The 103724-nt window shown below is 38.6% G+C and overlaps 5 protein-coding genes across 13 annotated transcripts; all 5 read right to left on the bottom strand.

The window, feature by feature from the left end:
• Positions 1-6730: 6730 nt before the first annotated feature.
• LOC122827920 (zinc finger protein 239-like) lies at positions 6731-9370 on the bottom strand. Its single transcript, XM_044111026.1, has 4 exons — positions 9271-9370; positions 8791-8839; positions 7550-7744; positions 6731-7381 (listed from the first exon to the last, which is right to left on the bottom strand). The coding sequence occupies exons 2-4, from the start codon at positions 8830-8832 to the stop codon at positions 6731-6733; spliced, it is 888 nt and encodes a 295-aa protein (XP_043966961.1). The 5' UTR covers positions 8833-8839; positions 9271-9370.
• Positions 9371-14214: 4844 nt separating this feature from the next.
• Positions 14215-40407, bottom strand: LOC122827921 (zinc finger protein 271-like). The gene is made up of 5 exons (XM_044111027.1): positions 40317-40407; positions 26026-26074; positions 23939-24958; positions 18221-18262; positions 14215-15201 (listed from the first exon to the last, which is right to left on the bottom strand). Coding segments are annotated over exons 1-5 (1971 nt in total). The 5' UTR covers positions 40319-40407; the 3' UTR covers positions 14215-14343.
• A 4946-nt stretch (positions 40408-45353) lies between these two features.
• LOC122828828 (gastrula zinc finger protein XlCGF49.1-like) lies at positions 45354-55123 on the bottom strand. 2 transcript variants are annotated; one of them, XM_044112769.1, is made up of 3 exons: positions 55072-55123; positions 47059-47107; positions 45354-46095 (listed from the first exon to the last, which is right to left on the bottom strand). In XM_044112769.1, the coding sequence occupies exons 2-3, from the start codon at positions 47098-47100 to the stop codon at positions 45490-45492; spliced, it is 648 nt and encodes a 215-aa protein (XP_043968704.1). In that variant the 5' UTR covers positions 47101-47107; positions 55072-55123; the 3' UTR covers positions 45354-45489. The 2 variants fall into 2 exon arrangements, with proteins under 2 accessions (XP_043968704.1, XP_043968703.1); XM_044112768.1 differs by lacking the exon at positions 55072-55123 and adding an exon at positions 47541-47628.
• Positions 52667-64106, bottom strand: LOC122828826 (zinc finger protein 271-like). Of its 4 annotated transcripts, none has more exons than XM_044112767.1 (5): positions 64007-64106; positions 63525-63573; positions 61918-62386; positions 60938-61824; positions 52667-53060 (listed from the first exon to the last, which is right to left on the bottom strand). In XM_044112767.1, exons 2-5 carry the CDS (start codon positions 63564-63566, stop codon positions 52803-52805), a joined length of 1656 nt encoding a protein of 551 aa, XP_043968702.1. In that variant the 5' UTR covers positions 63567-63573; positions 64007-64106; the 3' UTR covers positions 52667-52802. The 4 variants fall into 4 exon arrangements, with proteins under 4 accessions (XP_043968702.1, XP_043968699.1, XP_043968700.1 ...); XM_044112764.1 differs by having other exon boundaries at positions 60938-61832; positions 62094-62386; positions 64007-64105; XM_044112765.1 differs by having other exon boundaries at positions 60938-61664; positions 61926-62386; positions 64007-64105.
• A 3823-nt stretch (positions 64107-67929) lies between these two features.
• rusc2 (RUN and SH3 domain containing 2) lies at positions 67930-98424 on the bottom strand. 5 transcript variants are annotated; one of them, XR_006370269.1, is made up of 14 exons: positions 98010-98424; positions 83062-84716; positions 81200-81794; positions 78090-78764; positions 76052-76240; positions 74815-74982; positions 74452-74528; positions 73519-73693; positions 72995-73100; positions 72564-72610; positions 71660-72479; positions 70777-70938; positions 69396-69687; positions 67930-68131 (listed from the first exon to the last, which is right to left on the bottom strand). XR_006370269.1 is itself a non-coding variant. In XM_044112762.1 (14 exons), the coding sequence occupies exons 3-14, from the start codon at positions 84547-84549 to the stop codon at positions 69480-69482; spliced, it is 4710 nt and encodes a 1569-aa protein (XP_043968697.1). In that variant the 5' UTR covers positions 84550-84716; positions 85346-85456; positions 98010-98424; the 3' UTR covers positions 67930-69479. The 5 variants fall into 5 exon arrangements, 4 of the variants coding, with proteins under 4 accessions (XP_043968697.1, XP_043968696.1, XP_043968695.1 ...); XM_044112762.1 differs by adding an exon at positions 85346-85456 and having other exon boundaries at positions 67930-69687; XM_044112761.1 differs by having other exon boundaries at positions 67930-69687; positions 98010-98254; positions 98354-98412.
• Positions 98425-103724: the final 5300 nt, after the last annotated feature.

Below are 103724 nucleotides of genomic sequence, written 5' to 3' on the forward strand. Positions count from 1 at the left end.
TAAGCCTTCTTGTGGTAAGAAGCTTCTCACACCTTTAATATCTGTAAGTCTAGCTTTAGCTCAGCTTTACTTGTAACACCTAGGTGACTTGTACAAGCTGACTGCTTCTTCTCCCTGCCAGAGGCATAACGCATCGAGCTCAGTGGTAAGCGAAAGCTCATTTTACGTATGCTTCCAGATTCTATTTTTGACATGGATGTTTGATAGACGCTGCTGTTTGTCCTTGGCCGGCTGCTTGCCCATGCTCGGTTGTCCCTGGTTGACGGTCCGTCCGCCTGTGACCTGGTTATTCGTCGTCGGCTGACGGCTGCCTGCCCGTCGCCCTGGTTGTCGGCTTCATGCCCGCTGTCCTGGTCGGCGTAAGCTAGCTTTTGACTCTCGTCCAGTGTGGCTGATTCAGGCTGGTTTGTGACCAACTCGTCCTGATCCTTCTAGTGCCGCTCTGGGTGGCGTTTGCTGTGGCGCGGCGGTTCGTCCCAGGACGGACTCCTAACTTGGACTGCTACTGCTTGATTCGTGTGGACTGAACTGTATAACTATGAAATATATGTAATTTGAATGTCTCTTATTTTGACAGGAACGGCCAGCCCGTGGTGTTGGTGGTGGACTTTCCGGCTGGTGGTACTTTCTTTGGTTTGGTGCACGATTTTCTTTTATTTTGTTTGCTGTGTTTCTTTTGTAGGTCACTGCCCTGATTTGCACTGCCAGCTTCGAGTTGAGCCATAACTATCATTTTAATGTGTGAGTGGCTTTAAATTAATATATTTCTGACTAGACAACTGTGAAATAAATAAACTGATTGGATTGAGTGGAATTGTCTCACGCCTCATCTGTAGCGGGCCTGTGTGCCTCAAAGGTAACTTTAAAGTATTATTATTGCAACCTTGCATTTATTAAATTAGTGACCTTAAAATTTAAGTTGCCAATCTGGAAAGCACAGGTACCGTCACAATTTGTTTGCTTCATATCTGTGAACAACTGAGACTGATTCAAAAGATGGCAGAACCAGGTGATGGGAAGTCTGAACAACTAAAGATGGAGAGCACGACAGCAAAGAGGTCATTAACTCGAATGATCAATAACATAACTGGGACCATGAGGAGATGACTGAAGAGGAATTAAAGGAGAGTTTCCACAAGCTCAATCTAGAGGCTGGAAAAGTAATGGCAGAAAATGATGATCTGGAAGCAAGTCTCATCGCAGAAGTGGAATCCAAATTGGGTGAAGATGATGAAGCCGCACTGACTGAACAGCAGAAATCTGACCTGGAAAAAACTGCAAAAGAATGTGAAGTAAAACGTCAAATGCTTAATCCAGGAGACCCAGTGGAGAACCTTTGGAAAGACTGAACTGTTAATTACACTTCAAGTAGCAGAATCAGATTGTGAGCATGCTGCCACTATCAAAGCAGGAGTGGAAAAAGAGGCATATGACTTCACTCTCAGCCACCTGAAGGAACTCTTAAAGGCTGCAAAAGAAGCTCATTGTCACTGGAAAAGATGGATCCCTCTTGGCACACAGGATAAAATCTAAGATCATCTGAGAGTCCCCTAGCTGGTTTCCAGGACAGCTGAGTTTATTCATGCAAAGCTAAAAGAAGATGAAGAAAAAAAAAAGGAGCAAACTATAACATCCCAAAATTATTCTTTATCAAGCTGAAAGCAACATCTCTCCCAAAGTTTCTTGGAAACAAAGGTGATTTTTACAGATGGAACTGGGAAGCACTTCAAAAACAAGAACCAAGCGGTTCAAAGGAGGTGAAAAATGTGCAGCTACTGGACAGTCTAGATGAGAAAATCACGAGAGACCTTCGCTTAACCTCCTATAGGACTCCAGAAGATATTTTTCAAGTCCGTGAGAACTGCTATGGAAATCTGACAGCTATTGCAATTGAAATAGTGGAGGACCTCTAACTGCTTCCTGCAGTTAGAGGTCAGTCAGCAGCCAAGAAGAACTGTGGAGTTGATTCAAGCTGTTGAAAAAGCTGTCAAGGATTTAAGTGAGCTTAGAAACACTGGCGCCATTAAAAACCCACTGGTGACAAAGTCAATTGAAACTAAGCTCCCTGAAGAAGGAGCAGCTTGTTTCTGCAGCTGATAAAAGGAATGCTGTGGTACCAGAGAATGGGTCTGATCACCTCCTTGCATTTCTGAAGGATCAAGAAAATGTTTCTGAGCAGTTAGAACAACTGAGAGAGGACAAGTCAAGCAGACGAGAGACCCGAATGGAGCAAAGACACACCAGAACCAAGTCAGTCAAAGCAACAGAAGACTTCGCAAGCTGCGCTGTCTGTGGCGATGGAAAACACAGGAAAAGACTGCACTTTTGCAAACAGTTCAGAACATTAACACTAACTGAGAAAAGAGCTGCTGTTAAGAAGGTAGGAGCATGCTGAAAGTGTTTGGAAATACATGACAACAAATCATACTGCAAACCAGAGTTTTTGGTGCAGGAATGGGGATGATCCACATCACTATTATCTATGCCCAAGTGCTGAAGCTAAGAAAAGTAACACAGCTCAGAGGATGAACTGAATGGGCCAAGAAGAAGACAAAAGTAGCAGAAAGTATAGAGGATCAAGAAGAATTTAAGAAATTGTCACCTGAATTGGCCAAACATTATAGAGATGTATTTCCAAATACAACTCAAATCAGAATCAGTAAAATTTCTCGATGGATAGTGGAGTGCAGGAACTGCCAGCTTTATTGATGCTTCTTGGAGTAACTGCAAATGCTGCACAAAAGATTGGCACATTAATTGATGTGGTGTGAGATTCAAATGACATAACACACAAGGCTGCAAGCAGATCAAACATCAAAAGTGAGGAGAGCACACTCATTGTTTATGGAGTTGGAGGGATGAAAGTTTGTGTGGAGACAAAACATTAGCTCCTGAAGATTCATGTGAGAACCACCAAAGGCACCCTGAAACATTACCAGCTTGAAACATGCTTCAGCTGTCATAAGCATGTTAAAGCAAAGCAGCTGCAAAGATTTTTTTTTTTTTTTTTTTTTTTTCCAGAAGTACCACTGGATGAACTTGTAAGACCCAGAGAAATAAGCTGGGTCTTCCCTGGATCAGCTCATAACCAACAATAGGCAGGACTTTCTTAAAGAAATGTGTAGGCAGGACATCCAGACAGCAGGAACTGGAGCTGAGTTGATTTATAATTTCCTCTAGAGTTTTATAATTAAGTAGTTGAAATTGGATCATTTTTCCTGTATTTGTTTTGTTTTGGCACAGCGTTGGTACTGACTTTATAGTGGATGTGCAGATTAATCCTCTGATTTTTTGAATTTTCTCTGAAAAGAAGCTGGAAAACTGGTTGCAGGCGGCAATAGACTGAAATTCAGTTGTACAAGTGTAACCAGGATAATTTTTCTATATTAGATTTAGTTTATTTTATTTTCCATTTTGTTTGATTTAATTTTTTTTATTTTTATTTAAAGGTTTAATTAAAATCCTCCTTTCCTTAATCCGGCGGTTTTCAAAGTGTGAGGCGCGCCTCCCCTCGGGGGCGCCAGAGCACTTTAGGGGAGGCGCGGTGCGAGGGAAAAAATAAACCGGAAAAGCTATCTGCTTGCCGTCTACTGATGTGAGAGAAACGTCTTTTACGCACACGATCAACTCTGTGGATTTAGGAAAAAGTTGGTACTGTGGGGTGCGCGTGTGGAGCGGGGATCAGTGAAAATGTTTCCCCCCTTAGAGGATGTTTTGGCCAGTGATGTCAGTAACGTTACTGACCACTTTTTCCAGTAACGAGAAATCTAACGCGTTATTTCAAATCCAGTAGTCAGATTAGTTACTTATCAAAATCATTTTTGCATTACTGAGCGTTGCTATCTTCTTTTGTTACTTAATCATATTTCCTCTACGCGTCTTGTCGAGTGACCGACGTCTCTATGCGACAGAAATATAAACAATGGAGGGAGATGCGCATTTTGTTGGTGGAAAATGGAACTATTTTGAGTTTCTGTCGACAAGTCCGATTATTATAAGCGGCTTTGGGCTTCATTTTTTTAAAAGTCGCTTGAAAATTTAACGAGTTGCTGGTTGCGCCTTTTTGGGCTCGTTCTTGAACGTGAAGTTACTCATTTGGGCTTGGAAATAAGCAGAGACTCAATAAATCTCAGAATTTGTCCGTCATTAAGGTAGTCTTACTCCGTCTCTCCTTGTCCATCATTTCCAGGATGATCCGTCCCGCTGTGTTTTTAATGTCAAGTTAATATATTACCTCTGAATGACGTCGAGCTTCGCGTTGCGCTCCAGAAAACTGCAAACATCGAGACTAATATGAACAGCGCAATAAACGTGAAAACAGCCACGAATGAACGTGTCCGTAGTTGGCAATAGTTATAATGGCAAGTTAGCACCGTTATAATTATTAATATTACTGTAAGTGTCAAAAATCTGTGCAACCATCTGAGCTGTGGAGCTGCAGGAGGAGCGCTGTGCTGTGACACCAAACGCAGGGCCGTAACGCAGAACCTGGAGACTGGGGGGAAGGGGGCTTTAAAATCCTTCTTAGAGTTTTCCAGACAACAGTGGACCACACAAATTACTCACGTTTTTTATTTTGTGTACAATCTCCTCTTCAGTTCAACCTTATAAGTGGAGACACATTGTTGATGTTGCCATTATAAAATAGCTGACAATTAGGTATTAGCAAAGATCAATATGATTTTCACAGGAGGCGGAGCGTTGTTAGCAGCTGCTGAAAGTAACTAAAAAGTTACTTTTAATGTAATTTAGTTACTTGCAAGTCAAGTAGTCAGTAATCTAACTAAGTTACTTTTTCAAGGAGTAATCAGTAGTCCGATTAAAGTCACTTTTTCAGAGTAACCATGCCATCACTGGTTTTGGCCAGAGCGGGGCTGAAGGTGGAGTTTTTACAACTGAACTGTGACATGGAGCTCTTGTTAAAGGGGGGGTAGGCTGCTGACATGCAGCCTACCTGCACGTCAGCGTCCTAGCTCGGCTTATATGGCTGCTAATCGCACCTTAGGTAGGAAACACTGTCGGATCCTGACGTGCAGGTAGGCTTTTGTTCCCAAAGCGGTTTTCAGATATCTATTGTATATTCTTCAATCGTGTACCTCTGTTAACTTGCAGACGGGTGATTAATCATCCAAATGTTGTAAAGATCACGGTTGGTCAAGAGGGAACTGGTGAGTGTTTGCTCAGGAGCTAGCATGCTAGCACTAGTCTTCCAGCCTGTCGTAATTATACAGCGACCTAAAGTACATTCAAATTGAAATGCTTACTGAAACTACTGTTGTGTAAAAATACTGTTTTGCATAAGTTGCATTTAATTATTATGTAAACTCCTGCAATTATAAGAAAATACATGTACATGTAAATTGATTATTTAGGCCTGTTTACACAGGCCAGGTGTATTGCAGATCCCTCGCTCAAGGAGTGGCTGAAGGGTCTAGAATACAGCAAGGATTGTCTGGCTTCATGCTGACCAGACTGGCGAGCTAACCTAAGCGGATCCGGAAATACAACACCTATTATCTGAGGAAACTCTTCCGAAATGGTTGGAGATTCAGCCCATCAAGTCTGTACTGAAGGAACTGGATTATTATTATTATTTTGTTTTTTCCCTTCCATCATCAACAAAGACTGGTTGACTTCCTTGGTATAAGGAACCCTTTTGGACTTTAAATTGTGGACTAACTTGTATATATTGTAAATATTAATACAACTCACCAATTTTTGCACCATCTAGCTGTCTCTGTGTTTTTACAAATTGCCACCTCCTCCAGCAGACGAACCTAGCTAGATTTTAAGAATTACTTGCATAAATTTTAATTCGGATTATTTCAAATCTTATTAATCCTAGAATGCAACGTAGGTTACACAAGTATTTTATGTCATCTCCTCTGGAATACTGTACTGCCCTTTTTAACTGCCTGGAAATCCTCAATTTCACCTTTGCAATCAATACAGAACGCAGCATCCAGACTTCTCACCAAATCCTGTTCCATTTTCACTCCACTGGCTTCCATGTGATTTTAAGATTTGTTTTAAAGTACAAATCTTAAAATCACTGCTTAAAATCAGCAGTGTGATAGCCGCTGACATACAGAGCATTACAAGACCAGACTCCTGATTACCTTTGTCAGCTTTTAACCAAATATTCTGCTGCTCATGGTCTTCGTTTTCAAACTTTGAATGTTTTGGTTGTTCCACCAACACAGTTAAAAACTAACAGGAGCCTTTCAGTCGGTGGCGGTGGAACAGTTTACCCTTTCAGCTCCGTTTTTCTGACTCTGGAGGTTTTTAAAATGCAACTAAAACACTTTATTTTCCAAGGATTTTATCTCTTGATTTTACTGTGTTTCTTATGTTGGTTTTATGTTTTCTATTGTTTTAAGGCTGATTTCTATTGTGATTTGTGATTTTATGTCTGACAGCCACTATATAAATAAACTTTACTTAATTACTCTAAGGAAGAACAGAAGTGGAAAACAAGGGAAAAATAGAAAATCTAAGGAACACCAAAAATGACAAAATTCCAAAACCAAACTCAAACAACCCCAGATTCCGACAGCATCTTTGTTTTTGCTACAACAAAACGACGACATGACAATTTGTTTGCATGCTTGTTATTATTATTGATATAAATGTTACTGACATCACCGACTGTTGTCACCGTAGTGATGGAAGAAAGGAGGAGAGAAAGAAGTTCCTTCACATTCCAGATGTTCCTGCTGTCTTATGTGGATCAGGCTTTTCTCCTGTGGATTCGCTTATGATGCTTCAGATTTGAGGATTTGAATCTCTTCTCACACTGACTGCAGCTGTAAGGCTTTTCAACAGTGTGGATTAGCTGATGGCTGTTTAAATTACCCTTGAAAGCCTTTCCACACTGGTCACAGAGAAAGCGCTTCTCTCCAGTGTGGATTTGCTTATGATACATCAGTCCTGAGGAATCTTTGAATGTCTTCTCACACTGACTGCAGCTGTAAGGCTTTTCACCAGTGTGGATTCGCTGATGAATCTTCAGACATGAGGAACGTTTGAATCTCTTCTCACACTGACTGCAGCTGTAAGGCTTTTCACCAGTGTGGATTCGCTGATGAATCTTCAGACATGAGGAACGTTTGAATCTCTTCTCACAGCAATTGCAGCTGTAAGGCTTTTCACCAGTGTGGAATCGCAGATGTCTGTTTAAAGTACCCTTCTGAATGAAAGCCTTTCCACACTGGTCACAGACATAGCGCTTCTCTCCAGTGTGGATTCGCTGATGAATCTTCAGACCTGAGTATTGTTTGAATCTCTTCTCACATTGACTGCAGCTGTAAGGCTTTTCACCAGTGTGGATTCGCTGATGGCTGTTTAAATTACCCTTGGAAATGAAAGCCTTTCCACACTGGTCACAGAGAAAGCGCTTCTCTCCAGTGTGGATTGCTTATGATACGCTTCAGATTGAGGATTCTTTGAATGTCTTCTCACACTGATCACATCTATAAGGCTTTTCACCAGTGTGGATTCGGAGATGACTCTTCAGACATGAGGAATATTTGAAAGTCTTTCCACACTGGTCACAGAGATAGGGCTTCTCTCCAGTGTGAATGCGTTGATGAATTTTCAGATTCGTCTTCCATCTGAAAAGTTTCAGACACTTGTTACAACGGTGTTGTTTCTGCAGCCTCTTGGTGGGCTGAACCTGCTGTCCATCACTGGGACCAACTGAGGCTTCATCATAATGTTCTCCTGGGTTTGTGCAGGTTTGTTTCTACGAAGGGAAGTACAGTAATTATAACCAACAGTAAATATAATACACAAACACTTTGATAGTCAACATCTCTATTGCTTTGCAGAGATTAAAACATCCTAACACATCTCCCCGTTTAGTTTAATCAAATACAAAAGTATAAATTTGTCTTTCTCTCAGGTGGACTAGAGGTCTGGAACCTGTGGCCCCACAAGTGGCTCTTTGGACATTTTTTAATGGCTCCTAATAATTTAGTTAAAAATGCAGAAAAACCAACTGATGGTCTTTTAATCTTGGCATAATGACAAAAGTACATTTTAATAAAATGGTAAATGACTGAACATATTTAGTGCTTTTCCAATCATTTTTACCACTCAAAGCGCTTTACACTGAGTCCACCCATTCACACACAAACTCTCACACATTTATACATCAGTAGGGGGTAAGTGCCTTGCCCACAGATACATCTACATGTGCAAGGAGCAATCTGGAATTGAACCTACAACCTTCTGATCACAAAACAACTAATCTACCCACAGAGCCACAGTCGTCAGTAATATACAACAGAACAAATGCATTGAATATTTTATATCTGTTTTTGTTGTCATTGAGTTGAAAACTATCCTATAATTTTACTTAATTAGTTACTTAGTTCAATGTTTATCAAAATGACAAGTCAGGAAACATTTATGGCTCTAAAAAAGTGTTGTTGTTTTTTATCTGGACTGAAGACAAAAATGGTTCTTTGGATTGTAAAGGTTTCAGATCTCTTTTGTAAGATAACAAAATGATTTGAGTTTTGTTAGGTCAGGTCACCAGGCAACAAAGAGACATACAGGACCAACAACCATGCATGCACACACACACACACACACACGCACACACACACACACTCATTCCAATTCAAATCCTAATTAAAATAAATGTCATGTTTTTGAGGTGTGGCATGAAGCCAGAGTACCCAGAGAAATCCCATTCATGCACAGAGAGAACATTCAAAGTAAATGCAGAAAAATTATTAAAAACAAAAAAGTAGCACTTAGTTCCCACAAGGTTTAATAACTAACCTCTTCCAGTGATGCTTTCTCTTCCTGGCAAAGTTTCTCCATTTCAGTCCTGTGTAACACAAACATTCATAACATGTAAAATTTAATTTAGGATATTTGTGCAGCAGTGGCAGCAGTTTCAGATAAAGTTGAAACCAGATATTGATTAGAGACAACCTGATTTCACACATTATGATTTTAAAACAGTCTTAACTTCCTGCTTTATGTCAGCCAGGATTAAATCCGTAATTTCTCTGAGAAGTTTTCATTTCTGTTTTATATTTAGAAAGTTTTCATAAGCTAACTATGTATTAAACAGATGCTTTGTAAACTTCTAGCACTTTTAACAGAAATAAATGAGAATCATGACAGAGGGATGATTTCTGCTTCACATGTTTTAGTTTTAGTAAAGAGATGATTCTACATTTTGCAAAGTGAATTATTAAACATCAGTATGAATTATTACAAATATATGTGATAAAGAAATAAGCCTTTACTTACAATTTCTTTGAGCCACCTCTTCAGATTATCTTTGTCACAATATTTACATTTGACAGATGCTCTTATGGTTTCCATGGTAACAGTGTTCAAAGGATTACAGCTCCATAAACATTTAACTCTCTATGTATTTAAAAACAAACAAACAAACAAAAAAAAGCATTCAGCCATCTAATTAGGCTGATTACAGACTTTATTCTTCTGTGCACCAGAAAGTTTGACTTTAATGTTAAATCCATTTTATTTTAACAGATTTGGAAACTTGTTATGATGCATACAGTACTGTTTCCATGGAGACAGGTTGTTTGGATATTTTACATCTTAATGTAACCATAATTCAATCAATCAAACAAACTTTATTTGTATAGCACATTTCAGCAGCAAGGCATTTCAAAGTGCTTTACATCAAATCAAACACAAAAACACAATGCAACATAGAATCAACAATAAAAACAGAACATCAAGTCAGATTCTGTCAATAAATTTGCAATTGATTACGTTTCGAATACAACTCTAAATAAGTGGGTTTTTAGTTGAGATTTAAAGGAAGTCAGTGTTTCAGCTGTTTTACAGTTTTCTGGAAGTTTGTTCCAGATTTGTGGTGCATAGATACTGAATGCTGCTTCTCCTCGTTTGGTTCTGGTTCTGGGGATGCAGAGCAGACCAGAATCAGAACCTGAGAGGTCTGGAAGGTTGATACAACAGCAGCAGATCTTTAATGTATTGTGGTGCTAAACCATTCAGTGATTTATAAACTAACAGTATTTTAAAGTCTATTCTTTGAGCTATAGGGAGCCAGTGAAGGACTTTAAAACTGGTGTTATGTGCTCTATCTTCCTGGTTTTAGTGAGAACACGAGCAGCAGCATTCTGGATCAGCTGCAGCTGTTTGATTGATTTGTTGGACAGACCTGTGAAGACGCCGTTACAATAATCAATACGACTGAAGATAAATGCATGGATGAGTTTCTCTAGATCTGGCTGAGACATTAGTCCTTTAATCCTGGAAATGTTCTTCAGGTGATAGAAGGCCGACTTTGTAACTGTCTTTATGTGGCTCTGGAGGTTCAGGTCAGAATCCATCACTACTACCCAGGTGTCGGGCCCGATGTGCTGACTCTAGATCTATAACTCTAGATCTGTAACTCTAGATCTGTAACTCTAGATCTATAACTCTAGATCTGTAACTCTAGATCTATAACTCTAGATCTGTAACTCTAAATCGTTCCTCTTTAGGTCCAAAAATAATAACTTCAGTTTTGTTTTTGTTCAGCTGGAGGAATTTTTGGCACATCCACACATTTATCTGTTCTAAGCATCTGTTCAGTGATTGGATGGGGTCAAAGGTTACCTGGTGACATCGTAATATAGACCTTTGTGTCATCTGCATAGTTATGGTAGCTAATATTATTTCCTGTTATAACCTGAGCCAGTGGGAGCATATAAATATTGAATAAGAGGAGTCCTAGGATTGAACCTTGGGGTACCCCACATGTGACCTTTGACCTCTTTGATGTGAAGTTTCCAATTGAAACAAAGAAATCCCTGTTCTTTATGTAAGATTCAAACCAGTTAAGCACTGGACCGGAGACTCCGACCCAACTCTCCAGTCGATTCAGTAATATGTTGTGGTCAACACTGAGGTCCAACAGAACCAGCACTGTGGTTCTCACACAGTCCGTATTTATATGGATGTCATTGAATACTTTGACTAGGCCAGTCTCTGTGCTGTGGTGAGACCAGAAACCAGACTGAAGGAGTCAAAGCGGTTGGTTATCGTTAGGAAGCTGTTTAACTGTTTAAACAGCTTTTTCAATAACTTTGTTGATGAATGGGAGGTCAGAGGTCGGCCTGTAATTCTGCAGTAATGATTTGTCTAGAATAGATTGTTCTTTTTTATCAGTGGTTTGATTACTGTTGTTTTCAAAGCCGGATGAGAGCGATGAGTTTACTATTTGGATCAGATCAGTAGCAACAACAGGCAGGACTTTCTTAAAGAAATGTGTGGGTAGAACATCCAGACAGCAGGAACTGGAGCTGAGTTGACTTATAATTTCCTCCAGGGTTTTATAATTAAGTAGTTGAAATTGGGTCATTTTTCCTGTATTTGTTTTGTTTTGGCACAGCGTTGGTACTGACTTTATAGTGGATGTGCAGATTAATCCTCTGATTTTTTGAATTTTCTCTGAAAAGAAGCTGGAAAACTGGTTGCAGGCGGCAATAGACTGAAATTCAGGTGGTAAAGTGATAGGAGGGTTTGTGAGTCTGTCAGCTATTGTACATAAAGCTCAAGCATTGTTAATGTTTTTGTTTATGACATCTGCAAAGAAAGCCTGTCTTGCATGTTTTAGTGTTAAATGATAGTAACGTAGTTTTTCTCTATAGATGTTATAATGAACGTGAAGTTGAGTTTTACGCCATTTTCGTTCTGCCCCACGGCAGAGTTGTCTTGCAGATCTAACTGTTTGTGCATTTCTCCAAGGAGATTTCTTCTTACCAGACACAACCTTCATTTTAATTGGGGCAATGGAATCAATGATGCTGCACAGTGGCGCAGTTGGTAGAGCTGTTGCCTTGTAGCAAGAAGGTCCTGGGTTCGATTCGGCTGGGGTCTTTCTGCATGGAGTTTGCATGTTCTCCTGTGCATGGTGGGTTCTCTCTGGGTTCTCCGGCTTCCTCCACAGTCCAAAAACATGACTGTCAGGTTAATTGGCTCTCTAAAATCTCCTAGGTGTGAGTGTGTGTGTGAATGGTTGTGTGTCCTGTCTGTTTTCTGTGTTGCCCTGACAGACTGGCGACCTGTCCAGGGTGAACCCCTCGCCGGGGCGCAGCTGGAGATAGGCACCAGCAACCCTCCCGACCCCATTAGGGAAGAAGGGTGTATAGAAAATGGATGGATGGAGAAGTCTGAAACTTTAGACTGAAAATCATTAACCAACTTATCTACGTCATTACAGCTTAAGGGTGAGGAAGAAGAGTAGCTTTGAAGCCACCTGTTGCTACAAGTTCAAGTAAAAATCACCTGGACGCCATCTGTTTTTGATAACCGTTTATTTTCAATATACATTTCATTTGAAAAATAGAAATTCTACAATAAACCATTTTTTCTTCTCTAGAAAGATTCACAAGTTAATTTAACAATAAAGTGTCAGTTTTCCTCTGCAGCTTTCGACAGGCGGTGAACTAATAACTCCACTGGAAAACCTGCAGAGCACTGAGTTGGAAAACAAAGTGAAGTATTGAAAATAGAGGATCAGAGTGAGCATCTGTATGAAAACATGATCTTTGTGTGCTAATATGGAGGCGACAGCAATGATCCATCAAGTTTGGAAGATTTATGATTTAATTTTCCAACAGTTTGAACATTTTCCAGTTGGAGAAAACTATCTTTTTGACCTTTTTTCACCTTTGCGGTCACATTTAAACCAATTTCAGAGTTCAGAAGGATATTTGTCCTGATATATAAAACCCTAGAATAGCGATAGAGGTGCTCTTTTATTAACATTCACAAGTCAAACAATTGAAAAGTATTGAAAAATAAACAAAATTGGATGTGGAAAAATGTGTAGAACACTATTCACATTTTCTTTCATAATTTAGCTGTTAGGTTTTATATGGAAGAAATTTTAATTATTTACATTGAAATTATAACCCTGAATCTATTCTGTGCAATTATCTATATATATTTTTACTCTAAATGCACAAAAAAGTTTACTCAAAATGTTTCTTGAAAATGTAAATTTTTCAAAATTTTATTTATGTTTTCAGGGGTAATTTTGAAGGCAAATTTCTGCAGGTGATTTTTTGCAGTGAATTTAAAGTGTAAAAATAAAATAACATTGACAAAATTTCATAAGATAAAAATTCAGTGTCATAAAAATCTGATTCCAATCAGGTTACATTTCTTCCAAAATTTTGAGGATATTTTAAATTTCACTAACCACTAAATGCAGGCTAGAAAATAAGATAAAGTTTATTAGTGAGTTTATTCTGTGTGTGTGGTTTGATCACCTAAATACCATTTATCTATATATATATATATATATATATATATATATATATATATATATATATATACAGGACTTTATATTTATCATGTATTAATATGATATCATTCCCAGTTCAGGTTCCTCTTTGGATGAAAAAGTTGGATGATTTGATGAATCAAATGGCTTGACTCACATTGCTGTTTCCTGTTCTTATTTCTTTCATTTCAGAAACATTTCTAAAATCAGACAAAAGGTCTCCAGTTGACCTGGAAAATCATTCATGCTTTCATTTCATCTCCTCTGGAATATATTAACTGCCTGGAAATCCTCAATTTCACTGCAATCAACAGAAGCATTGAGCCAAACTTCTCAAATCCAATAAATTCTGTCAATCTCTCTGTTCATTTCCTCCACTGGCTTCAGGTGATTTTCAGATTTGTTTTAAAGTACTTCTGCTGACATACAGAGCATTACAAGACCAGGCTCCTGATTACCTTTGTCATCTTTTAACTAAATATTCTGCTGCTCAGTCTTCATTCTCAAACTCTGAATGTTTTGGTTGTTCCACCAGTTAAAACTAACGGAGCCTTTCAGTCGGTGGCGGTGGAACAGTTTACCCTTTCAGCTCCGTTTTTCTGACTATGGAGGTTTTTAAAAAGCAACTAAAACATTTTATTTTCCCAGGATTTTATCTCTTGATTTTACTGTGTTTCTTATGTTGGTTTTATGTTTTCTATTGTTTTAAGGCTGATTTCTATTGTGATTTGTGATTTTAATGTCTGACAGCCACTATATAAATAAACTTTACTTAATTACTCTAAGGAAGAACAGAAGTGGAAAACAAGGCAAAAATAGAAAATCAAAGGAACACCAAAAATGACAAAATTCCAAAACCAAACTCAAACAACCCCAGATTCCGACAGCATTTTTGTTTTTTTACGACGACATGACAATTTGTTTGCATGCTTGTTTTTATTATTGATATAAATGTTACTGACATCACCGACTGTTGTCACCGTAGTGATGGAAGAAAGGAGGAGAGAAAGAAGTTCCTTCACATTCCAGATGTTCCTGCTGTCTTATGTGGATCAGGCTTTTTCTCCTGTGTGAATTCGCTGATGACGTTTCAGACATGAGGAATCTTTGAATCTCTTCTCACACTGACTGCAGCTGTAAGGCTTTTCATCAGTGTGGATTCGCTGATGGCTGTTTAAATTACCCTTCTGAATGAAAGCCTTTCCACACTGGTCACAGAGAAAGCGCTTCTCTCCAGTGTGGATTCGCTGATGAATCTTCAGACATGAGGAACGTTTGAATCTCTTCTCACACTGACTGCAGCTGTAAGGCTTTTCATCAGTGTGGATTCGCTGATGAATCTTCAGACATGAGGAACGTTTGAATCTCTTCTCACACTGACTGCAGCTGTAAGGCTTTTCATCAGTGTGGATTCGCTGATGAATCTTCAGACATGAGGAACGTTTGAATCTCTTCTCACACTGACTGCAGCTGTAAGGCTTTTCATCAGAGTGGATTCGCTGATGGCTGTTTAATTTACTCTTGGAAATGAAAGCCTTTCCACACTGGCCACAGAGAAAGCGCTTCTCTCCAGTGTGGATTGGCTTATGATACATCAGTCCTGAGGAATCTTTGAATGTCTTCTCACACTGATCACATCTATAAGGCTTTTCACCAGTGTGGATTCGGAGATGACTCTTCAGACATGAGGAATTTTTGAAAGTCTTTCCACACTGGTCACAGAGATAGGGCTTCTCTCCAGTGTGAATGCGTTGATGAATTTTCAGATTCGTCTTCCATCTGAAAAGTTTCAGACACTTGTTACAACGGTGTTGTTTCTGCAGCCTCTTGGTGGGCTGAACCTGCTGTCCATCACTGGGACCAACTGAGGCTTCATCATAATGTTCTCCTGGGTTTGTGCAGGTTTGTTTCTACGAAGGGAAGTACAGTAATTATAACCAACAGTAAATATAATACACAAACACTTTGATAGTCAACATCTCTATTGCTTTGCAGAGATTAAAACATCCTAACACATCTCCCCGTTTAGTTTAATCAAATACAAAAGTATAAATTTGTCTTTCTCTCAGGTGGACTAGAGGTCTGGAACCTGTAACAGTGGCTCTTTGGACATTTTATAATGGCTCCTAATAATTTAGTTAAAAATGCAGAAAAACCAACTGATGGTCTTTTAATCTAGACATAATGACAAAAGTACATTTTAATAAAATGGTAAATGACTGAACTTATTTAGCGCTTTTCCAATCGTTTTTACCACTCAAAGCGCTTTACACTGGAGTCACATCCACCCATTCACACACACAAACTCTCACACATTTATACATCAGTAGGGGGTAAGTGCCTTGCCCACAGATACATCTACATGTGCAAGGAGCAATCTGGAATTGAACCTACAACCTTCTGATCACAAAACAACTAATCTACCCACAGAGCCACAGTCGACTCATAGTCGTCAGTAATATACAACAGAACAAATGCATTGAATATTTTATATCTGTTTTTGTTGTCATTGAGTTGAAAACTATCCTATAATTTTAATTAATTAGTTACTTAGTTCAATGTTTATCAAAATGACAAGTCAGGAAACATTTATGGCTCTAAAAAAGTGTTGTTGTTTTTTATCTGGACTGAAGACAAAAATGGTTCTTTGGATTGTAAAGGTTTCAGATCTCTTTTGTAAGATAACAAAATGATTTGAGTTTTGTTAGGTCAGGTCACCAGGCAACAAAGAGACATACAGGACCAACAACCATGCATGCACACACACACACACACACACACGCACACACACACACGCCGACACTCATTCCAATTCAGAAATCCCTAATTAAAATAAATGTCATGTTTTTGAGGTGTGGCATGAAGCCAGAGTACCCAGAGAAATCCCATTCATGCACAGAGAGAACATTCAAAGTAAATGCAGAAAAATTATTAAAAACAAAAAAGTAGCACTTAGTTCCCACAAGTTTTAATAACTAACTGTCAGGTTCCATGTTTATCTGTGTATTTATTTCTAGTTTTCTTGTGTGTCTGAGTCTCTGTGTTGTCCTGTCTCCCCGTGATTAGTTCCCAGGTGTGTCTATTTGATTTACCTCATGTGATTTTTCACCTGTGTCCTGGATTTGGGTCCTCGCTCATTTTGGCTTCAGTTCTGCTGTCAGTTTGTCATTCGTTTATCTGTTTTTGCTACCAGTGTTGAGCCTTTTTCCTCAGCTGTGCAGATTTTGGACTTTGTTTTGTCTGGATTAAATTCATTTTCTACATATTTTCTTGAAATTATACAAAATTGGACAGAAGGAAACTTTACAACAACTGATTGCATTCATGGCCCAGAATAATAATGGATCCAGCAGCAGTTGATTCTCATTCTGAGTGAGATCCAGCCTTCTCCTTTTGCTGAGAAGATAGTGACTAGACCTGTTGAAGAACCAGACTTGCAGACACAGCCACCTAATGCTTGTTATCAAACATTCTTTTAATAGAATCCAGGAGGATTTTCTTACCTTTTGAGCAGTTTAAAGAGACTCATTTATGTTAGATAGTTTCAGCTCATCATTTCTTAAAGACAATCGTAGTCCTGGAGTTTCATCTCCAGTGTCTGACACCTGCTCCAGAACTGCTGCTGCTCCTGAAGTTTTGTTTTCCCGCTGTTCAGTCTTATGAATTTGTTGTTGCAGCCTGTGCAGCACTTGTAAACAGCAGCTTCTCACTCCTCGTTGATTTATGTTGCAATCTGTTCCTGTTCTGTGCCTCAGACTGCAGTCTCTGTGCCTCCTGAGTTAATTTTTTTGTTCCTGTTTAACAGTGCTTTACAGTGCTTTAGAACAGTGCTTTAGAACAGTGTTTAAATGTTTAAGAAGTCTTCCACTGGTGCTTTAGAAAGTGCTTTAAGTGCTTTAGAACAGTGCTCCTTAAAATGCTCCTAAGAAAGTGCTTTAGAACAGTGCTCTAGTGTCTTTGTTGCCACCTAGTGTTTCCTCTGAGTTTCCTTTGGTGGTCCTGTGTTTTGTTTCCTCTAGTGGTTCTGGTCACCTCCGTTCTAGTGTTCCTCAGCCTCTTAGTATTCTTCAAGACCCAGCATCAGAGTTCCTTTTCTCTTGCTTTAGTAATCAGTCTCCTCCCTTTTAGTGTTTCCATCATTTGTTGAGCCTCCTGTCTGATCATTTTGCTAGTGACCTTTCTGAGTCTCCTTTAGTGCTTCTTGGTCTGTCAGTGTAGGTCATCTGCAGTGTTTTCTCATTGTTTCTAGTTTATAGTTTATGTGCTTTAGTCTAGTGTTTCCAGTGGTTGTTGTCTAGTGACCTTTTACCGTTGTTTCAAATCTAGAGTTAAAGCTCTTTTGTTTCTGAGATCATAGTTTTGTTTGTTTGTGGGTGGCACCAGAAAGTCTGGGGTGACGTGTGGCCTTGTTTAGAGATCTGTTGGCCTAGTGGCACCAACAAGTCGGTACGCCATCATTTATGTATGTGCCACAGGATTCCATGGTTGTAATTAATGTAGTTTTTTGTGTGTTTGAACTCTTGGCCTAGCACTTTGTGTTTTTAATTTTGGATGGCCTTTCAGCGTCACATTGTTGTGTTTTTGAGTTTTGACTGTTTTGATCTTAGATGTACTGTCAGGTTCCATGTTTATCTGTGTATTTATTTCTAGTTTCTTGTGTCTGAGCTGTGTTGTCCTGTCTCTTGATTAGTTCCCAGGTGTGTCTGCCTGATTACCTCATGTGTATTTAGTGTCACCTGTGTCTCCGTGTCTTGTGTCTCATTTGGCCAGTTCTGCATTAAGTTTGTCCATTGTTTATCCTGTTTTTGCTACCAGTGTTGAGCCTTTGGATTCCAGCTGTGCAGAGTTTTGGACTTATTGTTTTTTTTTGTCTGGAATTCATTATTCTGTTTTCTGGGTGGTTACCTTAAACACCAATTTGACACTAACCTCTTCCAGTGATGCTTTCTCTTCCTGCAAAGTTTCTCCATTTCAGTCCTGTGTAACACAAACATTCATAACATGTAAAATTTAATTTAGGATATTTGTGCAGCAGTGGCAGCAGTTTCAGATAAAGTTGAAACCAGATATTGATTAGAGACAACCTGATTTCACACATTATGATTTTAAAACAGTCTTAACTTCCTGCTTTATGTCAGCCAGGATTAAATCCCTAATTTCTCTGAGAAGTTTTCATTTCTGTTTTACATTTAGAAAGTTTTCATAAGCTAACTATGCATTTAAAAAGATGCTTTGTAAACTTCTAGCACTTTTAACAGAAATAAATGAGAATCATGACACAGAGGGATGATTTCTGCTTCACACGTTTTAGTTTTAGTAAAGAGATGATTCTACATTTTGTAAAGTGAATTATTAAACATCAGTATGAATTATTACAAATATATGTGATAAAGAAATAAGCCTTTACTTACAATTTCTTCGAACCAGCTCTTCAGATTATCTTTGTCACAATATTTATATTTGACAGATGCTCTTATGGTTTCCATGGTAACAGTGTTCAAAGGATTACAGCTCCATAAACATTTAACTCTTTAAGTGTATTTTAAAAAAAACAAAAAAACAAAAAAAAGCATTCAGCCATCTAATTAGGCTGATTACAGACTTTATTCTTCTGTGCACCAGAAAGTTTCACTTTAATGTTAAATCCATTTTATTTTAACAGATCTGGAAACTTGTTATAGTGCATACAGTACTGTTTCCATGGAGACAGGTTGTTTGGATATTTTACATCTTAATGTAACCATAATTCAATCAATCAATCAAACTTTATTTGTATAGCACATTTCAGCAGCAAGGCATTTCAAAGTGCTTTACATCAAATCAAACACAAAAACACAATGCAACATAGAATCAACAATAAAAACAGAACATCAAGTCAGATTCTGTCAATAAATTTGCAATTGATTACGTTTCAAATACAACTCTAAATAAGTGGGTTTTTAGTTGAGATTTAAAGGAAGTCAGTGTTTCAGCTGTTTTACAGTTTTCTGGAAGTTTGTTCCAGATTTGTGGTGCATAGATGCTGAATGCTGCTTCTCCTCGTTTGGTTCTGGTTCTGGGGATGCAGAGCAGACCAGAATCAGAACCTGAGAGGTCTGGAAGGTTGATACAACAGCAGCAGATCTTTAATGTATTGTGGTGCTAAACCATTCAGTGATTTATAAACTAACAGTATTTTAAAGTCTATTCTTTGAGCGACAGGGAGCCAGTGGAGGGACTTTAAAACTGGTGTTATGTGCTCTATCTTCCTGGTTTTAGTGAGAACACGAGCAGCAGCATTCTGGATCAGCTGCAGCTGTTTGATTGATTTGTTGGACAGACCTGTGAAGACGCCGTTACAATAATCAATGGACTGAAAATATGCATGGATGAGTTTCTCTAGATCTGGCTGAGACATTAGTCCTTTAATCCTGGAAATGTTCTTCAGGTGATAGAGGCCGATTTTGTAACTGTCTTTATGTGGCTCTGGAGGTCAGTCAGAGTCCATCACTACTCCCAGGTTTTCTGATGCTGGTTTTTAGTTGTAATAACTGAAGCAGTCCACTGACTCTAGATCTATAACTCTAGATCTGTAACTCTTAATCTGTAACTCTAGATCTATAACTCTAAATCGTTCCTCTTTAGGTCCAAAAATAATAACTTCAGTTTTGTTTTTGTTCAGCTGGAGAAATTTTTGGCACATCTACACATTTATCTGTTCTAAGCATCTGTTCAGTGATTGGATGGGGTCAAAGGTTACCTGGTGACATCGTAATATAGACCTTTGTGTCATCTGCATAGTTATGGTAGCTAATATTATTTCCTGTTATAACCTGAGCCAGTGGGAGCATATAAATATTGAATAAGAGGGTCCTAGGATTGAACCTTGGGGTACCCCACATGTGACCTTTGACCTCTTTGATGTGAAGTTTCCAATTGAAACAAAGAAATCCCTGTTCTTTATGTAAGATTCAAACCAGTTAAGCACTGGACCGGAGACTCCGACCCAACTCTCCAGTCGATTCAGTAATATGTTGTGGTCAACACTGAGGTCCAACAGAACCAGCACTGTGGTTCTCACACAGTCCGTATTTATATGGATGTCATTGAATACTTTGACTAGGCCAGTCTCTGTGCTGTGGTGAGACCAGAAACCAGACTGAAGGAGTCAAAGCGGTTGGTTATCGTTAGGAAGCTGTTTAACTGTTTAAACAGCTTTTTCAATAACTTTGTTGATAAATGGGAGGTCAGAGGTCGGCCTGTAATTCTGCAGTAATGATTTGTCTAGAATAGATTGTTCTTTTTTATCAGTGGTTTGATTACTGTTGTTTTCAAAGCCGGATGAGAGCGATGAGTTTACTATTTGGATCAGATCAGTAGCAACAACAGGCAGGACTTTCTTAAAGAAATGTGTGGGTAGAACATCCAGACAGCAGGAACTGGAGCTGAGTTTATAATTTCCTCCAGGGTTTTATAATTAAGTAGTTGAAATTGGGTCATTTTTCCTGTATTTGTTTTGTTTTGGCACAGCGTTGGTACTGACTTTATAGTGGATGTGCAGATTAATCCTCTGATTTTTTGAATTTTCTCTGAAAAGAAGCTGGAAAACTGGTTGCAGGCAATAGACTGAAATTCAGGTGGTAACGTGATAGGAGGGTTTGTGAGTCTGTCAGCTATTGTACATAAAGCTCAAGCATTGTTAATGTTTTTGTTTATGACATCTGCAAAGAAACCCTGTCTTGAATTTTTGAGTGTTAAATGATAGTAACGTAGTTTTTCTCTATAGATGTCATAATGAACGTGAAGTTGAGTTTACGCCATTTTCGTTCTGCTCACAGAGTTGTCTTGCAGATCTAACTGTTTGTGCATTTCTCCAAGGAGATTTCTTCTTACCAGACACAACCTTCATTTTAATTGGGGCAATGGAATCAATGATGCTGCACAGTGGCGCAGTTGGTAGAGCTGTTGCCTTGTAGCAAGAAGGTCCTGGGTTCGATTCCCGGCTGGGGGTCTTTCTGCATGAGTTTGCATGTTCTCCCTGTGCATGGTGGGTTCTCTCTGGGTTCTCCGGCTTCCTCCCACAGTCCAAAAACATGACTGTCAGGTTAATTGGGCTCTCTAAAATTCTCCCTAGGTGTGAGTGTGTGTGTGAATGGTTGTGTGTCCTGTCTGTTTTCTGTGTTGCCCTGCGACAGACTGGCGACCTGTCCAGGGTGAACCCTGCCTCTCGCCCGGGACGCAGCTGGAGATCAGAACCAGCAACACTCCCGACCCCATTAGGGAGGAAGGGTGTATAGAAAATGGATGGAGAAGTCTGAAACTTTAGACTGAAAATCATTAACCAACTTATCTACGTCATTACAGCTTAAGGGTGAGGAAGAAGAGTAGCTTTGAAGCCACCTGTTGCTACAAGTTCAAGTAAAAATCACCTGGACGCCATCTGTGTTTGATAACCGTTTATTTTCAATATACATTTCATTTGAAAAATAGAAATTCTACAATAAACCATTTTTTCTTCTCTAGAAAGATTCACAAGTTAATTTAACAATAAAGTGTCAGTTTTCCTCTGCAGCTTTCCGACAGGCGGTGAACTAATAACTCCACTGGAAAACCTGCAGAGCACTGAGTTGGAAAACAAAGTGAAGTATTGAAAATAGAGGGATCAGAGTGAGCATCTGTATGAAAACATGATCTTTGTGTGCTAATATGGAGACGTCAGCAATGATCAATCAAGTTTGGAAGAATTATGATGAAATTTTCCAACAGTTTGAACATTTTCCAGTTGGAGAAAACTATCTTTTTTGACCTTTTTCTCACCTTTGCGGTCACATTTAAACCAATTTCAGAGTTCAGAAGGATATTTTGTCCTGATATATAAAACCCTAGAATAGCGATAGAGGTGCTCTTTATTATTAACATTCACACAAGTCAAACAATTGAAAAGTATTGAAAAATAAACAAAATTGGATGTGGCAAAATGTGTAGGAACACTATTCACATTTTCTTTCATAATTTAGCTGTTAGATTTTATATGGAAGAAATTTAATCTCATTTTTTACACATTGAAATTATAACCCTGAATCTATTCTGTGCAATTATCTATATATATTTTTTACTCTAAATGCACAAAAACATTCACATGCAAATGTTTCTTGAAAGATGTAATCTTTGAACTTTTATGTTTTCAGGCTAATTTTTGAAGGCAAATTTCTGCAGGTGAATTTTTTGCAGTGAATATAAAGTCTATAAATTAAAAAACATTAATAAAATTGCACAAGATAAAAGTTCAGCGTCATAAAAAATCTGATTCCAATCAGGTTACATTTCTTCCAAAATTTTGAGGATATTTTTAAATTTCACTAAGCACTAAATGCAGGCTAGAAAATAAGATAAAGTTTATTAGTGAGTTTATTCTTGTGTGTGGTTTGATCACCTAAAATATCCTTTAATATATATATAAAAAGTGACTTAAACAACCCATCAATCAGATGACAGCTGATAAAATACACACATTCCTTCCGTGAACACAAGCCGTCATGAATACCATTTCCACATCTTGTTTCCTTCATTTGTTCCAGTTCAAATTGATCCTTTATGGGCCACTTTTAGGAGTTTATGCAGCACAGTCATGTATTAATATGATATGCATTCCCAGTTCAGGTTCCTCTTTGGATGAGAAAGGTTGGATGATTATGATGAATCAAATGGCTTCGACTCACATTAAGGCTGTTTCCTGTTCTTATTTCTTTCATTTCAGAAACATTTCTAAAATCAGACAAAAGGTCTCCAGTTGACCTGGAGAAAATCATTCATGCTTTCATTTCATCTCCTCTGGAATACTGTAATGCCCTTTTTAACTGCCTGGAAATCCTCAATTTCACCTTTGCAATCAATACAGAACGCAGCATCCAGACTTCTCACCAAATCCAATAAATTCTGTCGTATCTCTCCTGTTCCATTTTCACTCCACTGGCTTACAGGTGATTTTCAGATTTGTTTTAAAGTACTTCTGCTGACATACAGAGCATTACAAGACCAGGCTCCTGATTACCTTTGTCATCTTTTAACTAAATATTCTGCTGCTCATGGTCTTCATTCTCAAACTCTGAATGTTTTGGTTGTTCCACCAACACGGTTAAAAACTAACGGGAGCCTTTCAGTCAGTGGCAGTGGAACAGTTTACCCTTTCAGCTCCGTTTTTCTGACTCTGGAGGTTTTTAAAATGCAACTAAAACATTTTATTTTCCCAGGATTTTATCTCTTGATTTTACTGTGTTTCTTATGTTGGTTTTATGTTTTCTATTGTTTTAAGGCTGATTTCTATTGTGATTTGTGATTTTAATGTCTGACAGCCACTATATAAATAAACTTTACTTAATTACTCTAAGGAAGAACAGAAGTGGAAAACAAGGCAAAAATAGAAAATCTAAGGAACACCAAAAATGACAAAATTCCAAAACCAAACTCAAACAACCCCAGATTCCGACAGCATTTTTGTTTTTCTACAACAAAACGACGACATGACAATTTGTTTGCATGCTTGTTATTATTATTGATATAAATGTTACTGACATCACCGACTGTTGTCACCGTAGTGATGGAAGAAAGGAGGAGAGAAAGAAGTTCCTTCACATTCCAGATGTTGCTGCTGTGTTATGTGGATCAGGCTTTTTCTCCTGTGTGGATTCGCTGATGACGCTTCAGACTTGAGGAATATTTGAATCTCTTCTCACACTGACTGCAGCTGTAAGGCTTTTCATCAGTGTGGATTAGCTGATGAAGCTTCAGACCTGAGTATTGTTTGAATCTCTTCTCACACTGACTGCAGCTGTAAGGCTTTTCATCAGTGTGGATTCGCTGATGAAGCTTCAGATTTGAGGAATGTTTGAATCTCTTCTCACACTGACTGCAGCTGTAAGGCTTTTCATCACTGTGGATTCGCTGATGGCTGTTTAAATTACTCTTGGAAATGAAAGCCTTTCCACACTGGTCACAGAGAAAGCGCTTTTCACCAGTGTGGATTCGCTGATGAATCTTCAGACCTGAGGATTGTTTGAATCTCTTCTCACATTGACTGCAGCTGTAAGGCTTTTCACCAGTGTGGATTCGCTGATGGCTGTTTAAACTACTCTTGGAAATGAAAGCCTTTCCACACTGGTCACAGAGAAAGTGCTTTTCACCAGTGTGGATTCGCTGATGAAGCTTCAGATATGAGGATTGTTTGAATCTCTTCTCACACTGACTGCAGCTGTAAGGCTTTTCATCAGTGTGGATTCGCAGATGTCTGTTTAAAGTACCCTTCTGAATGAAAGCCTTTCCACACTGGTCACAGAGAAAGCGCTTTTCATCAGTGTGGATTCGCTGATGACGCTTCAGATGTGAGGATTGTTTGAATCTCCTCTCACACTGATCACATCTATAAGGCTTTTCACCAGTGTGGATTCGCAGATGTCTATTTAAATGACACTTCTGATGGAAAGTCTTTCCACACTGGTCACAGAGATAGGGCTTCTCTCCAGTGTGAATGCGTTGATGAATTTTCAGCTTCGTCTTCCATCTGAAAAGTTTCAGACACTTGTTACAACGGTGTTGTTTCTGCAGCCTCTTGGTGGTCTGAACCTGCTGTCCATCACTGGGACCAACTGAGGCTTCATCATAATGTTCTCCTGGGTTTGTGCAGGTTTGTTTCTACGAAGGGAAGTACAGTAATTATAACCAACAGTAAATATAATACACAAACACTTTGATAGTCAACATCTCTATTGCTTTGCAGAGATTAAAACATCCTAACACATCTCCCCGTTTAGTTTAATCAAATACAAAAGTATAAATTTGTCTTTCTCTCAGGTGGACTAGAGGTCTGGAACCTGTGGCCCCACGAGTGGCTCTTTGGACATTTTTTAATGGCTCCTAATAATTTAGTTAAAAATGCAGAAAAACCAACTGATGGTCTTTTAATCTTGGCATAATGACAAAAGTACATTTTAATAAAATGGTAAATGACTGAACTTATTTAGCGCTTTTCCAATCGTTTTTACCACTCAAAGCGCTTTACACTGGAGTCACATCCACCCATTCACACACACAAACTCTCACATTTATACTTCAGTAGGGGGTAAGTGCCATGCCCACAGGTACATCTACATGTGCAAGGAGCAATCTGGAATTGAACCTACAACCTTCTGATCACAAAACAACTAATCTACCCACAGAGCCACAGTCGACTCATAGTCATCAGTAATATACAACAGAACAATTGCATTGAATATTTTTTATCTGTTTTTGTCATTGAGTTGAAAACTATCCTATAATTTTAATTAATTAGTTACTTAGTTAGATGTTTATCAAAATGACAAGTCAGGAAACATTTATGGCTCTAAAAAAGTGTTGTTGTTTTTTATCTGGACTGAAGACAAAAATGGTTCTTTGGATTGTAAAGGTTTCAGATCTCTTTTGTAAGATAACAAAATGATTTGAGTTTTGTTAGGTCAGGTCACCAGGCAACAAAGAGACATAATGGACCAACAACCACACACACACACACACACACACACACACACACACACACACGCCGACACTCATTCCAATTCAGAAATCCCTAATTAAAATAAATGTCATGTTTTTGAGGTGTGGCATGAAGCCAGAGTACCCAGAGAAATCCCATTCATGCACAGAGAGAACATTCAAAGTAAATGCAGAAAAACTATTAAAAACAAAAAAGTAGCACTTAGTTCCCACAAGTTTTAATAACTAACCTCTTCCAGTGATGCTTTCTCTTCCTGGCAAAGTTTCTCCATTTCAGTCCTGTGTAACACAAACATTCATAACATGTAAAATTTAATTTAGGATATTTGTGCAGCAGTGGCAGCAGTTTCAGATAAAGTTGAAACCAGATATTGATTAGAGACAACCTGATTTCACACATTATGATTTTAAAACAGTCTTAACTTCCTGCTTTATGTCAGCCAGGATTAAATCCCTAATTTCTCTGAGAAGTTTTCATTTCTGTTTTATATTTAGAAAGTTTTCATAAGCTAACTATGTATTAAACAGATGCTTTGTAAACTTCTAGCACTTTTAACAGAAATAAATGAGAATCATGACACAGAGGGATGATTTCTGCTTCACACGTTTTAGTTTTAGTAAAGAGATGATTCTACATTTTATAAAGTGAATTATTAAACATCAGTATGAATTATTACAAATATATGTGATAAAGAAATAAGTCTTACAATTTCTTTGAGCCATCTTCAGATTATCTTTGTCACAATATTTACATTTGACAGATGCTCTTATGGTTTCCATGGTAACAGTGTTCAAAGGATTACAGCTCCATAAACATTTAACTCTCTATGTATTTAAAAACAAACAAACAAACAAAAAAAAACATATTCAGCCATCAGATTAGGCTAATTACAGACTTTATTCTTCTGTGCACCAGAAAGTTTGACTTTAATATTAAATCTATTTTATTTTAACAGATCTGGAAACTTGTTATGATGCATACAGTACTGTTTCCATGGAGACAGGTTGTTTGGATATTTTACATCTTAATGTAACCATAATTCAATCAATCAAACAAACTTTATTTGTATAGCACATTTCAACAGCAAGGCATTTCAAAGTGCTTTACATCAAATCAAACACAAAAACACAATGCAACATAGAATCAACAATAAAAACAGAACATCAAGTCAGATTCTGTCAATAAATTTGCAATTGATTACGTTTCGAATACAACTCTAAATAAGTGGGTTTTTAGTTGAGATTTAAAGGAAGTCAGTGTTTCAGCTGTTTTACAGTTTTCTGGAAGTTTGTTCCAGATTTGTGGTGCATAGATGCTGAATGCTGCTTCTCCTCTTTGGTTCTGGTTCTGGGGATGCAGAGCAGACCAGAATCAGAACCTGAGAGGTCTGGAAGGTTGATACAACAGCAGCAGATCTTTAATGTATTGTGGTGCTAAACCATTCAGTGATTTATAAACTAACAACAGTATTTTAAAGTCTATTCTTTGAGCTACAGGGAGCCAGTGGAGGGACTTTAAAACTGGTGTTATGTGCTCTATCTTCCTGGTTTTAGTCAGAACACGAGCAGCAGCATTCTGGATCAGCTGCAGCTATTTGATTGATTTGTTGGACAGACCTGTGAAGACGCTGTTGCAATAATCAATGCGACTGAAGATGAACACATGGATGAGTTTCTCTAGATCTGGCTGAGATATTAGTCCTTTAATCCTGGAAATGTTCTTCAGGTGATAGAAGGCCGACTTTGTAACTGTCTTTATGTGGCTCTGGAGGTTCAGGTCAGAGTCCATCACTACTCCCAGGTTTCGGGCCTGATGTGCTGACTCTAGATCTATAACTCTAGATATGTAACTCTACATCTATAACTCTAGATCTATAACTCTAGATCTATAACTCTAAATCGTTCCTCTTTAGGTCCAAAAATAATAACTTCAGTTTTGTTTTTGTTCAGCTGGAGAAAGTTTTGGCACATCCACACATTTATCTGTTCTAAGCATCTGTTCAGTGATTGGATGGGGTCAAAGGTCACCTGGTGACATCGTAATATAGACCTGTGTGTCATCTGCATAGTTATGGTAGCTAATATTATTTCCTGTTATAACCTGAGCCAGTGGGAGCATATAAATATTGAATAAGAGGGGTCCTAGGATTGAACCTTGGGGTACCCCACATGTCACCTTTGACCTCTTTGATGAGAAGTTTCCAATTGAAACAAAGAAATCCCTGTTCTTTATGTAAGATTCAAACCAGTTAAGCACTGGACCGGAGAGTCCGACCCAACTCTCCAGTCGATTCAGTAATATGTTGTGGTCAACACTGAGGTCCAACAGAACCAGCACTGTGGTTCTCACACAGTCCGTATTTATATGGATGTCATTGAATACTTTGACTAGGCCAGTCTCTGTGCTGTGGTGAGACCAGAAACCAGACTGAAGGAGTCAAAGTGGTTGGTTATCGTTAGGAAGCTGTTTAACTGTTTAAACAGCTTTTTCAATAACTTTGTTGATGAATGGGAGGTCAGAGGTCGGCCTGTAATTCTGCAGTAGTGATTTGTCTAGATTGTTCTTTTTTATCAGTGGTTTGATTACTGCTGTTTTCAAAGCCTGATGAGAGCGATGAGTTTACTATTTGGATCAGATCAGTAGCAGCAACAGGCAGGACTTTCTTAAAGAAATGTGTGGGTAGAACATCCAGACAGCAGGAACTGGAGCTGAGTTGACTTATAATTTCCTCCAGGGTTTTATAATTAAGTAGTTGAAATTGGGTCATTTTTCCTGTATTTGTTTTGTTTTGGCACAGCGTTGGTACTGACTTTATAGTGGATGTGCAGATTAATCCTCTGATTTTTTGAATTTTCTCTGAAAAGAAGCTGGAAAACTGGTTGCAGGCAGCAATAGACGTGAAATTCAGGTGGTAAAGTGATAGGAGGGTTTGTGAGTCTGTCAGCTATTGTACATAAAGCTCAAGCATTGTTAATGTTTTTGTTTATGACATCTGCAAAGAAACCCTGTCTTGAATTTTTGAGTGTTAAATGATAGTAACGTAGTTTTTCTCTATAGATTTCATAATGAATGTGAAGTTGAGTTTTACGCCATTTTCGTTCTGCCCCACGGCAGAGTTGTCTTGCAGATCTAACTGTTTGTGCATTTCTCCAAGGAGATTTCTTCTTACCAGACACAACCTTCATTTTAATTTGGGCAATGGAATCAATGATGCTGCACAGTGGCGCAGTTGGTAGAACTGTTGCCTTGTAGCAAGAAGGTCCTGGGTTCGATTCCCGGCTGGGGGTCTTTCTGCATGGAGTTTGCATGTTCTCCCTGTGCATGGTGGGTTCTCTCCGGGTTCTCCGGCTTCCTCCCACAGTCCAAAAACATGACTGTCAGGTTAATTGGGCTCTCTAAAATTCTCCCTAGGTGTGAGTGTGTGTGTGAATGGTTGTGTGTCCTGTCTGTTTTCTGTGTTGCCCTGCGACAGACTGGCGACCTGTCCAGGGTGAACCCCGCCTCTCGCCCGGGACGCAGCTGGAGATAGGCACCAGCAACCCTCCCGACCCCATTAGGGACGAAGGGTGTATAGAAAATGGATGGATGGAGAAGTCTGAAACTTTAGACTGAAAATCATTAACCAACTTATCTACGTCATTACAGCTTAAGGGTGAGGAAGAAGAGTAGCTTTGAAGCCACCTGTTGCTACAAGTTCAAGTAAAAATCACCTGGACGCCATCGGTGTTTGATAACCGTTTATTTTCAATATACATTTCATTTGAAAAATAGAAATTCTACAATAAACCATTTTTTCTTCTCTAGAAAGATTCACAAGTTAATTTAACAATAAAGTGTCAGTTTTCCTCTGCAGCTTTCCGACAGGCGGTGAACTAATAACTCCACTGGAAAACCTGCAGAGCACTGAGTTGGAAAACAAAGTGAAGTATTGAAAATAGAGGGATCAGAGTGAGCATCTGTATGAAAACATGATCTTTGTGTGCTAATATGGAGACGTCAGCAATGATCCATCAAGTTTGGAAGAATTATGATGAAATTTTCCAACAGTTTGAACATTTTCCAGTTGGAGAAAACTATCTTTTTTGACCTTTTTTTCACCTTTGCGGTCACATTTAAACCAATTTCAGAGTTCAGAAAGATATTTTGTCCTGATATATAAAACCCTAGAATAGCGATAGAGGTGCTCTTTATTATTAACATTCACACAAGTCAAACAATTGAAAAGTATTGAAAAATAAACAAAATTGGATGTGGAAAAATGTGTAGGAACACTATTCACATTTTCTTTCATAATTTAGCTGTTAGGTTTTATATGGAAGAAATTTAATCTCATTTTTTACACATTGAAATTATAACCCTGAATCTATTCTGTGCAATTATCTATATATATTTTTTACTCTAAATGCACAAAAAAAGTTCACTCGCAAATGTTTCTTGAAAAATGTAAATTTTTCAAAATTTTATTTTATGTTTTCAGGCTAATTTTTGAAGGCAAATTTCTGCAGGTGATTTTTTTGCAGTGAATTTAAAGTGTAAAAATAAAAATAACATTGACAAAATTTCATAAGATAAAAATTCAGTGTCATAAAAAATCTGATTCCAATCAGGTTACATTTCTTCCAAAATTTTGAGGATATTTTTAAATTTCACTAAGCACTAAATGCAGGCTAGAAAATAAGATAAAGTTTATTAGTGAGTTTATTCTTGTGTGTGGTTTGATCACCTAAAATATCCTTTTATATATATATTGTATAATCTATGTTTATGCTTGATGGTAATTTACATATGTGTGTCGATCAGGACAAACTGAGGATTTATTGAGAATCTCTCTTTAATTATGTTACAGCAGTAGTACAGATATGCAGCAAAAGGTAGGCTTGGAGTTGAGGATGTGTGATTGTGGAAGTGAGGTGATGTGGTCTAAATCATCAGAAATAAAGCCCTTTCTTTCACACTATCAAGTACAAGTTATGTGACATCTGCTCCATATACTGACTAGTATATTCAATGCTACAACCACTGGCTAACATGGAGTTAGTAAAATGCATTAAACACTCTTATGAATACAACATCAACATGTAATACAGGCGGAACTACTAAATGAACTGCCTTGGTACATAACAGCAATTACTTACAGTAAGTCAAGCGCGGACCTCAGCAAAGTGGCAGCTGCGTGTCTCACTCTCAGAGCTATAATGCCTCTGCAGCAGCTGAGCTGCTATGAACTTCGCCATGGCGATTAGTCCAAAGTAATCAACAGAGCCTGTAACAGCCGAAATGTATGTACATTTGTTACAAAACAAAAGCAGAACTAAGTCTTCAATGATGGATCCTGAGCTTCTTTGAGAACAACCATCCTCGCTACTGGTGATGTGATTGTCCTTCACTTTAACATGCCGATCTGATGCAGCCATCAGCTGGGATGTACCTTAGTCACCGTCCGATGGACCACAAGGCCCTGGAAGCTTCAGCATGACCCTGACATCTCGTTTCAGCATGGTCTGCCACTTCTGCTAACTTATAAGGTATTTGATGAATCTGGACCAGAACTGGTCTGCCAAGTGCCGCCAGCGGCTGCTGGGAAGTTCAGTTGCTGACACAACCTGAGGCAGCGACCCATCCGGCCGATCAACAGATGATTTGGCTCAGTCGGTCGATACTGGAGAAACATCAATGGGAGTTGAATAATACTTCTGAACTGTCCTCAGCACTTCCTCAGGTAGCGGTTGAGCCCCAACAGTGAAGACAAAGCCCTTTCAGTATTTCTCTCTCTCCACAGAAATGAGGAGCCCAGGGGATTAAATTTGAGTTATCCTTTGCTTCCAGATTTCTGCAGGTCTGGAACATCTTTGCCATGGCCTGTTGTAGCTCTCGTTCCTCCACGGAAGTTAGTTCCTTGATCTGAAGAATTTCTGTCATGTACAGCTATAAATCTCCTTAAGGCCATAAGAAAGAGTCAACATCAAGGTGGTAATACATCAAGATGGACTGCCCTGGTAGTCAAACACAATAATACTTTCTCATGTGGATTCTGACCTGGAATGGTCCAAACAGTCTGTGCCTGTGGAGTAGAATGCAGGTTTGAAGACGCAGCAGCACACAGGTGGCCATCTGAGGAACTGTAGGCTTCCATCGTCTGCAGTCAGAGCATCTGGACTGATGGCGTCAAGCTTCTCTTGTAATATCCAAAGTTCCGACATGTCAGAACAATCTTCGGGACCAGGTGGCACACTGATCATAGTCCTGTATTAGCAGTCTGGTGACTGGTTGGATCTAGAACAATGGGATGGAGCTCCCAGCTCAAGATAATCATCAATCGGCCACCTGCGGATTTCTCCTGTTCATCAACTTGCCAAGGCATAACCTGCTGTTTATGGCAGGGCTTCTAAACTAGAAGTCTAATCTCTTCAGGAAAGCTGTCGTGCTGGATCTTATTGATAATGTGTCTTTCATTTGCGATAAATTTGACTCAGATTTCCATCTATTAATCCTGCAGCGTCTGTGCCGTGGACTCGAGCAACTCCTGCCAGTCCTTGTGAATTTCAGATTCCAAATTTGGACACATGATCACACACTGACTTGTTCTGTGGGTTCCTCTTGAGTGAGGTTGCTGGTAATGGGCCAGTCTGGAGTCTGAAGTAAACCTCTGGTCCATCTGTTCAACTCAGACAGCTCCTGCAAGCTCTTAAGGTAATGTCATCAGCTGGATTGCTGGCTGAATCTACATATCGCCAGGACTGTGAGTCTGTTAAATCTTGAATCTCTCATTTTGTGAATCTTTGTATGAATCAAAGTATCCATTGTAACACTGTGGTGGAATCTGTCCACAAGGTGGTAAGATCTTCAGGGTGAGCTGCACTTAGCAGCTTGGCTGCTATCCTCTGCAGAGAGCTCCAACCAGTATGGATAATTGTTCTACCCTGCAAGGAAGGCTTGTATTTGTCCCTGACTGTCCTCAGACCTGAGGTATGCCACACATAGGCCTGTTCTGAAGCATCAAAAGATATGCACTTGTCTGTTGATGATTGAAGCATAATCAGCTGCGTCGTGTAATGTCTGGGTATGACTTCAGTAGTTGGAGTTCACCTTACTGTTCATTGCTGTACATGAAGCAATGGGTCATCCAATGCTTCTACAGCTCAACAACACCTTGGCTTTGTAGTAGGATGTACAAGGGATCATACTGGGATAAGAACCTTGTAAATGTTCCTCATGGTCAAGGTTCCATAATTGAAAGTGCTTGTAGCCAATGAGATCTTGATGATTCCAGCTAAGCCCAAGTGTGCTCTCAGATGGATCATGCTTGCCTTCAGTCAGCCAGAGCTCCGTCTCAGCCTCACTGGGTAGGTGACTGATCACCTCCATACATTACTTGACCATGTGAAGGTCAAATCCTGAAAAGCAATGCTCTTTTGTCCACAAGGCCTTCTGTATCCACAGATGGTAAGCTTTGTAGCCAGTTAAATCACTCCACTGAAAACATTTCCATCCTGACTATGGTCAGTCTGCTAGACATAAGTCGCACAACAATACAAATTGCCAAAGCACCTGCCATTCATAAATGTCTGGTGGTGTCTTTGAGATGAAGAATCAAGATCTGTCTTCTGGGAACTTGGTGAAACATCCCTTTTATGTGCTACTGATGGCGACAGAATGTTCAGAACAGTAACACTCCTATAAGTGATGCACTGATTCAGGTAGTAAAGTCATTCAAATTAAGGCCCTGGTACTTGAGAGCAGTTGAACACCAGCCTGTTCTTGTTATTATGGTTCACCATGATGAGGAATGAACAGACTTTTGCTGCAGTGTTTTGAGGCCAACTTCAACAGCCTGGACCAGCTTAATCCTCCTGGTATGTTAGCCATCGCTGGGTTCTTACTCAATCTTCTCTCATTGCTGAAGTTAAATCACTGATTCAGGAGAGGTTTTGAGGACAGGCATGCTTTTCTTTAGCAGTGGTGTAGCGTCAGATCCCATCTCATTTTCGTTGTCCTCTTCTTCAATAGTTCTATAGCCTCTTGGTCCAGCTTGGAACAGTCACTGACTTTCATTCTGGTAGGAAGAGCGTCAGTCTGCATCTACACTCCTCAACAGCTCTGTATTAGCTAAGCTGATGTAAACAAACACTGGGAGTGCTGGAGACCACTGTCCTCTGTTCATTGGTCCCTGGAGCCCATCGAGCCTCGTTCTGACTGCAGCTGGTGCTCCTGCTGGACAGCCAACTGGTTCAATGGGAGTAATGAGGTGATTGTCAGTCCCAATGAGATCAGAGGCTGCACATTCTTAAAGGGATGTAGAGGCAGATCAGACAGATACTTGAACTGTTTCTTGAGTCTGTCGATCGGGTAAGACTGTTCTGCCAGGACCAGGTTTCTAGGCTCCATTCACATAAGCGGACATTTCTGAAGGAGGAGATATCTGGAAGAACAAGCACCTCTCATAGTCTGAATATCCTGCCTTATGGTTCTCAGATTCAGAGTCTCTGGGGTGCCTTGCAAACCAAGCTTGTCTTCAGGAGCCAGGAGCATGGTGCGTTCAGAACCATCATCAGTAGGGCATATTTTGACCTTTCCCGTGGTGCATGACCACACCTTCAGTAAAACTCTGGTAGAGCAGTAAAAAACACAGCTGTTCAGTAGTGGTGCTGGCACTTCTCTAGTGGTGTCCTTAGTCTCTAGTGTTTACATCATGGAGCACCTGAAGATGCTTTGACACAGGTTACAGGGTTTCAAGATCACACTGAGCTGCATGATGAGATCTCGAGCGCCAGCATCTGTTGTGGTCCTTTATCCACTGCGATAGTTGGTCCTTGGACAACTTCTGAATGTAACATTGGCTGAGATAATGCTGATTACTTTCACAGTATGGGCAATACGATTCGATTTGATGTTATTAAAGTCCTAGAAACGGAAGTCCTTGGTTCCATCATCGTGATTCTGATGTCCTGCTTTGTCTTTGTTCCTGCTGAATCATAATTTCTGAATTATGACAAGGTCTGTACTGGAGCCATTCAGCGAAATCCACTGTGTAGACTGCGTTGGGATGGCGGAACATGGCTCACAAGTCTGCACGCTGCTCTGCAGGTAGTTTACTCAGAAGCGGGCTATGAGATGCATCTCAGTGGCATCACTGACCCAAAGTTCTGAGTAACCCTACCAGAGACTGAAGAGCGATCTCAAAGAGTCTCAGGACGTCAGGAGCATCCATACAGCAATCCTGTTCAATGCCATCTGGTGTCTGGGAATTTCTCACTGAGCTCATAGTGTCTGAGTCTGGCTGAGTTCAAATAAGTCTGCTATGAGTTTAGCTTCCTCAGTTTGAGGTGATCCACAGAATCTGGTACTTGAACAGCTCTGTCCCATCTGGTGGTAACAGATTAATCAAAGCTACAAGAGCAAAGTCTCTGGGATCTCGTCTTGTAGGGATGTAGGACCTCGATAGGTTTGTTCAGTGAGACCTGGCAGTGAAGGAGGATACAAACTTGGTGTGAGCCGGGCCTCCTGGCCTCAGTGATCCCCACGATCTGTCTTTTCTGGTGTGAGACAGGTCTCATGAACTGGCTTTCTGCCCTGTGGTGTCATGGTGATTCTTTATGAGTTGTAGATCACTCATCAGCCCCAACATGATCGAAACAGGCTGGGTTGATGGACGTTTCCTCCTCTGTCTGGGGAGCGGAGGTTCAGGCCATTTCCTCCTTCATGGGTCCACCATGTCAGAAGGACTCCTGTCTGGTGGTGGGATCTGACCTGCTGTGTGATCTGTGGATATCATCCTCTTCATTTCTTCCTTTAAATCTTTGAGTTGGCTAACTCAGGCGTATTTCTTCTTTAGAGTCATATTGACTTCTTTCATCTTTGTGCTCCAGCTCAGGCGGTATGGTGACTCTGCTGCTGCCGCCTGTGATGAGGAGATGCAGTAGATAATAATCCTGTTATCCTCTTCTGCCGAGCTCTCGCTGTGGTTCAGTAAGCGTCTGTTCTGAGAACCAAACTCATCTTTACTGTGGGCCATTGAGATAGATGAGTATCTTGCAGCTTTCTACGGTGAATCAGCCATCCTCACATCTCGGTTCAGCTGACCTCGATAATCAAACAGAGGCAAACCTGTTCCTGGTGGTCAGTTTCATAATCCTGTAAATAAGGTTTTGCAGCTTTCTCATCGTTTGCTTTGGCTGAACTGCATGCTGAAACAGTGGTAGTGTCCCAATGATCAAGGACCATAAATTCGGAGGATCTATGTGTTTATGCTTGAGGCTGGTGAGCGTTTACACCACTGTGTGTCGATCAGGACAAACTGAGGATTTCACTTGAGAACTCTCTTTTAATTGAGTTACAAGTCGATATGCAGCAAAAGGTAGGCTTGGAGTTGAGGATGTGTGATTGTGGAAGTGAGGTGATGTGGTCTAAATCATAACAGAAATAAAGCCCACGTTAATTCACTTTACACACTATCAAGTACAAGTTACCACAGTGACATCTGCTGGCCATATACTGACTACACGTATATTCAATGCTACAACCGAGAGCTAACAGGCTAACCCACATGGAGTTAGTAAAGGTCGCATTAAACCGGCGACTCTTATGAATACAACATCAACATGTAATACAGACGGAACTACTAAATGAACTGCCTTGGTACATGTAACAGCAATTACTTACAGTAAGTCAAGAACGCACATCGACCTCAACCGAAACCGTAAGCAGCAGCTGCGTGTCTCCACTCTCAGAGCTATAATGCCTCTGCAGCAGCTGAACGTGCTATAACGAACTCGCCACCGGGTGGCGCACCTCCCTCCCAGTCCAAAGTAATCAACACCCGAGCCTTTGTAACATATATATATATATATATATATATATATATATATATATATATATATATATATATATATATATATATATATATATATATATATATATATATATATATATATATATATATATATATATAAAAAGTGATTTAAACATAAACCTATATATATATATATACCCATCAATCAGATGACAGCTGATAAAATACACACATTCCTTCTGTGAACACAAGCCGTCATGAATACCATTTCCACATCTTGTTTCCTTCATTTGTTCCAGTTCAAATTGATCCTTTATGGGCCACTTAGGTACAGGAGTTTATGCAGCACAGTCATGTATTAATATGATATGCATTCCCTGTTCAGGTTTCTGTTTGGATGAGAAAGGTTGGATAATTATGATGAATCAAATGGCTTCGACTCACATTAAGGCTGTTTCCCGTTCTTATTTCTTTCATTTCAGAAACATTTCTAAAATCAGACAAAAAGTCTCCAGTTGACCTGGAGAAAATCATTCATGCTTTCATTTCATCTCCTCTGGAATACTGTAATGCCCTTTTTAACTGCCTGGAAATCCTCAATTTCACCTTTGCAATCAATACAGAAAGCAGCAGCCAAACTTCTCACCAAATCCAATAAATTCTGTCGTATCTCTCCTGCTCCATTTTCACTCCACTGGTGATTTTAAGATTTATTTTAAAGTACTTCTGCTGACATACAGAGCATTACAAGACCAGGCTCCTGATTACCTTTGTCAGCTTTTAACTAAATATTCTGCTGCTCATGGTCTTCATTCTCAAACTCTGAATGTTTTGGTTGTTCCACCAACACAGTTAAAAACTAACGGGAGCCTTTCAGTCAGTGGCAGTGGAACACTTTACCCTTTCAGCTCCGTTTTTCTGACTATGGAGGTTTTTAAAAAGCAACTAAAACATTTTATTTTCCCAGGATTTTATCTCTTGATTTTACTGTGTTTCTTATGTTGGTTTTATGTTTTCTATTGTTTTAAGGCTGATTTCTATTGTGATTTGTGATTTTATGTCTGACAGCCACTTTATAAATAAACTTTACTTAATTATTCTAAGGAAGAACAGAAGTGGAAAACAAGGCAAAAATAGAAAATCTAAGGAACACCAAAAATGACAAAATTCCAAAACCAAACTCAAACAACCCCAGATTCCGACAGTATTTTTGTTTTTGCTACAACAAAACGACGACATGACAATTTGTTTGCATGCTTGTTATTATTATTGATATAAATGTTACTGACATCACCGACTGTTGTCACCGTAGTGATGGAAGAAAGGAGGAGAGAAAGAAGTTCCTTCACATTCCAGATGTTCCTGCTGTCTTATGTGGATCAGGCTTTTTCTCCTGTGTGGATTCGCTGATGATGCTTCAGATTTGAGGAACATTTGAATCTCTTCTCACACTGACTGCAGCTGTAAGGCTTTTCACCAGTGTGGATTCGCTGATGGCTGTTTAAATTACCCTTGGAAATGAAAGCCTTTCCACACTGGTCACAGAGAAAGCGCTTCTCTCCAGTGTGGATTTGCTTATGATACATCAGTCCTGAGTAATCTTTGAATGTCTTCTCACACTGACTGCAGCTGTAAGGCTTTTCACCAGTGTGGATTCGCTGATGAATCTTCAGACATGAGGAACGTTTGAATCTCTTCTCACACTGACTGCAGCTGTAAGGCTTTTCACCAGTGTGGATTCGCTGATGAATCTTCAGATGTGAGGAATGTTTGAATGTCTTCTCACACTGACTGCAGCTGTAAGGCTTTTCACCAGTGTGGATTCGCTGATGAATCTTCAGACATGAGGAATGTTTGAATCTCTTCTCACACTGACTGCAGCTGTAAGGCTTTTCATCAGAGTGGATTCGCTGATGGCTGTTTAAATTACTCTTGGAAATGAAAGCCTTTCCACACTGGTCTTGATGAAGCTTCAGATTTGAGGATTGTTTGAATCTCTTCTCACATTGACTGCAGCTGTAAGGCTTTTCACCAGCGTGGATTCGCAGATGGCTGTTTAAATTACCCTTCTGAATGAAAGCCTTTCCACACTGGTCACAGAGAAAGCGCTTTTCACCAGTGTGGATTCGCTGATGACGCTTCAGATGTGAGGATTGTTTGAATCTCTTCTCACACTGATCACATCTATAAGGCTTTTCACCAGTGTGGATTCGCTGATGGCTGTTTAAATTACCCTTGGAAATGAAAGCCTTTCCACACTGGTCACAGAGAAAGCGCTTCACTCCAGTGTGAATTAGTTGATGAATTTTCAGATTCGTCTTCCATCTGAAAAGTTTCAGACACTTGTTACAACGGTGTTGTTTCTGCAGCCTCTTGGTGGGCTGATTCTGCTGTCTATCACTGGGACCAACTGAGGCTTCATCATCATGTTCTCCTGGGTTTGTGCAGGTTTGGTTCTACAAAGGGAAGTACAGTAATTATAACCAACAGTAAATATAATACACAAACACTTTGATAGTCAACAACTTTATTGCTTTGTAGAGATTAAAACATCCTAACACATCTCCCTGTGTAGTTTAATCAGATACAAAAGTATAAATTTTCCTTTCTCTCAGGTGGACTAGAGGTCTGGAACCTGTGGCCCCACGAGTGGCTCTTTGGACATTTTATAATGGCTCCTAATAATTTAGTTAAAAATGCAGAAAAACCAACTGGTGGTCTTTTAATCTTGGCATAATGACAAAAGTACATTTTAATAAAATGGTAAATGACTGAATTTATTTAGCGCTTTTCCAATCATTTTGACAACTCAAAGCGCTTTACACTGGAGTCACATCCACCCATTCACACACACAAACTCTCACACATTTATACATCAGTAGGGGGTAAGTGCCTTGCCAGAGGTACATCTACATGTGCAAGGAGCAATCTGGAATTGAACCTACAACCTTCTTTTGTAAGATAACAAAATGATTTGAGTTTTGTTAGGTCAGGTCACCAGGCAACAAAGAGACATACAGGACCAACAACCACGCACACACACACACACACACACACACGCACACACCGACACTCATTCCAATTCAGAAATCCCTAATTAAAATGAATGTCATGTTTTTGAGGTGTGGCATGAAGCCAGAGTACCCAGAGAAATCCCATTCATGCACAGAGAGAACATTCAAAGTAAATGCAGAAAAACTATTAAAAACAAAAAAGTAGCACTTAGTTCCCACAAGTTTTAATAACTAACCTCTTCCAGTGATGCTTTCTCTTTCTGGCAAAGTTTCTCCATTTCAGTCCTGTGTAACACAAACATTCATAACATGTAAAATTTAATTTAGGATATTTGTGCAGCAGTGGCAGCAGTTTCAGATAAAGTTGAAACCAGATATTGATTAGAGACAACCTGATTTCACACATTATGATTTTAAAACAGTCTTAACTTCCTGCTTTATGTCAGCCAGGATTAAATCCCTAATTTCTCTGAGAAGTTTTCATTTCTGTTTTTCATTTAGAAAGTTTTCATAAGCTAACTATGCATTAAACAGATGCTTTGTAAACTTCTAGCATTTTAACAGAAATAAATGAGAATCATGACACAGAGGGATGATTTCTGCTTCACACGTTTTAGTTTTAGTAAAGAGATGATTCTACATTTTGTAAAGTGAATTATTAAACATCAGTATGAATTATTACAAATATATGTGATAAAGAAATAAGCCTTTACTTACATTTTCTTTGAGCCAGCTCTTCAGATTATCTTTGTCACAATATTTACATTTGACAGATGCTCTTATGGTTTCCATGGTAACATTGTTCAAAGGATTACAGCTCCATAAACATTTAACTCTCTATGTATTTTTAAAAAAAGCATTCAGCCATCTAATTAGGCTGATTACAGACTTTTTTGTTCTGTGCACCATAAAGTTTCACTTTAATGTTAAATCCATTTTATTTTAACAGATCTGGAAACTTGTTATAGTGCATACAGTACTGTTTCCATGGAGACAGGTTGTTTGGATATTTTACATCTTAATGTAACCATAATTCAATCAATCAATCAAACTTTATTTGTATAGCACATTTCAGCAGCAAGGCATTTCAAAGTGCTTTACATCAAATCAAACACAAAAACACAATGCAACATAGAATCAACAATAAAAACAGAACATCAAGTCAGATTCTGTCAATAAATTTGCAATTGATTACGTTTCAAATACAACTCTAAATAAGTGGGTTTTTAGTTGAGATTTAAAGGAAGTCAGTGTTTCAGCTGTTTTACAGTTTTCTGGAAGTTTGTTCCAGATTTGTGGTGCATAGATGCTGAATGCTGCTTCTCCTCGTTTGGTTCTGGTTCTGGGGATGCAGAGCAGACCAGAATCAGAACCTGAGAGGTCTGGAAGGTTGATACAACAGCAGCAGATCTTTAATGTATTGTGGTGCTAAACCATTCAGTGATTTATAAACTAACAACAGTATTTTAAAGTCTATTCTTTGAGCGACAGGGAGCCAGTGGAGGGACTTTAAAACTGGTGTTATGTGCTCTATCTTCCTGGTTTTAGTGAGAACGCGAGCAGCAGCATTCTGGATCAGCTGCAGCTGTTTGATTGATTTGTTGGACAGACCTGTGAAGACGCCGTTACAATAATCAATACGACTGAAGATAAATGCATGGATGAGTTTCTCTAGATCTGGCTGAGACATTAGTCCTTTAATCCTGGAAATGTTCTTCAGGTGATAGAAGGCCGTCTTTGTAACTGTCTTTATGTGGCTCTGGAGGTTCAGGTCAGAGTTCATCACTACTCCCAGGTTTCGGGCCTGATCGCTGGTTTTTAGTTGTAATAACTGAAGCAGTCCACTGACTCTAGATCTATAACTCTAGATCTGTAACTCTAGATCTATAACTCTAGATCTGTAACTCTAGATCTATAACTCTAAATCGTTCCTCTTTAGGTCCAAAAATAATAACTTCAGTTTTGTTTTTGTTCAGCTGGAGAAATTTTTGGCACATCTACACATTTATCTGTTCTAAGCATCTGTTCAGTGATTGGATGGGGTCAAAGGTCACCTGGTGACATCGTAATATAGACCTGTGTGTCATCTGCATAGTTATGGTAGCTAATATTATTTCCTATTATAACCTGAGCCAGTGGGAGCATATAAATATTGAATAAGAGGGGTCCTAGGATTGAACCTTGGGGTACCCCACATGTCACCTTTGACCTCTTTGATGAGAAGTTTCCAATTGAAACAAAGAAATCCCTGTTCTTTATGTAAGATTCAAACCAGTTAAGCACTGGACCGGAGACTCCGACCCAACTCTCCAGTCGATTCAGTAATATGTTGTGGTCAACACTGAGGTCCAACAGAACCAGCACTGTGGTTCTCACACAGTCCGTATTTATATGGATGTCATTGAATACTTTGACTAGGCCAGTCTCTGTGCTGTGGTGAGACCAGAAACCAGACTGAAGGAGTCAAAGCGGTTGGTTATCGTTAGGAAGCTGTTTAACTGTTTAAACAGCTTTTTCAATAACTTTGTTGATGAATGGGAGGTCAGAGGTCGGCCTGTAATTCTGCAGTAGTGATTTGTCTAGAATAGATTGTTCTTTTTTATCAGTGGTTTGATTACTGCTGTTTTCAAAGCCGGATGAGAGCGATGAGTTTACTATTTGGATCAGATCAGTAGCAACAACAGGCAGGACTTTCTTAAAGAAATGTGTGGGTAGAACATCCAGACAGCAGGAACTGGAGCTGAGTTGACTTATAATTTCCTCCAGGGTTTTATAATTAAGTAGTTGAAATTGGGTCATTTTTCCTGTATTTGTTTTGTTTTGGCACAGCGTTGGTACTGACTTTATAGTGGATGTGCAGATTAATCCTCTGATTTTTTGAATTTTCTCTGAAAAGAAGCTGGAAAACTGGTTGCAGGCAGCAATAGACTGAAATTCAGGTGGTAAAGTGATAGGAGGGTTTGTGAGTCTGTCAGCTATTGTACATAAAGCTCAAGCATTGTTAATGTTTTTGTTTATGACATCTGCAAAGAAACCCTGTCTTGAATTTTTGAGTGTTAAATGATAGTAACGTAGTTTTTCTCTATAGATGTCATAATGAACGTGAAGTTGAGTTTTACGCCATTTTCGTTCTGCCCCACGGCAGAGTTGTCTTGCAGATCTAACTGTTTGTGCATTTCTCCAAGGAGATTTCTTCTTACCAGACACAACCTTCATTTTAATTGGGGCAATGGAATCAATGATGCTGCACAGTGGCGCAGTTGGTAGAGCTGTTGCCTTGTAGCAAGAAGGTCCTGGGTTCGATTCCCGGCTGGGGGTCTTTCTGCATGGAGTTTGCATGTTCTCCCTGTGCATGGTGGGTTCTCTCCGGGTTCTCCGGCTTCCTCCCACAGTCCAAAAACATGACTGTCAGGTTAATTGGGCTCTCTAAAATTCTCCCTAGGTGTGAGTGTGTGTGTGAATGGTTGTGTGTCCTGTCTGTTTTCTGTGTTGCCCTGCGACAGACTGGCGACCTGTCCAGGGTGAACCCCGCCTCTCGCCCGGGACGCAGCTGGAGATAGGCACCAGCAACCCTCCCGACCCCATTAGGGACGAAGGGTGTATAGAAAATGGATGGATGGAGAAGTCTGAAACTTTAGACTGAAAATCATTAACCAACTTATCTACGTCATTACAGCTTAAGGGTGAGGAAGAAGAGTAGCTTTGAAGCCACCTGTTGCTACAAGTTCAAGTAAAAATCACCTGGACGCCATCGGTGTTTGATAACCGTTTATTTTCAATATACATTTCATTTGAAAAATAGAAATTCTACAATAAACCATTTTTTCTTCTCTAGAAAGATTCACAAGTTAATTTAACAATAAAGTGTCAGTTTTCCTCTGCAGCTTTCCGACAGGCGGTGAACTAATAACTCCACTGGAAAACCTGCAGAGCACTGAGTTGGAAAACAAAGTGAAGTATTGAAAATAGAGGGATCAGAGTGAGCATCTGTATGAAAACATGATCTTTGTGTGCTAATATGGAGACGTCAGCAATGATCCATCAAGTTTGGAAGAATTATGATGAAATTTTCCAACAGTTTGAACATTTTCCAGTTGGAGAAAACTATCTTTTTTGACCTTTTTTTCACCTTTGCGGTCACATTTAAACCAATTTCAGAGTTCAGAAGGATATTTTGTCCTGATATATAAAACCCTAGAATAGCGATAGAGGTGCTCTTTATTATTAACATTCACACAAGTCAAACAATTGAAAAGTATTGAAAAATAAACAAAATTGGATGTGGAAAAATGTGTAGGAACACTATTCACATTTTCTTTCATAATTTAGCTGTTAGGTTTTATATGGAAGAAATTTAATCTAATTATTTACACATTGAAATTATAACCCTGAATCTATTCTGTGCAATTATCTATATATATTTTTTACTCTAAATGCACAAAAAAAGTTCACTCGCAAATGTTTCTTGAAAAATTTAAATTTTTCAAAATTTTATTTTATGTTTTCAGGCTAATTTTTGAAGGCAAATTTCTGCAGGTGATTTTTTTGCAGTGAATTTAAAGTGTAAAAATAAAAATAACATTGACAAAATTTCATAAGATAAAAATTCAGTGTCATAAAAAATCTGATTCCAATCAGGTTACATTTCTTCCAAAATTTTGAGGATATTTTTAAATTTCACTAACCACTAAATGCAGGCTAGAAAATAAGATAAAGTTTATTAGTGAGTTTATTCTTGTGTGTGGTTTGATCAGCCGTCATGAATACCATTTCCACATCTTGTTTCCTTCATTTGTTCCAGTTCAAATTGATCCTTTATGGGCCACTTAGGTACAGGAGTTTATGCAGCACAGTCATGTATTAATATGATATGCATTCCCAGTTCAGGTTCCTCTTTGGATGAGAAAGGTTGGATGATTATGATGAATCAAATGGCTTCGACTCACATTAAGGCTGTTTCCTGTTCTTATTTCTTTCATTTCAGAAACATTTCTGAAATCAGACAAAAGGTCTCCAGTTGACCTGGAGAAAATCATTCATGCTTTCATGTCATCTCCTCTGGAATACTGTAATGCCCTTTTTAACTGCCTGGAAATCCTCAATTTCACCTTTGCAATCAATACAGAAAGCAGCATCTAAACTTCTCACCAAATCCAATAAATTCTGTCGTATCTCTCCTGTTCCATTTTCACTCCACTGGCTTCCATGTGATTTTCAGATTTGTTTTAAAGTACTTCTGCTGACATACAGAGCAATACAAGACCAGGCTCCTGATTACCTTTGTCAGCTTTTAACCAAATATTCTGCTGCTCATGGTCTTCATTCTCAAACTCTGAATGTTTTGGTTGTTCCACCAACACAGTTAAAAACTAACGGGAGCCTTTCAGTCGGTGGCAGTGGAACAGTTTACCCTTTCAGCTCCGTTTTTCTGACTCTGGAGGTTTTTAAAATGCAACTAAAACATTTTATTTTCCCAGGATTTTATCTCTTGATTTTACTGTGTTTCTTATGTTGGTTTTATGTTTTCTATTGTTTTAAGGCTGATTTCTATTGTGATTTGTGATTTTATGTCTGTGACAGCCACTTTATAAATAAACTTTACTTAATTACTCTAAGGAAGAACAGAAGTGGAAAACAAGGGAAAAATAGAAAATCTAAGGAACACCAAAAATGACAAAATTCCAAAACCAAACTCAAACAACCCCAGATTCCGACAGCATTTTTGTTTTTCTACAACAAAACGACGACATGACAATTTGTTTGCATGCTTGTTATTATTATTGATATAAATGTTACTGACATCACCGACTGTTGTCACCGTAGTGATGGAAGAAAGGAGGAGAGAAAGAAGTTCCTTCACATTCCAGATGTTCCTGCTGTCTTATGTGGATCAGGCTTTTTCTCCTGTGTGGATTCGCTGATGATGCTTCAGACTTGAGGTATGTTTGAATCTTTTCTCACACTGACTGCAGCTGTAAGGCTTTTCATCAGTGTGGATTCGCTGATGAATCTTCAGATGTGAGTATTGTTTGAATCTCTTCTCACATTGACTGCAGCTGTAAGGCTTTTCACCAGTGTGGATTCGCTGATGAAGCTTCAGATTTGAGGAATGTTTGAATCCTTTCTCACACTGACTGCAGCTGTAAGGCTTTTCATCAGTGTGGATTCGCTGATGGCTGTTTAAATGACACTTCTGATTGAAAGTCTTCTCACACTGATCACATCTATAAGGCTTTTCACCAGTGTGGATTCGCTGATGGCTGTTTAAATTACCCTTGGAAATGAAAGCCTTTCCACACTGGTCACAGAGATAGAGCTTCTCTCCAGTGTGAATGCGTTGATGAATTTTCAGCTTCGTCTTCCCTCTGAAAAGTTTCAGACACTTGTTACAACGGTGTTGTTTCTGCAGTCTCTTGGTGGGCTGAACCTGCTGTCCATCACTGGGACCAACTGAGGCTTCATCATAATGTTCTCCTGGGTTTGTGCAGGTTTGTTTCTACGAAGGGAAGTACAGTAATTATAACCAACAGTAAATATAATACACAAACACTTTGATAGTCAACATCTCTATTGCTTTGCAGAGATTAAAACATCCTAACACATCTCCCCGTTTAGTTTAATCAAATACAAAAGTATAAATTTGTCTTTCTCTCAGGTGGACTAAAGGTCTGGAACCTGTGGCCCCACGAGTGGCTCTTTGGACATTTTTTAATGGCTCCTAATAATTTAGTTAAAAATGCAGAAAAACCAACTGATGGTCTTTTAATCTTGGCATAATGACAAAAGTACATTTTAATAAAATGGTAAATGACTGAACTTATTTAGCGCTTTTCCAATCATTTTTACCACTCAAAGCGCTTTACACTGGAGTCACATCCACCCATTCACACACACAAACTCTCACATTTATACATCATTAGGGTGTAAGTGCCTTGCCCAGAGGTACATCTACATGTGCAAGGAGCAATCTGGAATTGATCCTACAACCTTCTGATCACAAAACAACTAATCTACCCACAGAGCCACAGTCGACTCATAGTCATCAGTAATATACAACAGAACAATTGCATTGAATTTAGTTCCACACTGTTAGACTTTTTATTGTAATTTTTACAGTACCTTACTGGCAACACTGTTGCCAGTAATACTATAATAATTACAGTAACTTAGTTATGTTTTAACAAAATGATTTGAGTTTTGTTAGGTCAGGTCACCAGGCAACAAAGAGACATAATGGACCAACAACCACACACACACACACACACACACTGCCAGCCACACACACACGCAATTCAGAAATCCCTAATTAAAATAAATGTCATGTTTTTGAGGTGTGGCATGAAGCCAGAGTACCCAGAGAAATCCCATTCATGCACAGAGAGAACATTCAAAGTAAATGCAGAAAAACTATTAAAAACAAAAAAGTAGCACTTAGTTCCCACAAGGTTTAATAACTAACCTCTTCCAGTGATGCTTTCTCTCCCTGGCAACGTTTTTCCATTTCAGTCCTGTGTAACACAAACATTCATAACATGTAAAATTTAATTTAGGATATTTGTGCAGCAGTGGCAGCAGTTTCAGATAAAGTTGAAACCAGATATTGATTAGAGACAACCTGATTTCACACATTATGATTTTAAAACAGTCTTAACTTCCTGCTTTATGTCAGCCAGGATTAAATCCCTAATTTCTCTGAGAAGTTTTCATTTCTGTTTTATATTTAGAAAGTTTTCATAAGCTAACTATGTATTAAACAGATGCTTTGTAAACTTCTAGCACTTTTAACAGAAATAAATGAGAATCATGACACAGAGGGATGATTTCTGCTTCACACGTTTTAGTTTTAGTAAAGAGATGATTCTACATTTTATAAAGTGAATTATTAAACATCAGTATGAATTATTACAAATATATGTGATAAAGAAATAAGTCTTTACTTACAATTTCTTTGAGCCACCTCTTCAGATTATCTTTGTCACAATATTTACATTTGACAGATGCTCTTATGGTTTCCATGGTAACAGTGTTCAAAGGATTACAGCTCCATAAACATTTAACTCTCTATGTATTTAAAAACAAACAAACAAACAAAAAAAACATATTCAGCCATCAGATTAGGCTAATTACAGACTTTATTCTTCTGTGCACCAGAAAGTTTGACTTTAATATTAAATCCATTTTATTTTAACAGATCTGGAAACTTGTTATGATGCATACAGTACTGTTTCCATGGAGACAGGTTGTTTGGATATTTTACATCTTAATGTAACCATAATTCAATCAATCAAACAAACTTTATTTGTATAGCACATTTCAGCAGCAAGGCATTTCAAAGTGCTTTACATCAAATCAAACACAAAAACACAATGCAACATAGAATCAACAATAAAAACAGAACATCAAGTCAGATTCTGTCAATAAATTTGCAATTGATTACGTTTCGAATACAACTCTAAATAAGTGGGTTTTTAGTTGAGATTTAAAGGAAGTCAGTGTTTCAGCTGTTTTACAGTTTTCTGGAAGTTTGTTCCAGGTTTGTGGTGCATAGATGCTGAATGCTGCTTCTCCTCGTTTGGTTCTGGTTCTGGGGATGCAGAGCAGACCAGAATCACAACCTGAGAGGTCTGGAAGGTTGATACAACAGCAGCAGATCTTTAATGTATTGTGGTGCTAAACCATTCAGTGATTTATAAACTAACAGTATTTTAAAGTCTATTCTTTGAGCGACAGGGAGCCAGTGGAGGGACTTTAAAACTGGTGTTATGTGCTCTATCTTCCTGGTTTTAGTGAGAACACGAGCAGCAGCATTCTGGATCAGCTGCAGCTGTTTGATTGATTTGTTGGACAGACCTGTGAAGACGCCGTTACAATAATCAATACGACTGAAGATAAATGCATGGATGAGTTTCTCTAGATCTGGCTGAGACATTAGTCCTTTAATCCTGGAAATGTTCTTCAGGTGATAGAAGGCCGTCTTTGTAACTGTCTTTATGTGGCTCTGGAGGTCGGGGTCAGAGTCCATCACTACTCCCAGGTTTCGGGCCTGATCGCTGGTTTTTAGTTGTAATAACTGAAGCAGTCCACTGACTCTAGATCTATAACTCTAGATCTGTAACTCTTAATCTGTAACTCTAGATCTATAACTCTAGATTTGTAACTCTTAATCTGTAACTCTAGATCTATAACTCTAGATCTATAACTCTAAATCGTTCCTCTTTAGGTCCAAAAATAATAACTTCAGTATTGTTTTTGTTCAGCTGGAGAAATTTTTGGCACATCTACACATTTATCTGTTCTAAGCATCTGTTCAGTGATTGGATGGGGTCAAAGGTCACCTGGTGACATCCTAATATAGACCTTTGTGTCATCTGCATAGTTATGGTAGCTAATATTATTTCCTGTTATAACCTGAGCCAGTGGGAGCATATAAATATTGAATAAGAGGGGTCCTAGGATTGAACCTTGGGGTACCCCACATGTCACCTTTGACCTCTTTGATGTGAAGTTTCCAATTGAAACAAAGAAATCCCTGTTCTTTATGTAAGATTCAAACCAGTTAAGCACTGGACCGGAGACTCCGACCCAACTCTCCAGTCGATTCAGTAATATGTTGTGGTCAACACTGAGGTCCAACAGAACCAGCACTGTGGTTCTCACACAGTCCGTATTTATATGGATGTCATTGAATACTTTGACTAGGCCAGTCTCTGTGCTGTGGTGAGACCAGAAACCAGACTGAAGGAGTCAAAGCGGTTGGTTATCGTTAAGAAGATGTTTAACTGTTTAAACAGCTTTTTCAATAACTTTGTTGATGAATGGGAGGTCAGAGGTCAGCCTGTAATTCTGCAGTAATGATTTGTCTAGAATAGATTGTTCTTTTTTATCAGTGGTTTGATTACTGCTGTTTTCAAAGCCGGATGAGAGCGATGAGTTTACTATTTGGATCAGATCAGTAGCAACAACAGGCAGGACTTTCTTAAAGAAATGTGTGGGTAGAACATCCAGACAGCAGGAACTGGAGCTGAGTTGACTTATAATTTCCTCCAGGGTTTTATAATTAAGTATTTGAAATTGGGTCATTTTTCCTGTATTTGTTTTGTTTTGGCACAGCGTTGGTACTGACTTTATAGTGGATGTGCAGATTAATCCTCTGATTTTTTGAATTTTCTCTGAAAAGAAGCTGGAAAACTGGTTGCAGGCAGCAATAGACTGAAATTCAGGTGGTAAAGTGATAGGAGGGTTTGTGAGTCTGTCAGCTATTGTACATAAAGCTCAAGCATTGTTAATGTTTTTGTTTATGACATCTGCAAAGAAACCCTGTCTTGAATTTTTGAGTGTTAAATGATAGTAACGTAGTTTTTCTCTATAGATGTCATAATGAACGTGAAGTTGAGTTTTACGCCATTTTCGTTCTGCCCCACGGCAGAGTTGTCTTGCAGATCTAACTGTTTGTGCATTTCTCCAAGGAGATTTCTTCTTACCAGACACAACCTTCATTTTAATTGGGGCAATGGAATCAATGATGCTGCACAGTGGCGCAGTTGGTAGAGCTGTTGCCTTGTAGCAAGAAGGTCCTGGGTTCGATTCCCGGCTGGGGGTCTTTCTGCATGAGTTTGCATGTTCTCCCTGTGCATGGTGGGTTCTCTCCGGGTTCTCCGGCTTCCTCCCACAGTCCAAAAACATGACTGTCAGGTTAATTGGGCTCTCTAAAATTCTCCCTAGGTGTGAGTGTGTGTGTGAATGGTTGTGTGTCCTGTCTGTTTTCTGTGTTGCCCTGCGACAGACTGGCGACCTGTCCAGGGTGAACCCCGCCTCTCGCCCGGGACGCAGCTGGAGATCAGAACCAGCAACCCTCCCGACCCCATTGGGGACGAAGGGTGTATAGAAAATGGATGGATGGAGAAGTCTGAAACTTTAGACTGAAAATCATTAACCAACTTATCTACGTCATTACAGCTTAAGGGTGAGGAAGAAGAGTAGCTTTGAAGCCACCTGTTGCTACAAGTTCAAGTAAAAATCACCTGGACGCCATCGGTGTTTGATAACCGTTTATTTTCAATATACATTTCATTTGAAAAATAGAAATTCTACAATAAACCATTTTTTCTTCTCTAGAAAGATTCACAAGTTAATTTAACAATAAAGTGTCAGTTTTCCTCTGCAGCTTTCCGACAGGCGGTGAACTAATAACTCCACTGGAAAACCTGCAGAGCACTGAGTTGGAAAACAAAGTGAAGTATTGAAAATAGAGGGATCAGAGTGAGCATCTGTATGAAAACATGATCTTTGTGTGCTAATATGGAGACGTCAGCAATGATCCATCAAGTTTGGAAGAATTATGATGAAATTTTCCAACAGTTTGAACATTTTCCAGTTGGAGAAAACTATCTTTTTTGACCTTTTTTTCACCTTTGCGGTCACATTTAAACCAATTTCAGAGTTCAGAAGGATATTTTGTCCTGATATATAAAACCCTAGAATAGCGATAGAGGTGCTCTTTATTATTAACATTCACACAAGTCAAACAATTGAAAAGTATTGAAAAATAAACAAAATTGGATGTGGAAAAATGTGTAGGAACACTATTCACATTTTCTTTCATAATTTAGCTGTTAGGTTTTATATGGAAGAAATTTAATCTCATTTTTTACACATTGAAATTATAACCCTGAATCTATTCTGTGCAATTATCTATTTTTTACTCTAAATGTACAAAAAAATTCACATGCAAATGTTTCTTGAAAGATGTAATCTTTGAACTTTTATGTTTTCAGGCTAATTTTTGAAGGCAAATTTCTGCAGGTGATTTTTTTGCAGTGAATTTAAAGTGTAAAAATAAAAATAACATTGACAAAATTGCACAAGATAAAAGTTCAGCGTCATAAAAAATCTGATTCCAATCAGGTTACATTTCTTCCAAAATTTTGAGGATATTTTTAAATTTCACTAAGCACTAAATGCAGGCTAGAAAATAAGATAAAGTTTATTAGTGAGTTTATTCTTGTGTGTGGTTTGATCACCTAAAATATCCTTTTATATATATATATATATATATATATATAAAAGTGATTTAAACAACCCATCAATCAGATGACAGCTGATAAAATACACACATTCCTTCTGTGAACACAAGCCGTCATGAATACCATTTCCACATCTTGTTTCCTTCATTTGTTCCAGTTCAAATTGATCCTTTATGGGCCACTTAGGTACAGGAGTTTATGCAGCACAGTCATGTATTAATATGATATGCATTCCCAGTTCAGGTTCCTGTTTGGATGAGAAAGGTTGGATGATTATGATGAATCAAATGGCTTCGACTCACATTAAGGCTGTTTCCCGTTCTTATTTCTTTCATTTCAGAAACATTTCTAAAATCAGACAAAAGGTCTCCAGTTGACCTGGAGAAAATCATTCATGCTTTGCAATCAATACAGAACGCAGCATCCAGACTTCTCACCAAATCCAATAAATTCTGTCGTATCTCTCCTGTTCCATTTTCACTCCACTGGCTTCCATGTGATTTTAAGATTTGTTTTAAAGTACTTCTGCTGACATACAGAGCAATACAAGACCAGGCTCCTGATTACCTTTGTCAGCTTTTAACTAAATATTCTGCTGCTCATGGTCTTCATTCTCAAACTCTGAATGTTTTGGTTGTTCCACCAACACAGTTAAAAACTAACGGGAGCCTTTCAGTCGGTGGCGGTGGAACAGTTTACCCTTTCAGCTCCGTTTTTCTGACTCTGGAGGTTTTTAAAAAGCAATTAAAACATTTTATTTTCCCAGGATTTTATTTCTTGATTTTACTGTGTTTCTTATGTTGGTTTTATGTTTTCTATTGTTTTAAGGCTGATTTCTATTGTGATTTGTGATTTTATGTCTGTGACAGCCACTTTATAAATAAACTTTACTTAATTACTCTAAGGAAGAACAGAAGTGGAAAACAAGGCAAAAATAGAAAATCTAAGGAACACCAAAAATGACAAAATTACAAAGCCAAACAAAAACAACCCCAGATTCCGACAGCATCTTTGTTTTTGCTACAACAAAACGACGACATGACAATTTGTTTGCATGCTTGTTATTATTATTGATATAAATGTTACTGACATCACCGACTGTTGTCACCGTAGTGATGGAAGAAAGGAGGAGAGAAAGAAGTTCTTTCACATTCCAGATGTTGCTGCTGTCTTATGTGGATCAGGCTTTTTCTCCTGCGTGGATTCGCTGATGATGCTTCAGACTTGAGGAACGTTTGAATCTCTTCTCACACTGACTGCAGCTGTAAGGCTTTTCACCAGTGTGGATTCGCTGATGAATCTTCAGATGTGAGTATTGTTTGAATCTCTTCTCACACTGACTGCAGCTGTAAGGCTTTTCACCAGTGTGGATTCGCTGATGAAGCTTCAGATTTGAGGAATGTTTGAATCCTTTCTCACACTGACTGCAGCTGTAAGGCTTTTCATCAGTGTGGATTCGCTGATGGCTGTTTAAATGACACTTCTGATTGAAAGTCTTCTCACACTGATCACATCTATAAGGCTTTTCACCAGTGTGGATTCGCAGATGTCTATTTAAATGATACTTCTGATTGAAAGCCTTTCCACACTGGTCACAGAGAAAGCGCTTCACTCCAGTGTGAATTTGTTGATGAATTTTCAGATACCACTTCCATCTGAAAAGTTTCAGACACTTGTTACAACGGTGTTGTTTCTGCAGTCTCTTGGTGGGCTGAACCTGCTGTCCATCACTGGGACCAACTGAGGCTTCATCATCATGTTCTCCTGGGTTTGTGCAGGTTTGGTTCTACGAAGGGAAGTACAGTAATTATAACCAACAGTAAATATAATACACAAACACTTTGATAGTCAACATCTCTATTGCTTTGCAGAGATTAAAACATCCTAACACATCTCCCCGTTTAGTTTAATCAAATACAAAAGTATAAATTTGTCTTTCTCTCAGGTGGACTAGAGGTCTGGAACCTGTGGCCCCACGAGTGGCTCTTTGGACATTTTTTAATGGCTCCTAATAATTTAGTTAAAAATGCAGAAAAACCAACTGATGGTCTTTTAATCTAGACATAATGACAAAAGTACATTTTAATAAAATGGTAAATGACTGAATTTATTTAGTGCTTTTCCAATCGTTTTTACCACTCAAGCGTTTTACACTGGAGTCACATCCACCCATTCACACACACAAACTCTCACACACTTATACATCAGTAGGGGGTAAGTGCCTTGCCCAGAGGTACATCTACATGTGCAAGGAGCAATCTGGAATTGAACCTACAACCTTCTGATCACAAAACAACTAATCTACCCACAGAGCCACAGTCGACTCATAGTCATCAGTAATATACAACAGAACAATTGCATTGAATTTCCACAACAGAAGGACAAGAAAAGTTCCAGTTATTAATTTTTTAATTTGTTTTTCTTGTCATTGAGTTAAAAACTATCCTATAATTTTACTTAATTAGTTACTTAGTTAGATGTTTATTAAAATGACAAGTCAGGAAACATTTATGGCTCTAAAAAAGTGTTGTTGTTTTTTATCTGGACTGAAGACAAAAATGGTTCTTTGGACTGTAAAAGTTTCCGATCTCTTTTGTAAGATAACAAAATGATTTGAGTTTTATTAGGTCAGGTCACCAGGCAACAAAGAGACATAATGGACCAACAACCACACACATACACACACACACACACACACACACACACACACACACACACGCACGCACGCACACACATGCACACACGCACGCACACGCACACACACACACACACACACACACACGCCGACACTCATTCCAATTCAGAAATCCCTAATTAAAATAAATGTCATGTTTTTGAGGTGTGGCATGAAGCCAGAGTACCCAGAGAAATCCCATTCATGCACAGAGAGAACATTCAAAGTAAATGCAGAAAAACTATTAAAAACAAAAAAGTAGCACTTAGTTCCCACAAGTTTTAATAACTAACCTCTTCCAGTGATGCTTTCTCTTCCTGGCAAAGTTTCTCCATTTCAGTCCTGTGTAACACAAACATTCATAACATGTAAAATTTAATTTAGGATATTTGTGCAGCAGTGGCAGCAGTTTCAGATAAAGTTGAAACCAGATATTGATTAGAGACAACCTGATTTCACACATTATGATTTTAAAACAGTCTTAACTTCCTGCTTTATGTCAGCCAGGATTAAATCCCTAATTTCTCTGAGAAGTTTTCATTTCTGTTTTATATTTAGAAAGTTTTCATAAGCTAACTATGCATTAAACAGATGCTTTGTAAACTTCTAGCACTTTTAACAGAAATAAATGAGAATCATGACACAGAGGGATGATTTCTGCTTCACACGTTTTAGTTTTAGTAAAGAGATGATTCTACAATTTGCAAAGTGAATTATTAAACATCAGTATGAATTATTACAAATATATGTGATAAAGAAATAAGTCTTTACTTACAATTTCTTTGAGCCCCCTCTTCAGATTATCTTTGTCACAATATTTACATTTGACAGATGCTCTTATGGTTTCCATGGTAACAGTGTTCAAAGGATTACAGCTCCATAAACATTTAACTCTCTATGTATTTAAAAACAAACAAACAAACAAAAAAAAGCATTCAGCCATCTAATTAGGCTAATTACAGACTTTATTCTTCTGTGCACCAGAAAGTTTGACTTTAATGTTAAATCCATTTTATTTTAACAGATTTGGAAACTTGTTATAGTGCATACAGTACTGTTTCCATGGAGACAGGTTGTTTGGATATTTTACATCTTAATGTAACCATAATTCAATCAATCAAACAAACTTTATTTGTATAGCACATTTCAACAGCAAGGCATTTCAAAGTGCTTTACATCAAATCAAACACAAAAACACAATGCAACATAGAATCAACAATAAAAACAGAACATCAAGTCAGATTCCGTCAATAAATTTGTTATTGATTACGTTTCAAATACGACTCTAAATAAGTGGGTTTTTAGTTGAGATTTAAAGGAAGTCAGTGTTTCAGCTGTTTTACAGTTTTCTGGAAGTTTGTTCCAGATTTGTGGTGCATAGATACTGAATGCTGCTTCTCCTCGTTTGGTTCTGGTTCTGGGGATGCAGAGCAGACCAGAATCACAACCTGAGAGGTCTGGAAGGTTGATACAACAGCAGCAGATCTTTAATGTATTGTGGTGCTAAACCATTCAGTGATTTATAAACTAACAACAGTATTTTAAAGTCTATTCTTTGAGCTACAGGGAGCCAGTGGAGGGACTTTAAAACTGGTGTTATGTGCTCTATCTTCCTGGTTTTAGTGAGAACACGAGCAGCAGCATTCTGGATCAGCTGCAGCTGTTTGATTGATTTGTTGGACAGACCTGTGAAGACGCTGTTGCAATAATCAATGCGACTGAAGATGAACACATGGATGAGTTTCTCTAGATCTGGCTGAGACATTAGTCCTTTAATCCTGGAAATGTTCTTCAGGTGATAGAAGGCCGTCTTTGTAACTATCTTTATGTGGCTCTGGAGGTTCAGGTCAGAATCCATCACTACTACCCAGGTGTCGGGCCCGATGTGCTGACTCTAGATCTATAACTCTAGATCTGTAACTCTAGATCTATAACTCTAGATCTGTAACTCTAAATCGTTCCTCTTTAGGTCCAAAAATAATAACTTCAGTTTTGTTTTTGTTCAGCTGGAGGAATTTTTGGCACATCCACACATTTATCTGTTCTAAGCATCTGTTCAGTGATTGGATGGGGTCAAAGGTCACCTGGTGACATCGTAATATAGACCTGTGTGTCATCTGCATAGTTATGGTAGCTAATATTATTTCCTGTTATAACCTGAGCCAGTGGGAGCATATAAATATTGAATAAGAGGGATCCTAGGATTGAACCTTGGGGTACCCCACATGTGACCTTTGACCTCTTTGATGAGAAGTTTCCAATTGAAACAAAGAAATCCCTGTTCTTTATGTAAGATTCAAACCAGTTAAGCACTGGACCGGAGAGTCCGACCCAACTCTCCAGTCGATTCAGTAATATGTTGTGGTCAACACTGAGGTCCAACAGAACCAGCACTGTGGTTCTCACACAGTCCGTATTTATATGGATGTCATTGAATACTTTGACTAGGCCAGTCTCTGTGCTGTGGTGAGACCAGAAACCAGACTGAAGGAGTCAAAGTATATCGTTAGGAAGCTGTTTAACTGTTTAAGCAGCTTTTTCAATAACTTTGTTGATGAATGGGAGGTCAGAGGTCGGCCTGTAATTCTGCAGTAATGATTTGAGACATTTTTGTTCGAGCTGCGTCTTTAAAATGATGTTCAAAATAGCAGGCATACAAAATAAAATTCACATAAAAAAAAAATAAAAAAATAATTTATGCATTTAAAAGAAATTATGTGAAATAATAATAATTAAAAAAACAAACATTATAAACATCCTTCAAGGCATTAAGGCATGGTCAGTTTAGTGTCAATACAAAGGCAACATTCAGATTGTTCTTCTTTATCAGTGGTTTGATTACTGATGTTTTCAAAGCCGGATGAGAGCGATGAGTTTACTATTTGGATCAGATCAGTAGCAACAACAGGCAGGACTTTCTTAAAGAAATGTGTGGGTAGAACATCCAGACAGCAGGAACTGGAGCTGAGTTGACTTATAATTTCCTCCAGGGTTTTATAATTAAGTAGTTGAAATTGGGTCATTTTTCCTGTATTTGTTTTGTTTTGGCACAGCGTTGGTACTGACTTTATAGTGGATGTGCAGATTAATCCTCTGATTTTTTGAATTTTCTCTGAAAAGAAGCTGGAAAACTGGTTGCAGGCAGCAATAGACTGAAATTCAGGTGGTAAAGTGATAGGAGGGTTTGTGAGTCTGTCAGCTATTGTACATAAAGCTCAAGCATTGTTAATGTTTTTGTTTATGACATCTGCAAAGAAACCCTGTCTTGCATGTTTGAGTGTTAAATGATAGTAACGTAGTTTTTCTCTATAGATGTCATAATGAACGTGAAGTTGAGTTTTACGCCATTTTCGTTCTGCCCCACGGCAGAGTTGTCTTGCAGATCTAACTGTTTGTGCATTTCTCCAAGGAGATTTCTTCTTACCAGACACAACCTTCATTTTAATTGGGGCAATGGAATCAATGATGCTGCACAGTGGCGCAGTTGGTAGAGCTGTTGCCTTGCAGCAAGAAGGTCCTGGGTTCGATTCCCGGCTGGGGGTCTTTCTGCATGGAGTTTGCATGTTCTCCCTGTGCATGGTGGGTTCTCTCCGGGTTCTCCGGCTTCCTCCCACAGTCCAAAAACATGACTGTCAGGTTAATTGGTCTCTCTAAAATTCTCCCTAGGTGTGAGTGTGTGTGTGAATGGTTGTGTGTCCTGTCTGTTTTCTGTGTTGCCCTGCGACAGACTGGCGACCTGTCCAGGGTGAACCCCGCCTCTCGCCCGGGACGCAGCTGGAGATCAGAACCAGCAACCCTCCCGACCCCATTAGGGAGGAAGGGTGTATAGAAAATGGATGGATGGAGAAAATGGATGGAGAAGTCTGAAACTTTAGACTGAAAATCATTAACCAACTTATCTACGTCATTACAGCTTAAGGGTGAGGAAGAAGAGTAGCTTTGAAGCCACCTGTTGCTACAAGTTCAAGTAAAAATCACTATGACGCATCGGTGTTTGATAACCGTTTATTTTCAATATACATTTCATTTGAAAAATAGAAATTCTACAATAAACCATTTTTTCTTCTCTAGAAAGATTCACAAGTTAATTTAACAATAAAGTGTCAGTTTTCCTCTGCAGCTTTCCGACAGGCGGTGAACTAATAACTCCACTGGAAAACCTGCAGAGCACTGAGTTGGAAAACAAAGTGAAGTATTGAAAATAGAGGGATCAGAGTGAGCATCTGTATGAAAACATGATCTTTGTGTGCTAATATGGAGACGTCAGCAATGATCCATCAAGTTTGGAAGAATTATGATGAAATTTTCCAACAGTTTGAACATTTTCCAGTTGGAGAAAACTATCTTTTTTGACCTTTTTTTCACCTTTGCGGTCACATTTAAACCAATTTCAGAGTTCAGAAGGATATTTTGTCCTGATATATAAAACCCTAGAATAGCGATAGAGGTGCTCTTTATTATTAACATTCACACAAGTCAAACAATTGAAAAGTATTGAAAAATAAACAAAATTGGATGTGGAAAAATGTGTAGGAACACTATTCACATTTTCTTTCATAATTTAGCTGTTAGGTTTTATATGGAAGAAATTTAATCTCATTTTTTACACATTGAAATTATAACCCTGAATCTATTCTGTGCAATTATCTATATATATTTTTTACTCTAAATGCACAAAAAAAAGTTCACTCGCAAATGTTTTTTGAAAAATGTAAATTTTTAAAAATTTTACTTTATGTTTTCAGGCTAATTTTTGAAGGCAAATTTCTGCAGGTGAATTTTTTGCAGTGAATTTAAAGTCTAAAAATAAAAAAAAAATTAACAAAATTGCACAAGATAAAAGTTCAGCGTCATAAAAAATCTGATTCCAATCAGGTTACATTTCTTCCAAAATTTTGAGAATATTTTTAAATTTCACTAAGCACTAAATGCAGGCTAGAAAATAAGATAAAGTTTATTAGTGAGTTTATTCTTGTGTGTGGTTTGATCACCTAAAATATCCTTTAATATATATATATATATATATATATATATATATATATATATATATATATATATATAAAAGTGATTTAAACAACCCATCAATCAGATGACAGCTGATAAAATACACACATTCCTTCTGTGAACACAAGCCGTCATGAATACCATTTCCACATCTTGTTTCCTTCATTTGTTCCAGTTCAAATTGATCCTTTACAGGCCACTTAGGTACAGGAGTTTATGCAGCACAGTCATGTATTAATATGATATGCATTCCCAGTTCAGGTTCCTGTTTGGATGAGAAAGGTTGGATGATTATGATGAATCAAATGGCTTCGACTCACATTAAGGCTGTTTCCCGTTCTTATTTCTTTCATTTCAGAAACATTTCTAAAATCAGACAAATGGTCTCCAGTTGACCTGGAGAAAATCATTCATGCTTTCATGTCATCTCCTCTGGAATACTGTAATGCCCTTTTTAACTGCCTGGAAATCCTCAATTTTGTCGTGATCTGTGTTTTTTGTGTTTATTTTGAGTTTCCTGTGTGTCTGAGTCTCCGTGTTGTCCTGTCTCCCCGTGATTAGTCCCCAGGTGTATCTCGTTCCCTGATTTCCTCTTGTGTATTTAGTGTCACCTGTGTGTGTCTGTCTTCGTCGGGTCCTACGTCTTGCTACGTCTGCTTACGTCAATGTATGTCTGTGTTCGTCCGTTATCGCCTGTTGCTACCTGTTGCGAGCATTAGCCTTCCGCTCAGCAGTGCTGCCAGGTCTGTGGACTGTTTACTGTTATTTATCACCATTAAACTCCTCATCTCATCACACATCATCTGGGTCTACTGCGTTTGCCTCACCGTTTCCACCACCACACATTATGACAAATTTCACCTTTGCAATCAATACAGAACGCAGCAGCCAAACTTCTCACCAACTCCAATAAATTCTGTCGTATCTCTCCTGCTCCATTTTCACTCCACTGGTTTCCATGTGATTTTAAGATTTGTTTTAAAGTACTTCTGCTGACATACAGAGCATTACAAGACCAGGCTCCTGATTACCTTTGTCAGCTTTTAACCAAATATTCTGCTGCTCATGGTCTTCATTCTCAAACTGAATGTTTTGGTTGTTCCACCAACACAGTTAAAAACTAACGGGAGCCTTTCAGTCGGTGGCGGTGGAACAGTTTACCCTTTCAGCTCCGTTTTTCTGACTCTGGAGGTTTTTAAAAAGCAATTAAAGCATTTTATTTTCCCAGGATTTTATCTCTTGATTTTACTGTGTTTCTTATGTTGGTTTTATGTTTTCTATTGTTTTAAGGCTGATTTCTATTGTGATTTGTGATTTTATGTCTGACAGCCACTATATAAATAAACTTTACTTAATTACTCCAAGGAAGAACAGAAGTGAAAAACAAGGCAAAAATAGAAAATCTAAGGAACACCAAAAATGACAAAATTACAAAGCCAAACAAAAACAACCCCAGATTCCGACAGCATCTTTGTTTTTGCTACAACAAAACGACGACATGACAATTTGTTTGCATGCTTGTTATTATTATTGATGTAAATGTCACCGACTGTTGTCACCGTAGTGATGGAAGAAAGGAGGAGAGAAAGAAGTTCTTTCACATTCCAGATGTTGCTGCTGTCTTATGTGGATCAGGCTTTTTCACCAGTGTGGATTCGCTGATGATGCTTCAGACTTGAGGTATGTTTGAATCTTTTCTCACACTGACTGCAGCTGTAAGGCTTTTCACCAGTGTGGATTCGCTGATGAATCTTCAGATGTGAGGATTGTTTGAATCTCTTCTCACACTGACTGCAGCTGTAAGGCTCTTCACCAGTGTGGATTCGCTGATGAAGCTTCAGACCTGAGGATTGTTTGAATCTCTTCTCACACTGACTGCAGCTGTAAGGCTTTTCATCAGTGTGGATTCGCTGATGAAGCCTCAGACCTGAGGAATGTTTGAATCTCTTCTCACACTGACTGCAGCTGTAAGGCTTTTCATCAGTGTGGATTCGCTGATGGCTGTTTAAATTACCCTTGGAAATGAAAGCCTTTCCACACTGGTCACAGAGAAAGCGCTTCTCTCCAGTGTGGATTGGCTTATGATACAGCAGTCCTGAGGAATCTCTGAATGTCTTCTCACACTGATCACATCTATAAGGCTTTTCATCAGTGTGGATTCGCTGATGAAGCCTCAGACCAGAGGAATGTTTGAATCTCTTCTCACACTGACTGCAGCTGTAAGGCTTTTCACCAGTGTGGATTCGCTGATGAATCTTCAGATGTGAGGAACGTTTGAATCTCTTCTCACACTGACTGCAGCTGTAAGGCTTTTCACCAGTGTGGATTCGCTGATGAAGCTTCAGACCTGAGGATTGTTTGAATCTCTTCTCACACTGACTGCAGCTGTAAGGCTTTTCATCAGTGTGGATTCGCTGATGAAGCTTCAGACCTGGGGATTGTTTGAATCTCTTCTCACACTGACTGCAGCTGTAAGGCTTTTCATCAGTGTGGATTCGCTGATGTAGCTTCAGATGTGAGGATTGTTTGAATCTCTTCTCACACTGGTCACAATGAAAGCCTTTCATCAGTGTGGATTCACTGATGGCTGTTTAAATTACCCTTGGAAATGAACAATCTCTGAATGTCTTCTCACACTGATCACATCTATAAGGCTTTTCACCAGTGTGGATTCGCTGATGAAGCTTCAGACTGGAGGAATGTTTGAATCTTTTCTCACACTGACTGCAGCTGTAAGGCTTTTCATCAGTGTGGATTCGCTGATGAAGCTTCAGATGTGAGGAACGTTTGAATCTCTTCTCACACTGACTGCAGCTGTAAGGCTTTTCATCAGTGTGGATTCGCTGATGGCTGTTTAAATTACTCTTGGAAATGAAAGCCTTTCCACACTGGTCACAGAGATAGGGCTTCTCTCCAGTGTGAATGCGTTGATGAATTTTCAGATTCATCTTCCATCTGAAAAGTTTCAGACACTTGTCACAACGGTGTTGTTTCTGCAGTCTCTTGGTGGGCTGAACCTGCTGTCCATCACTGGGACCAACTGAGGCTTCATCATCATGTTCTCCTGGGTTTGTGCAGGTTTGTTTCTACGAAGGGAAGTACAGTAATTATAACCAACAGTAAATATAATACACAAACACTTTGATAGTCAACATCTCTATTGCTTTGCAGAGATTAAAACATCCTATCACATCTCCCCGTTTAGTTTAATCAAATACAAAAGTATAAATTTTCCTTTCTCTCAGGTGGACTAGAGGTCTGGAACCTGTGGCCCCACAAGTGGCTCTTTGGACATTTTATAATGGCTCCTAATAATTTAGTTAAAAATGCAGAAAAACCAACTGATGGTCTTTTAATCTAGACATAATGACAAAAGTACATTTTAATAAAATGGTAAATGACTGAACTTATTTAGTGCTTTTCCAATCGTTTTTACCACTCAAAGCGCTTTACACTGGAGTCACATCCACCCATTCACACACACAAACTCTCACACATTTATACATCAGTAGGGGGTAAGTGCCTTGCCCAGGGGTACATCTACATGTGCAAGGAGCAATCTGGAATTGAACCTACAACCTTCTGATCACAAAACAACTAATCTACCCACAGAGCCACAGTCGACTCATAGTCATCAGTAATATACAACAGAACAATTGCATTGAATTTCCACAACAGAAGGACAAGAAAAGTTCCAGTTATTAATTTTTTAATCTGTTTTTGTTGTCATTGAGTTAAAAACTATCCTATAATTTTACTTAATTAGTTACTTAGTTAGATGTTTATCAAAATGACAAGTCAGGAAACATTTATGGCTCTAAAAAAGTGTTGTTGTTTTTTATCTGGACTGAAGACAAAAATGGTTCTTTGGACTCTAAAGGTTTCAGATCTCTTTTGTAAGATAACAAAAAGATTTGGGTTTTGTTAGGTCAGGTCACCAGGCAACAAAGAGACATAATGGACCAACAACCACACACATACACACACACACACACACACACACACACACACACACACACACACACACACACACACACACGCCGACACTCATTCCAATTCAGAAATCCCTAATTAAAATAAATGTCATGTTTTTGAGGTGTGGCATGAAGCCAGAGTACCCAGAGAAATCCCATTCATGCACAGAGAGAACATTCAAAGTAAATGCAGAAAAACTATTAAAAACAAAAAAGTAGCACTTAGTTCCCACAAGTTTTAATAACTAACCTCTTCCAGTGATGCTTTCTCTTCCTGGCAAAGTTTCTCCATTTCAGTCCTGTGTAACACAAACATTCATAACATGTAAAATTTAATTTAGGATATTTGTGCAGCAGTGGCAGCAGTTTCAGATAAAGTTGAAACCAGATATTGATTAGAGACAACCTGATTTCACACATTATGATTTTAAAACAGTCTTAACTTCCTGCTTTATGTCAGCCAGGATTAAATCCCTAATTTCTCTGAGAAGTTTTCATTTCTGTTTTATATTTTGAAAGTTTTCATAAGCTAACTATGTATTAAACAGATGCTTTATAAACTTCTAGCACTTTTAACAGAAATAAGTGAGAATCATGACACAGAGGGATGATTTCTGCTTCACACGTTTTAGTTTTAGTAAAGAGATGATTCTACATTTTATAAAGTGAATTATTAAACATCAGTATGAATTATTACAAATATATGTGATAAAGAAATAAGTCTTTACTTACAATTTCTTTGAGCCACCTCTTCAGATTATCTTTGTCACAATATTTACATTTGACAGATGCTCTTATGGTTTCCATGGTAACATTGTTCAAAGGATTACAGCTCCATAAACATTTAACTCTCTATGTATTTAAAAACAAACAAACAAAAAAAAAAACACATTCAGCCATCAGATTAGGCTGATTACAGACTTTATTCTTCTGTGCACCAGAAAGTTTCACTTTAATGTTAAATCCATTTTATTTTAACAGATTTGGAAACTTGTTATGATGCATACAGTACTGTTTCCATGGAGACAGGTTGTTTGGATATTTTACATCTTAATGTAACCATAGATGTAACAAATGACTGTTTTGTTTTGTAAATGTTAAAACAAGCTGCATTTGTATGTGTGTGCCTCTGTGTAGAAACGAGCATGCAAAATCAGGACAAAATACGTTGTTTTGTGGGCTTTTTTTGTCCATATCCTTTAAAATATTTTAGTTGAATAACTCTTTATTACTAAACCTTGCTAAATAGATGTTGGTAGCAATAATATGTGAGATTGAAGCTGTGCAATAGCGGTGTAATATTACAGGGTATATGAATCATATCCTATCATTTCAGGTGCACAGTGACCTGCGCAGTTCAGTGGACACGTTGTGGCTGCGCTGCATTTAATCATGTCTGTCATATAATGGATTAATGCGCAAAAAGGAGTTGCTGTGATCTGTATTTGTCTTTAATTTAATTCCTATAAAAACCTGTTTCCCCTGTCTGATACTGTTTGGTTCTTAAAAAACGCCCATGTACGTAAAATATTTTTTTTAACAGGTAGGATATTCTAGTAAAAGGATTAGAGCATACACCTATAGCTTTTCATTTTAAACGGGTAGGATATTCAGATGAAGGAAGTGATCTTCTTGAGGTAGCCTATATAAGTTGTTCCAATGCTAATCTAAGCAAAACTCCTAAACTTCCACTTCAGCCCCGTCATTCAAATAATGTTATCCAATATATTTAACATTAACACAACTCGCTATTGTTTTCTGTTTGTGAACATGACGGTAGGAGTTTTGGACGCGTAGCACTGACAGACTTGGCTATCTATCCGAGCTACGGTAGGAAAATCTGACGAGGTGGCACAGATAGTCAGAACACCGGCATCCTGCAGGTTTTAGTTCTCTCCCCGGTTTAACGCACCTGGACCCAATGATGGCTCGTTAGAAGGCCTAAAGAACACTGACATGCTGACAAGGTTTTTACTACCGCCAGGGAGAGAACTAAAACATGCAGGATGGGAACCCCTGCAGTAAAGTCAAGTGCAGCGATATATTTATAGTTTTGAGTTGTACTTCAACGGTTTTTTCTTTGCTGTGGAGCACAGCACGAAATTAATAATACCTACATTTCCAAGTTTCATACGGCAGCAGCGCGGCTATGGATGGCATGTAAAATAATAATCATTCCCTTATGTAAACAATAACATGCAGGTGGTCTACATTTGTAAATATGATTAAGTCAGTACACGTTGATTTTATATATATATATATATATATATATATATATATATATATATATATATATATATATATATATATATATATTTATAGAGAGACAGATATAAATATATCTGTCTCTGAGCCTTTTTTGATCTATATATGGATATATCTACATATAGATTTCCTATATGTATAGACTTATATATATTGATAGAGAGAGAGAAAGATAGAGGGACATATAGATACCTATATATATATTTCTTGCCCAGAAAGATAAATAGTTTTCAAAATTTTTCCCAATTTGTATAGGTTTAGACTCCTGAAAGGTTCTTTTTGTTCCACGTTGTTTACATTTACTTTTCCCAATTCTCCCTTTAATTAATAAATGTGGTTTTCTTGTTTTCTGTTTAGAATTAGAAATAAAAATCTTACAATGGATGAACATGAGTACTGATGTTGTTGAACGTGGGGGAAGCCGGAGCACCCGGAGTGAACCCACACCTACACAGAGAGACGTTTCCCACCGTGCTTTTTAATATTGAAATGTCCAATTGACAACAACAGTAGCTCTTTTTAAATTAACGCCAATCACCCAACCCACTCTTGGCCCCACCGCCCTTTTAAATCTAATAAACTGGAGACATAAAGTCCTGTCTACGCTGGATGGACTTTACATCTGTTTTTGAACTTGCGCAGAGATGTTGGAGATAAAGCCTTTTTGAAACGCTTCCACAGTGAAATCTTTTTCATGGGACTTTCTTCTTCTTCAGAGATATTGATCTGCTCAGCCGACTCTTCATCTCTGATTCCTGAGGTGTTGTTTGGATTACATCTTTGTTTAATGTAACCTTTACCTGTGGAGGGGATGTTCTCTGTTTTTCCATTAGACCGCTTTCCCCTTCTGTGGAAACTACAGGAACCCAACCTGTTACATCTTCTGAAACTTTGTAAGATTTTGTCTCTATTTGCTGAAAGGCTGTCTGGGGGATCTCTGGTATCATTTCTGAATCTGTTTTTGGTGTCTTGGTGTTTTAGATCAAGTTTTGTTCATTTTCTATCGGGTTTACAATGGTTTCCAGTTCAGCTTTCATTGTCATCTTTTTCTCTTTCTTACATTTGGATTTAGTCAATGGCCTTTTCTGATCTTGGTGATCTCCATTTTGTTGGGTTTCAGAGACCGTTTCTTCTTCAGTGACCTGCTGTACTTCAGGGATCACTGTTTCTTTTGTATGAATTTCGTTTTTGATGGTACCCATCTGATCCCCAACTATTTCTGGTACTGAAATGTCTTGTTGTTCACCGTTTGCTCCAGAAACCTTTTCATTACCAAGGGTCTCCAGTTCAGAAGCAGCCGTCATTGTTGACTTTCTCTTGTTCTTACCTGTAGATTTCTTGAATAGTTGGCCTGCAGATCCTGATGCCCATTCAGTTGTGTTTCAGAGGGATGTTTTCTTAGCAATAAAAAGAGTTCAGTTTGTGTTGAAATCGATTGATAAACTGGTTTGACTTGACATCTGGTTTCCAGCACATCCATCTCAGTTTGTGTTGAAGTTGTTTGACAGACTGGTTTTAACTGATAGCTGGTTTCCTGTACATCCATCTCCGTCTGTATTGAAGCAGATGAGTAATGGACTGTTTATTTTTTCTTCAAAATCACTGAAGTTTCGCATTTTCCCACTCAAATTCTCGGAAGCAGAGCTGCTGAGGCAGCAGTTTAGACACCAACATATTTGGGAATCAAAGAAAACTCTAAAGACAACATTTCTAACTTTTTGATGTGATTATTTAATTGTTTTTGGGGCACAATGCTTACATTTGATACGACTGATTTTGATCGTTTTTTTTTTTTGTATTGACATTGATGAACACACATCTTTAAAGGTGTGTATTTATGAACATATTGACACAATTCTACCTGCATTTTTCATGTCGATATAAAAAAACTTAATTTCCTTTTACTGTAGGTATTTTATTGTAAAAATACATTTTGACAGATATTCATGTCTATGGTCAGAATGACAGCAATTTTTCAAGATGGCCATCGTTTTGGATGCCACAAAAGTTGGCATGTTCATCACTCAAATTGTATTCTTTTCCTTAGCTGGTTGAATTTTAGAATGATATCCATTTTTCAAGATGGCTGCCGTTTTTGAGCCTTTTAATTGTTGTCATAAAGTATTACGCCATGCCACATTTTTCAGTTTTTGCTGCTATTGTGTGAAATAATATGCCAGTGGAACTGGTTATTAAAAAAAACAATATTAAGGATTTACTGACTTTAAACAAGCTCCTATTTCTTGCTGAAAACTTATTGCAAGTTAGTTTTGTCTTATTTCCAGTGTAAAAGGATATTTGCAGTGGAAACTAAAAATACTTGGTGAGATTTTGTGTTTTTGCAGTGTACAGGTGGGAAACTGCCCATAAATAAAGACACGGGAGCTGGATGAGTTTGTGATCACATGAGCACTTTGTTATTTAACATCCATAGTAGTTTCATAATGCCGTACATCATATAGACAGAGGAGCGGTGTCACTGATGCTGATGGTATTTACAGGCAGCCAGCGAGACGACGAGCAGCAATCCTTCCTTCCTGCTTCCTCTGGCTGAATCACCACCATGTTTATGGGTCACATGTGAACTCTGACCTTCAGGACGACACGGATTAGAGTCAGCAGCGTGTTAGCGTTAAATCTAAAGCTTATACTTTCTGTATCAAATATGAAATGCGCTGATAAATCATTAATGACATTCATACGTACATACTGTAGAGCTCTATGGCAAAAACAAATCCCAAGAGTTTAAATATATTTACAATTCAAACACAATTGAATGTTAGAAATAAAAACTGTACAATAATGAAACAAAAAGAAAAACAAAACATGCCAGCATTCATTTATCTAATGCATTTACATTAACCGGTTTGTATTGGAGGACCTTATCTAAGGCTACATTTCACACGTTTCCCTTTAAACATCCAAAAATCTCCCCGTCTGGTATCTTTGCAGAAATGTGGGGAAAAAGTGAAAGAATACAGAAAATATATTCTAATATCAGGGCAGATATAAGGTGGTTCATTATCTTTTTTCTCCCCCATTTTAAGTGCTTTAAGGCAGAAACATTTCTCCCTTTAAATACAAAATATGACACAAAATCTGAAGAATATCCAAACTGATGTACCTTCGATTGTAGCTTTAGTTACTTAAATAGCTGAATAAATAAATACAGGTTGTGTAAATGAGCCATAAATGCATTTACAGTATGTACCAGGAGATTAAATACAGACATAAAACTCACTACAGTTGTCCTCAGAACTGTCAGGTTGTAAAAGTGAAGCACGATCGCTGCAGAAGGAAGCAAGATCTCATGCTTCTAAAGTAGAAACCGGAAGCTTCTGTGACTTTATTTCTCATTTTGTTTGATTAATCTACAACTTTGCTGCAAAAGAAACATTAAAATGTGCAAATCTGCACAAATCTGCAGAGGGAGGTGCCGTCAAGCTGAATTAAATTTAAATACTGCAAATTATTATTTTTTATCTGGATTTCAACCAAATTCTGCAGAAAAATGAAAATTTTGAAGAGTAAATTCCTACTTTTCTCTCTTGAGTATTGTCTTTTGAGGAAATGAAAATAAAAAACAGCACTTAACAAGCAACAGAATCTCAAAGAAAGTCTCTTTGATGATTTGATGCTCAACATTTAAACAGCAGAGCGACAGAGCAGCCAGGTGTGGTGAGTTTTCTTTCACATTGTGTCCAGATGAGTGATATTCAGGCTGAATGCTAATGCTAGGAGAGCTAAGCGTTTAGGTGTCGAGAAGAAGAGCATCAGAGAGTCTTTGGGTTCGTTTGTCGTAGTTTCTTTTGGTTTTTGTTTGGATGTGAGCATGCTGTCTTTTTCTGGATGTTACCTTGATTGTGAGTTTGTGGTTGGACCTTGCACACGTCGGTGCGTCTTCTTCGTGTGTTAGTGTTTGTTCGCTAACAGAGTCTGATCAGAGCTGGCTGAGCCCAGTTTCTCTGCAGCTGTCCTCCATGCTGCTGAGCGTCACATAAATGATGGGGACCAAACCCTGGGTGGAGCCCAGCGAGCAGAGCAGCCAGTCGGGGTCGGCCTTCCTCAGAACCCGCATCACATCACCCTTATTGAAGCTCAGCTGGCCGGGGTCGGTGGCTAGGTGATGGCACAATGCTCGGACTTCACTGAAAAAGCAAAAGATGAAGCTAAATTAAGATTTGTGGCAGTTTGAAATAACTAAATCCATCCATCATCTATACATGCTTGTCCTTGCAGGATATCTCCATTGGTCACTGGGTGAGGAATAAATACAAGATTTATACAGCAAGTCAAATTTAAGGCTGCATTCACCCAGGTCAGTTTAGTCTGCTCTAATCAAACTCTTGTTTGTTTGACTAGAGAGTCTAATTCATTTGGGGATGTGTGAATGCTAATCAAACTCTGATGCGGACCAACACACTGAACTCTGATCCTACAAACCAAGGTCTCAATTTGGTTGAAGTGAACTCCGGATCGGTTCGAATGCATGTGTGAATGCAAGCCGACCGGAGACTGCTACCAAAGCAAGAGGCACACTACAGTGCAAGGCATTCTGTGTAAACAGAACCAAAACAAAAGTGGGAGTCTACCGCTAGCAAGAGAAATGGTTCATGGTCGTTTACCAAAGACAAAAAGAAAAATTCCACATCTGCTCAAATCTCACGGTACTCCACTGGTTTTACATTTTGTGAAGTAGTAAGTTATGCTCAGTGTCTTCTTCAGTGACTTTTGTCTGGTGTCCTTCAGAGGTTTTTGGTGCAGCGCCACCACAGGTGAGTTTTTCAACTTGTTTGACACAGTGCAGTGTGAAAGAGAACGGCAGCAACTGAAAATGCAACTAATTTTGTTCCAAAAATGAACCAAGTCTCACAGACAATCAGGCCCTAGACTTTTTAAGACCTTGAATAGAATTTAAAGTTGACCAGTTATTCTTTCTTGAACAGGTTAGGACAGATCTATGAGTGTCACAACACATTCAGCTCTGCCTATTTTAAGCTCTTTTCAGATTGAAATGTTTTAGAGCCTCTGTCACTTTAAATCCATCTTTAAAGGCAGAGAAAGGTTATCAAAATCCCTCAACAAAAATCAAGGTAACATCAATGCCTCTGCTTCATATGTAAACATGTGAAAACATGAGCGGTTCTGATGAAATGCAACAGTTGGTCAAAAAAAAAAAAAAGAGTCTCCAGTGAAAACAACTGCAACATTTTCTGGCACATGTGAAATGTGTTTACCAAGAAGACGATTGTTTAGTTTCAGTTAGCGGAGGCGGCGCCGTTGTTTGGCCGTCAGTCGGTGTAGTTGGAGGCTCCACCTTCTTCCCACCGCCTGATCCAATGGTCAGAGCAACGAGGTCCAGAATAGATCGGTCCAAGGAGAGCCAACCCGATGGAGGCCTGAAATAGGAATATAAATATGGAGCTAAATTAGGGGAAATAAAGTTTGTCAAAAGAGAAGAAAAAAAACATAACTGAAAAAAAGCTAGCAAGGGTATATTAGCAGCGTATCGTGTAGCCTCAGCCGTAGGTGAAGCTACACATAATGCTATGAGGACGTCTCACCCATACTGCAACATTTAAACTCACAAGTGAAAATGTCTGCAAACCGATGCGTAATTATACAACCAAACATCTCTGAAAAGCAGAAGTGGAACCTCCTGCACAACCAACAAGAATGCAGTAAGTGGTTTCCAGTCACATGGTGCCATTTCATAGCACAATAAAGTAACTGTTACTTTCAGTTGTTGTAAGAATATTAAATATATCAAGTATGATTTTTTTTAAAAGAGGATGAGCTGCACCTTGCTAGATCCAGCAGGTATTTCCACAGGTTGCCATGGAGATTAAAGGATTTCTCAAATATGCATGAAAGAATCAAGGTATCACTCCAGTTATGTTTCTGATGAGGGAATAATATTATAACATGATGTAAAGCTCGAAAACATTGATTTTACATAATGCTGTCCCTTTAATATTTATGTTATAATCAGCGAATCTGTGGCTGCCAGAGACACACCCTGGATTGTCCATAAAGCATCTGGGTTTGACGTGTTGGTATGGGGGAGAGAGTTAAGGGATAACCTTTAGACTTTTTAAATATTATTTTTACTTTTCTCACCTCGTCTTTTGGGTCCTGCCTCTCAGCTCGGCTGACTCCGCTCTCTGAGGAGAACCGACGGTGGAACCAAAGAGTCGCCCCCAGCGCAGACTCTGCCCGTGTGAGGGGCTCTCCTCCCGGATTTCTGCCCCCGTGTCCTCCACCGTGTTCGGGTCTTTCTCCCGGTTGAGGACGGACTCCGGCGGGCTGCCCATCCACGACGGCCTTCCTCTGGACTCCCCTCCGCTCGCCCCTCGCTCGCCCTCGGACTCTGCGCCCTCCACCACTCCCTCTCTTGCGGGTGGCGGTTGGTTCTGCCGCCTCTCTGAGGATTTCTTCCTCTTCTCAGCCTTGACGAACTTTGATCCCTCGGCGGACTGGTCGATGTAGACCTGGGAGGACTGCATGAGCTGGTACCACCAGCCGGCCTGCTTGTCCCCCGGATCCCTCTCCTTCCTCCGGTCTCGCTCCTTCACGTCTTTCGCCCTCTCCTTCCAGAGATTAGCCGCCACCGTCGGTCCGTCCCGCTCCATCCCCGGCCATGTTCCCTCGCGCTTCAGCCCCGGCCTCTCGCTCCTCGCCACGTCGCCGACGGAGGTGCTCCAGCCCCTCATGAGCTGGAAGGTGGAGCGGCTGGACGGCCCCGCCAAGCGCAGCTGCTCCTTGCGCCGCAGCTGCTCCTGGCCCTTCTGGAGGAGGTGCGGCTCGAACAGGAGGTCCAGGTCGAACGGGAGTAACGACAGCGGCTGCAGCAGGAGCAGCAGCTCCTCGAAGAGGGGCTTGCATGGCCCCTGTGACAGGGGGAGGAAACCCCACGGACTGTAGTGAGCCACTATGATGTCTGGAAGACAAAAGTCAAACATCACAATGAGAAGCAGAAAGGAAAAAATTTTTCTGAAATATAGAAAATCCAGTGAGGCGTTACCTTCATGTGTGTAGAGGTGATTAAACCAGAACTCCAGAGATTTCATGCTGAAACAGAAAGATCATTCAGTTAATACAAATACTAGGAAAGCCACTTTTATTTACTTTTGCAAGTGGCTGCCACTAGAGGGCAGAAGCAACAAGCTCAAGGCTGGTATTTCTTCTGGATTTTCCATGTGATTTAGTTTTAGTTTCTCAAAACTAAATTGAATTGAATTAAATTAGTTTAATTTTGTTTATTAATCACATGATTTAGTTTAGGTTAGTTTAGTTTTAGACAGATTTTTGGATATCAAAGGGTATTATAATGTGTTTTCCAGGCACATATTGCCATTTTATAGCATAATTGCATAAATATGTTAACTTCAGTTCTTATAAAATTTTATAACAACTTCAGTTCTAAAATCTGCCAGGTGAACTTGAGGAACTCACTTGAGCAGGCCGAAGACGAAGGCGTTCAGCCTCATGCTGTGGCTCGTCAGCTCTGAGAACTGGCTCACCTTCGAGAGCAGGCTGTGGAGAACTCGAGTGGATGGCCCTGCAGGGAAAACGATTCGTAACCCAACTGCCGCTGTCAGCATTACGTACAGGATTTATACATTTCTCTAACAGCAAAATTCAAGCACTTCTTAAATGTCTCCATCATCTCTTTAGAGATAAAAACAACACAAATATACTGGTTTCAATTGTTTTGTTTATTTATTTTGGATATTTAAAATGTTTTCCATTTCCTGTGTTAAATGTTCATTAGAGTCTAAAGTTTATTAATCTTTGAGAGTGGATTGTCATGCTATTACTTGAAAATGGTCACAAACCAACAAGATTATCATTTATCGCGATAACTTCTGGGACAATTTATCGTCCAGCATCATATCAAACCTTTTCCAAACCTTCAAAGCAGCCATTTCAAATTACATAAAGTTTTAAAACGCCTTATGGTGAGTATTCAGACTCACCTAGCTGGGTGGAGGCCTCCACCACGCTCCAGGGCTGACAGCGGCGCTGTCCGATAATCAGGTCCAACACGTAGGCCTTCAGGCCGTCCTGCAGCAGGTCGCGCAGGGCCGGACACAGATACTTCAGGATCAGGTGCCCCACATTGGGACTGACCCAGCTGTTCCCCAATTTGGCCTGGTGGTAAATACATAGACGAAATTTAGATTTCAAACTATAATTAACAAACCATAATAATAATGACCTGACAGCTGTTTTTAATCCAAACATACTAAAGTTTCCCTCTATAAAAACGTTTAAAACAATTTTATAAACACAAAATATACCTTGATATTAGGGCTGGATAATAAATCAATAACAATATCTATCACAGTAAACACATGATCAATATCAGTAGATAATGCAACTGATAGAAAGTTCAATAAATCAATGAACTCAGATCCAGAGCAGCACAGCATTCTGGGAGATGTAGGCAGAGGAAAAGCGTTAGCTGCTCACGCTGGAAAAAACCCAAAAACCTCCCAAATATTTTTGTCTAATTCTAGTGCAAACATCTCAGAACACATGAAATAAAACAAAACTAAATTACAACTAACTTTTCTGCAGGACAGAAAAGCAAGTAATTTCTTAATATTGATGAAAAAAGTGCTTATTCCACTGGCAGATTATTTCACTTTTTCCTGACATTTATTAAATGACCTGGCAATAGAACTAGGATTATGGGATTACTGACTCAAAACAAGATCCTATATCTTTCTGAAAAGTTATTTATAAATTAGTTTTGTATTATCTGAAGTGTACCAAGATATTTGCACAGGAAACAAAATTAAAAATACTTGGTAAGATTACATTTTTTGGTAGTGCAACACAAAAACACGTCTGTCTGAGCCTGTCACCGCGCATGTTTGTTCATCAGAATCACCAAAGTGACCAACCTTCACGTCCGGGTCTCTGCTGGTGCCGAAGTGCGCCACAATCAGATCCACGGCGGTGTTCACCGCTTTCACCAAACCTGATTGGACAACAGGAAACGCAGAAATAAACACAAAATCTCACCAACTCTACTTTCTGTAGAATAGATCTCACATATCTTGCTGTAAAGTTTCTATAACTAAGTTTATTTTAAGTGTACTAAGACACTAGAAACTGGACCAAAAATACTTGGAAAGATTTGTGCTTTTGCAGTGTATTGCCAAAATATAAACTGTTTGCCTTTAGTTATTGAAAAGACAATAAAAGGTTCAGCAAAGTTTCAGGTTCATCAATACATTTAACTATTAACCCTTCAGATGCCGTACCTCTTTTCTGTGTCAGGTCCACTGAGACGTGGGACTGTGAGGAGCAGCAGGAAGAGGAAGTGGAGGCGTCAGGCGACAGGCAGAACTCCTCTGGCGGTTTCTCCGTCAGTGAGAAATAATCCGGCAGGAAGTCGCTGTAGCTCTGCTGCAGCTTCGCCGACTGACCGGCTGCAAGCAAACAAACAGATAAAAACATAACAGACCTGGTTAGTAACAATCTCCCTGGTGGCTTAGGCCATTCTCTGAGCTTTCCAGATCTGTCTGGGGTAGGGGTGTCCAAAATGTGACACGGGAGCTATTTGTGGCCCTTAAAATGATTTCGGCCCTTGACTGAAGCCAAAAATGGTAAAAATTTGGCAAATTGCACCAAACCTATTGATCACCCAAGTTTTTTTAAAAATAATCTGTTGTTGTGAATCTTTGTGGACCATAATAAATGGAATATTGACCAACACATTGGGTGTATTGATAAATTTGTTGATGGCGCTCGTGAAATTTAACATTTTGTGACGTGTCGACTGTAAGATGTTTTTATGACTTGCCTTGTTGCTGAAATGTGCAAATACTTGATTGATTAAAGATTTAATAAAATGGCCGAAAAAATACGGTAAACTCTAAAATAAATATTTTTAAATATATTTTAGTATTATTTAGATTTTTTTCTCATATGTAAAAAATACAAAAAATTCTTAGCCTAGCCCTAAAACTCGTTGCAAATTTTTCCATTTTTAATTTAATTAATTTTATGGCCCACCAGTAGTTAACATTTGCCAGTTTGGGCCCCCACACTGCAAAAACACAAAATCTTTCCAGGTATTTTTGGTCTAGTTTCCAGTGCAAATCTTAGAACACTTGAAATAAGTCAAAACTAACTCATAAGTAACTTTTAAGAAAGATTTAGGAGCTCGTCTTAAGACAATAATTCCTTAATGTTGTCCAAGAAGTACCAGTTCCATTGGCAGATTATTTAACTTATAACAGGACATTTTTTTCATAAATTATAAGTTTAATAAAATTCAGGTGGAACTTGTACTTTCTCATCATTATTAAGAAATTACTGACTTAAAACAAACTCCCATATCTTGCTGAAAAGTCACTTGTAAGTTAGTTTTGTCTTATTCCAAATGTGCTAAAATATTTGCACTTGAAACGAAACCAAAAGTACTTGGTAAGATTTTGTGTTTTTGCAGTGCAGAAAAAAAGTTTGGACAATCCTGGATTAAAGAAGTCTGAGCACCATGGGGCCATCCCAGCGAGGACGGAGCTGTTGGAAAATCGAACACGTTGTGTCGGGTGGGGCGCGGCCCCCCAGCCCTTCTGAGCTCCATGTTGGCAGCAGAGTGGCCCCCAGGGGCCCTCTCTACACCCAGAGGGTTCCGGCGACGGTACTCTCTCCATTTTAGAGCCTGGGGGGAGAGGTGGTGCGCTGTGGGAGAGGGTGGAGCGGGTTAGGGATGTGAGGACGGAGGATAGATGGAGATTTGTGGAGTAAAATGATGAAACATGCATGCAAATGAAAGAACATGCATGAGCAGAGGGAGGAGAAGAGAAAAAAAGAGAAAACAGAACAGTAAGAATGTGCAGGAGCACTTTTCAGGTTTGCATCAATATTAAAGGTGATCTACTATGCTTCCTTGAACATTTTAGAATATATCTAAGGCTCCAAACAAAATTATTTTTTGCACAAAATCATTTTTAAATAATTAAATTTTAGTCAGATTGAGCTGTTTTAGGGCATCTCATCATGGCCACGCCCCCCAATATCTACACTCAAAAGTGAAAATGGCTGCAAATGGATGCTCAGTTTTACAATTATTCATCTTTGAAAAGCAGATGCGGAGCCTCCTGCACAACCAACAAGAATGCAGCAAGCGGTTTCTAAATGGTAAGTCAACAGCAAAGCACTTGTCTTTTCCAACAGCCATGCCACAGCGCATACAGCGGTAAAACCAGCTGACCAAACATGCTGTAGTTCGGCCAGGGTTGCTAGGTAACAGGATGGCTTTGCTGGAGGTAACGGCACATTGACTGTTGATTGTGATGGCTCATTTTCCAGACACCAAACTACATTAACTTGTTGCTAAATATAAGGCTAAATGATTCTTTTAAGTGCTTGGGCTGTTTTTAGAAGGAGTTGAGACCCAAATGGAAATATAAAAACATTTTGCATAATAGGTTTCCTTTAGACAAACACAGAATTTACTGAAGATGATTTATTAAAAGCTGCAACCAACATGATCATAAAAAATATTTACCCTTTTACAGAAAACTTCTAGACTATTTATAAGAAGAAAAGGCTCAGAGGTAACGGACAGGAGATTAAAAAGATAAAAGAACCAAAGCAAAGTATTTGCCCCCTTACTGATTTCTTCTGTTTTTGTTTTAAATGTCTTAAATCAAACAATTTTTACTGTGACACATAGAAAATTTCAGAAAAAGACCACCACATTGACAGTAAAATACGGTGGTGGTAGAGTGATGATGTGGGGATGCGTTGACCTGCTGTAACTGACAGAACAATCAGTAAATCCTGAAGGAAAATGTCCTTTCAGCTCAAACACACCTGGGTCACGCACAACGTTTCAAAGCACAGCTGCAAATCCACTTCTGAATGCAAGAACACTGAGGATTTTGGAGTGACCTAGTCAAAGACCGGGCTGCAATCTGACTGAAAAGCTGAGGCATGACCATAAACAGTTCATCCTTGATAAAAGACAGATTAAGATGGCTGAATAGTTGAAAATTTGCAAGGTAAACTCAGAAATTTAAGATATTAATTTTAAAAAAATTTGGAAAATTTCTGACATTGAAAAGTCAAAAATTTGCTGTAAAAAATACAATTTTGAAAATAATCTCACAAATTTATTAGAAAGTTTTGACTTTGAAATGTGAAAGTAGAAAACAATCAGAAAATTTTAGATTAATCCAAAATATATTTCTATAAAAAGATGACAATTTTTGAGTTTCAAAAGTCGAACATTTTTAATTTATGGAAGTCAGAAGTTTGTTTTAATTTTTTAGACAATTTTCAACATTTTGAGACCCAAAATTAGCTCCTTTTTCCAGAAAATTTCTGAGATTAATCTTGAAATATCTGAGTTCTTTTATCACAAACATTCAACTTTTTTAAATTTCTGTTTTTTCAAGAAAATTTCTGAGATTAAATGTTTTCGTATAAATTTACTCCTTTCTTTTTCTATCTACAAAACTGATACAAATGTTTGTTTTCCCAGATAAACCAGGCCTCAGCGTTTTTGATTTCTTTTGGAACCTACCATTTTGAGTTCTGCTTCCAGATGCTTTTCCTCTGTCTGAGAGTTTCCCAGAGTCCAGACAGCCCAGTGGGCTCAGGGTGTCGGTGTGAAGCGCTGGTCCGTTATGGTGGAGACATTGTCCCTGCACGGCGGGCAGAGTGGGCGGCACCACACCTCGCTTCACCCCCAGAGACGGAGGCGGAGTGTGAGCCAACGGTGCCGACCCGTTTCCCTGCCTCCCAGCAGGCGGGGTGTGCAGTGAGCCGAGTCCGGCCGAAAGTGGACAGGAGAGGCTGTGTGCCGGCTTGGGGCTCGGGGTGCAGGTGGAGCAGCTCCCGGAGCTTGGCGCCCCCTGCAGGCGGACCGGGGAGTAGCTCCCTAGAGGCGAAGGCCGGACTGATTCTGTCGGAGGAGCCGTGGCGCTGCGGGAACTCTGGTAGGCATGTCCAATTTCAGCTGCTTCTTCGCTTTCCTCACTGACTGGACCTCCAGAACCGGACCCGGACCCCGAACTGGGGCGAGCCTGCATTCCAGAGACGTAGCCGGTGAGTAATGGCAGCAGCGGCTTGGGCTGAGGGGGTTTGGAGGTGAACTGGTGGTGGAAGGTGAAGGGTTGGATGGGGAGGGTGGTGGGCCGCTGGTCCTTACTGTAACGAACCACCGCTGGCGGGCTTTCCGACGAGATCGACAGAACACCTGGATGAGGGAGAACCAGGAACGGGTTAGCTTAGCATGAGTCAGAAGCAACGGGAAAGAAAAACTCAGCTGAACTTATTTATTTTAACATAAACAAGACAAAAAGAGCAGTTTAACATTTAACACTGGAACTGGAAGACATTTTAAATATTCAAAATAAATACACAAAACAACTGAAACCAGAAGTAAAATGAAGTTTCTGTAAACAAGTGTCCTTTAAAAAAAGGGCTAGTTGAGACCAAAACACCAGACTGAAAACTTTTATCATCCAGTTTTTGGTAGAAAGAGAGAAAAAGAAAAACAATAAATCATACAAATGGAAATTATTGAGTTTGTTTTAATTTATCATTTTATTAAGTTATTGCTTACTGTGACAGGTGTGGGCACACAAAAACTAAACTAGTACAAACATCGGTTATGGACGTCATAAAATAACACAATCTTCTTCTATTACATTCTGATCTATGATTTATGGTTTCATAAATCATAAACGCAGCTTATGATTTATGAAACCAAAACTAAATCAAATATTGATTCTTTCTCAACATTTGACCCAACATTTTGTTTCACTGGCTGCTTATTAACACAGAAGGTTAAAGCAATGAACCAACAATAAAGAGACTTAAAAATATATTCCTGTGAACTGACTGAATTTTTTCCAGCAAAGCCTGAAGGCTGAAATGGAAAACAGCAAAAACTGCCCAGTCACAAAGTTAGCTTGTCAGACAGCCAGACCACCGCCATGCTCTCTCTCACCAGGCCACGAAATGTATCTCCACCCAAAAAAAAAATAAAAACACACGCAGACATACTGAACCTGGGGCCCTGCATGAGAAGAACGGGGCAGAAACGCTTTCCTGCAGCGACTCAAAAAGTGTTTCACTTGCTGTTTATGGACCCACTGTGCTGCATGTCAGACAGGAGCGTGCGTGACGTCTGCCGCGTTGCGCAAGCTGTTTGTCACCGGAAAAGTCCGGCCCACCGCCGTCTGTTCTGGGTGAAGTAGCACCTCTCGGCCACAGGGGGCGGAGTTGAGCTGCATCACATAGAGAGCTCCAGGACAGAAAGCTTCTTGTCTTTCTGTTTGTAAAATCTGCTCCATTATCCGCCTGTTCTGATTTCAACACTTTCATGGGTCCATTAGGCAGCCGAGCTTCTTCCGGAAGCCGCTTGTTAGCATCGTTAGCGAGCAATTTGCTTTAGCAGGGCTTTTTATAAAGGAAGCTGCTAAGAAACTGAAATCTGATTAATAATGTATGACCTGAGAAGCTGCACAGCTGCTTGTTATGGCTAAAAATCATGACAGGCCTTTGAGATGCACCGAGGAGAAAAAGCTCTCATAGTTCCACTGACAGATTATTTCACTTAAAACATAGGAAAAATGTCTCATTACAAGTGAAATTTTCAAACTCCAAATATTTTAGTTTCAATACGTTCCAACTGGAGACATAACATGGCTGAAATAGGATTGTAATAACCTTTAATGTTTCAATCACTCAAGGTTTGACGCTGTAAAATATTCATCAACCTTTGTTATTTTCACCCCAATTATTTGATTCCTAGACAAATTTAGATTTGAATCCCAGGCAACGTGTAAATATTTTTGTATATGCAGAACTGACACAGTTTCTATTTTTATGCAATATGAAAATGTTTGTCATTTCTTCATTTTTACCTTTAAATGAGACTTAGTTATTTTCTTTTGACTTCATTTTCAGAGGAATACTTTTTGCCTCCACAATTTTAAGTCTTTTATCTGTGACTTATTAATCATTCAGGCAGAGAATGGCTCCTAAAACCCCCGGATAAATTATTATTTGGTAATTAATTACACTTTTAAAACTTGCATTAAATTACAATATGGAAATGTTGACTTTCACAATACGACTCAAGAAGGATAAAGGAGAGAAACTTTGGGGAAAATGGGATAATTTTATTACCAAGGGTGTGTAACAGATAATGTTTGTGACTCCACATCACTTGAACAGACACCTGGGAGTTTTCCTTATTGCCCTTTTGTGACCTCATACAGTGAAATGTCTGTAATATTGTAATATCAACTAAGGTGAATACATGTTACCTGCTCTAGCCGTTTTGTTCGATTGTATGCAATTGTATGTTTAAAAATTGAATAAAAATAAAGTAAAAAAAAAACTTGCATTAAAAGTCCATTAAAATGTCATTATTTATCAAATGACATTTCCTGACAACAGCTATAAACATTCATGAAGACTCCTTCATGTCAGCCTGATCCACACCCCTCTAATTATAGTGTTACCCACATTTTTACTAAACTTTCCATGGAAATTTTATTTCAAAACAATTTAAAAAGTGGCCAAATTAGTAAAATTATTGAACTGCTGTCAGGGGCCACAGAAAATTACCCAAAGGCCACAACTTAGACACCCCTGTTGTAGAGGAAGGGGGGGACGTACCGTCTGCCTTGGTTTGGCTCTCCTTCGCCCCTTCCAGTTGGCGCTCGATGCTTCCTTGGCTGTAACACCTGGTGAAACGGACCGGCGACGCCGCCGGACTGACGGACTCGACACGCTGCTCCAGGATAGGGGAGAAATCCACAGACGAGTGCGAGTGGGTGGAGTAGGTGGAGGAAAACGGGTCTGCTGCCGCCTTCGTGGACGGCGACCCGCCTGCGCCGCCGTGTCTGCGTTTGCTCCTGGCGATCTCGGCGAAGGAGGTGACGCGCGGTGGCGGAAGAGGCGGCGGCGTGGCGGCCTGCGCGGCGCCGTCACTCAGCCGCATGGGGCAGCTCAGCATGCGCTCCAGCGAGCCGAGCCGCGGAGACGGACACCTGTCCAGGTTGCGGTCGTAGCTGCGGGAACGGGGACAGCCTCCGGACGGCGCTCCGATAACGCTCCGCTGAGCCATCGGAGGAGAAATGTTGACGTACACCTGGCCTTCGATGACGGAAGGAGCGACCCCAGCCGCTTCAGTGTCCTGACCGCCATTTTTCTTCTTCTTCTTCTCTTTGTTTTTGTCATCTTCATCATCATTATCATCATCATCATCTCGCTGAATCAAAAGAAAATGGACAAAAACATACAAGTCAAACTTCTTGGTCTCAACAAACAGTTTTGTTTAGAGAAACTTCTTAATTAATTTTATTTGCTGTTTCTGTTGTTTTGTTTGTTCATTTTGGATATTTAAAATTTCTTCCAGTTCCAGTATTAAATGTTCATTAGACTTTAATTTAGTTTAAGTTATTGCATTTTTATGACATAATTACATCACATGAAAATTGTCTTAAAACAACAATATTATTGTTTATACCACATATGTCAGAGTCAAGGCCCGCGGGCCACATCCGGCCCGGGAGAAGATTTTCTACAGCCCCTGGGATGATCTTGATTTATTATTAGAACCGGCCCGCAGCAAGCCGGCACCCCGTCTGAAAAAATGCGAGATGCACCCCCCCCACCCCCCCCCTCCCGTTCGATCCTCACAACGCGCGCACCCCCCCCCCCCCCCCCCGTTCTTCTGTATTCCTTTTTTAAAATTTATTTATTTATTTTTAAATTTTAGATTAATTCACCAATTGGTGTACACAGCCCTGCAAATTCACCAAATCTTACAAAGTAATTTTAGTTTATTTCCTAGTGCAAATATCTTAATACACTTGAAAACTAACTATTATTATTATCTCCAGATTTTCTTGTCTTGTTATGAGAATTAGTTTGTAACCATTTTGTCTTTTTAATATAATTTCCTGTTGGTTCTTTAGCAAAGTATGTGAAACAAGAATATTATAACATGGGTTTACTTACAAATTCTCTATAATTATTGAGTCTGTAAGTTATAAACTTTATTAAATTGAAATAAGGTGTAGGATTAAATAAGAAAAGTAACAGTAAATAAATTATTTTGTTATTGGTTATGAAAGCACTAGTTTTCCCTGTTTTACTGTTTGCTTGTTTTTAAAAACCTGTTGAAATAAATAAAATAAGAGAAATAAAAACAAGATATAGGAGCTGATGATTCCTTAATATACGTAAATAAGTTCTAGTTCCATCAGCAGATTATTTCATTTATAATATGGAAAAAATTTTGTGCTATTATAAATAATCTGCCAATCAAATAATTACAATATTAAGGAATTATTTACTTAAAGAAACACATTTCTGGCTGAAAAGTTATTTGAAAGTTAGTTTTGTCTCGTTTCGATACACTTCGATATTTGCACTACAATCTAGACCAGAAATAAGATTTAGTGTTTTTACTATATAATGTGATATAAGGTTTATAATTTGCAGAAACTAATAAATCAGGATTCTCCACTCACTCGAGACGACTCTCCATCTTCATCATCCTCCTCCTCCAGCCCCTGCTCCTCGCCTCGCTGCCTGAACAGGAAGTACTCGCTGGGCTGGGTCGGCGTGGGGCTGCCTTTGCTGTGCTCTGAGGAGCAGCTGTTGACTGATGAACCCGCTGGACTTGGGGATGACTGAGACGAGAGGTCACAGGTCACCAGCTTGTAGTAGTTCTGGGTGGCGACGACGAGGCGCGCCTGGCTCTGCAGACAGGAAGCGAGGTCGCCAGATGACCCATCGGCGTGAGGAGGGTGGAAAGAGTTGCAGTTGGCGTCGAGGTCGAGGGTCGCCTGGTGCTCCATGGAGCAGGAGCAGGCAGAGGAGCTGGAAAGCCGTGGCTCTCGGATGAGCGGGAAGGCTTTGGAGAAACAGGACGGCGGCGGCTCGGTTGGGGAGGTGTGGAGGTCCAGGTAGAACGCCCTTCCCCCTCCGGTGTCCTGTTGGTTTCCGTGGAGATCGGAGACAGACGATGTGCCGGCCGGCGGCGGCTGCTTTTCCGGGATGTCGTTGTTCATTTTGTTGTAAATGGCGCTGAAGTTGACGAGGACGCCCTCAGAGCTGTTGCAGGACGAGTCGCTGCAGTAGCCCTGCTGGAAGTCTGGGAACGGCTCGGCGAAGGTTTCCGGGAAGTTCTGGGACAGAACGCAGCAGGAGCAGTGCTGATTGGACGAGCCAGACGAGTATGAACCCGTCTTGCTACTTTGGCCGCATCTCATCGGCTGATCATCATCCACTTCCTCATCGTCGTCAACCCAGTCGTGCTCGCCACAGTCCATGGACACGTTGGAGCCGCTGCTGCCGTGGCGGCTCTCCCTGTCCAGTCCCAGGACGTCCAGGTCGTCCAGGTGGTTGGACAGATCCGAGGACGCCCCCCTCAGAGATTCCCGACTGCTTCCTGCGCCGGAGCCGTGCAGCAGGAACGGCTCGGACACGAACCCCAGAAAAGGAGCCATGGCGTCGTCCAGCGTGGCGTTCGTCTCGCTGTGGAGGTGGAAGGACGAGTCCTCCAGGTAACCATGGAGGTTGTCACTGTCGTCTTCGTCGTCCTCATCCTCATCTTCGTCTGTGTTCAGGAGGAACGGATTGCGCCGCAGAGGGTTCCTATTCCTCGGTTTGGCTCTGGGTAAGGTGTGAGCCGTGATCAGCAGGTCCTCCGAGTTGCTGGAAGTGAATGATGAGTCGTCGCTCGCCGTGCTCCCGCCTCGCCCGCCACCGCCTCGCTTCTCTCTCCCCACGCCGCCGCTGGAGGTCTGGATCAGGCTGCTGTAGAGCAGAGTCTCCCTCTGCATGACATCCCTCTCCGGCAGTGACGTGGTGCGGCTCAGGCCAAGGCTCTCCGGCGGACTGAAAGGGTTGGTCCTCTTCAGAGATCTGCCGCAGCCTCCTGAAACCTGGCAATGCACCAGGGGAATGTGATGCACAATCAACGTTTCTCCAGAAACCTTCGGAGGGCTGTCCATGGTCCCAGAGGAGGAAGGTAGGAGCCGATCTACAGCAGCAGATTGAGGCTGAAGGTTTTTCTTGTTTGCAGATGTTGTTTTCACTCAGCTTGGTCCAGTTCTGCAGGACTGCCGGGCATCTGGAAGCAGAGGTCAGGGAAGTCCACACCGTGGTCAGAGTGGTACATCTGGACAAAAAAAACAAGAGACAGAGACATGAGGAGAGGAAGCAACAAGCTTACAAACCCTTAGGTATTTTGGTCTAATTTCTAGTGCAAATTTCTTGAAATGAGACAAAATTAACTTACATGTAAATTTTTACCAAGATATAAGAGCTTGTTAAGCCAAAAATCTCTAGGTCCACTGGCAGATTATTTTACTTATAACAAGACATTTTTTCCACCTTGTGATTGAAATACTCTGCCAACTAGTTATTTTTTACCAATATGAAAGAAATATTAACTTGCTGAAAAGTTACTTGTAAATTTGTTTTGTGTCATTTCAAGTTTACTAAGATATTTGCACTAGAAACTAGACCAAAACACAAATAACATGGAAAAATGCCGTGTTATAAGTGAAATAATTTGCCATTGGAAAATGATTTTATTGATGGTGATATGTAGAGCATCCCTAGTTTAGGGACATGTGCTTTAATGCATTCATTGTAATTGCTTAACTTTGAGATTGATTAAAAAACAAACTTCGACCACACTTTTTGTTCAACGATTGTTACTTTTTTTTGTTAAATATGATCAAAATCTTGCCCGTGATTCTGTATAATAGAACAAGTAAAAGCCTGATCGGTACATTAACGGACCTCTGCAGCGCTGAGCGGCTAACTGCTGATGAGGGAATTCATCAGCAGTTGGTTGGAGACGGGATGCATCTAAACGTTGGAGTCCTCCAGGAGTTCCTGAGCTACACAAACCTACAAGCATGAAGTGTTTAAATGTGGACAGAGTGAGTCAGCATCACGTGATAAACACCAAGCAGCTGACTCTCTAACAGGACTATGATCTCATTCACATATCACCGCATCAACAGCACAGACACTCTGAAACACAGACACCATCTCCCTTACCAACATCATCATCGTCGTCTCTGTTGCCGGGTAAAATAAGACCACTTTCATAATACCCTGCAATCAGTTCTCTCCTTCAACATCAATACAAAACCCTGAAGAGACACGTCACCTGTGGATAATTACATGCTATATTCTATATAGATGAACATAACAGACTGCAATAGCCATATCAAATCTTTTTCAGTCTCATCCAATCAACAATAATTGACTTACTTTCCCCCCTCTTACATTCATATATAATTATTAATATTTCAGATTAAGCTCTATAAATGCTGCCTTGGGGCAGGTTTGAATGGTAGCATGCTAACACCAGTATAACAACTGGAATGGATCTCCTATTGGATGACCTTATTAGCAAAGACTTGGCTTTGAATATAGAAGCGAATCCTCCACAAAACATCCATCCAAAACCGTGAATAACTTACCCATTTATTTAACTCATTTCAACCAATTTTAATGCGTCTTGGCCCACTGATTTTTCTCTTAGCAGGATGTACCAGTATTAGCGTAATGAGCAAGACAATGCTTGACGAAGGAAACCCGAAAGGGGCTTAAGAGATTAGCTGCTGGGGCAGAAAGTATGGTTGCATAATGTGTGTTTGGACATATAATGAAGAGTGGTTACGAGAGGATTACAGGGTTAGTGATTTAAATAGGTAAGTCATTGATGTTTTGACTCAAAAACGGATTAAAGCCACAGCATGTAACTTTTACAGAAAATGTTTTTCTTACATATTTAATAACACTGTCCATATATTGTGACAAATATGAGACAGATAAATCTTGAAAAGCTAGAGCTACTCCACTTTCCTCCAGTGCCTCCTGAAAAAATGCACCGGTCAAAAACAACCAATCAGAGACAAGAAGAGGGTCTTATTGCTGCCAATCAACCTTGGCTACTCACTGCTAAATGTGACTGTGGTAGAAAAACAATTTACCATCACAGAAAGTTAAGCTCTTAGTGGCTAAGCTACCCTTAGCATTCATGACAGGCACTGTTGTGGTGAACCAGCTGTAGCGTAGCATAAAGCAAGGGGGAGGGTGTGAGCACCTTGTACACAAGGGTGACTGACAGTTCTAAGACCTTCCTCCTGGCTCTGATTGGTTGTTTCTGACACAGTGGTGAATTTGTTCTTTGAAGAATTAAAATAGAAAATTATACGGATTTTTAAAGAAGGTGTCAAGTGGATTTTAGCTTCTAGTACGCACAGTGTTTATATCCCGCAAATACCAGGAGGTTCACTGTACAGGAAATAAACGATCTTAAAATATGTAACTTATAATAAACTGTCTTACAGACCTAAAACTAATGTACTGTGAGCTGCAGGATGTGGCCTGCAGGCCTTAAGGTCCTCAGTTAGCATGCTAATTGCTAAAACGTATAGCAAAAAACTAGGTAAGTACACTTTGCTGGCATGGCAAAAACACAGCATCTTATTTTTTGTCTAATTTCTAGTGCAAACATCTTTGTGCATTTGAAATAATACAAAAGTAATTTACAAGTAACTTTACAGCAATTTATATGAGATTGTTTTAAGTCCATAATTCCATAACATTGATGAAAAAGTTGTAACAGATTAATACAACATGGGAAAAGTGTATCATTATAGGTGGCATTATCAGCCAATGGAACTTGGAATTTTTATCAATACTAAGGAAATATTTACTTAAAACAAGCGCCTATATCTTGCTGAAAAGTTACTTGTAAGTTAATTTCATGTTATTTTATGTGAAGATATTTGCAGTAGAAAGTAGACCAAAAGTACTTGGTAAGATTTTGTGTTTTTGCAGAGTGTAATGATGGCCAGAAAAAGATTCTTCTCACTAAAAAATTATGTTCATGCGTAACTACTGTTTGTAAACCTCAAAATGCCAACAAGAATGTCTTCAGAAAAAAAGAAGAAATACAAGACACTGTTTGGACAAAGGGAATGATTTAGCAAGAAACCACTCAAATACAACAGACCAACAAAGTAGATTTAGAGAAGCTCAGCTTAGAAAAGCAACTAGCTCCTTCAACAACTCAACAGTATGGGGTGGGGAATAAAAGGCTTTGCTTATTCTAATGGAAAAACTCTCAAATAAGAATTAATTTAAGTAGAAAGTTTTAGTGAATAAGGAATCCAGTTTCTATGAGAACAGGATGGGAAGCTGGCCTATTTATGGAGCTGTGCAGGATGAGGAAGCAAAGCTGAAACAAAGGAGATCCTCCCACTTATATCATCAGGGCTGCACTTCCAGGAATATATGAGCAGCGGTGGGAGAGCAGGCAGCACTTCCTCACCAGGGAATGCCAATTTACACGTCCACACCGGCGGGTGATGGACATGATTCACAGAGTTTTTATCGTCTACAGAATATAGTCCAGTTAAATCTGAAATAAAAATAACAGCAGACCTCTTGTGTAAAAGCAGGGACAGAAAATAACTTCAGGATTCCCACAGACTGTTTCCTGTTGATATTCCAGACATTCAAAACTCAAAGTTCAGGAGCGATGGATGAACGGACGGATGGATGACCCAAAGTCTTCCCCATTAGAATAATCTGAAATGATCAGAATGTTCCTGTTAGCCAGAACCGGGTGTTTTCTGATGTGAATGTGGTTTTAAATCCGTCATTCCTCCATCCTGCTCCGTGTGAACGCCATGCTGCCTCTCCTCCTCCTGCCACAGAGGAACAGTCTGTATCTGTCTGCCTGCACATCCTCCCTCCAATGGAGATGAATGCAGCTTTTGTTCGCTGCTCCCGTTCACCAAAACGCTGCTGAAGACGTCTGGAGGGAGGAGCTGATCAGACGAAACGCTGTAATTTAACATTCCTGAAGGCTTCATCACAATTTTGTACAACTGGGACAAAATGGAGAAGTTAGGTTGACCATAGATGGATGCCAAGTAGATAAACCCCTGGAATTTACTAAGATATCGTAACTATCCTCTGATTTCTACACCAAACAAAATAAAAATCAAAGAGTTATCTTTTAAAAATCAACATTGTAGGTTGTATCATAAAATATTCTCCTTTTTGTACCCTCAGAACTGCAGTATGTCACTTTTATTTTTAAAAATGTCATAGAAAATTTTTTTTTTACTAAAAGAATATTTGTTTGTTTTCATAAAAAATATTTTTTACTGAAAATAGTTTTAGAAAATATTTTTTAATTGTAATTGTATTCTTTAATAAAAGACAAAATCTGTTTAAACAAATTATAAAAAAAAGATTATTTTGAAATTAAAGTATACTTTTCATTTAAAACAATTTTAATACCATAAAATGTATATAAAATATAGTGTAGCAGTATGGTATGAGACAGGTAATCTGTGATAATCTGTGAGTTTCTCTACCTTCTGCCAGTGCTAAATAAAATAAAACGACCAATCAGAGCCAGGAGGCAGGTCTTAGCGCTGTCAATCATCCTTCGAATTGCTCTCTACTGCTCTACAGCTAGAATAACTTGCTGTGAATGCTAGTTCGCATAGCCACCAATGATGGCAAATAAATGGTTTTCCTGTAAGGGTAAATTGTTTCCCCGCCGTTAGAACATTGAACAGCATGAACATGAGGATGATTGACAGCGCTAACACCATCCTCCTGGCTCTGATTGGTTGCTTTTGCTCAGACTAAGATAAATTTTTTTAACAGATTATCTCTCTCATACCAAACTGTCATGACATGGTAACAGTTTTTTTCTTAAAATAAAAGTTACTGCAGGTTTAAATCTTTAACTGATTGGTTTGGTACTTAAGGAAGACAACTCGACCCTGAGAGATCCGGGTCAACCCCGGGGATGTTTGCGTGTTCTCAGGCAGCTGAAGATGAAAACATGACCTCGATCCCAGCTTTCCCCTCCTGGATTAACGGCAGCTTCCCTCCTCTGCTGTTTGTCTGCCTGAACTTGAGAAGCTTAACTAATGCCCACCAAGTGCTGGCGCCACCAACAGGCGTGGATATTAACTCATATCCAGCAAGAGATCACTTTAGATCAGGGGATCCAAAGTGCGGCCTGCGGGCCTTTTGTAGGCCTTGGATTGATTTTGTGTGGCCCCAAGCTGGAATTCAAAAATGAAATTTGGCCTTTAAATGCAGATGGAGGCTTTTAATTTGTAATCTGGGTAAAAATAATTTTCTTGTACAGGAAAATGTAAAGTACAACAAAAATAATTTGTCTTTTTATAAGCAAGTTTTAACAAAAGGTATTTATCCAGAGACTTTTACGGAAATGCCAGCTTTGCTGCACCGAAATGAGCTTTTATTCTTTCTTAAACTTGGCTAAATATAGCGATCGTTTTGAAAGAAAGTTACCCAAATTCTGTTCTTATTACTGAAAATAAATTTGTTCACTCAAGCCCAAAAGAAACTGAAAACTGCATGTCTTTCTTTTAATACAGTAAACGTACAACATCTGACATTATGTATTAGGGTCAATTTAGGAAAAAAAGTAGCATTTTCTGCCAAAAACTCAGAAACTTTGAGAATAAGCTCAGAAAGTTTCTAAAAATAACAAGAAACTTTTTCTATCCTTTTTAAGGAAAAAAATTTTTTAGAATCCAAAATTACTTTTTGGGACTTTTTTGCGTTATTTTTTTCTTTTTTTGTAAGGGTTAAAATTTTATTAAATTGATGATTATTTGATTTGGAACGATAAGACTAAAGTAAATGTCATTCAAAATAAAACAATTGATTCATAATATTTCTAATATTTTCTCCACAAAAATTCTCTTTTGCATCTAAAGGAAATGAACCAAAAATGAAGGGTCAGTCATCATTAAAACTATAGATTGTTAAAAATATAAGTATGATAGATCAACTATTATTGTTCAGTGGGAATGTGAACTGTTGCAACAAGACAACAAATCTTTTATTTGCAGTATGTTATATAATACAGAATATATTTGGAAAAACACGTGAAAACAGTAAAATTTGCTTTTGAGAAAAGGAATATAACGTAAATCAGAAAATAATTGCAGAAAGTAAAAAAAGAAGTATGTCATAACCCACATGTTAAGCAATTTTATTGTTTTTGTTTGTATTGACTTTGTCCTGAATATATCAATTTAAATATTTAGTTTCTGTTTGTTTAGTTGGTTATTTTATTTTTGTTGCTGTTATTTGCCAGTGCCTCTTTTTGTTACTCTGTAATGTTTGTTCTATATAATCACTGACTGGTGAATAAAAATTTTAAACGTTTTAAAGCACCGTTTCTCAAACTTGTACAGTTTGCACACTGAGGTGAACTTGCTGTTGGACCGTTCTGTTCTCTTCATCAGAACAACACAATGAGAATGTGAACGGGTTATTAATGAAGTCCCTGCAGCTCGTAGCGCTCTTTCACAATCTGACAAAGGAGCCTGAAATACAGAGCAGGCCGGGGTGTATTCATGTAAACACACACACACACACACGCACACGGCGCCACCAAACAGTTGTCAGGGCAGCTTTAAATCATAGCAGCAGTGCAAGCAGAGACTCAGGAAAACAATTAAGCTTCAAAGCTGGTGGGAAAAACCTGTTCATTTGTGTGAGTTCTTTGTAAAGAAGGGACTAGATTTATAGATGCTATGAATCACAGCCACTGTAGCTTTAAAACAAGAATCACTAGAAATATCAACATATTTGCAGTAGAGACAGGAATTAACGCATGCATTTTGATTAATTAGCTATGTAGATTACATTTTTTAACACAATTAATCACTTTTTCCCATTCAAAGGTTCCTTTATATTCATATTTCTGGTTTACCTGTAAATCTGACGCACAAACGACAGCCGCAAACAGAGACTGACGACAAAGACGCTTTTTTTGTTAATTTCTGCTCCTAAAAACGATCTAATGGGACAACGGAAATTACAATTGTTGTGTTCAAGTTGTGTTAAAAGGAGTTAGCTTATCAGCAAAGCCAATCAAGCCCAATTTAGCATCTCGATGCTAAACACAGACGCTAACTCCAATGTCAGCGTCTACAGTCGACATTTCTAAAGAAGCTCAATGAATAATCAGCAACTGAAACACTAGAAAGACCCATTTTAAAAAATCTGAATATTTTTGAAAAATCCATTTACTTCAGGAACTTTATCACTAAGTTTTAAAATTTTATTTGTTGTTATTTAACACACATTATAAAGAATTTATAGGGTGTACATTGGCAAAGAGTTGCTGTATGTCCGGTTGTTATTTACAATTGTCTTTATTAATTATTATTATTATTATTATTATTAATAATAGTAGTAGTATTAGTATTGTTATTATTATGGATTTGTAAATTTTCTTGTCTTGTTTTTAGTGTTAGTTTTTAATCATTTTGTTTACGTAATGCAATTTTTTTTATAGTTGTTAGCACAATATATTGAACACCAAAACATGGTTTTTATTACATTTTTTGTTAATCATTGAGTCTGTAAGTAATATATTTCATTAAACTGAGATAAGGGATAAGATTAAATAAGTGTTCACTTCTTTCTGCTTCTTTTCAAACATAAAAGTCATGGAAAACGAATTGTTTTGTTCTTGGTTATTTATGTACGCATCTCCTCTTTTAAAACTAGTATGTGGTAAAAAGTCTACTCAAATATTTGGTAACTGATCAAATTATGAATCATTTAACATTTAAAAATTACATAACGAGCCAATGTGTGAAATTAAGTGGACATGTTGGTAATTTAAGAACAAAAATTACAATAATTCACAAAGTAACAAAGTATAAAATCAGGCAAAAAAAAAAATTTTCCAAATCAGTTTCTCTCAAAAACTTATGAAACTTTAAAAAAAACTGCAGGTGTGTGTCTCTGAATTTTAGGTCATTCAGTGGGTAAAGAAGATTTTATTACTACTTAATAAAAATACTCAAATAAAAGTGTCATAAAAATACTCCTAAGAGTAAATCTTTTTCAGAAAAGTTACTCAAGTAAATGTAATTGAGTAACTGTAACTAGTTACTACCCAACTTTGGAGCCAGATTCAGTCAGATGTAAACTTTATTTACCGACCTCGGCTGCTGATAAGAGAAAATCACTCCTCAAGAGAAAAAAAAAAACAAAAAAAAAACGCAACAGGGCATGAATCATATCTGCACACAGTGGCGCTGAAATCTGGAGATCCTGACACTGCAGATTAACATCGCAGCCCTCACCGAGACGTTTTCAAAGACAGACAAGCAAACCTCTCGAGGCCCTCGGTTACATAACCAGAGAGACGCTGAAGAACAGCTGAACGGAGCGGAGAGGAGGCACGTTGGCCGACACACTGATGCAGAGGTGGTTCAGGAAAAGGTCTTTGGCTGAACGCTGCTGAGGCACTAATCCTGTAATGCCACAGTGATTAAGCTCAGTGGACACTGACACAGGAAGATTCGACCAAAAAACGCAAACCAAGAAACAGAAAATACGAAGGAAAGGTTCCTGAAGGTGAGCTGGGAAGCTTTGCAGCTCCAAGTTATAATAGTTCAACAATATTTTATAGAATTAATGTGCTTTTAAAATTATTTTTGCCCACTAAATCCTAAGTAAAAAAAAAAAAGATTGAATTTAATAAATTAAAAGACAAAGGAATAATATATAAAAAAGAGTAATAATAAACTGAAAAATAAACCAATACTCATTTAAGCATATTTCAGATACTTAAATGATGAGCTACCGTTTCCCACAACACAAGCTAATTTATGAAAATGGCATTTTAAATGAAGCTGATAATCAAAACCAAAACAAAAGCATTAAATCAGACTATTAAATGAGACTCGACGCATCACAGTTTCTATTATCAGCTGAATCTATAAACATTGTCTACAGCTCTGTTTATAAACACTGACAGCTCTTTTAATCGTAAGGAAGAGTTATTGAACTCAATGTGAACTGAAGTGTGTTCCTTCTGTTTGCAGGACGGTTAATAAATACCAACGAGAGAAATAATGCTGCGTTAACAATCCCTGCTCGCTTTTTAAAACAGCATTTATAAATTAGATATTGTATATTGGGTCATATTTGCTCTTATTTATCTAAATAACTGTATCTAACATTTACATTTGTGGCATTCTTAGTGATGTAATGACTTGGCTCCAACATGGCTCCCTGGTTTGTGGTTCATTGGTGGGTTTCTTTTATAGAACCAGTGGAGAACTGACTATACCACCAGCCCTAATTTAGAACAGAAACTTTTTTGTTGGGAAAAACCCAGTTCAGACGGCCACTGATGGTCAAAGCAGACATATTGAAAATTGTACAGGAAAAAGCAATTTAAAGGGACCAGAAAATGGACACATTTAATGATTATAAGAACAGTTTGATTAGATTTTGAAGAAACTCAAGGATCTGTTCTTTGAGGAATTCTCATTTCAGATTGTAACATTTCCAGTGTAGCTTTTTTTTAAAGGCGAAGTATCATGTAAAAATCAAAGTATTTTTAGCTTTACATCATGTTATAATATTATTCCCTCATCAAAAACATACCTGATTCTTTCATGCATGTTTGAGGATTATTTTAATCTCCATGGCAACCATTCCCACCACCCAGCTCCTTCAGACTAGCCAGGAGCAATTAGCAAACATCTCATTGCAACGCTGATAAAAAATTTGTTGAAGGGTTAATTGAGGAGTCATGTTGTGATGACTTCCTGAAGGCAGAGTTTCAGAAATAGTAGGACAGAGGCCTAATTTCAAGATGTTAAATCAGAAAATTAAATTTCTTTTAAGTCATGTTTGATATATACAGCATTTTTATAACAACTAAAGACAACATAGTTACTTAATTATGGTATAAAATGCCACCATGTGCCTGTAAAACACATAATAATGCCGTTTTAAAACAGCTTTCAGTCTCAGACAGCAAACTCAACCCAACACTTATTTTCTTTCATTGACAATATTTTTAACTAGTAAAATAGATCTACAATCTGACAAAGCAGGAAGATAATGTCCCCTCCACCAGCAGCTGCTAGCAGTTAATGCTAAGTAAGCAGCCCTTCACAATAAGAGCCAAAATGATTTGAATTTCAAATAACTTATTTGGAGTGATTTTGCATTTGACTTGAAATGTCACACTACTAAGTGCTTATTACTTGACCTGTAATGATAACAAATAATAATGCAAACACATTATCAGATATCAATAAACTTTAAATTATAACAAACATTTAACACAGGAACTGGAAGGCATTTTAAATGTCCAGAATAAATAAATAAAACAACAAATAAAGTGAACTGTGATATCTCAGTAAACAAAGCTGTCCTTAAAAAAAGAGTTAGTTGAGACCAAAACACCAGACTGAAAACTTTTGTCCTCCAGTTTTTGGTAGAAAGAGAGAAAAGAGAAAAACAATAAATCATGGAAATATGAATTTCTGCTTTGTTTTAATTCATCATGCGATTAATTAATTTAATGCTTCTTGTGTGCATTATTATGAATGCCCCTTGTTTTAATTTTTAAGTTAAAACACCTTTTTGGCATTAGGATGGCTAGTTTGAGTGTATTTCCAGCCTCAAGGATGCCAATAAATTTACTCAGCTTTATTTGACACAAATTGGCAAAATTATGCAAAGTATAATTGGATGTGGTGTAATATTTCTGCTATTTCAGCAGGCTTTGCTCCACATGGTCGTTGGTTAAACAAACAGGCCAGTGTTGGAGACGGGAAGGACGCCTAATTAAAACCCAGACACACACTCAGCGCGCTTGGTGACTGACATATATGCAGCTTATGCACAACAGCTGAGTCACTGTCAAAAAACATCAGTTTGAGCTGGAGATTTATTCCCGTTTTAGTTCTGGAGGAACTTGGGTTTATATTTAAACAGGGCTGGACGATATGACTGAAAAACGTATCACAATATAAGCATTTCATCGATAATTATATTGAACATTCAATATTCTAAAATATCTATTAATATATATGTATATTTTTATTGATTTATTGTCCAGCCCTATATTTACATATAAATCCTGTCAGGAACTCAAATAACCACAGAATGAGTAGCCTGGGACATGTAAACCTAATAATTTATTTAGTCTTTTGTGAGTAATTATAATAAAATAACTTGAAAAAAATGAAAATGCTAAATAAGTACTAAAAATTTTTTAAAATCTCAATAAAACAATATTGTATAAAAACAAACAAACATTAATAAATAAAGTAGTCTAGCTTTAAAAACCTTCACAGAGTGTGACGTTCACCTACACCAATGTTGCAAATATATTGTCATAGCAACATCAGTTTGTACAATATTTATATCTCAAATAACTGTTTAGAGTGTAATAATTATTGGCTAAGTTCTGAAGTTTTATTTTTCATGCTAAATGCAATATTTAGCCAGCAGGTCTCATGGAAGTAAAACCTCAAACAAGCCGCAAATAACATTCCCAAAAATAACCGAGGAGACGGGCAACAATGTCAAACGGTGAGAAGGCTACAAAATGCAGACCAGCCCAGAACAAAAACAGTTTATGTAACAGGATCCCCTTCTTTTACTTATCTGCATTCTTCCTGAGATTATCTGATGGTCTTTAACAGCACAGAGTAACATAAGCAACAGGATAAGACGCTTTACAGACACAACACTCCTACAATTTGTTATGAAAATACTTCAAGAAAAAACAAAACAAAGCCTAGATTTAAAAAAGAACAGGAAATTAAATCTGAGCAGTCACAGTCACTCCCTAAAGGAAAAATAATAATATCATTTCAGCAGTTTACAAAGATGATCCATCTGGTTAGGTATCAGAGCTTAAATGCTAATCCTACATCCCTGTCACAAACATAAAGCTGTTTAGATCAGAGAGTAATCTGCATCCCCACCATACTCTCTGTAAAAGACAACAAGACACCAGAAGGGACATAACAGGAAGAACAGTCCTCGAGCCTTCAAAATAAAAGCCTAAAATATTTTTTAAACAAGCCTTTAGTCTCTTAAAGTATTACTTAGTGGGTGCACTTCTTAAATTAGATCAGATTGTATTGTTGACAGATAATGTAACATATTTTCTTTTCTTTTCTTTTTTTAGCTTGCACCTTTAATGCATAAAAACTGAAAACCCTACTTTGTTCATGCCAACAACAAAAAAACATGCAGTTTACTGTATTTATAGTGGGGGAGTTTTTCCATCAATATTTTTATTGTATCTTTTACATATTTGACATACCTGCCATATAACCAATACAGTCAACAAGACCAACAAACACCCTCTTAGATACACATCTGCATAAATTGTATTCATAGTGTTTAAAGTTGAAATAAGTGGTCTTTTTGAGGGCACAAAAAGTCAAAATAAAAAATCATTATCTGCCAGTAAAACCCACATTGGTCTGTAGGAATGGAAATTTATGTCATTGAATAATCGATGAAATCCAAATAACGAATCCCAAAAACTAATACTATTGTAGAGATTGTTTACTTCATTATTTTGGTTCCATGAAAGAATCAATAGATAAATTTTAAAACATTAAATGCAGTTACTATGTGAGGTTTTTTTCAAAAAAGCAGACTTCATTAATGTTTGAATACTCCTGAAGGGCTGCTGAGGGTCAGTGTTTTAGATGTGCCACAGGTACAAAACACCCGAATGAAATGACTTAATTACCTCCTCCTGTAGATCAGTTCTCCAGAGCCCAATGACCTAATTATTCTATTCAGGTGTGTGCAGCAGAGGTATTTCTTAATGTTGTAATTACAGCCCTGAGGAGGACTGGAGTTTGACACCTGGCCCAGCGAAAAGTCATTATTATGTGTTTTGTTTTTTCTTATAGTAACTGTATGTACTCAGTCATTCAGTTCTTCAGTTCTGCAATAAAATCCGCAAAGATAATAATTCATATTAATCTTTATAACAAAAATACATAGAGTCCAAAAGACAAAAACAATGATAGAATTTGGCATGCTTTTATTTTGAACGGCCAGAGCGGAAGTCGTCCTGGTACGTTCTATCGAACGTGACGCGTGTTGCTGAGGATGATTCCAGTAATGTGGGATCAATATGGAGATAACAGAGGGGACAAGGCCGCTGAAGGGGCAAACTCTGTGCTACCAACAAACATACACTGTATAAATATAAACCTTACTAATTACAATGTAATTCAGAGCAGGTGGCGGCCATATTTAATCTGAACATACACAGTTAAACATCTATGAAGATGGTGATGTTGTATCAAACCGTTAGAACGAGCCTTCATACTGAAAACACACAACGCCACAAGCTAATTTTAGGGTCACCTTTCCATTAAAGCGTCATTTACTTCACTGTAAACGGAAATTATTTCACCCTTCATAAAATACTATGAAGCGTGGAAACCGAAGCTGTGTTTTTCGGTTCAGACTGCATCATAGCATTTTTTCAGCCTCTGATTCGATGGTGGTTAGCGGAGCCTTTTCTCCTCACCCACCCGCGGTTCAAACAACAAAAATCAGCATTTATCCACTTTACCTTGTCCGACGTAGTCTTGGGTCGTTCCGTTTTCGATTAAAAAAACCCCAACGGGTGTAGCGGTGTATGACCGAGCTGGTGGGTTGCTAGTTTTCTCCGTGTGGGAATGTTGTTTTCTCTCTGAGAGCCAGACTGCAGGCAGGCAGGCAGAGCCGCGGAGGAGCATCGCAGGATGGGAGGGACCCGGAGCCTCACGTCAGCCTGAGGTCACCATCTTGGCCCCAGACCGGATTATCTAACCCGGGCTGGGACAAATGACTGTCAACAAGCATGTCACCTCATCAAGGGATAAGTTCACCTTCTATACTCAGTAATAAAATACAAACATAAGGGATTTTACATACAGACAACAATGGGTTTTAACCCTATCCAGGGCCGGCCCAAAGCTGCTTAGGGCCCCTACACCACGAGCGAGCCCCCAAGAGAACCAAGCTACACATATATTTAAAAGAATCAGAGGTGGATGGACTATTCAAAAATTGTTGTCAAGAGTAACACTACTTCAACGTATTTTTACTCAAGTAAAAGTAAAAAGTAGCCAAGAAATTACTAAAGTAAGAATAAAAAAGTGTTTTGTAAAAAGGCTACTGAAGTACTGAATAACTGATCAATTTATCAATCATTTAATATTTAAAAATTACATAATTGGAAAGAAATATATATATAATTAAGTAGATATGTTGGTATTTGACAATAATGACAATAATTCACAAAATAACAAACAAATAATAAAACAGGCAAACTAAAAAAAATTTCCAAATCAGTTTTTTCCAATAAAAAAAACTTTAACAAAAACTGCAGGTGTGTGTCTGTGTCAGGTGAATTTGAGAACTGTTACTAATCCAGAAAATCCAGAACTTTTACTCATGTATGAGCAGCAATACTTCATAAAAAAATTTTGTCAAGTAAAATGAAAAAGAACATCATAATAAAATACTCCTAAAAGTACTTTTTAAAAAAGTTACTCAAGTAAATGTGCCTGAATAAATGTAATTAGGTGCAACTATTTAGGTCTAAATTCTATTATACCTAGAAATATTATCAATCATTATCAATCATCTATATTGTTTTACAAATAACAGTTAATCTCTTCCTGTTGATGGCCGCTGTCACTGTTGGGGATATAAGATGTCAAACTTAACTCTAAATTTACTATTTATCTGCTAATGTTACTTTCAAATAGTAAAAAATTGCACAATAAAATACCACTCTAAATTTCAAAATCCAAATAATTATTTTAGTTTGTTACTCTTGCAAGGTTAAAACCAACAGCCATGATAGACACAGTTACGATGTAAGCTAATTACAAATTATGCTAATGATAGTAGATATGTTAGACTCATAGATTAATTTATCATGAGTATCATGTTCTTTGTAAATCAGTTTGATTTACAAAGATTTACTACAGCCAAACATAAAGGAAAAATACATACAAGGTGGGATCATATAATTAAATGTCAAATCTGTTTACCTCATCAGTCTTTCTTCTGTTGTGTTAAATGAGCCCCATCTAGTGGTCATATTTTTATTACAACCAAAGACGACGTTTTAGGAGCACATTTAACACATTCAAGCACATTAAATTTATTCAGAAAATAAACAGTTTAATGTTTTTTCATTGAAGTGATGACTTCAAATTGGCAGTCTGATACAATTGGCAGTCAGTTAGCAATTGCTGACTGTCATCAGCACAATTGAGCTGACTGCCATCATTTTCATAAAATTAAGTGGACCTTAATCACTAAAATAAAGCAAATATGTGCACCTGTTCAGGTTCCAGAAAGTCATTAAATTCTGTGAACTAAGCTAAGCAGAAAATATGGAAGAAAAATTTTATATTTTTTTCCTTTTTTCTTCTTTTGTGTTTTATTGGTGAATGGCAACCAACTTAAGGTGCATTTACCGCCATTTACCGAATACATTATTCCCAGCTGACACATCAATTATTAAAGTGGGTGTCCAACTCCCCTTTTCCAGTGTTGGTGTATTGTAGGTTTTTAGATGTACCACTGTTCTGTTGCAACTGAATCAAACTGACTTATAAGGGTTGTATTGGCCCTTGTGGCATTGGTTATTAAACTGTTAACCAAGGAATTGCTTACCATGTGAGCTACAAGAAAACTTAATAATTGACCATCCTTGGTTGTGGGAAGACTAGAACTCTTCAAATGTTTGATGCATTAAGACAAGTTACCAGAAGTGGCAATGCTACAGTTCTGAAAAAGCTACTCATTTGTCTCAAATGAACTGAATATTTTATGGATAGGTAATGAAGACTTAAGTCAATGGAAAGGAATATTGCACAAGATCAAAACTTGACTATCTATCTTATCCAGTCATTGATGTACTCTATCTTTAAGGTCTTCAAAACTGGTGTTTCAGGGTGCTGTATGGAAGGAAATGGCATAGAAGATACACAAACAAGGATGACTACAGGATTGTCGAAATATAAGAATTCATGGGAGTATCACATGGAGTGAACTGAGTCTGGAATCGGTGCATCAAGGCCCATTGGTCACAGGTGAATTTTACACATGGGCTACAAACATCTGACCTGGGTTGGGGGAAACTGAACTGTATCTCTGAAAGTTCGTATTTCATTTGGACCTCAAGGTCTCAGGATCTGATTGAAGAATATAGGCTCAGCATCCATGTTAGATGCCCAATGTGAACAACCACATCATCTGTTGGTTATCTACTTAACTCTAGGTCCAAAGTCAATGCAGAAAAATTTTGTATTTCATTCTCCCTGACATGAATAATAAAACCATGTTAAGTACTTTTTCTGAAAATGTTTACATACCAGTTTTTAGTCAAGTTAAAAATAAATGACTGTACAAATAGCTATAATACAATAATTGTCCCGCCACTTGTTTGATTTTTGACCATCTTTTTAAGCACTAATCATCTGTTGTGATTTGGACTGTAATGTTGCAAAAGTGAAACTGTTGGAGCGGTTTAATTGGGTTTAATCAGGTATAGACAATGATGGGTTGTTTCAGTGGTAAAAATTGAGTTCAGTTGTGAGTTAGCTGTTTAATGCACAGAGAGACAACTGCAAAAAGCAATTTTTTAAGGCTTCCATTTGTTAATTCTGGTGAATCTCCTGATTGAATTAAAAATAATTACTACGGTCAACATTTCTAGCAACTTTTTTGCTCTTTCCACCTTTTAACTGGATCACAAAAGATTTTACTGTGCTGAATGGGCGGGGGCATACTGGGAACTTTAAGCTAATGCAATTAGTGGTATGGGTTTAATATGGATTTAATATCCAAATACTCTTCACTCGTATGCATTTTTAGCAGGAGTTTTTTTGTACTTGACCAATGAACTCCCTTTTTCTGCCACTAGATGGCAGAATGTTTCCTGCAGGAGTAGCCAAGAGCTGGACTTATGCTTGCAGAATATAGGTTAAGTATACTAATTTCTGGTTTAATTAATTATAAACAACTGATTTTGTACCAAATCAAAGATGATGTAGCACTTATTCAAAGGATCCACAAGTTTTACAATAAGTTTTGAATAGAACTATTTAGTTTCTTCAACAATAAATATTTTAATATACATTCAACATCATTTTACCTGCTCTAGTATCTTTAACTCTGAGTTTATTGAGAACTATAACTTCTACGTTTTCTGATCTGGCCTCATCCGGTGAGATGAGGATAACAGCGGTTGCATGTGCATACAGGATCTCCCCATAATCCCAGCACTACTGACGGGGTATTTCATTATATAATGTTTGTTTCTGTTTTTCAGATTTAAAAAAAAACAAGATCTGTTTACATAACATGAGAGGAAGTTCTGTACATAGAGTCTGATCTTTTGGCATCTATTCCTCAGCTGGATAATCTTACATGGATCCCACTCAGAGTGGATCTGCAAGTAGTTTTTTGTACAAATTTACATATATGTTCTATTTATGAAAGTAAGCCAAATCAAACCTAAAGTACAACAAATCAATCTTAAAGAACAATAAAAGAATAAAAAAAAATCACATATTCGTTGTTCATAAGCTTATTTTATGCCTATATACAACTATTAAAAAATGTTAATACATTTAAAAAAAATTTAAATACATAAGTCATATAAGTTATATGTTACATTCATATCTTAGAATATGTTAAAAATAAAATATTTCTCATAAGATCAGAAAGGAACATCAGCTAGAAAAGGCTGAAGAAACTTTTGTAATTTATGTAAATATTGCATATTTTTTGACTCAAATGAGAAGTTGTCCTTATTAGTTGTGGAAATATTTAATTTATTACAAATAATAAATCATTATATTTGATTAACCCAAAATTCTGCCAACCCAGGAATCCAGCCACCTCCAAAGACCCCAGGCTCAGAAACCTGAATTCCATGTACCAAGGTACCAGCAGACATTTTTGCCCAAAATGCCTATCAACTACCCAACACCTCCAGGCATTACAATGAATCACAGGTGCTGAGCTACCAAGAAATTCCTCTGTCCCAGACATCCAATCAATATCAAAACACAACATCAAGCCCCACGCAACTTCCAAAAACTACAACAAACAAAGCCTGAACTCCAGACACCTAACCAGCAGAAGCCTCAACCAAAGGTATCAAGTCAGTTCCAGAGACCTCATCCTCATGTGTCCAATATGTACCCTGTACTGGCGTCTAGACACCAGTACAACAAGACCTCAGCCCCTAAGGGCTGAGTCACAATCGCTGAGCAACCAAATGAGAACCCAGCCACAAGCACTTAGTCACCAAGTAAGAGCTAGTCACTACCAGAAATCTCTCCCACAGAAGCCTGAACAGCAGGCTGAAGGCCATCAGAATAAGCCTCACTCCTAGGTACTTTCCCAACAATTGAGGCCTTAACCTCAGAAATCTGAGCTCCACGGTCCAGGTTACCAACAAAGACCTCAGTTTCAGGCATTAGGCCACCAACTGAGGCCTCCATTAGGGAGGCCTGAGCCCTGGGGTCAAGGTCATCATCAAAAATCTCAGTTCCAGGGACCTAGTCAACAATTGAGGTCTCGGTTGGAAATTCCTGAGCCCCAGAGTCAAGGTCACCTACAAAAATCTCAGTTCCAGGCACCTTTCCACCAAGCAGTACCTCAGAGAGGCAGCCTTGAGCCAGCAAACCAAAGGAAAATGCAGTCCAAGGCACTCAGCCACTACCAGAAATGTCAACCACAGAAGGCTGAGCCTCAGGTGCCAAGATACCAACAGAGATTTCAACATTTTCCAGCAAATCCCCTGAGAACCTAGCAACTATCAGCAACATCAACCACAGAGGCCTGAGTCTCATGGAACCGGCCACAGGCCAAATTCTCCAAACCAGGCTTTTAATTTCCAGCAGGGGTCCAAACCCCAAGAGCTAATCAACCACTGACAAAGACCCCCAACCCAGAGGTCTCAGGGTCCTGTCACCAACCTGTCTCAGGTGCCTAAAGATCTCTCAAGTCAAGACCTGATGAGCCTTCTGATGAAAAATTTCACTCTTTGGATCAAATTGAAGGAAGACGAAGAGTTCCACCAGGTAAGTTTACAGCATTTTTATGTATCCCCTGGACTCCTGTTTCCTACTGTCTCATTATGATTTTCATCCTTTCTTTAGGGTGAGTTTGCTCTAAACTATGGAAGAAAGAAGACTTAAGATTTTTTTTGTCTTTTCATAATCCTTCCAGTAAAGATCAATAATGACTGATGGCTTAAATTTCTTCACTCAAT

Source organism: Gambusia affinis, linkage group LG03 (genome assembly GCF_019740435.1).
Source record: "Gambusia affinis linkage group LG03, SWU_Gaff_1.0, whole genome shotgun sequence".
NCBI lineage: Eukaryota > Metazoa > Chordata > Actinopteri > Cyprinodontiformes > Poeciliidae > Gambusia > Gambusia affinis.

Bases quoted from the DNA above. Each gene is read 5' to 3' on its own strand.
- LOC122827920 (XM_044111026.1), bottom strand. From the start codon at position 8,832: ATGGAGAAACTTTGCCAGGAAGAGAAAGCATCACTGGAAGAG. The intron at 7,745-8,790 runs GTTAGTTATTAA...TTCCCTTCGTAG, and splicing joins AGAAAGCATCACTGGAAGAG to AAACAAACCTGCACAAACCC. The intron at 7,382-7,549 runs CAGTGTGGAAAG...TTTCTCTGTGAC, and splicing joins AGAAGCCCTATCTCTGTGAC to CAGTGTGGAAAGGCTTTCAT.
- LOC122827921 (XM_044111027.1), bottom strand. The intron at 18,263-23,938 runs GCCTGATCCACA...ACACAGGACTGA, and splicing joins GAATCCACACAGGAGAAAAA to AATGGAGAAACTTTGCAGGA. The intron at 15,202-18,220 runs GTTAGTGTCAAA...TTCCCTTCGTAG, and splicing joins AGAAAGCATCACTGGAAGAG to AAACAAACCTGCACAAACCC.
- LOC122828828 (XM_044112769.1), bottom strand. From the start codon at position 47,100: ATGGAAAAACGTTGCCAGGGAGAGAAAGCATCACTGGAAGAG. The intron at 46,096-47,058 runs GTTAGTTATTAA...TTCCCTTCGTAG, and splicing joins AGAAAGCATCACTGGAAGAG to AAACAAACCTGCACAAACCC.
- LOC122828826 (XM_044112767.1), bottom strand. From the start codon at position 63,566: ATGGAGAAACTTTGCCAGGAAGAGAAAGCATCACTGGAAGAG. The intron at 62,387-63,524 runs GTTAGTTATTAA...TTCCCTTCGTAG, and splicing joins AGAAAGCATCACTGGAAGAG to AAACAAACCTGCACAAACCC. The intron at 61,825-61,917 runs ATTGTTCATTTC...AGAGATTCAAAC, and splicing joins GTGTGAGAAGACATTCAGAG to AATCCTCACATCTGAAGCTA.
- rusc2 (XM_044112760.1), bottom strand. From the start codon at position 84,549: ATGGACAGCCCTCCGAAGGTTTCTGGAGAAACGTTGATTGTGCATCAC. The intron at 72,480-72,563 runs GTAACGCCTCAC...TTTGTCTTCCAG, and splicing joins TCACCTCTACACACATGAAG to ACATCATAGTGGCTCACTAC. The intron at 70,939-71,659 runs GTGAGAAAAGTA...TTCCTATTTCAG, and splicing joins GGCAGGACCCAAAAGACGAG to GCCTCCATCGGGTTGGCTCT.